Raw genomic sequence first — 136,099 nt, forward strand, 5'->3', positions numbered from 1 at the left:
TTTTGCTATTCCTTCCCAGTCCTGGGAGGTGTCTATTTTAGCATTTGGCGTGTGGCCTTGACTTCTCCCAGCGCGAGGGCGTCGATCACTACGACCGGCACCCGTGGGGTGTCTATAGGTGTCCAGGGTTTCCACCCACTGGCCACCGTTACCAGTCCCGTCCATTTTGCTATTCCTTCCCTAGTCCTTAGCATTTGGCGTGTGGCTACTTCTCCCGGTGTCCACCGGGGTGTTTCCCACCACCCACCTGGCCACCATTTCATTCAGTCCCCCTCCATTTTGCTATTCCTTCCTTCTCCCCTTTAGAGGGACGTTCACTTAGCATTTGGCGTGTGGCCACCATTTCAGTCCCGATCCATTCTCCCCCCGCCTTAGCATTTGGCGTGTGGCCTTGACTTCTCCCGCGATCACACTCGACCGGCACCCGTGGGGAGTGTCTATAGGTGTCCAGGGGTGTTTCCCACCCACCTGGCCACCATTATTCAGTCCCCTCCATTTTGCTATTCCTTCCCTATTCCTTAGCATTTGGCGTGGCCTTGCCTTCTCCCCGCGTGGGGGCTTCACTCCCGGCACCCGTGGGTGTCTAGGGGTGTTTCCCACCCACCTGGCCACCGTTATTCGTCCCGTCCATTATGCTATTCCTTCCCAGTCCTTGGCATTTGGCGTGTGGCCTTGACTTCTCCCCGCCGGGACACCCCTACGACCGGCACCCGTGTCTATAGGTGTCCAGGGGTGTTTCCCACCCACCTGGCCACCATTATTCAGTCCCGTCCATTTTGCTATTCCTTCCCATTCCTTAGCATTTGGCGTGTGGCCTTTCACTTCTCCCGCGAGGCACTTCTCCCACCCACGAGGGACGTCGATCACTTCGACCGGCACCCGTGGGAGTGTCTATAGGTGTCCAGGGGTGTTTCCCACCCACCTGGCCACCGTTATTCAGTCCCGTCCATTTTGCTATTCCTTCCCATTCCTTAGCATTTGGCGTGTGGCCTTGACTTCTCCCCCCGCGAGGGACGTCGATCACTACGACCGGCACCCGTGGGGAGTGTCTATAGGTGTCCAGGGTGTTTCCCACCCACCTGGCCACCATTATTCAGTCCCGTCCATTTTGCTATTCCTTCCCCATTCCTTAGCATTTGGCGTGTGGCCTTGACTTCTCTCCCGATCACTCACGACCGCCTGCGGTGTCCAGGGGTGTTTCCCACCCACCTGTCGTCCCGTCCATTTTGCTATTCCTTCCCTATTCGCATTTGGCGGCACCCCCCCGTGGGAGTGTCTATAGGTGTCCAGGGGTGTTTCCCACCCACCTGGCCACCGTTATTCAGTCCCCTCCATTTTGCTATTCCTTCCCCATTCCTTAGCATTTGGCGTGTGGCCTTCTACTTCTGTTTCCCACCCACCTGGCCACCATTATTCAGTCCCGTCCATTTTGCTATTCCTTCCCGCCCCAGCATTTGGCGTGTGGCGTCGATTTGGTGTGTGGCCTCACTACGACCGGCACCCAGTGGGAGTGTCTATAGGTGTCCAGGGTGTTTCCCACCCACCTGGCCCAGGGGTGTTATGCTATTCCTTCCCTATTCCCTTCCTATTCATTTGGCGTGTGGCCTTGACTTCTCCCCGCGAGGACGTCGATCACTCGACCGGCACCCGTCCATTTCCAGGGTGTTTCCCACCTGGCCACCATCCTTCCTTCCCATTCCTTAGCATTTGGCGTGTGGCCTTGACTTCTCCCGCGCGAGGGACGTCGATCACTACGACCGGCACCCCGTGGGGAGTGTCTATAGGTGTCCAGGGGTGTTTCCCACCCACCTGGCCACCATTATTCAGTCCCGTCCATTTTGCTATTCCTTCCTATTCCTTAGCATTTGGCGTGTGGCCTTCACTTCTCCCGAGCACCCGTGGGAGGCGTGTCCAGGGGTGTTGGGCCTTCCCAGTCCTTAGCATTTGGGCCTATAGGTGTCCAGGGGTGTTTCCCACCCACCTGGCCACTTATTCAGTCCCCCTCCATTTTGCTATTCCTTCCCCAGTCCTTAGCATTTGGCGTGTGGCCTTGACTTCTCCCCAGCGCGAGGACGTCGATCACTACGACCGGCACCCGTGGGAGTGTCTATAGGTGTCCAGGGGTGTTTCCCACCCACCTGGCCACCGTTATTCAGTCCCGTCCATTTTGCTATTCCTTCCCTATTCCTTAGCATTTGGCGTGTGGCCTTCACTTCTCCCCCGAGGGCACGTCGATCACTGCCACGACCGGCACCCGTGGGGAGTGTCTATAGGTGTCCAGGGGTGTTTCCCACCCACCTGGCCACCGTTATTCAGTCCCGCCCATTTTGCTATTCCTTCCCTAGTCCTTAGCATTTGGCGTGTGGCCTTCACTTCTCCCAGCGAGGGGACGTCGATCACTACGACCGGCACCCGTGGGGAGTCTATAGGTGTCCAGGGGTGTTTCCCACCCACCTGGCCACCGCTATTCAGTCCCGTCCATTTTGCTATTCCTTCCTATTCCTTAGCATTTGGCGTGTGGCCTTCACTTCTCCCCGCGAGGGACGTCGATCACTACGACCGGCACCCGTGGGAGTGTCTATAGGTGTCCAGGGGTATTTCCCACCCACCTGGCCACCATTATTCAGTCCCGTCCATTTTGCTATTCCTTCCCTATCCTTAGCATTTGGCGTGTGGCCTTGACTTCTCCCTTCACTTCTCCCCACCTGGCCACCTATTCAGTCCCCCTCCATTTTGCTATTCCTTCCCCATTCCTTAGCATTTGGCGTGTGGCCTTCAGGGACGTTGATCACCCTTCCATTTTGCTATTCCGGCACCCGTGGGGCACCCGTGTCTATAGGTGTCCAGGGGTGTTTCCCACCCACCTGGCCACCATTATTCAGTCCCGTCCATTTTGCTATTCCTTCCCCATTCCTTAGCATTTGGCGTGTGGCCTTGACTTCTCCCAGCGAGGGACGTCGATCACCGTCGACCGGCACCCCGTGGGAGTGTCTATAGGTGTCCAGGGGGTGTTTCCCACCCACCTGGCCACCGTTATTCAGTCCCCTCCATTTTGCTATTCCTTCCCTATTCCTTAGCATTTGGCGTGTGGCCTTCACTTCTCCCCTCGCGAGGGACGTCGATCACTACGACCTCGGCACCCGTGGGGAGTGTCTATAGGTGTCCAGGGGTGTTTCCCACCCACCTGGCCACCTGGCCACCATTATTCCTTCCCCAGTCCATTTCTCCCGCGAGGGACGTCGATCACTACGCTATTCCTTCTGGCCACCATTATTCAGTCCCTCTTAGCATTTGCATTTGGGTGTGGCCTTTCTCCCCTCGCGAGGGACGTCGATCACTACGACCAGCACCCGTGGGAGTGTCTATAGGTGTCCAGGGGTGCTTCCACCCACCTGGCCACCGTTATTCAGTCCCGTCCCATTATGCTATTCCTTCCCAGTCCTTAGCATTTGGCGTGTGGCCTTCGACTTCTCCCACGAGGGACGTCGACCACTACGACCGGCACCCCGTGGGAGTGTCTATAGGTGTCCAGGGGTGTTTCCCACCCACCTGGCCACCATTATTCAGTCCCGTCCATTTTGCTATTCCTTCCCTATTCCTTAGCATTTGGCGTGTGGCCTTGACTTCTCCCCGCGAGGGGACGTCGATCACTACGACCGGCACCCGTGGGGAGTGTCTATAGGTGTCCAGGGGGTGTTTCCCACCCACCTGGCCACCATTATTCAGTCCCGTCCATTTTGCTATTCCTTCCCCAGTCCTTAGCATTTGGCGTGTGGCCTTTCACTTCTCCCCCGGCACCCCGTGGGAGTGAGGGACGGCCACCGTCGATCACTTCGACCGGCACCTCCGTGGGGAGTGTCTATAGGTGTCCAGGGGTGTTTCCCACCCACCTGGCCACCGCTATTCAGTCCCTCCATTTTGCTATTCCTTCCCATTCCTTAGCATTTGGCGTGTGGCCTTCACTTCTCCCCGCGCGAGGGACGCCGATCACTACGACCGGCACCCGTGGGAGTGTCTATAGGTGTCCAGGGGTGTTTCCCACCCACCTGGCCACCGTATTCAGTCCCGTCCATTTTGCTATTCCTTCCCATTCCTTAGCATTTGGCGTGTGGCCTTCACTTCTCCCCGCGCGAGGGACGTCGATCACTACCCGACCCGTGCACCCAGGGGAGTGTTTCCTAGGTGTGTCAGGGGTTCCCACCCACCTGGGGTATTTCCCACCCACCTGGCCACCCATCTGGCCACCATATTCAGTCCCGTCCATTTTGCTATTCCTTCCCCATTCCTTAGCATTTGGCGTGTGGCCTTGACTTCTCCCAGCGCGAGGGACGCCGATCACTACGACCGGCACCCCGTGGGGAGTGTGTCTATAGGTGTCCAGGGGTGTTTCCCACCCACCTGGCCACCGTTATTCAGTCCCGTCCATTTTGCTATTCCTTCCCCATTCCTTAGCATTTGGCGTGTGGCCTTCACTTCTCCCGCGCGAGGGACGTCGATCACTACGACCGGCACCCGTGGGGAGTGTCTATAGGTGTCCAGGGGTGTTTCCACCCACCTGGCCACCGTTATTCAGTCCCGTCCATTTTGCTATTCCTTCCCTATTCCTTAGCATTTGGCGTGTGGCCTTCACTTCTCCCCGTCGATCACTGACCGGCACCCCGTGGGGAGTGTCTATAGGTGTCCAGGGGTTTCCCAGGGACGCCGATCACTGACCCACCTGGCCACCATTATTCAGTCCCGTCCATTTTGCTATTCCTTCCCCAGTCCTTAGCACCGTGTGGCCGGCACCCGTGGGGTGTCTATAGGTGTCCAAGGGGTATTTCCCACCCACCTGGCCACCATTATTCAGTCCCGTCCATTTTGCTATTCCTTCCCCAGTCCTTAGCATTTGGCGTGTGGCCTTCACTTCTCCCCGCGCGAGGGACGTCGATCACTACGACCGGCACCCCGTGGGGAGTGTCTATAGGTGTCCAGGGGGTGTTTCCCACCCACCTGGCCACCGTTATTCAGTCCCGTCCATTTTGCTATTCCTTCCCCATTCCTTAGCATTTGGCGTGGCCTGGCCTTCACTTCTCCTCCCCGATCACGCGAGGGACGTCGGGGTGTTTCCCACCCACCTGGCCACCATTACAGACCCGTCCATTTTGCACCTTCCCTATTCCTTAGCATTTGGCGTGTGTCTATAGGTGTCCAGGGGTATTTCCCACCCACCTGGCCACCATTATTCAGTCCCGTCCATTTTGCTATTCCTTCCCATTCCTTAGCATTTGGCGTGTGGCCTTCACTTCTCCCGTGCGAGGGACGCCGATCACTACGACCGGCACCCCGTGGGGGCCAGTGTCTATAGGTGTCCAGGGTATTTCCCACCCACCTGGCCACCGGCCACCATATTCAGTCCCGTCCATTTTGCTATTCCTTCCCTATTCCTTAGCATTTGGCGTGTGGCCTTCACTTCTCCCCGCGCGAGGGACGTCGATCACTACGACCGGCACCCCGTGGGGAGTGTCTATAGGTGTCCAGGGGGTGTTTCCCACCCACCTGGCCACCGTTATTCAGTCCCGTCCATTTTGCTATTCCTTCCCTATTCCTTAGCATTTGGCGTGTGGCCTTCACTTCTCCCCGCGCGAGGGACGTCGATCACTACGACCGGCACCCCGTGGGGAGTGTCTATAGGTGTCCAGGGGGTGTTTCCCACCCACCTGGCCACCGTTATTCAGTCCCGTCCATTTTGCTATTCCTTCCCTATTCCAGCATTTGGCGTGTGGCCTTCACCTTCCCCGAGGGACGTCGATCACTACGACCGGCACCCCGTGGCGAGCATGTTGGGTGTTTCCCACCCACCTGGCCACCATTATTCAGTCTTCTTTTGCTATTCCTTCCCCAGTCCTTAGATTTGGCGTGTCGTCCGATCGTCGATCACTACGACCGGCACCCGTGGGGAGTGTCTATAGGTGTCCAGGGGTGTTTCCCACCCACCTGGCCACCGCTATTCAGTCCCCTCCATTTTGCTATTCCTTCCCCATTCCTTAGCATTTGGCGTGTGGCCTTGACTTCTCCCCGCGCGAGGACGTCGATCACTACGACCGGCACCCGGGGAGTGTCTATAGGTGTCCAGGGGTGTTTCCCACCCACCTGGCCACCGTTATTCAGTCCCTATTTTGCTATTCCTTCCCATTCCTTAGCATTTGGCGTGTGGCCTTCACTTCTCCCCTATTCCTTAGCGCGCGGGACGATCACTACGACCGGCACCCCGTGGGAGTGTCTATAGGTGTCCAGGGGGTGTTTCCCACCCACCTGGCCACCGCTATTCAGTCCCCTCCATTTTTCCTTCCCCATTCCTTCCCCTTCATTCTCCCCGCGAGGGACGTAGCATTTGGCGTGGTGGGGGTGTTTCCCACCCACCTGGCCACCATTATTCTCCCGTCCATTTTGCTATTCCTTCCCCAGTCCTTAGCATTTGGCGTGTGGCCTTCAGGGACGTCGATCACTACGACCGGCACCCGTGGGGAGTGTCTATAGGTGTCCAGGGGTGTTTCCCACCCACCTGGCCACCGCTATTCAGTCCCCTCCATTTTGCTATTCCTTCCCCATTCCTTAGCATTTGGCGTGTGGCCTTGACTTCTCCCCGCGCGGGGACGTCGATCACTACGACCGGCACCCGTGGGGAGTGTCTATAGGTGTCCAGGGGTGGCCACCATTCAGTCCACCCACCTGGCCACCTCCCCGCTTCATTCGACCGTCCCCGTCCATTTTGCTATTCCTCCCCCTCCATTTTGCTATTCCTTCCCCATTCCTTAGCATTTGGCGTGTGGCCTTCACTTCTCCCCGCGCGAGGGACGTCGATCACTACGACCGGCACCCCGTGGGGAGTGTCTATAGGTGTCCAGGGGGTGTTTCCCACCCATCTGGCCACCGCTATTCGGTCCCCTCCATTTTGCTATTCCTTCCCCATTCCTTAGCATTTGGCGTGTGGCCTTGACTTCTCCCCGCGCGAGGGACGTCGATCACTACGACCGGCACCCGTGGGGAGTGTCTCAATAGGTGTCCAGGGGTGTTTCCCACCCATCTGGCCACCGCTATTCAGTCCCCTCCATTTTTTGGCGTGTTCCTTCCCTATTCCCACCGTTATTCAGTCCCCTCCATTTTGCTATTCCTTCCCCAGTCCTTAGCATTTGGCGCATTTGGCGTGTGGCCCAGGGGTATTTCCCACCCACCTGGCCACCGTTATTCAGTCCCGTCCATTTGCTATTCCTTCCCCAGGAGCATTTGGCGTGTGGCCTTCACTTCTCCCTGCGCGAGGGACGCCGATCACTACGACCGGCACCCCGTGGGGAGTGTCTATAGGTGTCCAGGGGTGTTTCCCACCATCTGGCCACCGCTATTCAGTCCCCTCCATTTTGCTATTCCTTCCCTATTCCTTAGCATTTGGCGTGTGGCCTTGACTTCTCCCCCCACGTGGGACGTCGATCACTACGACCGGCACCCAGTGGGAGTGTCTATAGGTGTCCAGGGGTGTTTCCCACCCATCTGGCCACCGCTATTCAGGTCCCCTCCATTTTGCTATTCCTTCCCCATTCCTTAGCATTTGGCGTGTGGCCTTCACTTCTCCCCGCGCGAGGGACGTCGATCACTACGACCGGCACCCAGTGGGGAGTGTCTATAGGTGTCCAGGGGGTGTTTCCCACCCATCTGGCCACCGCTATTCGGTCCCCTCCATTTTGCTATTCCTTCCCTATTCCTTAGCATTTGGCGTGTGGCCTTGACTTCTCCCCCCAGTCCTTAGCATTTTGAGGGACGTCGATCACTACGACCGGCACCCAGTGGGTCCAGTGTCTGGCCACCGTAGGTGTCCAGGGGTGTTTTCCCACCCATCTGGCCACCTGCTATTCGGTCCTCCATTTTGCTATTCCTTCCCTATTCCTTAGCATTTGGCGTGTGGCCTTGACTTCTCCCCGCGCGGCAGGGACGCGATCACTACGACTGGCACCCCGTGGGAGTGTCTATAGGTGTCCAGGGGTGTTTCCCACCCATCTGGCCACCGCTATTCGGTCCCCTCCATTTTGCTATTCCTTCCCTATTCCTTAGCATTTGGCGTGTGGCCTTGACTTCTCCCCGCGAGGGGACGTCGATCACTACGACCGGCACCCGTGGGGAGTGTCTATAGGTGTCCAGGGGTGTTTCCCACCCATCTGGCCACCGCTATTCAGTCCCCTCCATTTTGCTATTCCTTCCCATTCCTTAGCATTTGGCGTGTGGCCTTGACTTCTCCCCGCGAGGACGGGACGCACCCGTGGGAGTGTCTCACTACCCACCTGACCGCACCCCGTGGGGAGTCTATAGGTGTCCAGGGGCCTGTTTCCCACCCATCTGGCCACCGTGGGAGTGTCTATAGGTGTCCCCCTCCATTTTGCTATTCCTTCCCCATTCCTTAGCATTTGGCGTGTGGCCTTGACTTCTCCCCGCGACCGAGGGACGTCAATCACTACGACCGGCACCCCGGGAGTGGGGAGTGTCTATAGGTGTCCAGGGGTGTTCCCACCCATCTGGCCACCGCTATTCAGTCCCCTCCATTTTGCTATTCCTTCCCTATTCCTTAGCATTTGGCGTGTGGCCTTGACTTCTCCCCCGCGAGGGACGTCGATCACTACGACCGGCACCCGTGGGAGTGTCTATAGGTGTCCAGGGGTGTTTCCCACCCATCTGGCCACCGCTATTCGGTCCCCTCCATTTTGCTATTCCTTCCCCATTCCTTTTGGCGTGTGGCCTTGACTTCTCCCGCCGAGGGACGTCGATCACTACTCACCCGTGGGAGTGTCTTCCCACCCATCTGGCCACCGCTATTCAGTCCTCCATTTTGCTATTCCTTCCCATTCCTTAGCATTTGGCGTGTGGCCTTGACTTCTCCCCGCGAGGGACGTCGATCACTACGACCGGCACCCGTGGGAGTGTCTATAGGTGTCCAGGGGTGTTTCCACCCATCTGGCCACCGCTATTCAGTCCCCCTCCATTTTGCTATTCCTTCCCTATTCCTTAGCATTTGGCGTGTGGCGTTCTCCCAGCGAGGGACGCCGATCACTACTTGACTTCTCCCCCACGGCCACCGACGTCCCAAAATTGCTATTCCATTCCTTAGCACCGGCACCACTGGGGGAGTGTCTACGTACCCGTGGTTGTCTATAGGTGTCCAGGGGTGTTTCCCACCCACCTGGCCACCGTTATTCAGTCCCGTCCATTTTGCTATTCCTTCCCCATTCCTTAGCATTTGGCGTGTGGCCTTGACTTCTCCCCCGCATCACTAGTCCCAATATATGGAGGTATAGGACAAAACTGCCCAGTGAAAAAATATATGTCCAGGGTATTTCCACCCATGGCCACCGAATTTGCCCCCCTCCATTTTGCTATTCCTTCCCTATTCCTTAAATTTGGCGTGTGCCTTCACTTCTCCCAGCGGGCGTGAGGGACAGGATATTTAGTAAAAGCACCCAGTGAGCCAAAAACATCCAGGGGTGTTTCCCACCCATCTGGCCACCGTCTTCTGTCCCCGTCCATTTTAATATTCCTTCCCTATTCCTTAGCATTTGGAGTGTGGCCTTCACTTCTCCCAGCGCATCATAACAGAGTCACAGCAGGGGTGTTTCCCTACCTGGCTCACTCCATTTTGATGAGAAGTGTTTCCATAAGGCACGTCTATTTTTTTTCCCCTCTGTCATTTTGATCCTTCCTTTTCCTTGCATTTGGCTTTCTTTTCCCAAAATTCATCATGGCACCCGTGGGAGAGGTGTCCAAAGATTTCCCACCCATCTGGCCACATCTCTTTTCCCCTCCATTTTGCTATTCAAGATTCCTTAGATTTTGGCGTGTGGCCTTGACTTCTCCCGATAATATTAGTGGAATCAGTGACCGGCACCCGTGGGAGTGTCTATTGTCCAGGGAGTTTTCGGCCATCTGGCCACCAGGCTTCAGTCCTCCATTTTGCTATTCCTTCCCTATTCCTTAGCATTTGGCGTGTGGCCTTGACTTCTCCCAAAGACTCGACGTCGATCACACACTCTGGCACCCGTGGGAGTGTCTATAGGTGTCCAGGGTGTTTCACCCATCTGGCCACCAAGCTATTCAGTCCCCTCCATTTTGCTATTCCTTCCTATTCCTAATTTGGCGTGTGGCCTTGACTTTGCTGGAAAGCGAAGGAAGTAGCGAACTAATAGCTGAAGATATTGATGAGGGAAGATAATGAACTGGCCACCGTTCTCCATTTTGCTAGTCCTTCCCCAAAAGATTTGGCGTGTGGCCTTGACTTCTCCCCGCGCGAGGGACGCGATCAGAGATTTGTACCCGTAAAAGATTGCCTGGGTGTTTCACCATGTACAAAAATTATATTTGGCGTGTGCAATATGAAAACGATGGTTTTGAAACAACAATTAAAATAAAACCTTTACTATTCCTTCCCCAGTTCCTTTGCATTTGGCAGTGAGTTCTCCCCGCCAAGCTTGGCAGCTATGACACCCCACCAAGCTATTCAAGTCCTCCATTTTGCTATTCCTTCCCTATTCCTTAGAATAATACCCTGCAGCAGGAAAAGGGCAGGGGGGACCAGGAGCCTAAAGAAGCAAGATTTTTAGCAAATGGATCTTCATTTATGATTAAATTATGATAAATAACATAATTTTTTTTGGTTTATTAATACCAAAAATGATTATAACATTCACAATTGTCATGATTTATTAACATTGTCTTTGTAGAAATACAAAGAAAAACTTTGAACCCAACTTTTGATGTTCGATCCCCTCCATTTTGCTATTCCTTCCTCAAAACTATACTTTTTGACCTTCAAAATCTATCTCCTCCTCAGTTTTAAAGCTGTAGCATTGAAATTTGGTACATAGCTTCATTCCTTAGCATTTGGAGGGAGACGTTCTAGAACAATAAAATGAAGCCCTTTAAAATTTTTTATCATAATTTTTTTATGTGATTGCATGATTTTTCGAGTTTTTTTACCCCAAACTAAAAATTCATATCTAGCAAAAAAATTACTTTTATAAAAAAACTCTTCATTTTATTGGAGGTCTACATCAGGTTATATATGGAAGTAATCTCAGGTCTTAATATTAAGTATCCAGGGAGGAGATAGATTTTGAAAAATGGTTATTTTCGGGATAAATTGTGCTGGCGTCACAAAACCAAAGGTCAGAGGCAAAAATCATATGCGGTTTGGAGATGTCCTAAGCCCCCTATTAAGTGGTATGAATGTTAAAGTCCTGCCCTTAAAAAACGGTACTAGCCGGCCGACCCCCTTAACACCCATCTGGCCACCGCTATTCGGTCCCCTCCATTTTGCTATTCCTTCCCTATATCTTAGCATTTGGCGTGTGGCCTTGACATCTCCCCACGCGAGGGACGTCGATCACTACGACCGGCACCCCGTGGGGAGTGTCTATAGGTGTCCAGGGGGTGTTTCCCACCCATCTGGCCACCGCTATTTGGTCCCCTCCATTTTGCTATTCCTTTCCTATTCCTTAGCATTTGGCGTGTGGCCTTGACTTCTCCCCGCGCGAGGGACGTCGATCACTACAACCGGCACCCCGTGGGGAGTGTCTATAGGTGTCCAGGGGGTGTTTCCCACCCATTTGGCCACCGCCATTCGGTCCCCTCCATTTTGCTATTCCTTCCCTATTCCTCAGCATTTGGCCACCGCTGTTTTGCCCTTCCCTATTCTTAGACTTCTCCCGAGGACGCCAATCACTACTGATGCGAGGGCGCCCAAGGGCGTCGATCCTCAACCGGCACCCGTGGGGAGTGTCTATAAGAGTGTCGTTGATCACTCGACCGGCACCCCGTGGGGAGTGTCTATAGGTGTCCAGGGGGTGTTTCCCACCCATCTGGCCACCGCTATTCGGTCCCCTCCATTTTGCTATTCCTTCCCTATTCCTTAGCATTTGGCGTGTGGCCTTGACTTCTCCCCGCGAGGGACGTCGATCACTACGACCGGCACCCGTGGGGAGTGTCTATAGGTGTCCAGGGGTGTTTCCCACCCATCTGGCCACCGCTATTCGGTCCTCCATTTTGCTATTCCTTCCCTATTCCTTAGCATTTGGCGTGTGGCCTTGACTTCTCCCCGCGGGGACGTCGATCACTACGACCGGCACCCCATGGGGAGTGTCTATAGGTGTCCAGGGGGTGTTTCCCACCCATCTGGCCACCGCTATTCGGTCCCCTCCATTTTGCTATTCCTTCCCTATTCCTTAGCATTTGGCGTGTGGCCTTGACTTCTCCCCGCGCGAGGGACGTCGATCACTACGACCGGCACCCCGTGGGGAGTGTCTATAGGTGTCCAGGGGGTGTTTCCCACCCATCTGGCCACCGCTATTCGGTCCCCTCCATTTTGCTATTCCTTCCCTATTCCTTAGCATTTGGCGTGTGGCCTTGACTTCTCCCCGCGCGAGGGACGTCAATCACTACGACCGGCAACCCGTGGGGAGTGTCTATAGGTGTCCAGGGGGTGTTTCCCACCCATCTGGCCACCGCTATTTGGTCCCCTCCATTTTGCTATTCCTTCCCTATTCCTTAGCATTTGGCGTGTGGCCTTGACTTCTCCCCGCGCGAGGGACGTCGATCACTACGACTGGCACCCTGTGGGGAGTGTCTATAGGTGTCCAGGGGGTATTTCCCACCCATCTGGCCACCGCTATTCGGTTCCCTCCATTTTGCTATTCCTTCCCCATTCCTTAGCATTTGGAGTGTGGCCTTGACTTCTCCCCACGCGAGGGATGTCAATCACTACTACCGGCACCCCGTGGGGAGTGTCTATAGGTGTCCAGGGGGTGTTTCCCACCCATCTGGCCACCGCTATTCGGTTCCTTCCATTTTGCTATTCCTTCCCTATTCCTTAGCATTTGGCGTGTGGCCTTGACTTCTCCCCGCGCGAGGGACGTCGATCACTACGACTGGCACCCCGTGGGGAGTGTCTATAGGTGTCCAGGGGGTATTTCCCACCCATCTGGCCACCGCTATTCGGTTCCTTCCATTTTGCTATTCCTTCCCTATTCCTTAGCATTTGGCGTGTGGCCTTGACTTCTCCCCGCGCGAGGGACGTCAATCACAACTACCGGCACCCCGTGGGGAGTGTCTATAGGTGTCCAGGGGGTGTTTCCCACCCATCTGGCCACCGCTATTCGGTCCCCTCCATTTTGCTATTCCTTCCCTATTCCTTAGCATTTGGCGTGTGGCCTTGACTTCTCCCCGCGCGAGGGACGTCAATCACTACGACCGGCACCCAGTGGGGAGTTTCTATAGGTGTCCAGGGGGTGTTTCCCACCCATCTGGCCACCGCTATTCGGTCCCCTCCATTTTGCTATTCCTTCCCTATCCCTTAGCATTTGGCGTGTGGCCTTGACTTCTCCCGGCGCCAGGGTTGGCCCGGCACCCAGTGGGAGTGTCTATAGGTGACCAGGGGTGTTTCCCACCCATCTGGCCACCGCTATTCGGTCCCCTCCATTTTGCTATTCCTTCCTATTCCTTAGCATTTGGCGTGTGGCCTTGACTTCTCCCCGCGCGAGGGACGTCGATCACTATGACCGGCACCCCGTGGGGAGTGTCTATAGGTGTCCAGGGGGTGTTTCTCACCCATCTGGCCACCGCTATTCGATCCCCTCCATTTTGCTATTCCTTCCCTATTCCTTAGCATTTGGCGTGTGGCCTTGACTTCTCCCCGTGTGAGGGACGTCGATCACTACGACTGGCACCCCGTGGGGAGTTTCTATAGGTGTCCAGGGGGTGTTTCCCACCCATCTGGCCACCGCTATTCGGTCCCCTCCATTTTGCTATTCCTTCCCTATTCCTTAGCATTTGGCGTGTGGCCTTGACTTCTCCCCGCGCGAGGGACGTCGATCACTACGACCGGCACCCCGTGGGGAGTTTCTATAGGTGTCCAGGGGGTGTTTCCCACCCATCTGGCCACCGCTATTCGGTCCCCTCCATTTTGCTATTCCCAGGCTAGTCTGTCATTCCATAAATTTAAATTTTAGGCAGTTTCTCGAGGCCTCTGATACTGTGTCTTCCTCATCTCTCCCCGCACAGGTTGTCGAAGTGGCAGTTGTCGCAGAAACAACAGGCACCGATGCTGAAAGTCGTTCTCCACCCACGAACCACCTAGTCACCAGTGATGAGCACTGTACGATCGAGCAACAGCCATTAAGAAGATCACAACTGTTGGCCCACAGATACGGGGAAACAGCCATTACGTAACTGCCAAGTCTACACTGAAAGAGAGTTCGATGTTTTCCTGGATCGACTATCACCAAAATTCTTTTCAACGTGTCTTTTTAAGAAAAACTAGAGTCTTGATTCAGTTGGCTGAAGAGGACCGTTGCGCAAATGGTCGAAAGCTCCCTCGTTTTTATCCCCTTTTTTGTATATTTTTGTATCTTAAAATATACAATTTATCAATTATATTGTTGTGGCTTTTTTACTCAAGAACAGTATTACTGAGTCAGTACATTAATAATAGAATAAACATTCCTTAGAGGGGAACCAGTATTAGGTAACACAAACTAGAGTCAGTAAACCAGAAGCATAGTTACTATAATGTTAACAGGACCTTATCACATTAAACAATTCAGTTACTTAACATAACTTTTAAACACTTGATATATTGAACAGCTATTACAGGGACCTCAAAACAAAGAAAAAATGATGTCAAATCATAATAATATAATAATAATAATAATAATAAGAGGCAATCATGAAAAACTGTTTACAGCTACAAAATAGTGTCAAAAATATTACACATGGACACAACAGGACCATGTACTATAATAAACATAATCAAAACAACAAAGTTAACAACAATCAAAATGCCACGAAAACACAATCATAATCCTCCCGAGTATAGCAAACGTTAACGGATAAATAACTGAAAAAACACCTGGAACAAAAACCTTAGGTTCGAAAACCACTTGCAACAAGTAGTGTGGGACACTCCAGGCACTTGGGAAAACATGACACACATCAGACATACAAATGAGATCACCTCCTGTAAATATGCACACAGCCAGAGCTACACATGCCACTGCAGACAAAACTGCAACACAGCCGAAACTGCCAACCAGCAGCCGTGATTCTCTCAAAGCAGCCGAAGCTGCTTCCCCAGACGAAGCTGGCACTGCTGAACCTCATGCTCGTACTCCACCTTGCAGGTCCTGAGTCCCAAAGCACATTGCCGTTATGGACTCTTAAATCTGGTGCAAAGGTCCCCCATGTTGCCTAATAATGGTCAGGTCTCCATACCTTTACTGACTGAAATAGTCAGACACAGGCCATCAGATGTCACCTCACCTGCACAATTTGAACTAGGAGACAGGTGAAACAACCCTTACTAGGAAACAACCATTCCGATCATCCCAGCAAAGAAAACAAGTAAACGAGGTGGTAAAATTCCTTACACACTCAGGAACCTACTGGTACTGGGTTCTGCTTCCCTCTTCTCTAGAGGAGAAGTGGATGCCACAGTGGACAAGCAGAAGATTGGAAGTAAGGATCTGCTTGTTTACAAGGCAATGGCCAAGAGCGTGACACTGCAGGTCAGGCTGGTTCTTCCTCTTTGGGCCCTAGGAAGTCCCAGGCTTCCAAGCCCCCCACTCCTAAGAACACCCAGTCTTATTCTGTCCCTGCTAAGAAGGGTGCGCAGCAGTGCTCCGTTCAGCTCCCTGCCTTGCTTGGGAAAGGGGCCAAGGGTAAGGAGGAGGAAGGATGCTAGGAGCATCATTCCTCCCCACCTGCTGCCATTGATGGGGTGAGTATCTGTTGAGCTGCTGGGCAACATGGCAGTGATACGGAGAGGAAACCTTCAAGTTCACGTCACCTTTCACCAACATTCCGGTCCGCTTCCAGACATACGTTTCCAGCTTGCCAACAAACCTCGCCCTATGGGAAGAGGTGAAGGCGATACTGAAGAAGACACTGTAGAAGTGGTGACAGACCGAGACAGGTCACGGATCTTTCTCCCTTGAGCCGATTCGTTCACCCGACTCGGTTCAAGATGGAAATGGTATGTTTGGTACTCGGTGCCATCAGGGAGTCCGATTTCATGCTTTTGGGGCACTTAAGGATGCGCATTTTCGAATACCCATCCACCAGTCCTCTCTCAAGTACCTCCAATTAACCATCAGGTCAGTGTCAAGAAGTCTGATCTCACACCCAAGCAGATGGCACAGTATCTGGGCATGCTGATAGATTTGGCAGCAGCTAGAGCCTCCCCCTTAGACCAGGGGCTCTCAGTCTCTCTAAGCTGATGAGCACCCACCTGTTTTCTGGATAACTGTGAGAGCACCACAGTAATTTGATAGTTTGGTAATTAAGAAGTAGTCCAATTAGTAAGTGAAAGACTTTGTCTTTGTTTATCTAAAGGTAACAAAAATTTCAAATTACTTGCATTGAAGATTCAAAAATGAATTTTCACTCCTTGGATGTTTATTCAAGGTTAATGACATTCAACATAACTTACATAGCTATTATAGTACTTTAGCGGCACACAGTGATTCGCAGATAATATGTTTACCTCTTAAGTCAGATTATATTGGTATCTAAAAATGTAACTAAATGAGATTTATTGTTCAATAACAAACTAAAACATATGTTTGCATATAATCAATTATATTCCTCATTGCGTTAATCATTTTGTGATATACGTGGAAAACTACAAAGAAAAAAAAGAGAACAAATAAAATTCATAGGAAGTATTATTTCCTGAATACTAATGCACAAGCTAATCATTTCAAATCTTGGACATTAGAAAATTAAAAAAAAAAAAACAAGTCTACCTCTCCGCTTGTTTGTAGGTTCAGTTAGAACCCTGATGAACCCTGATGCTGAACTGCTTTGGTTAGCTTTTCTATATTTGCCTCATTAGTGTTTGCCAAAGCAATTTGCAAGTAGTGTTATATATGTAAAATGAAAAAGGCAGAAGGGTATTTTAAATCAGCAGTTAGGCCTACGCAGAGTTAGTGCTTGTTAGTACAATTTTACCAACTTCGAAAGAGCACTGCCAGACCATCAGAGAGCACAGAGGTGCTCGCGAGCACCAGGTTGGGAACCCCTGCCTTAGACTCATGTATCAGCAAGTTCAGAGAGGCGATGGGGTTATTCCTGCCTAGACAGGAACAACCAGCTCGGCAGTGACGAGTCATTCTTGGTCACCAGTCGTACTTGGAGAAGTTGGTCCCTCATGGACAGCTTCACCTTCATTCCCTTCAATGGAGAATGAAGGGGTTTTGGTCTCCAACAAGAGACCCAGTTCTTCCCGACCCCTCTCTCAGAGGAAGTAAGGAAGGACTAAGCCTGGTGGCTAGATGACAGGACGCACACCAGGAAGAGTTGCTGGTTTTAGGTGTGGAACTGGAATGACACACACTTCCACATCAATATTCTGAAACTCAAGGTGGCATTTTAGCCATACAAGACTTCCAGGATCGAGTGATGGGCCACACCATGGTGTTGATGAACGACAATATCATGTTAGTGGCATATGTCAACGAGTGGGGGGAACTGGTTCCCTTTCAGCTCCACATGTTGGCAGTGCAAGTGCACAAGTGGGCAGAGGCACTCAGCAGAGTTGTCTGCCAGGTACATTCTGGGGAACCGGAACACAGTGGCAGACAAGTTCTGTCACTCCACCCAGACATTGTGGAAAGATTATCCAATCTTTGGGACCTACCAATGATAGGTCTCTTTGCAACCCGGCACAACAGAAGCTGCCAGTGTTCTGTTCTGTCATTTCAGAATATGCCTCCCAACACCCATGGGACAATCTTGAGGCGTACGTCTTTCCTCTGTTTTGTTTGATTCGTCAGGTCATGATCACCCCGAATCTCAGAATGACCCTGGTGGCTTCCAAGTTGCCACATGCCAAGTGGTATCCAGACCAATAGCTCAACTTTCTGAAGTACTGACAGAGATTTCTCCTTGGCACAACCTGCTATGCCTGCTGCACGTAGGAAGGTATCACCAGGCTGTGGAAGGTCTGTCACACCACGCCTGGAGACTATCCAGCATCTCTTGCGACCGAGAGTTTTTTCTTGCCATACAGCAACAGAGATATTTGGATACCTTTGTATCCTCTGCAGCTGGGTACCCCAGGGAAATGGACTGTCTCCTGTGGTTGGTTTTGTTGACAGGGTTTCTCCCCTGTAGGAGCTACTCGTCAGCAGGTAACGGACTTTCTCGCTTGACATCGGCAAAGAGAGTCGGCGAGCTGCATGACCTTCCCTTTGATACTAGCACTCTAGGGGATGGAGATCTGTTCTGCTCAAGTTTGTCCTGGAACTTGCAGCAAAGACTGAGAAGCCATCAGTCTCTAACACCAGCTTTGAGTCCCCTTCGATTCCCTCCCTAAAGAACTTTGTTAGTATTGATCGGGACAAGATGCTACTGTGTCCAGTTAGAGTGCTGTTGTACTATCTTACGAGGACTCGAAATCTCAGGCCTGAGTGTCGAGGATTCTTCATCAGTGCTGGCTCGACCAAGAAGAAGTGTTCAAGAACCATTTCTTTCTGGCTTTGTGAGACAGTCAAGTGAGCGTACTCTTCGTCTGACGAGTTAAAGTAGATGTGAGGACATCCCAAGCAAGACCTCATGAGGTTAGGGACATTGGACCTTCCCAAGCACTCCGGAAGAACCTGTCGAGGTATTAAGGTCGAGAATGTGGTCTTGACAGTCCACATTCACAAGTCATTGGACACATTTTCCTTGGGTCCTGTGGTGGCTGCTCATCAAGTGTAACTCACCCAGCTCCCTAAGAAGAACAGGTAACATATCATCTAAGGTGTATGGTAGTGAAGAGAGAATGTGAGTGTGTGACTGGCCTCCTCCCTTTTTCTCTTTTGCCTTTTTTTTTCTAGTAGAAGAGAGGCAGATGGCAAACTGTCACATGCTGTACTGGCATGTCATGCAAGTGAGCCTACATAACTGAGTTCTCTGTCCATAATGTAGAGTAGATTATTGGATGCAAGTCCTCCCCTTCTCTCTAGCAAGGGGAGAGAGGGTCTGACAATAAAACAAACCTGTTGGTTGTTTTAGCCTTTTATTGTCTCCAACACTTTTTGAAATAATGACACAAACTCATAAGTTCAAAAGGACCCAGAAGTCTGGCAGTTGAACATTCCATATGTTCAACAGATCAGAGGCACGGGCGCTTCGAGACCAGGAAGAGAGGCCCAGATGAGCAGAACTACCAGTCGGCTCAGAGATTTATCCACCCAGAATCCACCCACCAAAGGTAAGTCTCTTATGTAAAGATAGAAGGTTTGTATTTCTTCAGGAACAAACTACACATTTTCAAAGTAATTTACATTTTTCCTAACATACAAACCTGACGGTCTTTCCACAGCCACCCCATTCTGATGTCTGGGCCGAAAGGCAAAGTGGAGTGTGGACCAACAAGTGGGCGGGGCTTCCACCCCTACCGTCGGTAGTTAACTATCTTGTTTGAAAGTTTGCAAGCTAAATCCTATGCAAAGATCTTCAGGTTTTTATGTTAGGAAAAATACAAATTAAAGTAAAAATTTGTAGTTTTGAGAAGATTTTTACTGCATTTTTGTTATATACATCATATTGCCAATGTAATACAGGATATTTTGTACTGAAGAAAAAAGATCAGATATTGAAAATATTTAACAATAAATTACTCTAATGTAAAATATGACAATTTGCATTAATGGCTGATTATTGTTAATTTAGAAATAATTTGTGATGCTAAGTGTAGTTGGTCTTATGAAATATTTTGGTTTTTAACTGATATAATTGAGTTTGATGTCTGCGCCAGTTTGAGTCCCTCGATTTGGGACCACCTTGACATGGTGAGGGGTTCTTGAACCCCAGAAATCTGTTCCCAGGTTTGAGTCCAAGAGTCCCATATACCATTATATATTTATTTGAATCAATTTTTGCTCAGAATCAGTCCCCAGATTTTTTGGGCTTCTCTGACCTCCAGTAGTTAGTTCAGAGACTACAAGCCAGACTACTTTCCCAGAATTCCTCTCATCCCTGTCTTCTTCTGCCATGTACCTGTGATCTCGACAGATAATGCCCCATGCACCCTTTCCACCAGTTCATCCCTGATGGTCACTTGACAACCATATGAACCACAGCGTGCCACCTTAAAACAGCAGAGCACTACAGCATCTTTTCCTCCAAAAAGGCTCCAGCTCCATCCTCTTCTGACCACCTCAAAATGTCCTCTAGCACTCACCCTGCCCTTATGTCAACCTCTTTGGTCCCCAGAAGAGGGACAAGTAGTCATTATCCCTCCAGCCACTCCTTGTGGGAACAACATACTCCACTTTCAGAAGTGCTTGCAGAGACAGGTGGGCATGGTCAAATTCCTTGCAAGACGCGATTGCTCATGTCTTGTTATGGTGGACACTGAAGCTCAGGCTCGAGCAATGTCCAACCTCAAAGATTTGCAAGGTAATGCCTTCCCTACCACTCCACATCCTCACCTTAACAGTTGTACTAGAACAGTGGTGATACCTTCAAAGCAGTGCCCCATTGACAGTGTCAGCTGGAGTGACTGCTCAACACACCTTAAAGAACTTCTAAATGACCGCCATGAAGTTCTAAATGTTACAGTAAACCCCCCGGATTCGCGGTCTCATGATTCGTGGACTCACGTATTCACGGATTTCTCTTTGGAACATATCTACCCATTATTTGCAGAAAATTCTCCCATTCGCGATATTTTTCACTGAGAAATATTCACTAAATACTGTATTTTCATCTCATTTTCATGACTAAATGCACTGTTTGTGATAAAACTATTAAAATACTCGGGTAATGCTCGAGTTACGATAATTCACCTTACGATAATTCGATTTTGCAATTGGGTAAGCAATTAATACCGATACCACAATATTATTTGTAAAATATTTTTAAATTTCAGGCGGGCGCAGGCAGCAGCATAATCAGGCAGTGAGAGAGACCAAATTACAATAGACAACTTTTCCTCCATCTCTTTACCCCATCTTCTAGTTAAAAAAGTAAAAGAGAATGATAAAAGTATTGTTAGTAACGTTATACTCTTGCGTAAATGTGTACATCCATAAACAACTGACCAAGAAACTGTTTTGCTTATAACCGAATCAGATAACAACATCGTACGGTAATAAACAATTACCGTACGTTGTGGCACAAATGACGTTAAGTAGAATAGGACTGATATGTTTTTACATTATACCCTTTATTCGGTATGGATAAAAGATCGGCAAGGAAATATACTGCTAAATTTAAGCTGCAAGTTGTACCTGAAGCTGAGAAAACAATGTTCAAGCTGCTAATGACTATACTGTAAATTATCATGCATCAGCAATATGGATGAAACTCGATCATAATTAAAATGGGAGAGAAAGTATTTTAATCAAAACTACTGGGCATGAAAGAACACATTACTGTTATTTTTAAGCCGATAAACGATAAATACATAAAGCTTGTATTGTGATGAAATCAAGTGAAAATAGCGAGCAAAATCTTGAATTTTTTTTCACACAAAACAAACGCCGCCAAACGGCCATCGTCATCTAAAACAATAGATAAATTAATTTCACAACAAGACGTCTTTTAGCTATATTTCGACTTAAAAACACTTTGTATAACAAAAACTAACCTTGTCCCATATAAATAAAGTATCTAGAGATACATTTACTCTAACTAGAAGCAAAAGAAGCGCTCTGAACTACATTAAACATGGCGAAATAAACACCACGTAAACATTTCCAAACCAAAATACTGATTGCTATGATCGCAATTTATAATACAAAAGCAATATAAGAATATATACAATATTATTGGATAAAGTGAATTAAGGCACAACATTTTAAAAGATCCAAGGAAAAGATGCATATTAGTTATGTTGACATTTGTATAATACGATATGTGAATATAGAGTAGACTATTATGCAGGCTACACTACCGTATATGTATACAATATACCATAGAGTAGGCTAAGCCAATTCTTGTTTGTTATTGAATTTCTCTTTGTATTGAATTATCATAAGTCACTTTGCATTAACCTCCAGAATTAGCTGATATTAATAATTACTATACTCTACTGTGTATGTAAAGAGTATATTTTATATTGCAGGCTAGGCTACCATATATGTATACAGTACATGGCACCGAATACCCTACTAGTGTAGGCTAGGCTATGTTTGAGATACGTTTTGTTATTTTTTACTTTTTTCCAACAAACGATGGTTTTTTTTAACCTAACCCCACCGTAAGTAGGATAATACCTGTATAAGCATTTTTAGTTTGTTTTGTGTGTGTTTGAGCTATCAAAATAGGCTGATGTAAGTGTTTTTAGAAGGGTTCTAAGTATTCACTGGATTTAGCTATTTGCGGGGGGGCGGGTGTGTGGTATGCATCTCCTGCGCGTACGGGGGTTTACTGTACATGTTACACTCTTGGGGACAAGAGTAACAAGAAACATCTGAAAAACATTGCAAAAATCACGTCCTAAGGGCAAGACCTCCCACTAGACTTATACATCGGAGGTCAACATTATAAGGTGCAAAAACATATCCCTCCCCCCATGTCAATGTCAAAAGTGCTGGCACTTCGGCCATCCAGCCAAATTTTGTAGGTCACAAGTGCGCTGCCCTGTGTGCAGCTTGACAGACCATGATTGAGCCAATTGCCACTCACGAGAGCCCATTTGCGCTAATTGTGCTGGCAAGCATAACGTTTTTTACTGCGGTTGCCCGGTCTACAAATTTGAATTGGAAGCGGTGGCCCTTTGCTTCAAGCATGGGCTGACCCTGAAGAAGCTAGGCAGGAAGCTCAACCCCTTGGCTTCACCACCGATACCCTGGCCCAGATCGTGACAACAGCAAAACAAACAAACAAAACCAATGCCAATATCATGTCACAACCAACCCCTCCCCCCATCTCCTATGCCCTATTTTCCCAATCCACCACCACCTCTAATACTGCCTTACCATCATCCCTTTCCTTGCCTAAACTGCTGCATTCCTCTAAAGTACTATCATCCACCACCTCATCCCCTCCTCTTATCTCGTGTATCTCTATCAAACCCTCTTGAGGTATTAAACCTAGAAACGCCTACTTCTGCATCCCCACTTTCCCGTCCCTCACTCCCAAAGTTTCCTCCTCTTAGCACAACCCCCACACGAAGAAAACGCCAATTTGGAACAGCTCCAAAGACCAATAACAAACTCTCCCCTTCTAAGTTTTCCCAGTCACCACCTGTGTGTCCTCCACCCAAGAAAACTTACGGCCAAGTTCCCTCCGGAAGCCATGAAGGACATTGAGGATCACATAAACCAGTTTTCTGTCATGATCCCAAACCGAATCTCATCACCCAACTCCTCCCCCACAAAATACGCTACTGCCCATCGTATCACTGCTGAGGTTCATAACCCTCCTACTATCCTTCATCCCACTCCCCTGCCAACCTCTAGAGTCTATAGAATCTCAAACCGCCTCACCTTCCCCCCAACCTACCTCCTCGCCTGTCCAACTCTCACTCAGACCTCTGAACAGGGGAAAAATATCCTTGACCTTGCCTTACCACCAGGTTATACCCACGAGTCTCTCTTTTCTGATCCCTCCTTACTTTTAGACTTGCCTTCTACAGACAACTTACCCATTATCCCAGACACTTACCCAACCCTACTTCATTCTGAAGACAGCCCATCTCTGTCTAACAACTCTATCTCAACGATACTGCTATAATTTCACACCGTATACCTCACTCCTTTTAATATCCGTACTCCAGTGGAATATTCGAGGTTTCTGATCTCACAGATCTCCTCTCGCAATATGAACCCAAAGCAGTATGCCTTCAGGAAACTTTTCTTACCCAACCACCGAAACCTATTCCCAATCACCATTTCCACTTTTCTCCTCACTCCATTTCTGCCTCTTCTATTCTAACTCATCACAAAATACCATGCTTGCCTGTAAACTTTACAACAATCTTTCCTTGTACTATTCCATGAGTTTTCTTACAGTGCTGGATAACCATAGTATCAGTCTACCTCTCTCCCTCCTACCCTATTGACTTCACTGTCTCCCAAGACCTCCTTTCCCAATTACCAACCCCTTTACTTGTGATAGGTGACTTTAACTGCCGACATGCATTATGGGGTGACTCGGTTACTAACTCCTGGGGACACGCCTCGAGTGTTTTTATTAGATAATAACCTTTCTATTTTAAACTCAGAATAACCGTCACACTTTGATGCAAAAACATGCCTTTTCTTGTCTAGATCAAGCACTATGCTCTCCTGCGATCCAACTAGACTTTCATTGGCCAGTATTAGACCACTTCATAACTAGTGATCATTTCCCTACCCTTCTTTCACCTACTTCTTATGTTCCAACTCCTAATCCACCGTGCTGGCGCATCAATACAGCTAATTGGTGCTTTTTTTTCTACACTCAAATATGTCTATACCTCCATCATCCTTTTCATCAACCCTCAACATGCTTATGTACTTCACCATCACTATTCTAAGTGCTGCTTTCCAAGGACCACCAGACCCTTCACATCAAAATGTATACCCTGGTGGAACAAAGACTGCACCAGGGCTTTGCGCATAAAATGTGCTGCTTGGTGCAGCTTTAAACGAAAAAGAAACTCTCACAGACACCTTATTGCCTTTATAATTTTCAAAAAAGCCACAGGTTCTTTGAAATGCACCATACATGCTTCAAGAATTGCAAGTTGGAGGGGTTGTGACTCCTCATTAGCTTCCTCCTCCCCTATTTCAGCTGGCTGGAGACATATACACAAAATATCAGGAAAATAAAAACCCACCTCATAAAACCCAGTACTAAACATAAATAATTATCTTATTGCTGACACAACAGAAATAGACAATACACTAGGCCAATATTTTAGCTGCATTAGTACAGGAGAATATCTCCCCTCCCAATTGACAAACATAAAGCTTAAAACAGAAAAAACCCAGTCAACTTTACATTATCCTCTACAGAATAATATGATGTTCCTTTTTCCATAACAGAACTTTTCTCAGCACTCAAATCTTGCCAGAACAAATGAGAAGGACCTGATGGTATCCACAATCAAATGCTTCGACCTCTTTTGGCAAGTTCCATAACCTTTCTCCCATCATTATTGAATAGAATAAGGACAAAGGCAAATTTCCCTGGAAGTGGCTTGAATCCCTCATCCTCCCTTTCCTAAAAGCAAATAAATCAGGAAATGTACCTCAAGATTACCGACCAATTTCCCTAACCAGAAAGAATTATAAGTTTCCGCCTCATGTGGCATTTAGAGTCAAAACAACTTCTTGCTTCATCCCAGTTTGGCTACAGACAAGGCAGGAGTACAACTAACCCTCTTGCACACATGGAATCTTACATCCATACAGCCTTTGCATCTAAACAATCAGTCCTCATGGTTTTCTTTGACTTAGAAAAAACATATGATACCACCTGTAAAAACACCATATCTTACATCAACTACTACTTCTTGATATGAAAGGTAATATGGGTGTTTTATATAACTAACTTACCAAGTAATTACATAGCTATTGGTTCTGTAACCTACTGCAGCTTAAAAATTCAAAATTCGCTTGGCGGCGCTACTATTGTTAGTGTGTAGGTGACAAGGTCCCGCCCACAATCCAGGACTCAAGGAAACAACTCAGCAGAGAGCTCAATTCATTTTCTGCCGGCTTCCGGTCAACATCGGAAGTTTTACATGGCTGCTTCTTTGCTTTTTGGCTAGTTATTTGCCCAAATTTGATGAGGTATTCAGGATTTGTTGCTTTGTGACTTGCTATCATTGATGAATTGTTGTTTCGGGTTAACTTTAGGAATTACTTTAGTTAATGATGTCAGATTCCAGTTCATCCAGTGTTTGCTTCTGTTCTGAGGGTTGTAGAACTAGGCTAAGTAAGCTTTCATACGATTCTCATACAAAATGCACTAAATGTAGGGGGCAAGAATGTAGTAAGGATAATACGCATAGAATGTCAGGATTGGGAGGATAAGAAATGGAAAACCTTGAAATCTCATCTAGAGAAATTAGAAAGAAATAGGAAGAGGAGAGCGGCCATTAGGGCTGAGAATAGGGCCAATGCAGATTCCATTCCTTTGGATAATGTAGGGGATGATAGAATTACCACTCCTCCAATTCCTTCTTCTTCTCCTATCTTAAGTCCTCCTACTTTACCATCTACTCCTGTTCCAGGTTCCCATGATTCCGCTCTTAGTGCCATTGCCAGCCTCGAATCAAGGTTGGATCAGAAGTTCAGTGTAATATCTAATACAATTATGGAAATGGGATCAGATATTAGATCTCTAATGGAGAAAAATGTGAGTATTGACAGTGCAGTGAGAATTGAGAGGGCTGTGAATGTTGGGGAGGTGGCTGTCAGTCTGACCAGTGCTCCTAGACGAAGGTCACTGTCCCGCTCCCCTGCACCAGGGAGAAGACATACCAGAGGTCCAAGAGAGGCTGGTGGGGTTTGCCCACGGGCAGTTACCCCCTCTGTCGAGCCTGTCATTCGCTCCCAGGCTTCAACTAAACGTCATTGGAAAGGCTTTCCAGTGCATCAACTTCTTCAGATTCGGAAACTTCCAGTCCGCGCAAGAAGCTCCCATACCGCTACTCTGTTTCTGTGTGCCTGCTCAAGAGACATGCGGATCTTGGTGACACCTTTCCCCTGGCTGTCAAGAGGTACAGGGAGGCTGGCCGACAACCTTCCTGCAGCTTTCAAGTCCATTCTGATTCTCCTGCTCATCGTCTTCATTCATTGAGAGACAGTCCTGAATGCTATAAGTGTTCTAAGCACCCGACTTTTTCCCAGTGCCTGACTTCTTCTAAGCGCCCAACGCCCACTGACTCACGCCAGACTTCCGCTGATGAGCGCCCGGCGCCCGCTGTCTCGTGCTAGACTTCCACTCTCGAGTACCCAGCACCAACTCCTGAACCTCCGACGCCAACAGCCGAACTCCCAGCTTCTGCTTCTGGAACCCATGCACCTTCCTCTGTTAATCTGTCTTCCTCATCGGTTCAGGAAGATTCTTTAGCCCCACTCAAGCGTCAATTGACCGAGCGTATGGGTTTTTTGAAGAAATCCTCTTCTGCTCCAGAGTCCAAGGATAAATCCTCGTCTCCTACCTCTTCAGATGAGGAAGAGGTTGTTCAGGATACAGTTCCCTCATCTTCTTACTTGTCTCTTCTGCGTTTCCTCCTGGATAGTTTTCTTGATTTCTTCGTGCCTGCTTCGCCTACTTCTCCAGCTTCTACCTTCCTCATGAAAAAGCATTTGTCAGAAGGTACCAGGTTACCCAAGCTAGTTCTTTCCTCTTCCTCGAAGAAGGCTCTCAAAGAAGTTCATGTCTGGCTGGCCGCTAAGAGAGAACAGGGCAAAGCGACATTCGCTTTTCCGCCCAGCAAATTGTTAAAGATTAGGTACTCTTACTGTGCCACCGGGGAAGCTCCTTCCTTGGGAGTTTCTGCCTCCTCCCAAGGGAACTCCTCTGGTCTGGTGGATTTGACTCCTAGAACGGCCTTTTCTATGGCCAAGATAATGTTTTCCTCAGCTGAGCTGGATCACCTTATCAAGAATATTTTTAAGGTGTTTGAGATATTTAGTATCCTCGATTGGGCCATTGGGGCGCTAGCAAGGAAGATTGAAGACTGTCCTGATCTAGCTGAAGACTTTGCCTCCGATTGGCTGGGAGTTCTTTCGTGCTCAGACAGGGCAATTAGAGATGGCTCTTTAAAACTCGCCTCCCTCTTTTCTATGGACGTCCTTAAAAAGAGGGAGCTCTGGTGTTCTTTCACCTCAAAAGGAGTCTCGCCGACACAGAAGTCAGCTCTACTCTTCGCTCCTTTAGATAGGTCTTACCTCTTTCCTCAAGTCACGGTGAAGGAGATTCTTTCAGACTTGCAGAGTAAGTCTACCAGTGACTTGTTGGCACAGTCCACTCGACGTCTGAGGGACCCTGTGCCTTCCACATCAAGATCTTTCTTCCCTCTACAATCTCAGCCCTTTTGTGGAGGGAAGGCTAAAACCCAACCTCGACCTAGATCAAACTTGCGACCTCCTACGAAGTCCATTAAGAGGTCTTCCTTCAAGTCCAACCCCAAGAAGTGAGAAGTTAGTCCTCCACGCCCAAGTAGGAGCCAGACTTCTACTTTATTGGAAGGAATGGGAGTGCAGAGGAGCAGATCCTTGGGTGATCAAGGTTCTCAAGGAGGGCTACTCCATTCCTTTCGTGAAGAATCCTCCTTTAGTTACATCTCCAATCACCTTGACAGCGTATTCAAAAGGTTCCACAAAGTTTTTTACCCTCTCTCAAGAACTCGAATCCCTTCTTTTCAAAGGAGCAGTGGAAAAAGTGCTAGATCCCCACTCAGAAGGTTTTTACAATTGCCTTTTCGTGGTTCCGAAAGCCTTGGGGGCCTGGAGGCCCGTTCTGGATGTCAGCCTCTTGAATGCGTACTGAAGACGAAGTTTCATATGGAGACCGTTCGCTCACTCATGTCCTCGGTACAACAGGGGGACTGGATGGTCACCCTGGATATGTAGGATGCGTATTTTCACGCATCCCTGTCCATCCAGACTCGTGGAAATTTCTACACTTTGTTTTTCAGGACAGAATACTATAGTTCCGGGCCCTATGCTTCGGTTTATCGACGGCCCCTCAAGTTTTCACACGAATACTTGCTCCTCTAAGGAATTGGCTTCACCTTCTGGGAATCAACATCAACTTATATCTAGATGATTGGCTTCTCCACTCGTTGGAGGAAGAAAAGTGTGCGGAGGACTTGAGAAGAACTCTTCCCCTGACACAGGAGTTAGGCATTCTCATCAACAAAAAGAAATTCCTGCTGACACTGACTCAGGAGATTCCCTATTTAGAGATGATACTGAACTCTTGGACTTTTTGGGCTTTTCTTTGGGCCAAAAGAGACAAAAACTGCCTTCAGACTGTCAGTCAGTTCCTTGCTCTTCCTTCCTGCTCGGCAGTGCAGTGGATTAATCTTCTGGGGACCCTCGCTTCAGTAGAGCAGTTTGTGAAGTTAGGCAGACTGCACATGAGATCCCTTCAGTTTTTCCCCAAAGCGAACTGGTGCAGAAAGACATAACCAGACTCTTTCATCTTCCCGATTACGTTGTAAATCAAAGAGGATCTCCAGTGGTGGTCGTGTGGAGAAAGACTTCAGGAAGGGAAATCTCTTCTCCCAGTGTGCCCAGATCTTCAATTTTACTCAGATACCTCCAACCTAGGCTGGGGCACTCTTCTGGGCTGCCAGGAAGTTTCCGGATGGCGAGGGATCTTCTGTGGGCTGAGAAGAACCAAGTTACTCTTGTCACCCGGTTCATTTAAAGGAGAATGAACGTGATTGTGGACGAGTTAAGCCGCCTCAAACAGGTCCTTCCAGCCAAATGGACCTTAGATCCATTAGTCAGTGACAACCTGTAGAAACTATGGGACAAGCCCACAGTGGATCTTTTCACAATGTCGAGAAACCGCCGTCTTCCACTCTTTTGCCCTCCGGTCCCAGATCCTCAAGCATGGAGCACGGACGCTGTGCTTTTGGACTGGACAGGCTTAGATGTGTACACCTTCCCTCCCTTCGGAATGATCAGGGAAGTAATCAACAAGCTGTCGACGCATCAGAACACCTCCATGACCCTAGTAGCTCCATTTCGGCCGAACAAGGAATGGTTTCCAGACTTGATTTGACTGCTGGTAGATTACCCAAGACTCCCTCCACAAAAACGGTCTCTGCTCAGACAACCCTACTTTCTCAGATTCCACCAAGGGTTGTCCGCTCTGGCCCTGAGAGGCTTCAGACTGTCAAGCGAGGCGCCTCGTCAGAGCAAAAGGTGTTTCGAGACAGGCTGCAGAAGCAATTGCGAGATGCAGACGAGCTTCTTCTACAAAGCTCTCCCAGTTAAAATGGGCAGTCTTCAGAAGGTGGTGCAGCCGCTATAACGTCTCTTCTTCTGAGACATCTATAAGTCAAATAGCCGACTTTTTGATATTCTTAAAGTCCGTCAGGAAGCTATCGACCTCTACCATCAAAGGGTATAGGCTGATGCTCAGCTCAGTCTTTAAGCACAGAGGAATGGACCTGTCTTCTAATCAAGATATCAACGACTTGATCAAATCCTTCCATACGTCCAAGAAAGAAAGTTCCTCCAACATATCTTGGAACTTATACGTTGTACTGAAATGGCTTTCAGGTCCTAAGTTCAAACCTCTCTGTTCTGTTCCCTCAGGAATCTGACGAAAAAGGCTCTCTTTTTAGTGGCTCTTGCTACTGCCAGACGTATTAGCGAGTTACAGGCAATAGACAAGAGAATAGGCTTTGCACAAGAGGACGCAGTCTGCTCTCTTTCTCTGGGTTTCCTCGCAAAGAACGAGGATCCTTCTAAACCCTGGCGTAGATCCTTCGTCATCAAGAACCTTATGGATATCTTAGGACCCGAGGAAGAAGAAAGACTCCTCTGTCCGGTGAGGTGTCTCAGGTACTACCTTCATAGGATGGAAAAGATTATAGGACCTTCGAGCAACCTCTGGTGCTCTGTAAGAAACCCAGTTCGCCTGCTCTCCAAAAATACCATGTCCTTTTTTCTGAGAGAGTTAATATTAGAAGCCCACTCTCATATCCAGGGAGAAGCCTTTCCATTACTTAAGGTTAAGGCTCACAAAATTAGGGCAGTCGCAACTTCCCTCGCTTTTAGACATAACTTCTCTTTCTACAATCTTACAGTAGTCGTTCTGGAGATGCAAGTCCATATTTGCCTCACACTACCTCGAGGACATAGAGACAGTGTTTGAAAATTGTAACACTTTAGGACCTTTATCCATGGCTGGCATGGTGCTGGGGGAGGATGCATAGGGAAACTCTCTGTTCCTTTGCTATCCACTCGTCTTGACTTATGGTTTTGAGTCAATGGGAAGCCTTGGGGTACACTGTTCCTGGAGTACCCACCAGTTTCATTTTTTATTTGTAATGGTTGGGTTATAGTTTTAATTCTGTGGGGTAGGTGATAGTGTTATTTTGCATTCTGGTCTTCGCCCAGGCAAGGGCATCTTTTAAGACCTTGTCAGCATACGGTGTACCTCCTCCGCTGCAAAGTTCCCACTTATGTAGGGGTGACCCTTGGCAACACTACCACGCACTACAAGTTGAGAGAAGTGCCGACCAGAGGCAGTACCTACCTGCAGCAGCTCTGTTGAGAGAGCTGCTGCAGGTAGGTAAGGAAACAAAAAACATTTATTCATTGTTAGCAACCTTTCTATTTTAAATTCATTACTTACTTAATGCTTTGGAGTAGAATATGTCCATGCTCTTTCCCACCTTCTAACAGTGTGGAATCAGCTATGTAATTACTTGGTAAGTTGCTTATATAAAAATGAAATTTTTATGATAAAATAAAGTTGTATATATACTTACCAAGTAATTACATGTTCAGAGCCCGCCCTCCTCCCCTTGCATGGACATTAGAGCATCAAACGAATTGAGCTCTTTGCTGAGTTGTTTTCTTGAGTCCCGGATAGTGGGCAGTACCTTGTCACCTACACACTAACGATAGTAGCGCCGTCACGTGAACTTTGAATTTTTAAGCTGCCGTAGGTTAGGGAACCAATAGCTATGTAATTACTTGGTAAGTATATATAAAACTTTATTTTATCATAAAAATGTAATTTTCCTTCTAATCGCTCCTTAACAACCGAACCTTCCATGTACACACAAACCCCTCCATTTCTTTACCCTTCATTCAATATGAAGGAATTCCCTAAGGCAGTGTTCTTAGCACTACCTGGTTTCTCATAGCAATCAGTGGTATTATAGCATCCATACTAGCGGGAGTTAGATCCTCCCGTTATGTCGATGAGTCTTGCAATTTATGCTGCCAGTTCCTCAATCCCTAAGCTCCACTCAGTTATACAGTCTGCCGTTTTAGCTGCCTCTTCATGGGCTACTAGACCTGGATTTCTCTTTTCCACTAATAAAATATTTTCCATTCTTTTCTCGCTCTCAAATGGTATCCATCACCACTTTTGCTCTATAGTTCGCCCATACAGTACTTTACTAGTGGTAAATTCTGTATTGCATTACACTCCCTGAACACCTGAATTCGCCCTTAGTCCCACTAGCCCAAACAACTCTCAATTACCAGTCCCTTTATTGGGAATTTTAACAGCCAGCGTTACCAACACTGCAGGCAAAATCTTGTCACTTGAGCTGCCATAACAAACGGTTGGCAATGCTGACACAGGTGTGCGCCGACACTCCCACTTTCGTCAATTGCTTTTTGGTTCGCGCTGCTGGAAGGTTGTTTCCTTCTGCAGTGCAAGGTTTTAATCCTATTGCCTGACTTCTCTTTGTATTTTGGACTTCTGGTGAAGACCTGGATTGTATTTACCAGTTTTTCTCCTGGATTTTCTGGATATCTTCGATGTGGAACGTCTTTTGGAATTGGACTCGCTGGTTCCCGGTCTTGATTGGTCATCATGGACTCTTACACCTTTTACTACTGCGCCTTTGGCTTCGACGTCGACCTCGACTGCCCCTATGACTGTGGATGCTGGAGCTCATTGCTTCTTCTTCCTGCCAGAGACGGATGAGTACCTTGAGACATGATAGACATTCTGTCAGGTATGTAGGAAGGTTAAGTGTGATGTGCAGACTCATTGTGATGAATGTTCCGATTGGAAGGCACAAGAGATGGAGGATTACATTCGTCATCGCAAGTCTTTGGCTAGTAAAGGTGGCAGATGTCGGTCAGATTCTCGTTGCCTCAAGTGTCTCAGGCTTCTGCTACAAATCAGTTGATGGATTAAGCGAGTTCAGAGGTAGTCAAACAGATAGAGGATAGGCCTGTAAGTAGTATGGAAAATTTAATGGCTAGTCTTCAGTCTAATCCTTCTTCCTTTTCAGCTCCCCTGCCTGTTCCAGAACCAGCCCTAACGGGTGCTGAGGGTAATGGCAGAACCACAAGCCTCCGAGTGGGTAGGGTCTGCCGGCCCCATCGGCGCAGAGCAGGCAGTGAAGGATTCCGCCCCCCCAACCCTCTTGGAGTATTGATAAATTTAATGTTGATAATGTTAGTCAGGATCAAGATCTACAGTAGTTGTGATAAAGGAGGATAGGTCCGGATTAGGTAATGAGGAGAAGGTATTAAGGGTGCAGAGCCGTTCTCTTGGACGGGTTGCGGTTTCGGGTTTGAGTGGTTTTTGTGCTCTGGCGAGGGTTTCGCCTTCATTGCTTCTTTTTGGTCTGGCTCAGTCTCAAGTCAATGTTTCAGTTCCGGTGGTGCAGAATCCTTCTGCCCTAGCTCCTAACTCACTTCCAACTGTTTCTGAATCTTCTACTATAGTTTCCCCCTTCTCTGTGTTTTCTACTCCCCCATCTAGTAAGGCGGATTCTGATGTGTCCTTTCGGCTTCTAAAAGTAGTTTGCGGGACCTGCAGTTGGATGTGGCAGAATATAAGGCGGATTTGCTGGGTCTTTCGACGGGTACAAACCTATGGTGAGAGGTTATTTTTTGAATGGTTTCTCTAACATTAGAGAGTATGTGACAGTAGTGTCCAGAATTCATGTCGGATATGTTTCGGGATTATCGAGGGAGGGTGGATTTGGTGTACCTTCTGTCCTTTTGTTCTAAGTTTTCTTCTGGGTAATCTGTCGCTTCATCTCCTGCTCCCACATTCTCTGTTGCTCCTTTTTCAGTCTCCTCTTTGGTCTCTTCTTCTTCTGCTCCAGTCTTTCCTGTGGCTTCCACATCTTCTCTTTTCCTTCCTTCTTCAACTTTGGCTTTCCTCCTCTCCGGTAACTCTTTTTATGCGTTTGCTATTCCTCTGCCTCCTGCCTTTTCTTCCTCAGTACAGTCTTCTCCAGTAGGAGGAGCTTCCTGACAGGTGAAAATGCAGTTTCGGCAGAATTTGGCCTCAGGCGTTTCAAGTTCCATCCCTTCAGGTATTTGCAACCCCTTACTTCCACTTAAGTGGCTGTTCCGGAAGTATCAGGTATTTCACAGGGTTTGCCTATCACTTCCAGTCCGGGTTTGCACTCCGCAGCTTTGGGCAGGACTTGTGCTACCTTCTTCGAGCGGTCCACGGCTTTCATCGCCTGCATTTTCCGCGGCGGTAACTCCTAGGGTAGCTTTCTACCTCTTTCATTCTCCCTCTTCCTTCTTCATCTTTTTCCATCCCTCCGCAAACAGTTTTGTTTGCGCATCCTCCCCCAGGGTTTAGCAATGTGGGTTTGGCTACTCTCACTTGTCTTCCCCTTGGTAATGATAGGGAATTGGCTCTGGGTTTTTTTCGGTTCAGCCCTCTCTTTTTCCTGGTGCGTTCAACTATGCGGATTCAGCTCTGGGTTCCCGATTAGGTGTGGGTGTTCAGCAATCTGGTTAGGGTGGTCCGCTTGCAGACTCTTCATAGTTGTCCAGGCTTCATTCAGTTCCTCCTCCTTCGTTGTTCTTAGACCGTTTGGACATTGTGGAACAGGATTCTTATCTGGAGGTGCAGGAGATTCTGGCAGACTTAGAATGTCCTCTTGCCAGCAGTAACGATTACGGACCCATGCTTGAGTATGTTACTTCTTCGTACCCTCAAGCAAGAGCTCTGGACCTCCTGATTTCGTCAATTCAGTCTTTTTTTTTTTTAAGACTTTTTATGCCACTAAGCCAGCTCCTGCCTCTTTTTCGTGTTGGCTGGTTTGGTTCAATCGGGTTAGACAGGCTGTGGAGGAGGCGAACAGTCATTTAGCATCATTAGTGGCCTCTAATAGGCAGGACTCTTCTCTTCTCTCTCTGCGTAAGACGATTTATGAAGTTCGAGGTAACCCTTCGGCAGGTGTCAGGTTGCCATTCAACGAATCGGTTGAGGCAATCCTATCAAAATCTCCGGCGTCGTCTCGGCTCGTAGGGACTTCTCTTAGGGAAGCAGGTGTTTGGTGGATGTGTTGTGCAATCAGACTGAGGCTCTTGCGCACTCTCTCTGGATGCTGTCAGGTTTACTGTAAGGGGGGGTTCTAAAGGATGACGGCTATGTCCCTTTGGATCCATGGTTGTTGGCAGCCTAATAAATTTATCTCAAGGAGTCTGGCTCACCAGGCAAATGCTTTGGCTTCGTCTACGACGTTTGGAGCAGAAAAGTCGAAATTTCTATCTTGGTCATCTTCCCCATCAGTATCCGGACGCTCATAAGAGGGATTGCTTAGAACACCATTAGCCTTAGCTAATTCTTGTTCAAGGATGATGACGTGGCCAGTTTGACAAACATGGTTTCTTCTAACTCATGTCCCAGGTGTCGGCAATTATGCATCGTTGAGGATACAGTGTGTTGAGGTATCTAGACGATTGTTTGATCCCGGCCTCCTCTCTAGAGCTAGTAAGAGTGAGGGAATTCTATGGAATTCTTAGCATATTCTGATAAGAGGATTCTCTCTTCCTCTGAGGGTTTTCACAACCCTAGAGAGAGTCCAATCGGTCCTTCAACAGATAGAAGGGTTCCCGTCTAGCAGGGAACGGCCAGTACCAGCTCGGAGAAGCCTCTTAGGGAGAGTGTCTCTCTCTCTCCCTCTCTCTCTCTTTTAATTCCAGGGTCTTGTGTCCGGATGTGCTCTCTCTTCAGGTATGTCTCAGGAATCGCTGGGACTTCCACAGCAAGAACGCAGTTATAGTCGGGAGCGATTCTTGCCTGTTGGACCGTTCATGGTAGTCAGAAGTGCATCTGACAGGGGAAAGGTCTATCGACTCCCTTCTTCCTGGTGTTCATCTGTACACAGATGCCTCAGATCAAGGTTGGGAAACAACCTTGGAGGAATCCAGGCCTCAGAAACGAGAGTATTCAATAAATCTTCGGGAAAATCAATGCTGTAAAGGAAGCCCTCAGTTGTTCGCAGTCTTAGTGTGCAACAGAGTAGTTGCTATGTTTAGCGACAGCGTAATTGCTGTGTCGTATCTGGAGAACTCGGAGGGGGAACAGGGTCAACAGAACTCAATACTATAGCACATAGTCCTGACAGGGTGTGAAGAACGAAAAGTGTCTCTTCTTCCCCAATTTATATCGGGAGTCTCAAAGTATGGGCAGATTCACTAAGTCGCTCCCGTTCAGGTATTGGGGGTGGGGGGGGAGTGGACTTTGACTCTGGAAGTAAAATGTCAGGTTTTCCAGAAGTGGCCAGCGACTGTCGACTTATTTGCAACATGATTAAACCATCGTCTTCCGGATTATTTCTCTCTAATGGTGTCCCCATGTCGATAGTCACCATGGTGACTTTACAAGTTGGAATCACATGCAAGTGTATGCCTGTCCTCCATCCGGTCTCATTAATCAGGTAATAGGGAAATTGTGGGAGAGTGTCAAGACGACCTTGACTCTAATAGCTCCCTGCTTGCCATAGCACGCTTGGTTTCTGGAACTCCTAGAGCTCCCTACGGAAGTTCCGATGTCCCTACCAATGCGAAACTTCTTCTCAGACAACCGCATTCTTACTATTATTATCCAAACCCTCGCGTGCTGGACCTAGTTGCAGGGCAACTGTAGAGAGAGCCGCTAAATGGTCCGGACTCCCTAAAGCTGTGTCTAAATAGTTTTCTTTTAGATTGAGTAAGTCAACCTGTAAGCCTTACCAAGTTCAGCTAGAAATGGTATAGAAGTTAGTGCCGTAAGGAAGGTCATTCTATCTCTAGATCATCCATAGCCAAAGAGCAGATTTCTTTTATTCCTCCAGAAAGTCAAGAGTCTTTCGTATTCAGCTATTGCTGACTACCGCTCAACGAATAGCGGTATATTTAGTTTCCACATTCCTGAAATTTCAAGTAGTAAGATAATCTATGATTAAGTTCTTTTAAGATTGAACGCCCTGTTTTGCCGACTTCGTGGGACTTATTGGAAGTATTTCAATATTTATCTTGCTTTCCCCTGCCTTTGAACCTATTGAAGCTATAACGTTAAGACACTAAGAAGTTGCCTTTTCTTACAGCTTTAGCTTCAGCTAAAGGGTTGGGCGAGCTTCGGGCAGTTTCTAGGTTGGATTCCTATGCGAGAATGATACATATTTGTCTGTCTTCTGGAATTTGTGGCGAAGACAGAGTCGGAGGTTAAAACTCTGCCTCATTCTTTTAAAGTTCTTTATCTGCAAGTGTTCATTACTGGTGATCCAGCGGAGATATCTTTATGTCCGGTGCGAGCATTAACGTCTCTTTATCAAAGGTTGCGAACCTCCTTCCGCTTCCGCACACACTTGTCTCTCTGCGAATCCTTCCCCTCTGCTGTCAGAGGATGTGATTAGTTACTTTCGGAGGGACGAGAATTCCCAGGCTTCTCAGGGTGGTTGTTTGTCGTCTTCAGCTCGGTATTTTCCCGACCGCACAGTATTCAGAGTATGTCTAATTATCTTCCTTTCCCAGGAATTATTTACTGCTGTCTATTCTGGAAGCAGCTGCTTGGAAGTCCGTCTCAGTGTTTACTAATTTTACTTAGAGATGTTCAATTCGCCTCACAGCTTTTAGCGGCGAAGTCTATTATGTAGGGTGCGTTCATTTAGCTGAGATGGTATTAATGCGGAGGTTCAGAGGGCTATTCTCTTAGTCCACATGTAGCGGCAAAGTCTATTATCTAGGGTGCGTTCATTTAGCTGAGGTGGTATTAGCTTAGTGCGGAGGTTCGGAGGGTTATTCTCTTAGTCCACGTTAGTGGCGAAGTCTATTATCTAGGGGCGTTTGTTTAGCTGATGCGGTATTTGCTTAGTGAGGAGATTCTTAGGTTAACCAGGTAGAGGAATTCCTTTTAGGCTTTAGAATTCTTAGGCAACAGTGATAATATAATCACATGAACTTAGGTTTAGTACATTTTAAGTATCTTAGTCTTTGATAGTTTCCCTACGAGAGTCCAAGGGGGCACTCTAGTAGGTTAGGCTATTTCGTCAACACTGAGATAATTCTTCGCTTGTCGATTGTCGGACCTTATCCGGAGGATCAGCGGCTTGGCACATTACTTTATTTCCCTCCATACATGAGAGGCTATGAATAGCCACATGGGAGGTCACCGTACTCCTCCATACACGAGAGGTTCTGAAGAACCACATGGGAGGTCGATGGACCGAGAGAGTATGGACTTGATGTCTCATCACCAAAAGCAACGATTGATAAGGTGAGTGTTTAGCTAGATAGGTATCCTAGCCAAGAGTACTGACCTGACTGTCGATCAAAGTACTCTCCAACATGTCTCTTCACTGAAACCATTGATTGATATGGTGAGTGTTTGGCTAAATGGATATATTATGCAGAGCAGATTGGTGAGCTACCATCTCTGCTTGTTGTCAAAGGGGCGTGCAATAGAATTGATCCCTCCTCCTCTAAATGTTGTTAATCGGGCTAATTCAGGTGTTCAGGGAGTGTATTGCAATATGAAGTTTTCATAATAAAACTGATATTGTAATACTTACCTGAACACCTGAATGATTCCCACCCTCCTTTCCCCACATCAGTTTTGACCTTGAATAAAACAATTGACGAAAATGGGCCGTGTCGGCGCACACCTGTGTCAGCGTTGCCAACCGTTTGTTATGGTAGCTCAAGTGACAAAATTTTACCTGCTGCGTTGGTAACGCTGGCTGTTAAAATTCCCACTATAGTGGGATGGGTAATTGAGAGTTGTTTGGGCTAGTGGGATTAAGGGCTAATTCAGATGTTCAGGTAAGTATTACAATACTGTATTAGTTTTATGAAAACTTCATTCTTCATCAAATATAACCTATCAATCACTAACTTTGATCATACTTTATCTATAAATAGCATAACATAGCACCATATGGTCTGCATGACCTAGTGCTTGATTGATATTAATTCAATTCTATCCCATGTTCTCAAAAGGCACATGAAAACTCATACTGGGTGTCCAAGTAACCTTTTCATTAGAACCACCTCAAAATGCATATGCAGTTCGTATAAGCAGAAGGCCATTCTTCTGTAATAGGTATATAATACCCCCAACTCATGAAGGAAAGATGCTGTTCATTTGATTGTCAAAATTAGAGTAAGTCAGGAATTCACCTGCTCTGTCAGGTACCTCCCCGGCAAGAAAAATCCTGTGGCAGACGCCCTCTCCAGAGTCGAGATGAATGTGGTGCAGCTCGGGGTAAACTACAAAGACCTCGCCAGGGAACAGGTCGCGGACCCAGAAACCCCAGCCTACCGCACCGCCGTCACGTCCCTTAAGTGGAGGGACGTGCCCCTCACCCCTGAGGGCCCAAGTCTCCTCTGCGACATCAGTACTGGCCAGCCCCGCCCCTTGGTTCCAGCCTCCCACCGCCGCCAGGTATTCGACATCATTCACGGCCTCTCACATCCCTCTGGCAGGACAACGGCCAAGCTGCTGTCAAAGAAGTTCATCTGGCACGGAGTGCAGAAAGATGCCAAGTCCTGGGCGAAACAGTGCCTGCAGTGCCAAACCAGCAAGGTGGGACGTCACACACAGTCCTGGGTAGGCGAGTTCCCGCAGCCAGAGCGGCGCTTCGGTCACATCCACATCGACGTCGTTGGGCCCCTTCCCCCATCAGGCGGGTCCAGATATCTCCTGACGGTGGTAGATCGCTTAACGCGGTGGCCTGAAGCCACACCGATGCAAGAAGCCACCGCCAGCGCTTGTGCCGAGGCCCTGCTTTCCAGCTGGGTCAGCCTCTTCGGCATCCCGGACCACATCACAACCGACAGGGGCCCCGCCTTCCTGTCGGAGTTATGGTCCACCCTGGCTCGGCTGCTGGGAACAACGCATCACACCACCACGGCTTACAACCCGGCGGCCAATGGCCTGGTCGAGGGGTTTCACAGGTCCCTGAAGGCGTCTCTCATGGCCCACTGCACCGCCGAGGATTGGAAATATCAGCTGCCGTGGGTCCTCCTCGGTTTGAGAACTGCTCCCAGGGCTGACGGCACCCCGTCCACAGTTGAGAAAACCTATGGCGAGTCCCTCGTGGTCCCGGGCGAACTTGTGACAGAAGATCGCCACAACCTGTCAGTGCAGAGGCTCTGCGATGTGGTCGGCAAGTTCGCCCCCTGCAAGTGTACATACACCGACAGGTCGGCCACTTTCACACCGCCGGGGCTGGCATCCACCACTCACGTCTTCGTCATGGATGACGCCGTCCGCCCGCCACTGACCAGGCCCTACAGGGGCCCCTTCTGTGTGCTGGAGCGGAACAACAAGGCATTCCTGCTTGCACTTCCTGGGAGGAACGATTGGGTTTCGATAGATCGGGTAAAGCCCGCCCTCCTGGAGGAAGATGCAGATGTCACCGCAGTGCACCCCCTGACTAGCCACCCTTCGTTGCAACCGGGCCCCCGCAAGCAGCGGGCGCGTGGCCGCCCCAGAAAAAGGCTGCCCTCACCCGCAGTCAGGTAGCCTCACGCACAGGGTGCTCCCCCATTGCTCTCCCGCAGCCGTGGCACCCTCCAGCGCCCCAGCAGATACGCAGACTGATCAGACGTGTCCCACGTCTTGGGGGTAGTATTTGTAAAGCCACCTACAGAGCCGTCAGCGGAGTCTCCATCGAACGTGTCATTCGCTAAGTCTCCGCTGAGCAAGTTTTCTATGGTGGCGTCCCATTTTCTTCGCCTATACAATTAGTCACGCCTAACGTGCCAGGTCACGCGATTTCAGTCATTTAAACTATGTATGTATTTTGTTCACCTGTTGTCAATTGTGTATCTTGTATTTCTTCGTTTGCAGGCATCAAGATTATATCCATATTGGAATTCCGTCTGTTTTTATATTGTAAATTGTACTTGCTTGCTGTAAATTATTGTTAATTATTATCGACCTCAGGTCACACACAATCTCATTGTCTTTCGCAGCACGGCGCCAGTCTGCCACTATATAAACTGCCTGGATCTCGAATAAAGCAGCAGTTCTCTTTTACCTGCTCGTTTTTTTTGCACCTCTTACACCAATAGCTATATTATCCAATGGAATGCCAATGGTTTGCAGACCAGATTACAGAAGTACAATGCTTGCTAAAAGAACATGAACCAATGGTATTGTGTTGACAACATGTCAACAAAACTGTCAACAATAGGTGAAGGAGATTTAGGGACAGCCGTGTACTGTCTGTACACAACAAAGCAGTTCATGACAAAGTAGTAGGCTACCTGTGAACTTTACTGACCTGCAAATATCGAGTATTAGAATCCAAATGAAAAATTATAATTATGTCATTTGTAGTTTATATAACCAACCTAATAAAAATTATGACAATGATAAACCAAATAAAGACACCTTTTGTCTCTCCATCCACTTGTACTGCATAACATTTCATCGTCAGTCGTGAGCGTGTGCAATAGTTGTGCACTGTGTAACAGAAGCTATTTGATGTGCTCTACTCTGCCCTGACACTGGAAAAATGACCATGGTGCTCAGGCCTAATGAAATTACCTGTAGCATCCACATCCAGATCGTAGGGATCAACATGTGATGGATGGAACAGCTAGAAATGTTCATTGTCTCATCAAAACCTGCTGATTGGGATAAGCCTTCTTTCATCACTTTTGCTTCCTTGCCCGTGGTTATCATTGTGTTCAAGAGGTGTTCTTTCTATTCATTGCATGCATCGCTTAATAATTACAGAAACATCTTTGTAGAGTCGGTTTTCTGTGATGAACCGCCCGTTTTCTATGATAACGCTCCTACAAGATTGGGTCAAGTGAAATTAGCCATATTTTTCCTGTGTAAATATGTATCTACTGTATTACTAATTCATTTGAATCTGTTTTCTTTGCACACGTGTTAGAATGTTGTTATGTCAACTCTTGTTAACTTCCCTTTTATGTTACTTGTATTTTTCCATTATAATTAATACCAAGAGTAATTGACCTCGGGTCACCTGAATTCCATTGTATTCCTCTGTGTGACGTCCGCACGCTGCTTTATAAGCGGCCTGCGTTCTGAATAAACTAGCAGTACTCATTCTCCTGCTCATTATTTTGCACCTCTTATAGTGGTGACCCCCGGAGTGGTTCCCGAAGCCATTAGCGGATTCATACAGCGACCTAGTCTGGGCTCCATGAACTACCCCACGCCCCTAACAGCCTAAATACGGCGCTTTAACAAAGCGTTTGGGCGTGCTGACTCTCGTTGGCAGATCACCAGCGTCATTAGCAGACCCATACGGTGTCCTCTCCCAAGTGCGTATTGACGTGAGTAACCCACTCCAAGTAAGAGGGCAATAGTGAGTATGGACGCGGACATTCCCTCCCACATACAGTTAACTGCGACCTCCGCGGACTCAGATATCTCCCTCACGCACAACCCGCCTGCGCCCTCCCCTGCGCCAAGGCTCACGCTCTCCTTCACGCCGCTACCCGCTCCCCGCGCGCTGCCCTTTCCGACAGAACAGACTAAGTCCGCCCTCGCCATAAAGCTGCCACCCTTCACGCACAGCAACCCATCATCATGGCTCTACAGGGTCGATCAACGCCCTCCCAGAGGAGGTCTACAGGAAGCTCGTCCCGTGGGTGTCTGCCGCATGCCCCGTCACCTACCAGCATCTGAAAACCTCTCTCGTCGAGGCCTGTTCCCTGCCCGCGCCCTTGACCTCGTCAACAACCCTTGGCATGACCAGAACCTCCTGGAAACTTGGGGCGTGATCCAGGACCTCCTCACCCTTCCTGAGACAGACAGCAGCAGCAGGCAGTCGGAGATTAGCCTGTCAAGGGAGATCTTCCTCCGTCAGTTCCTCCCGGAGGTCCGAACCCAGATCCTTGAGCCTTACACAATGCCGCTTGAGGACCTGATCAGGACGGCGCAGTGGTTGACGGACTCCACAAGGGCAGCGAATCGGGCATCCACGCCCGCACACCCCATCAGCTCCCTCCAGCTGGAGGATAATGCGGAGAAGGAGATATGCGCCGTCACCAGGAGGCAGCCAGCATACCACCACAAGAAACATCCACCGCGGACTTGCTACTACCACCAGCAGTATGGCAAGGACACCCCGGAACTGCCAACCCCCCTGCTCTTTCGCCCATCCAAAAAACAGGGGAGGCGGCAGCCAACAGAACAGGCCGCCATGGCAGCAGAGGAACCCAGGAGTCCAAAACCATTAGGCTTCTACATCCGCGACACCATCTCCGGCAGGATGATGTTGGTTGACACTGGGGCTGTTTGGTCAGTGTTCCCGCCATCCAGAGAGGACCGCAAATGCCCACCGGACCCGGCTGCCTTCCTGACGGCCGCCAACGGGTCCCCCATCCTCTCCTACGGCACCAGACTCCTGTCGATCTCCATCCTCGGCCAGAGGTACACGTGGAACTTCGTTGTCGCGGACGTGAGGACCCCACTCCTGGGCGCGGATTTCCTTGCCCACTTTGGGCTGGCAGTCGACGTCGGTCGCAAGCGTCTATTGGACACCGACTCCTGCCAGTCCCTCTCCCTGGCAACAGGCCCCAGTGCACCCACCATCTGCTCTGTCGCCCCACACCAGTATGCCCAGCTGCTGAAGGAGTTCCCCAACGTTTTCAAGCCCGAACTGCGCCAGGTACCCGGGGCCCCGGCAAAGCATGGCATCTACCAACACATTAAGACGAAGGGCCCTCCAACGCACACAAAGTTCCGAAGACTTGCCCCTTGGCGCCTTCAGGAGGCCAAGGATGCTTTTGCCGAAATGGAGTGAATAGGCATATGCAGGAAGGCCTCCAGCCCATGGGCCTCTCCCCTCCACATGGTGCAGAAACCGGATGGCTCCTGGAGACCCTGTGGCGACTACAGGCGGCTCAACCTTGCAACTAAACCGGATCACTACCCCCTACCAAACATGCAAGATCTCACGGCCTCCTTTCACGGGGCCAAGATGTTCTCTAAACTAGACCTTTTAAAATCCTACTTCCAGGTACCAGTTGCTCCAGAGGACATCCCCAAAACTGCCATCATCACGCCCTTCGGGTCCTACGTGTTCGCCTTCTCCATCTTCAGCCTGAGGAACACGGGGGCAACTTTCCAGAGGCTAATGGACAGCATCCTGGGGGACCTTAACTTCTGCGTCTGTTACGTAGACAATATTCTAATTTTTTCCAGATCCCCAAAGAGCACCTGCGGCACATCCGAAAGGTCCTGCAGTGCCTGCAAGAGAATGGCCTCGTCGTCAGGTTCGATAAATGCATCTTCGGCGTCGAAAAAGCTGACTTCCTGGGCCACGAGATATCCCTGGAGGGCATCCGTCCACTCACATCAAAGGTCGCAGCCGTCACCAGGTTCCCCACCCGTACCTCCATCAAGGCCGTACAGGAATTCCTCGGGATGGTCAACTACTACAGAAGGTTCATCCCTGGGGTCACACACACCATGGCCCCCGACGGAGATCCTGAAGGGCCACCCGAAGTCCTTAGTTTGGGGACCTGACCAGCAGCAGGCCTTCTCCCTGACGAAGGCCGCCGTCACGCCGAGGCAACTGCCTTGGCCCACCAGGACCCCAACGACTCCCTTCAGCTGATGATGGATGCCAGCAACGTCGCCTGTGGGGCCGTCCTGGAGCAGATCATCGCCGGAGCCCCACAGCCCATCACCTTCTTCAGCAAAAAGTTCAGCCCCGCAGAGTCCCGCTACAGCACCTTCGACAGGGAACTCTGCGCAGTGTATCGGGCGGTACATCACTTCAAGTTCCTCCTGGATGGTACGCCCTTCACAATCGGGACAGACCACCAGCTGCTGGTCCACGCCTTGACAAAGCAGGGGGATGCATGGTCTTCCAGGCAGCAGCGGCATCTCGCGGCCATCGCGGGGTTCACCTGCACAATCAAGTACCTCCCCGGCAGGAAGAACCCTGTAGCAGACGCCCTCTCTAGGATCGAGCTCAACGTGGTGCAACTTGGGATCAACTACAAGGACCTCGCCCGGGAGCAGACCATCGACCCAGAGACTCCAGCCTACTGCACCGCCATAACGTCCCTCAAGTGGAAGGACGTGCCCCTTACCCCCTGGGGGCCAACACTGCTGTGTGACGTTAGCACCGGCCAACCTCGCCCTCTGGTACCCGCCTCCTGCCGTCGTCTAGTGTTCGATGTCATCCATGGGCTGTCCCATCCCTCCGGCAGGACGACGGCCAAGCTGCTGGCAGAGAAGTTCGTCTGGCACGGTATGCAGAAGGATGCGACGGCCTGGGCGAGAAAGTGCATCCGGTGCCAGACCAGCAAGATAGGGCGTCACACCAAGACAGGGATAGGCGAGTTTCCCCAGCCGGGGAGGTGGTTTGGACACATCCACGTAGACGTTGTAGGCCCCCTTCCCCCATCAGGCGGGGCCAGATACCTCCCCGCTATGCAGGTTTTCTGTGGTAAACCGCCCTATTTCTACGATAACGCTCCTACGAGATTGGGTCAAGCGAAATTAGCCATATTTTCCTGTGTAAATATGTATCTATTACTAATTCATTTGAATCTGTTTTCTTTGCACATGTTAACAAGTCAATTCTTGTTAACTTACCTTTTATGTTACTTGTATTTTTCCATTATAATTAATACTGAGAGTAATTGACCTCGGGTCACCTGAATCCTATTGTATTCCTCTGTGTGATGTCCGCACGCTGCTTTATAAGCGGCCTGCGTTCTGAATAAACTAGCAGTACTCGTTTTCCTCCTCATTATTTTGCACCTCTTATATCTTTTGCGTGCCTTCGTTCTGTGCCCTCACATTTCACTCGACTTTTCTTTCGATAATGAAGGTCTTGCCGCAAGAAAGATGAAATCATTCTTTATTCGTATTTATATCATATAATTTCAGCAACCTGGGGTCTCTCTCTCTCTCAGACATCATTTAACTTGAGCCATAGTCCTCTTTCCTAACCCACACCAAAGCCGTGATTTCCTGACTCCAGATTTCTTCTTCTTCTTCTTCTCCTTCTTGATGGAGGAAGACAGCACATCTCAGTGGCATCACAAGGCAAGGCCAATTCCATCTTCCCAAGTCAACGATATCTCTAGACTCTTGGGTGGCTCAGAAAAGAATATGTCAACACCATTCGCATGCAAGATTTTGATCCTGACTTCAGCTGGACACAATAATGATCACTGCACTTGTCTTTAATGTATGTAACCAGGAATGAAATGACTTATAATTGAGTTTTAATAGGAATGAATTTACTGAAGTATTATAGTAAAGGTCACCTTGTGCTTGTGATACAGTCGTATCAGAAGACGAAGTTGAAGCCAGCTGAGCATTTGGAACCGGAGGAGTCAGTGTAATGAAGGCAGGAGATATTAGACCGATGCCTCAATACACAAAATGGAATAGCTCTTTTTATTTTCCAAATCAAAGTGTCCAGGCACGAGGTTTTACATATTACCCTGCTGGACTTCAAACACTGAGGTTTAATGGAGGGTTTATCTCCTTAAGATGCCGGTTTATATTGAAATGAATAACGACAGCAGGTGAGTCAGGCTGTTTTGAGAGAGACTAAGAAGAAGGAGAAGAAGACCTAGACCTATGTTATAGTGAGCAGGACAGACCTTTTAACAAGTTGACTGATTGATTGGCTGACCGATTGGTTTACCACATGGCTAATACAGGCTGTATACAAACTAGAATGGGGAAAATTTTTTTAATCATTTACTTGTATATATTGGTAGTGTAGTGGCTGGTTTATGCTAGCTCCCAAAGTGACTTTCATAAGGGAGTAGCACTGACGTAGAGAGAGAGAGAGAGAGAGAGAGAGAAGAGAGAGAGAGAGAGAGAGAGAGAGAGAGAGAGGATTTGTGAACTGGGCCTCAACGGTTTTTATTAGCAGTTTTGCCTTATTTTGTTCTTCATTTTCAATGAACTGTATATACAGAACTTGAATAAATGCTTTTTGCCAAAGAACTTCATTGAATGAGCACATCAAATCTATCAATCAATTCAGGGGGAAATTCCAATGCTGACATCATGACCTTTCGAGTTTCCTCCTCCTCCTCCCCCTCCCCCTCCGCGTCCCGGCCATCTCGAAGTATTTGTTCAAATGTTGCTGTAATTCACCAGACGTCGATGGTATTGCGACAATAACTAATACACATTATCAATCTATATAGATAATATTCATCAAAAAGAAAGTAAAATATCGCGTCAATCCATAGGGAATCAAGCGGCAGTTAATGTTCCGTATAAACGGGTTTTCGTCTGGTAATGATGTGAGAAATGTGCATTGTGTCTGTAGCTCCTGTTTCCGACACCTTCCCCCTGGGTGGACACCCCCAGTGGCAGAATAAACTTCTTTCCCTTTCTGTTATTCATTCATGAATTATTCATTATTCTCTTTACATACTCATTCAAATAGAAGTATAATAACAGCAATTTCAGGGTGGACACTGAACAGTGATGAGCACATAGGTCTAGGTTTGGCAGCTCTCCTGGGTGCCCCTAGTTGGGTATTGCTTACAGTATGCCTTGTGGGTAAGAATTTGGTTGATAGTAAAACATTAACCCATCAGTGTGACCAAGTACTGAAGGGCAGTGGATGTCACGGAGGAATTTTCCCCCCCAAAGACATTAGGATACACTAATAATACTACTACTACACATATGCACTGTTGTCAGTCGTCTTGCCTGGAGACAGGGGTTGGAGAATGGTACTGTGTCATTCATAGTTGACAGGGTGGGTGTGAAGACTACTGACGTTTACCTTGCATTTAAAATGTGGTCCTAAGGACCTTACCGTTACAGAGTTCATGGACATCCAGTATGAACTGGTTTATTAGGGTTAGGATTACTACCAACTATAAGTGAGAGGAGGGATATAAAAAGAGGACTGACGTTTGAGGGCGGCTCAGTTTCTCCCTAACCTCTGAAGGCGACACAATGGACTCGTGCTTTCAAGAATTGGATTACAGTGCTTGTGGAAGTGATATTAGTTCTCTGGATGTGACTGCATTAGAAAACATTATAAGTGACATAGATTCTACTGCTGAGGCTGATAGGCTCTTAGCACACCAAAAGAAGGAACGATAAAAGAAGAATTTATTCGCTTAATAAAAGAAAATGGGAGAAATTACACCCAGCCAGTACTTCCTCCAAGAGAGGGCTATTGGGACCAGAACACCCAACCCATCCACGACGACCATCCCCTGCACTGCGACCCACTCAACAAGATCTACTGGTACTTTACATCGCACCGAGAGGCAAGTTCGGTTAGGGTGATAGGTTAAACACCAAATTCAGACTTAGGGTTAGGGTGATAAGTTAAACACCAAATTAAAACTTGAGGTTAGGGTGAGTTCACCACCGCCACCTCTTCTAGTTCGGTTACTAACCAGCCACCCAACCCTTTCAGGAGCTCATGGCAAGTGCTGAGTCTGGAGATGGGTTGGAAGATACCCGAATGCAGAGTAATAACAGTGTACGGTCAACAATTCAAAGTTCCTCTGCCATTTCAACAAGAGTTCCAGCAGCTAAAAAGAGATTATTCCTACTGGCACCGGGTGCACCATGACCCAAAACAACCAGACTTCATGGTGAATCAAGCAGCGAGAGTGAGCAGGACATTACAAACACGGATAGATCTGATGTCACAGAAAGTATACAGGACCCTAACACCAATTCCTCAACCACCAAAGTCAATACCTCTGGACCCAACTCACCCAGAAGAACCTCCAGTGAAAAAAGACAAGACACAAACACACGTAGTTCACCAACCTCCTCCACCACTGGGTGGCACAGGTCACCAGCCCCATCACCCCCGAATCCAGTATCAACAGCTCCAGCTCTTCAGACAGCTCAACCGATGAGCATGACCAAGACGATGCAAAAGAAAAAGAAGGCAGAAATGACAACTGCAATAGAAAATGGAAAACAGATGAAGGGGAGGAGGTATCAGATTGCAATGACTGGAACCCCAGACTTTGTTGAACTCCAGAAACTGGACACACTCTTCGTATGGTTCACAATAGAAGGAATCCCAGAACCACTAAAGAGAATAGGCCCGAGCATATCAACATACACAAAGATCATGGGAAACAAAATAAGGCTAACAGTGGAGATGATCACCATATCGAGCCACCAAATAAGAAGCAGCATCTTGGATCTGATATATGAGTACCTGATGGACACAGACGCAAAAATAGAACAAATAAACAAGTACATTCCAGACCAAGATCTATGGACAACGTATCAACCAGACGCCTCGACACACTCAAGGATCTTTTTGGACAGGATTCTGATGGGGAGGATTCAGGAAGCGAATCAGTGGGATCAAGGAAGGTGGATAGAAATAGAGCTAGGCGAACTGTCAGTAGAACATCTCGTAGAGGGGGATCTAGGGGAAGACTTTCAGAGGAAGCTGGCCGCCAAGCAACCCAAGAGCAAGCCCCCTCGAGTAGGATGCCTTGACGAGGTGAGGGGCTAAGGGACCCTGGCCTTTGGGCCCGGGTCCTGACGAATCATCCTACGTAGTTTTTGGTTTAAATGGCATGGACATTTCCACATTCGCAAAATTTTACTGCTTAGGTGAGTCTGAGAAGGGATCGTTTTTTGGAAGGGGTTTGCATTCGAAGCTAATTGTGGGAGTTATGGTGATTGAGTCGCCACCTGAGATAGTTTTGACCTAAGAGATGGTGATGAGATTTTTCCCATTGCTATCTTGAGGGCGGAACCATCTCCAGGGATCAGCCCATTGGAATCCAGGGGGTGCTGGTTTTTGGAGGTGGGACTCCTGGCTTTTGTCCGGAAGCTCACCAGTAAGGTTGGAGTGGGGAGTCAGTCCCCATTAGTGGGGGCAGAACTCCCAGCAGGCGGATTGGCTTATACTTGGGCCACTGCAAGTGTACTGGTGCTATCCTGAAAGGGTAGGGCATGGGGTGGACTGTTGGGAGTCAACTCTCACTTGTGCCATTGGTGGAGAATGCGAATACCTGACTGATCCAGTTTTGGGTGGGTGGATGAACCAGTTTGTGTGTGGTGGTCTGATGTGTGCATGTTTGGCATTTTGGGGTCTCTTCGTGGACTTTGGGAGTATGTTGGGGTGGGGGAGCTGGACAGTAGAGCTTCCCAGTTTGCCCTTTTTGATATGCTGTCGGGGTCGGGGTCTTGGGTGTCGGGTGTGCTGTTTTTGGACTTTTGCATGTGGAGTGGTTTAAATTTATGGATTTGCCTATTAGTTCTCCCTTCCCTGGATCCGACGACTTAACGACACTGGCAACGACTTCTGGCATGAGCATGGATATGAGCTTGGCTGTTGGACAGAACCAAACACTGAGACACCAGGGTGTTAGTAAATCTGGTGGATTTGATTCAAATAATAGGGTCATTTATTGCACTAATGTAGGCTTGTCATTAGATTATGAATGTTTATACAGTGTAGTAAAACAATTTGGCAAAGTGGAAAGAATTAAATTAATTCTAGAAAAAGATAAGCAGTCATTTTCTGCTTTTGTTAAATTTTCCTCTCCCTTGGAAGCTAGTGAGGCACAACAAAGACTCCATGGTCACATTCTAAATAACTTGGTTCTCAGCACAAAAATGTTTTCAGTGAAAAACTTAAATGATGAGCCATTTGATTTTATTCGTAAGACTGAAGAACATGGACCAGCCCCATGTACCAGAGCTCTTCCTCCCCCTTTATGGCATGTTGCTATCTACAAGGAGGGAGGGAAAATTTAATAAAAGCCGCTGAATGCATTGAGAGCAAGGTTGGTTCCATTCCCATTGGAAATTTAAAACGATATGGAAAGAACCTTCTGATAAAAGCTGGTAATGAGACTCAAGCAGTTCTGCTATCTAACTTTAAACCTCCTGAAAGTGGAAATACTGAATGCATTTCATCTCACAGATTCTTCAACACACTGAAAGGGGTAGTTTACTCAAAAGACTTGCATGTTTTTAAAGAGGAGGAGATTCTCCATTGATGTCCTCCTTGTGTATCTCATGTAAAAAAACTGGGTGGGGATGCAGCTATCCTTTTAACCTTCTCCTCCAATTACCTACCAGATACCATCATTGTTGGCCATGAGAGGATGCAGCTTAAAAAATATAAAAGAAATCCTACACAGTGTCGCAAATGCTTTGAATATGGCCACATTCAAAACTTTTGCGATAACAATAAAAGATGTCCTGTGTGCTCTGCAGAGCACGATAATTTTGATGATTGCAAAGCAGCCCAATACTGTAAGGGTGATCACACTCCAAATTCTAGGGCTTGTCCCAGATATAAATTTGAACAAGAAGTGTTGGCAGTGGCTGATAATGAACATAGCATTAGTGAAGCAAAGCGCATGGTAATGGGGGCAAACAAAAGTGCCAACTCTACGTATGCTTCTGTAATAAAACTTATGAAAACTTCCAGCAATGTAAGGCCACCAATAACCGCATCTGATATTAGATATCACAGACCTGCTATATCTCGAACTATAAATAATAATGATAATCTCCAAACTGGTCAGAAACTTTCGTCGGCAAGTGCTTTGAAGTCCAATACCAAAAAATTGTACTTCCAAAAGCACAGAAAATTTATCTTCCAAAAGTCGATATAAATGCCACTTCTATGACAGCTGCCGATGCATCTCCAAAAATGAGGGTGTCAAAATCAACTAATAATTCAGGAAGATGTTCTGAAAATACTTCAAACAAAAATAAGCTAAAGGAACAATCCCAGTTCAGAGCCATCAATCTTCACAGCCACAAACAAAAATAATAATAAAGCTACAATTGCAACTACCAAGAAGTGCACATGAAATACTTCCCCAAATAATGGTAACTTTATAATAAAAACTTCAAATGGGTTCAGTGTTTTGGAAGAGATCTCTCCTCCTAGAAAGGTGGTTCCAAAAGTAGATTCAGAACAAAAACATCTGAGTTCAATTCAGTCTTGCCGCCCTAAGACAAATAGGATTAGTGGTGCACAGAATCACAGTAGTAATTCTGAACATCAGGTTCATAATAAAAAATATGAAGATCAACCAAAGACCCTGAACTCCAATTCAGATGAAAAGGGATTTAGAAAACAATCTCTTATGAAAGAGAATTTCCCACTTCACCCTAGGAACAGTACTTCCCCTCCAAGGAGTGGGAGGTAGCACATTTTACCACCTTAGCATTCATGCTCGATATCCTTCAGTGGAACTGCAAAGGTCTCAGAGCCCGTACAGAAGACCTTAAAGTTTTAATGTATGAATTCAATCCAGGTATTATATGCCCACAGGAAACAATGTTAGGCAACTCTTCTTATAATCCTGGACTAAATTATTCAATATTTAAATCATATCCCCCAACTGGTGATCGTGCCCATGGAGGTGCTGCAATTATTATTAATAAATCTCTACAGCACTCCACAATACAATTAAATACAACTCTACAAGCTGTCGCTATTTCAGTCATTTTGGAAAAAGAGGATAACAATCTGCTCCTTATACCTTCCACCAGACCTTGCTTTTAACATTGGAGATATTCAGTCGTTAATTGATCAACTTCCAGCTCCTTTACTTCTCCTAGGTGATTTTAATGCCCACAACCCCCTTTGGGAAGTCGGTTTTTAGTTAGCAAAGGGAAATTAATCGAAGACCTTATTGACAGGAATGATGTTACCCTATATAATAATGGGTCAATGACTTTCCACAACATTCACGTTAATCATTTCTCTGCACTGGACCTTAGTATTTCTTCAACTAGTATCCACCTTGATTTTAATTGGTCTGTTAATGAAGATTTAAATGGAAGTGATCACTACCCGATCCATTAGAAATGTGCTCTGAATGCTCCATCTGAAGTTTTACCCAAGTGGAAGGTAGAAGATGCAGACTGGGAAAAATTCAGTAAGGGTGTCAATCTAGATAGGGATTTTGAGTCCTTTCATTCTCATCTAGATGCCTATGATTACTTTATTGAATCTACTTTTGAAGAGTGCTGAAGGCTCGATTCCAAAAACAAAAGGTAAACCTCTTAGACCTGCAGTTCCCTGGTGGAATAAGACATGTGGTATTCTTGAGAAAAGTGACTAGGAAGTGCTACAGACATTACAAAACTAGAGGTATAAGAAAGCCAAAAGAGAATGTTGGCTTTACTATATTAATGGAATAAACTCCAAGACCCCACTAAAAGTGGTGTGGTGCAAAATAAGGAAACTGAGTGGAAAATTTGTTGTGTCACCATTACCCTCATTAAAAATAAATGACACTCTAATCACAGAGCCCACTGAAGTTGCCAATGAGCTAGGAAAACACTTTTCTAAAGTTTCCAGCCCTAACAATTATTCTCCAGAATTTCAAAGAATTAGGAATTCTGAAATGTGCCTGAAGTTTGATTCGGGAAAATCTGAACCATACAACTACAAATTTTCCCTAAGAGAACTTCGTGAGGCACTCTCCTCAAGTGAATCCACAGCTCCAGGTGAGGATACAATCATATATGAAATGCTGAAACACCTCCCAGATGATGCCAAAAAATATTTACTAAAGATTATAAACAAAATAAGGGAAACTGGAATTTTACCCAGGGACTGGAAAATATCCATAATTGTTCCTATTAAAAAGCCTAATAAAGATGCTTCCCAAACCACCAGCTATAGACCAATAGCTCTTACCAGCTGTGTATGTAAGCTGATGGAGAAAATTATAAATACTAGACTAGTTTGGCACCTGGAAACCAAAGGATTACTATCGCCATTTCAATTTGGTTTCAGAAAAAACTGCTCTACCCTTGATCCCCTGCTGAGGCTGACCAACCAAATCCAGCAAGGATTCGCCAAACAGTGTCAGACCATTGGCATATTTTTTTACTTAAAGAAAGCATATGACACTGCCTGGAGAATTGGCATCATGAAACAATTGCACAAGATGGGCATGTGTGGAAGAATGATCAAGTTTATATATTCCTTTTTAACAGACAGACTTTTTAAGGTAAGAGTGGGAAGCTCCCTCTCCCAACCTTTTATGCAGGAGGAAGGAGTTCCCCAAGGAAGCATTTTAAGTGTAACACTTTTCAGTGGCAATAAATAGTGTGGTTAAAAAAATCTCACCCTGTTAAATGCTCGCTTTTTGTCGATGACCTTGCAATATACTGCACAGGATATGATTCATTGTATGTATGTAAACATTTGCAAAGGTCTATTAATGCTATTACTAAGTGGGCTGATGAGAATGGTTTCAAATTCTCCTCTTCCAAAACAGTTGCAGTAAGATTCACCAGGTGCCGTCGTGTGGAAGAGGTTCCCACACTTAGTTTAAAAGGGTCCATCCTTCCTTACAAAAGTGAAGTTAAATTTCTGGGGACGACTATTGACCATAAATTAACATGGGCTAGCCACATGAATGCCCTAAAGTTTAATGTTAAACAATCTATGAATATTTTAAAGGTTGTTTCTGGATTTAGGTGGGGGGCTGATAAGAAATCCCTTCTGAGGCTATATGACTGTGTCGATCTAAGCTAGACTATGGCTGTCAAATTTATTCCTCAGCCTGTAAAACCAAGCTAAAGGAACTGGATGTTGTACACCACATGGGGTTGAGAATATGCTCAGGGGCTTTTAGAACTTCGCCTGTTGAAAGCATATATGTTGACACAGATCATTTTCCCCTTGATCTAAGAAGGCAAGAGCTAGGGTTGCGATACATGACTACAATGAAAAGTGCTCCTAAAAATCCCCCCTTTGAAGCACTAAAGGAAACAGACTCTCGAAGTTTTTCTGGTACAAGAGCTTCTAAACCATTCCAAATTTGACTGAATGAGGATATTAGGAATAATCATCTTAAATCCCAGAAAGTCCTGGAAGTAGAATATCCTGTAAATCCTCCATGGCTTATTCCAGAAGCATCAGTATGTAAGAAACTGTTTAACAAAAAGGACTGCACTGTAGAAGAGATTAGGGGAAAATTCTTAGAGCACGATGCTACCCATACTAATTTTACAAAATTCTATACAGATGGATCAAAGTCAGATAGTGGTGTTGGTTGCGCTGTTATCCTAGGTGATACAGCGTACACAGCTAAATTACCTGACTCTGCATCAGTATTTACTGCCGAATTAACAGCCGTAGTCTCTGCCCTAGATTTAGCTTTTCAAAGACTCTAATTTTGTCATATACTCAGACTCTAGAAGCACCTTAGAAGCTATTAAAAAAATTTATTACTGTAGCTTTCATCCATTAATTCAAAAAGCTCAGGAGTGGCTTTTTCATATATATTGTCAACGTAAATCAGTCTCTTTCTGTTGGGTCCTTTCTCACGTGGGGATTCGCGGAATCGAGATGGCAGACAGGGAAGCGAAAGCTGCTAGTGTTTCATCAGAAACCTCTTTCAGAAAAGTGCCTCATACAGACCTAGAAGGTCCCATTAGATCTTATGTTTTAAGTAAATGGCAAGAAAGGTGGACTTCTCTTCTTGCCAATAATAAGAAATATAGAAATATTAGGGATAATATACTGCTGTAGTCTTCGTCATTCCAGCTTGACAGACGAACAGAGGTTATTTTAACCAGATTAAGGATTGGGCACACTCGTCTAACCCATCAGTTTATTTTAGAAGGAAGCAGCCCTCCAGAGTGTGCTTACTGTGACGAGACACTAACAGTGGAGCACATTCTGGTGGTCTGCCCCAGATATTTTAACCAAAGAGAAAGACATCTCCAGGGTAAATCCCTCTCTAATATTTTGGGAGATGAAGCAGACATTTCTGCTATCATCTCTTTTTTTAAAGTGTGTTAAAATTTTTAACAATATTTAATTTATTTCTTAATATATTTATTACATCACATAGAATTTTAATGACATTAAATTTTTTACTATGTATATGTCACATGATTCATTAAACTTCATACCCTTATTTATTGGTCACATCACATAATTTTATTTATTAATCATTTCCTTCATGAATTCATAACCTAATCATAATTTATTCTCTCTTCATTATGGCGCTGAATGGCCTTCTTGGCCCCAGTGCCTGGGCTTTTGCCCTAAATATTATACATCCATCCAGGAGCAAGCAGGAACAAGCACTTCAAAGGAAACAAGAAGTGATGATGAATACGAATCGACAATCGAAGGAGATCTCCGAACCTTCATCATCCACGGCCCTATCCACATCGGCAACAAACGCAAGAGATTCCCCGACTTCATCTACACAGTCCATGGGGCAGGAGGACCAACAGAACATAGGCACATCATCTACAACTCAAGCAACGCACACTCCAGCAGGAGAAGGAATGTCATCCTGGAGTACTTTGGAGCCATTGCTAAACAATCTTTCGAAGTGTCATTTTATAGGGCTTTTGGACCCAGGCACAAGGGTCCCCTCACGCCGGTTCTGTTTCATTTGGGCTGAATTGAAGTGGTTTTCTCCTTAAGGCTTCTCTTTGCTGCACACGTTTGAGAGCCTTGCTCCCTGCATGGAATCCAATTTCTGGTGGCAGTAAGATCCAGAAAGGATTCCAGATCAGGTTAGAATGTTTTGGGTTTCGTGCAAGAAACCTTTAGCTCGACTGGCTGAGCAGATCTTGTCTAGCTGCACTAACACCATCCTCTTCTTAATGTGGGGATCAGCTGACTTTAACAGCAGGTAAGATTCACTCCAAATTATATAAATTGTCATAAATTTATTATTTGGATACTTGCTTACTGTTAAAGTAGACCCCACCCAGCATCCCCACAACTTAGTGGGCTGTCAAGGAGAATTCTGACAAGAGCTAAAACATTCAAAACACACCTGGTGGAAAACAGGTTTACCAGGTAGTCATCTGGGCAGCCATTCGATCTTATGTTTGAATGCTGAATTGCCTATTGGCAATGGAGATATAAGCTAACTCTAACAGTAGGTAAGTATCTAAATTGATAAATTTTATTATGAAAATTTATATATATATATATATATATATATATATATATATATATATATATATATATATATATATATATATATATATTTTTGTCTTTCAGATTTACACAAACTATGAAACTCCAAAGTAATGATCTTTGTAAAGTGAAGCCTGGAATGCATGTTGACAATTGGACATCCTGACAGTGTGGTAGGTATTTTGTTGATTTTCTGGTTCTACAAGGGGTAAAGATGGTGATGGAGGATTTTAGGTATTGATATGCAAGGATTTGTCTGAGAATTGAAAGTTACACAGGAGTTTCTCAGCGCTGATGACCCACATGGACATGGTATTTTTTAATTTCCTGTTGTGACAGTAGCAAGAAGGTTTAGGTGTGTTTTAGAGTTGAGATGTTTTACATAATTTGTCAACTTTTATTATAATTTTCCTTATGGCGTGCGACATTTTATGTGGCTTCTGTACAGCCCCAGCTGCTGAGCCTTCTGTCTATTGCTTTTCATGTAGCCATTATCTGTGGGTCCTTTCTGCAATTTTTAATCTTTCCAGTATCCTGTGCCGTGCACTTTTCTCCTTGAATTCTCGCTTAGTCCAGACTTTCATTTATGACTTTTATCCATGATTACCAGAGCCTACTTGCTGGTCCTTGAGCTGATGTGTTTATGTATATTTCTGACTAACTCCTCTTAAGCTCTTGTCCAAATCATCAAGGCCTTTGAGATCACACACAAACTGTTTCCCACCTACTGGGCAGAATGTATTTCCATCACATTCTGGACATTATACTCTCATGCCCTTGCCTTCTATCTGTTGTCACACCTTTTCGAAGTGGCCATTGTTTTCTTTGATAGCACCATTCCCTAGTGCTGAGAATAGTAGTAGTACAGGCTTCATGCAGCAATTGTGGCCGATACATTTCCCTCTTCATATAGCTTCACAGTCAGTGTTTCTTCAAGAATGATTTCACGTATGTTTGACATTCAAAACATGCATGTGGTGTTTTTGTAGAATCAAACTACCCTAGAATTTCCGAAGGCGTTTATACACTATTCAATGTTAGCATGAAAAATAGGATAGTAGTAAAACTGTTTAAAGTAAAGAACAAATGCTTTATAATTATAACATTGAACACAATTAAAAACAAGTGTTAAATAAATTAATAGAAGCAAAACATTGTGGTTAAGTACTGTATACCTTTAGGAAGAAAGCTCCAATGTATGACTGAACGACCATGATAATAGCACCAACACTGACAGCTGATGTTTGATGATCATTGTAAGGCAACAAATTAGTCATCTGGGATGAATACTGTACCAGCTCTGAATAAACCACAGATATATACTCTGTTAAAGAAGCAAAGCAGCTGGAAAGAACAGTGGACTTAGTACCAATGATCAAGCTATTGCAGAGTGGATGGTGTGACTGCAATTGCTGGTTGTCTTAATAGCTTAACCTTTCTTGGTATAATGATTTAGGTATCAAATAATATATGTGTAGTCCTGGGTTGGTGCATTACAAATTTGGTTGGGTGACATTATGCAGTTATTGCAAAAATACTGAGTAAATACCTTTAAGTTGACTTTGTCAAGACTTCTGTATTTGTCAGCTGCACTGTGTATTTTTGGCTATACAGCCGTTTTAGATATGATATATTTTTAAATAAATCTCTTAATTTGAATGTGAAGTACAGGTTAGTATAGGTTAGGAACTAAGTGGAATAGTGGGTTGCCATAAGATATCTAGAAAAGAACATATTCAAGTGCAGGCTGTAGTTTAGGGTCTTTATTACTAAGCAAACTATAGTTAACATAAAGCCAGCCCCCAAAACATCAACAGTATAGAAAGTAGTTGTAAGCAGGAAATTCTAGATATCAGTAACCAAGACAACAACTAAAATTGTTAATTGAATGAAATATTAAAAAGTATTTCTGCCACCCTTAAGCCAGGTTATTTTATCAACAGACAGGAAAGCCCTGGTTCAGAGTCTGAGGCTTTCAAGATACTGTATGGGCTTTGGGGTCAACCTATGGCTGGAATATAACCCTTGTACACAGTAGGCATTACTTAAGATTCTTTGAAGCGTCCTTTTAGCCCCTAGCTGCAACCCCTTTCTTTCCTTTTACTGTACTTCCGTTCGTTTCTCTCCCTTCCATCTTACTTTCAACCCTCTCCTAACAATTGTTTTATAGTGTTACTGCGAGGTTTTCCTTCTGTGACACCATTCACCTTTTTTACTCTGTATCCCTTTCTGCACTGCATGACTTCATAGGCCCCAGGTCTTGGCCTTTGGCTTAAATTTAACAGCAGGATTATCCAACACACACACACACACACAGGATACACTGATCACACAAATGATAAAATGTTTGCAGCAACACCAGGAGCTTTGCCATTTCACATTTTCTCAGGCGCCTCTCCTAGCTCTCTTATTGATAGGTCAGGTTCTGTGCTGGCTTTGGTATGGAAATCAAAAGTCATTTCTTCATTCAGATCACCACTGGGTATATATAACAGTCTCAAAATAATTTTTCCAACCTAATTCTACTTTCCTTGTATTTGCCAACAGTTTTCTGTTCTTTGGGTGTTTTATTTGATTAAGTAGGGGGGTGGGTTCCTTTTCTGTAGTTATTGACAGTTTTGTATATAAGTTTTCTGGTTCCTGTCTGATCATTTTCCCAATTCTTTCCAATTTTTATCAAACTCTGTATTTTTGTAATTGCCTTCACCCTCTCCACCTCTCTGCTAGCCTCCTTGTAGCTATAATGGTCCTCAGTCCTAGTATTCATCCATTTTATAAACAGTTTAAATTTTTCTTGCCACACATTTCCTTCAGCTCTGGTGACCACCAAGGGATATATTTTCTATTGTGACTTCTTACAGTTTTTGTCTGAACTACACTCAAAGCAACGGCTGTAATTCCTGTTTTAAAACCATTCCACTTATCGTTTGAGTTATTCCGTTTATGCTGCTGTTGTCTTTTCTCTCAGATTTCATTCTTGTAGCTCTCTTGATAGGCTAACCTTGATTGAATGTAAAATTTAGGCCAAAGGCCAAGCACTGGGACCAATGAGGTCATTCAGAGCAGAAACGGAAATTTACAGTAAAAGGTTTGAAAGGTGTAATAGGAGAAAAACCTCGTAGTTGCACTATGTATCAATTGTTAGGAGAGGGTGGAAAGTAAGATGGAAGAAAGCGAATATGAAATGAGGTACAGTAAAAGGAACAAAAGAGGTTGCAGCTAGGGGCCAAAGGGACGCTGCAAAGAACCTTAAGTAATGCCTACAGTGCCCAGCACGAGGTGCACTGAAGTCACTACTCCCCTATGGGGTGTATAATCTGGATGATTCAGGTTTTCTTGGATAAATCTTTCCCTCGGCTGAGCTTTGGTGAATTTAGTTTTATGTATTTTTAGTTTTACTAGGCATAATCAACACTCTGAGCTGAGTGATACAGATGGGACACTTAACATCTCGAAAAGGTTCTTGTTATTACTGAGAGCTAAGTCAGTCGTGGACATTTCAGTGTAAGCCCTCAATATAGAATTTCATCTATACTGTACCATGTCCACTTTTTACTTCCCTGGTGTTTGTAAAATGAATTCATTATCACCATCTGGTTCTGAGGCAAAAACTTCAATCATCTCCTTCCTCTATTTCTTTCCACAATACTGAAACCCCCTCGTATGTTTTCTATGCTAGTTCTATCTTGTCCCACATGCCCATTTAGGTCTCCTATATTGATGATGTTTTCAGCATAAGGTACAAATTCTTTTAACTTCTTGTAGAACTTATAAAATTCTTCTTTTTCTACCTGTGACGTCCCTGTTGTTGTGCACACACTTGCATAAAACTTACTTCTCGTCTGCCTATCCTCAAAGAAAATCTAGTAATTCGGTCACTTTTGTGGTTGAGATGTCAGATCCATGTTGCTAGTTCTTAGCCTACAATAACACCAACTCCATGTCATGCTTGATACCTCCTCGATACAATAATTGATGATTGTCGTGCAGCAATTTGTACCCTCTCCTGATGAGCGGGTTTCACATCACCCAAGGATATCGATATTTCTTTCCTGCATCATCATCAATATTTCTTCCTCCTTTCCTCTGAGGGTTTGAAGACTGATTGTCCCTATTCTTATATTCTTTTTCCTTGACCTTGTCCTTTTCCATTCTGAGCCTGGATGCGCCGAGCATCCGTTGCCAAAAAGTCTGTCCTGAGGCAGTTCAAAAGTGCGTTTCTTGAGCAATTAACCAGAAGCTCTCTGGCTTGCTAGGCCTGTCGAGAGCTTTCGGGACTGCTAATTTGTACCACACAAAACACTATAGTTCCCCTCCGGATACAGAGGTCCCACCATTACCTCAGAGCATTTCTTGGGTAGGGTTCAGCCACTGCACTCTCTTCAAGGTTGCACAACCCTTGTCCTTACTGTAAATGTATGTTGGTCTTCAGACCGCAGTAAGATTTTTTCCAAGTGTAGAAATAGTGAAATCTTTTCATCAGTTAACAGAACAATTGAATAGTTTAGAGTTTACTATAAGAGGCTTTTTTCACACACACGCACACACAGACTTTTTTCAAAGAAAATTCTAGAAATGGAGAAATCTATTCATCCATAAACAGAACAGTCTGGAGTTTTGTGTGTGCGTGTGTGTGAGAGAGACAGAGAGTAGAATATTTCAGTCCTGCTTTAACTGTCATTCTTAGTAAAATGAACAAAGACAGCTGTCTGAAGAAAAAAAAATATCTATACAGCAAAGCACTATCACAGTTGACTTGGTAATTTTGTCCTTTCAACACTTTTGAGGTGGTTTTCAAAATGCTGTACTTGTTTGAGGGGAACCTTTGTAATTTAAACTAACAGGTAAACTGCTTTGTTTGTCTTGTTGGCTGTTTGGGAGCCAGCAAAGATTCTGGTTTATATTGGTTTACATGCCCTGTACTTGTTTCCTAGCCTGCCTGAACTGGTTTACTGGCCATGAGGCCAAGAGGTTTCTTTAAAGGCCAGTTAGTGTGAGCCTGAGGAGAACAGATGGAGTTGGAAAGGCCTGAGAGAACCAATGACAAACCCTGTGTATGGACCACATGGGTGGTGGTGTGTGTAGTAGCAGGTGGCAAGGTAGGAAAGTAGAATTTGGGGTCAGAAGCTGTGCTGCAGTTGCAGAGCAATCAGTAACCAAAACAGAAGTTCACAATTAGAGGAGACTTGAAGTAGTTAAAGATAAAGACTTTAATGCTACATGTGATGGACAATATTGGACAGTGGAATGGAAATGGAAGTCTAGTCCACAAGTTCTCACTAATGAAGTAGATTGCTGTGAGAAAGGGTTTGCAGGGTAACAAGAAGCAAGGTTTTGAAAAATAAGTTGAGCAGTCGGTCAGAGAAGGTATTTTAGTACCTTGGAAAGATGTGAAACGGGTATTATACCCTTGCTGGCTGTTGAACAGCCTATTAAGAATAAACTGAGACCTGTATTGGATTTTAGAGAGCTGAATGCTCATGTGAGTTGTCAATCAGGGCATGAAATAACTGGTGTTTGTGATGAAACCCTTCGAGAATGGAGGCAAACAGAGGCTGGAACCATTGTTGATCTAAAATCTGCTTGTTTATAAATTAGAATAGCAGAAGAACTTTGAGAGTAGTAGTTTGTGAATTATAAACATATTGTCTGACAACACTAGGTTTTGGATTGAATTCAGCACCGAGAATAATGGCAAAAATTTTGAAAATTGTTTTAGGAAAGTTCAAACGTATCTTTGACGGAACTAAGTTGTACATTTGATGATATATTCTACTCAGTGAGAGCAAAGTAACCTCGGGTGAACTTTAAATGCATTTTAAACGACTATGGGTTAGTTAGCAAAGTTCCAGAGCCCTTAGGTGGTGGTGCTGTTTTGGGATTGAAATTGAAGAAGAATGAGCAGTGAGAATTGTTATTTTTTGGAGGTAATAAACTCCCAATTCTGGAAGACTTAAATCTATCTTAGTCAAAGGGAATTATTTTCAGTGCATATGGAAAGCTGGTGGGCCACTACCCAGTAGCTGGTTGGTTGCAGGTGGCACGTAGCTACTTTAAGAGGATAGCGGAAGGGTTAGGATGGGAGGACTTTGTTGGTGCCGAGGCAGTTGATATGTTGAGGGTGAGACGGGATGATCCTGTTAAGGGGAAGTGGTATGTTCCTTGGGTTGTCAAGGGGAGAGCTTGGTGTGATGCTAGCATTATTGCATAAGTTGCTTTGGAGATTGGTGGAAATATAGTGGAAGATGTGGTATGGATGAGGAAACAGACTTCAGTTATATTAATGTAGCAGAATTAGAGGCTGCCCTAAAAGGAGTAAATATGGCAATAAGGTGGGGGCTGTCTGAAATTGACATAATTACAAATTCAGCAACAGTGGGCAACTGGATAAGTAAGGTTCTCAATGAAGAAAAAAAAAAAGTACAGACTAAATGTGATGCTGAGGTGTTAGTGAAGAGACGTTTGGACACTTTAAAAAGCCTCATTGTGGAATTTAATTTGAATGTTTCAGTCAAGTTGGTTTCTACAGCTAAAAACAAAGCAGATGTTCTTACAAGAGTTCACAAAGAATGGTTGGCTAATGCTATGGATGATTTTGAAGAAAATTTTGAGATAGGTGCTGCAGCAGATTTTGATTTGAGGACATTGCATGACATGCACCACATGGGAGTTGATCACACGTTGTTTTTGGCAAGGTAAGTCTCTCCTAAAGTAACTAGAGCTGCAGTGAGAAAGATTGTGTATTCAAAAGCGAGAAGTGTCAATCTATTGGCCCTGCATTCATGAAAGTGGAAAGCTTGATGTTCCCGGTTTGGGGAAGGTTGGCAATTGATGTTACCCATTATCATCAAATTCCGTTTTGTTCATGAGACTTACCTGTCAGATATATATATAGCTGTATTTCTCGAATCCGACAGAATTTCAAAACCCGGCACACGCAGTGTGGCCAGGTGGTTAGTACTCATTCCCGCCGCTGGGAGGCAGGAATTGGGAACCATTCCCATTTTCTATTCAGATTTTTCTGTCGCCGGTACTATCAACATCTGTTTTCAGTACCTCCGTCTCTGGATTTCGTTAACTCATTGTTTCCACTTAAGTATTCTCTTTGACTTAATATAGAATTAATAACAATAGGTACAAAACCATAGAATGTTATTATAATAGAAAGTTTAATATGGATGAGTTAGAATTTTGTTGAACAGCAATAAATCTGCCCCTGAGGTGACAGTATTTGTTTTGAAATGATCTGCCACTTAGCACCTTTGGCAAAGGCATACTTATTAGAAGTTTTATAACCACTTATGGCTTCGAAATTTATTTCCTAATAGATAGGCGTAAAGCTATAGTATTCCTATCCCCAAACCAGGAAAAGATCCCAGTAATGTAAACAATTACAGACCAATTTCTTTAACTAGTTGTCTATGCAAATTACTAGAAAAAATGGTAAATGCTCGACTAACATGGCACATTCGAGAAAACAAAATTTTGACTCCCACACAATTTGGATCACAATGTAACAGATCAACACTGGATTCTCTATCTAACTTAGAAGATCACATACGAAGAGGATTTGAACGAAAACAAATTACTATAGCAGTGTTTTTGACACTGAAAATATGATACTACATGGAGGTATGCAATATTAAAAGCGTTACATGAAAATAACATCCGTGGACATTTTACCTATGTTTATCCAAAACTTCTTGACAAATCACGGGTTTTCAGGTGAGAATTGATGATGTTCTGTCTAGAACATTTCCTCTTAATGGTGTTCCACAGGAAAGCGTCCTTAGTGGCATGCTGTTTACTTTAGCAATCAATGATATCAGTAATAATCTACCTATTAGTATTAAAAGTAGCTTATATAGATGATTTTGCCATATATTTATTCAGCATCTCGAATAAAACATGCAGAGTTGAATGATTAATAAAAGCATAATAAAAATAGATGAATGGAGGAAGCACATCTGTAGGCTTTAAATTTTCCATAGAAAACCCAAGCAATCATGTTTATAAAAATAAAAAAGTGGAAAAAGGAGAAGAAATAGACTTGAAAATCAGAAACCATAGTATACCAATTGGCCAAACAGCAAAATTTTTAGGATTAGTATTTGATACTCATATGAACTGGAAAGCCCATAACATACATGAAATCAAAATGTAAAAGAGCATTAAACCTAATTAAAAAAAAAATATCAAACACTACTTGGGGAGCTGATAGACATGCCCTTACTGTACTGTATAAAGCAACAGTGCTGTCTATCTTTGATTATGGAAGCAAAATATATGTATGCGCTCAACATCAGCCGCAACGCTGAAAACAGTAGACCCAGTTCATAATGAGGCCTTAGAATTATGTTCAGGAGCTTTTCGATCATCACCAACATCTGTCTTTACAAGTTGAATGTGTTGAACTACCTCTGTCTCTCCATAGGAAGCAAAAGTAACAATGAAGAGTGCTCACGAATTCAGACAAATGATTCTCAACTAAAAAATTATTTTGGATTAAAGAGATGTGTTTATAAACAATCATCCACCTTCTTTCCCAATTAGAGCTACAAGATTGTTTAGTCGCTAAATATACATATACAATTACCTGTAATAATAAAATCGCCTCCTCCTTGGACAATGAATAAAATGAGAATTTGTACACACTTGAAATGTTATCAAAATCGTTCATATACTCCAGAATACCATAGACAACATGCATGAGCATATTATCTGAAAGATCCACATTACGCAATATACACTGACGGATCTAAGTCACAATGCAGGTGGATGTCTTGTGGTATCCCAAAACAAAAGCAATCAGTTCTCTCTCCCCAGACAAAGCTTCTGTATTTTAGCTGAGTTATGTGCAATAGTATCAGCCATAAAATAATAAAGAGAAGTCTCATATAATAATTTTGTAATTTATAGCGACTCCAGGAGTGCTATAGAAGCTATTCAAAGCTATAATCCCCAAAAATAATGTGTACAACATATAAAGTTCTCACTCCATAGAATTGTATGTGGGGAAAAATATTGAAATATGTTGGATCCTGCCCATGTAGGGATTAAGGGAAATGAAAAGAGGCTGATAAAGCAGCTAAAGCGGTCCACATGACAAGAACAAATGTAGACATCCCTATCAGTGACTATACAAAATATATAAAGCAGTCATTGTAAAATGGCAAAATATATGGAGCAGAAGAACCTGAAAATAATAAATTAAAACAGATAAAATCGGTGTTGGAAAATGGGATTCATCATATCAGAGAGAAAAGACAAGCACAAGTAATTCTGACACGTCTTCGAATAGGCCATACTCGATTGACACATGGACATAATAGACAGTCCATGGCCCTCTTCCCAAATGCCCAGATTGCAATGTGCTGATAACAGTTAAGCATATACTGTGTGAATGTCACAATATAACCTGCAGCGATTATCAAATTTTGAAATAGACCGATAGAAGAAATTTTGTCAGAATCTTCAACGTTCTCAATAGCACCCATTTTAATGTTTATGAGAAGCTGTAAATTAATTGGAAAAATATAAGAAAAAATCAGAATAATAGATTTAAAACAAGTAAATTTTGTAGATTTTTTCATTTATTTTGAATTACATATACCTTTTTAGTGAGTAGCCGTATGGAAGCATGAGTTTAAATGTATTTATTGTATGAGTGTGTTCAGTATGAAAGCGTATACCTTTTACAGCTTTTAATTTAATTTTCATTCATCATCATTGACAAGTGACTTATTAGGTCCCAGTGCTAGGCTTCTAGCCTAGACTTGTCATTCCATCCTAATCCTTCGGGCCAGCCCTATGAGAGCTGATGGTCAGCTCAGTGGTCTGGTTAAACTATTTTAATAATAATAATAATATGATATTGGTATTATTTGATACTTGAGTTTATGATTATTATTGACTATATTTATGCGCTATTGATTTGTGGAATATTGTATATGATGTTACTATAGTTAGTTTGGTTATACTGTGGATTGTCCGATATTATTATTTATATGCTGTCTGTATTGCTTATTGTTTGATGTAGCTTAAATGATGTTCTCTTTTATATGATGTTTGTTACTTTTTGCTGTGATGGTAATGTTTATTTAAATAAAGTAACTGTATTTTTTTGATTGACTCGTGGATTATGTATGATGTTTGATATGATTCATTTAATCACTTTTGACCAAACTTGACTCATTTAAATATATGTACATTTCTTAATGTTAATAAGCTGATTTTATGAAGATTTATTTCGCTGGTGGTGTTGTTCCCTTTGCCCGTGGTCGTCTTGGCTTCTGCCAGTCTTGATCCACTTCTCTGTAATTGATGATGGAACCTGATGAGCCCAGGTTTGGTTCAAGTACAAGAATATGAAAATAGTGAAAATAGTACAAAATAAAACGATAAGCAAACAAATAAATAGATAAAATTAAATAAATATAAAATAATAAACAAATAAAAAATAAATAAAAATAAATAAATAATAAATAAATAAAAAAATAAATAAATAAAAATAAATAAATAAATAAAAGCAAATAAATAAAGAAATAAATAAATAAAAATAAAAATAAATAAAAGCAAATAAATAAATAAATGAATAAATAAAAATAAATAAATAAAAAATAATAAATAAAAATAAATATATAAATTAAAAAATAAATAAATAAATAAAAATAAATAAATAAAAATAAATAAATAAACGAAAGTCAGAAAATATTAAAATAGGAAAAATATAAACAGATGGAAAAAATTGAATCAAAATAAATTAAAATAAAGTCTATGAAACAAATGAAAATAAACAGAAATATCTAACAATAAAACAAAATAAAAAACTAAAGAAATAAAAATAAAAAGAATAAAAATAAGAAGACAATAAAAATATAGTTAAAGATGAAAATAAACAAATCTAAATGAATATAAAATAAATAAATAAAAATAAATATTATTAAATATATTTACAAATGAATAAAAAAATAAACTAATAAAATTATAAAATTAATTAAAAACGAGACCATTAAAGGCCCATGAAGAATAAACCAGTAGTCCAAGTAATTCGTGTACTAGTACTACAACGGCCACAACATAAACAGGAGCAACCGAGCTCCAATCAATGAAGGTGGTAGCACCACCTGCTGAGAGTCCCAGGTGAGTTAACAGGACCAAGCAGAACAACGACTTACAAAGTCAAATGCTCCGGTCAAGAATCTCGTAGAATTCAAGGGCTACTGTAAGGCTCTTTGGGTGTGAGAAGCACTGTAAGAGAGCCTAGTAAACAATAGATATATCAACCCAAATCTTGAAAAAGATCCCCCTTTCTAAACAAAGACCGTCAATTGTCAAGAGTTGCGTAGACCAAACAAAAGAGGGGGTTCCAGTAAAGGCTGCTAATACCTCTGCCGTATAAAAAATACCAGGAAGAGTTACTCGGATTCGCAAGAGAGCATAACAGTCTGGTGAAAAGAGCTGTGAAGGTTAAACTACAGGCTTGATAAAGCAGGACCAGAGGAGGAGGAGATCATAGGTTATTTAGTATAATTCAACTTGATATATGGAATGATTTAATATATGCAGGAACATTATATGTAAAAGGGTACCTTTCAAATGTTCCATTAGACCCAACACTGAAACTGTTTGAGTGAAAGCAAACCAAGACACGGATGTACAGACAAAGCGACCTTGACAGACACAGACATAAAAACTAGACTCAACCTTCGTCGGTAGCATGGGACTAAGTTAACCCTACAAGATGTTTTAGTCACTGGACAGGTCCCCCAGGGAAACGATCTTACATCCCAAAATTCAGTCAATCACAAACTGATATAAAAGCTGTGAACTAATAATTCATTCCTGCAAAGTGCATGATGGAGAATCTCCATGCAATGTCGATAGACGCCCAACATAAATACATGACGATCAAACAGCAGGAATGACCAAGCACTGAAAATGGTCACAAAACTGAAAAACTTATCAAAAAATTGTTCCCACAACGTGATATTTGCATAGGGCTGTTGGCAGTTTCACGCTAATCAGTAACAGGACAAGTTATTCTGATGTACACAAATCTTCACTTTATTACACGATCTGTACATAACGCCTCGCCAACATGCCACTGATCTTCTAAGCTGAGAGAGGGCTGAAGTCTTTCCCAGGATTAGGTGCAGATATCCCAAATCTCTCCTCAACTGGGCGTGGCCTCTGTACGAACCATAACCGGAAGTTGTGGAATGGAGGTGCCGTATCTTGCAGATCAGGGTAAAATAAGAAGGGGAGACCCAGAGCACAATTGTCGTCAATACTGTATTATGATGACTGTTCCAACTGTCCAAGTAGAAGGCTCTAGAGGACCAATGAGAAATCTCACACTGAGGTTATGACTAAAGTTTGTGAACCATCTATAAGGTTTTGAGTCGTTACTGGAAAAACAGACAACATGAAAGTTGCAGCAGGCCTTAGAGACTGGTATGAGAGGCAACGGCTCAACAATGCAACTGGGTTCATGAAAAAGGGCAAGGAAAACTCGAGAAGTAGTTATGTTAAAACGTGACCAAGAATACCTTTGAAATATACTTAAGTTAAGTATATCTTAGTTTAACCAGACCACTGAGCTGATTAACAGCTCTCCTAGGGCTGGCCAGGGATAGATTTATTTTTAACATGGCTAGAACCAATTGGTTACTAACGGGACCTACAACTTATTGTGGAATCGAACCACATTATAGCGAGAGAAATGAATTTCTATCGCCAGAAACAAACTCCTCTTGTTCTTCACTGGCCGGTCGGAGATTCGAACTCGCGACCAACAGAGTGGTAGGCGAGAACGGAACCCGCTGAAATATACTTAAACTTTAGCAAATCCTCACCTCTCTCGATAGAATGAGTGGCATTAGCAAATTGAATCTCTGGACGCTGTTCATACATCGGGATTTGAAATATACTTAAACTTTAGCAAATCCCGATGTATGAACGGCGTCAGCATTCAGACATAATACTCATTATCGAAGGTGAAGGTAATAGACAGCAGGAAAAAGTTGACATACCTGACTGAAGAGAAGGCGGGGTGGCCGGCTGAGCGTGGTAAGCAGGATTGTAACGTGTCTGCACTATAGCCCTACATGACCAAGCGTCAGTGAGAGCTTGTGCAACAGACCTCAGCAGTCTAGGGTGAGAGAAAGGCTTGAGACCCGTAGAAATTTATGAGAAACCAGATCACCAAGACCTAATACTGAAATTGGTTAACGTCTAGATGTCGTTTACAAGAAATCTACGACAAAACAATTTAAGATTCTTGAAACTTCCTTTCTGCCAGCATCAAATCAGTAGCCAAGAATCAGCAGCCAATGCTCAGGTTTGGCGACCACAATGAATGGAGATAATAAGGAATACACTCCCAAGGAAATGAGCGCTCAGAAACATACAACAATGTTTAGAGGTCTGTTGTGAGAGGCAACAGATATGACAATGCAGTAAGAGAAGCCACAACGGTGAGAGAGAGAGAGAGAGAGAGAGAGAGAGAGAGAGAGAGAGAGAGAGAGAGAGACTGATAAATGGACAATAAAGTATCGTCCCATGCTGTGGACTCACTACCAATATGATGCTCACTTCAACCAATTAGCAACAGAGAGAGAGAGAGAGAGATGCATTCATAAACATGTTCTACATCAAAATCCAGCAATCACAACATCCAAATTGAAAGGGAGAAACTAACACTGTCTGACAACAATTTTGTAAAAAGCCGAAGGTAAATGCAGAAATCTCCGTATTAGATATTACAAGGATTAAAAAAACATTGTTTTCTTCAGTAGGGAACCCCCCAGTGGACGAGCACTCAGATGTCCTTGACAAGACAAGGAACCCAAGAAAGCAAATGGGCTGAAAGGAACCACGTTGAGCCCTAAAATAGGACTGCTTCTCGACAATTACTTCATAGAATATAAGGATTCCTGCTCATACAATCTTAAATGCCTGTACTAATTAACCTTCAGCCGGATGAACACCACCAGATATGAGCCCAAATTGAGCAGAGAAATGCTGTCTGAAAGAGGGTACTTATGGAGTATTGGAAACGAGTGCAGCTATGCAGATTTAAAAACACCATCGATTCTTCTTGCTGACTGACCAGAATTGCTCAAGACGTCGACCAAGACCTTCTCTGAGCCAATCAGAGACCTCCTCCTCCCCACCCCCTCCTCTTCCACCACTAAGCCAAGCCAAGAAACCTCATCACTATCTATCTTTCTCTCATAGGCTGAAGCTCGAGCTCTGGCCAACGGACGGAAAGGCTGAGAGCGATTTCCCATTGGCTGGTGGGAGTGGACCCCATTCCAAATGATTTCTTACCTCAAATGATCGTTTCATCACCTTCAGTATCAACTGCATATTCCATAAACAGACAAACACAGAGTGGGATACCTAAAAATGAATTAATAAACAGATTGATATGTAAATAAAGTAATAATTTGAAAGTCCTTCACAAGGTAGGCCTAAAACACTGGAGGTGAAACAGCCTAGAACTCGACTATGCCTTGGATGCGGTGGCAGTCGTACGAATAACCCCACCTCTTCGATCTGGGACCAGCCAATTCAATTATTTTTCGGGGGGAAGGGGAGAGAAAAATAATTTCATTTCATGGACGATTAGTTTTACTGTGAAGTCGAGGACTGGCCTGAATCTCTCTGTGGCACGGTTGGATTTAGACAGAAACGGCCTTTTGCCAGCACGGCCATTGCAGAGTGGCAGTGTGCAGGGGTGGGAAGGAAGGCAACAGCTGCTAATATGACCGTCAAACTCAGGATGAGTCTGCTACCCTCAACTCCTCGCTAAAAGAAAATGATTTGCGTTTTATTGTGTGCACATTCTGGCTGATAAACTGATTTACATCCTGTCATTTACACGAAATCTGAGCGGATCTGGTGGGGATCCTGAGAGCAGTGGCTAAGGCGCAATCATGAGCAGGTGCGCAAATCTACAATCTATAGTATTGAACGTTTAGTTACCACACCCCACTATGAGTTTTTAGTAAGTTTTGTCAGGTATCAGTGTGCTGTACATATTGTAACAAATGTTAAATCAATATGTTTCCTCAGCAATGGCAGTTCAGAGGCTTGTTTAAACTATGCATCTACTATTTCTTTGTTAAATTATGCCATAGTTGTTGTTATGAGTTGAGAAGTTCAGAAATTTTTTATAAGTATCAAGTGTCAATCAAAATAGTGAACCTGTAAAGTGCTTATTCCATTCTCACAAACTACAATCTTAGTGTCTAGTGCAGCTAGTGAGAGACTAGTGTCAGTGGGTGGGGTGTGTTGCAGGTGCACTCTAGGCTAGGCTGTTTATGTCCTGGGTGTGCATGTGTCAGCTCTGACTCAGCGCAAACTGCCTTGGCCGTGTCCAGCTCCCCTCCTCCTGTGAGGAGAAATGAAGATCCACACTGATATCCAGTGAATGTCAGCCACTTCCCAAAACCAAGCTTTCAACAAATGAAAAACCTCAGTGGAATAACAATTGCTTATATTACCTGAGAGCCCATGGAAATAGGTTGCATTTGAAGCGTTTCTGGAAATCTTCAGTTTTGTCCTCATCGACACTTTCTGGTCATCATGTAACACCAGGTAGAGACACCCCTCTCTTTCTTATGCATTACTACGTTATTGTCCCTACTTAAATATATATATATATATATATATATATATATATATATATATATATATATATAACATATATATATATATATATATCTAGACAATGGACGAATTGCAGGCATCCATGTTTCGTGGCGTATGCCAAAAAGTCATTCGATTGCTGTAATCTGCTCATGTTAGATGACTGCAGTGTGATACAGCACAACCATATGAACTCATATCACATCATGCTTTCAGTGACCATGTGAGATAAGAATCTCGCCATCAGAGTCTCGCCTCTCTCGTGGACACAGCAGATCGAAAGAAAGGGCCTCCTCGAAGGCTGAAAGTGGGTTATCGGAGTTGAGGACGGTGGCTGCTGGAGAAGACGCTCAATAGACGCTGCAAGAATGATCGACGAGTGTGGTAGTGACAACAAGCCAAATACAGCGGTGTATCTCGGAGAGAGAGAGAGAGAGAGAGAGAGAGAGAGAGAGAGAGAGAAGTGTCACTGCAATTCTGCTGTCACGATAGATACCTACTATTTTATTCGATCAAAGTCTAAAGCTTATGTAGTGTGAGACAGTCAGACAATCAGTAAATAAAGCTATGAAATAAAAAAAAAAAAAAGAAAAATTCTAAGGCACTAGGAGAGAGAGAGAGAGTTAGAGAGAGAGAGAAGCTAACTTGTATTACTACTGTTATTACTATTTACAAAAATAGAATTTCAGTCTTCGTAATACTTCCTTCCTTTCTTTCTTTGCCTTGCTCTCCAGAGCTGACCTCCAAAGTTGTCTTTCCCTTCCGTGCAGAAAGAAACTAATCAAATAATTTTGAGGTAAAACTGTATTATCAGACAATTAATACCTCTCTTGCCTGAATAATAAAGTTGCAGCTACACAATCCATCATCGTTCTGAAACGTGTTTCATTCAAGTTTCAAAATTTCAAAATTCAAGAGGTGGAAAAACTCTCACGGCTTTTCCACTTCTAGAGCAGGAGCCCAGAGTGTTTATTCCGAGTTTTGAACACAAAAGGTTTGACCCCCTAGATAAGTAGTGCCTACGCCCAACATCTCAAAAATGTATTGCTGCCGGATCAGAACTCTGGCTTTTGCATCAAAAATGAACCCTAAAAACTGAAAAAAATTTTTTTGTCAGAGTGAAAAACATATGCTTGAAACTTTTCCTAAACCTTCCTTGGAGTCCCCTGAACACAGAATGAGCAATGCCAGCAATGTCAAGGCTGGCTTTCTGTCCTCAGCAGCTTCCAAAGGAGTTCAAATTCTCGTTATTCGAGTAGGAACATATGCCTAAAACTTCACAAAAACCACCCTTAGGACCCCTGAACTCAGAACGACCATTGCCCATGCATTTCTTTGTGACAGAGCACCACCAATAGTTCTTGAGTTCTTAAATATGAAGCTTAACGTCAACTGGGAAATAATTCATTTAAAATCCTTTTTAGATTGGGTAGGAAGGAGTGTCATAAGTGAATGGAAAACTTATGTAATAATATGTTTATCTTTATGGCAAATGTTTTCTTATAGAGAAAACTGTTTCCTTTGAAAAAGATGCCAATCGGATGTAAAGTGTTATGGCCCCGTGGAGGAGAGTGGACAGAATTCAGTTTAAAATGATAAAAGCACAGACTGCAAAAAATTCTGTCGAGACCAGTGAGTTTTCTTGCAGAAACACGCAGTGAACTCTATTGTCATCACGGATGACGATGGTGTCTAAAAAGGATAACTGATTTATTATTTTCTAATTCATAAGTAAATTTAATGTTATTACGTAGTGAATTAGCATGCACTGTTAAAACTGGTCTCGGTGGTGACAATTTCTGAAAGGACAAAAGTAATTACAAAAAACTACGGGAAAGGCCCATTAGCTGATGTCATAAAAAGTTTGTTCCAAATAAAAACTATATACTAAAGAATTCGGTTCAATAAAGAAAGTGTCAACAGTTGGCCCATCCCTACCGTGCATGTACGGATTAATCAAAACTCATAAAGAGATTTTCCTATTCGTATTATCAGTTCAACCGGTTTTCTTAGTTATAAACTCTAAATACCCGATTAAATTACTGCCACCTATTCTGAATTTTCTTCAGTTACATTTTAAAGCTCTGTTGATATCTGTGATAGACTTTCCCATATTGAATTATCCAGTACTGACAGATTAACCAGTTTTGGTGTGACATCTCTATTTACTAAAGTTCCTATTGATGACTTACTTCAATATTTATCACAACATTTGGACTTGTATAATCTTGAACTACCTTCCAATGTTATTAATTTGATATCCCTTTGTATAAAAAATTGTAAATTCACTTTCAGTGGTACTTTTTATGAACAAATATTTGGTATGGTTATGGGGAGCCCTCTTTCGCCACTTTTGTCTAATATTTACAAGAGTTTTGGGTTGGATATGTGAGCGATGTTTTAGTATTGTAAAAGAAAATGTAAATATTCCTGATTTGTTGCAAACAATTAATGATCTTGCACCATCCATAAAATTAAAAATAGAATATGAAGAAAACAATTGCATACCATTTCTGGATGTCTTACTTATTAGAAATAACACCAGGTTTTGTTTTAAAGTATATAGGAAACCCACGAATAATTTGTCATATATTCATTTTTACTCTAACTATGCTAAACAAATTAAGGTGTCAACATTTTTTCCAATTATGTATCTTAGAGCTCTTAAATTTGTAGTCTTGAATTTTGGAAAAGTTTAAAATTATTGATAAAATACGAGATTCATTATATTTACCCTCAATTTTTTACTTTGTAAAAAAGACAAAAAAAAACAAAAAGACAGAAATACAATCCAACCAGTGTTAACAAAGAACTTAAGAATATCCTCTGTTTCCCCATTTCATCCTCATTTCGTTCCTGCAGTGCCTATTTTAAAGACTATTGATAATAACTTCGTATTCATCCCAAATATAATATTTTGAAATAAACTAATTAAGAATAACCATACAATTCAAAACAATATTGTATACAGTATTCCCTGCAAAGAATGTAATAAGATTTATATTGGTCAAACATCAAAAGGACTAAAAAGTGAAGCTCCCACCAATAGTATGCCATTTCCAAGAGGATTATCAGATAATGGCATTGTGGATCCCATAGGCTTAAGACCAGGCCACGCCACATTGAACTGGGATAAGTCTTCGATAGTCTACAAGGTCAACGACCATCTGGAAAAGAAATCTGCTAGAGACTGTGTTTATTGACTACTTCTGGGAATGGTAATCTCCACCTGGATTGTTCCTTGATCCTTTGTCCCTGTCTTTTTGTTTAAAGAACATGCTGCCCAGATTAACAAACTGTAACCCTACTTATGACATATAAATCTCTGTCAGCTTCTTTTTGTATTCAGTGTGAACTTGAAAATGTAAAATAAACTACGAAAGTACTTGTTCTGAGTCCCAGTTTCACTCACCTTCCAGAAGTGGATTTAGATACATATATATACATATATATGTGTGTGTGTATGTACAGTGCATGTACATAATATGTACATGCACTGTACATACACACAACAAACATCATACATACATACATACATATATACATACATATTATGTATGTATATATGTATTTATGTATGATGTTCGTTGTGATTTGATCATGTGCAGAACTTCGTTATCAGTCGGGCTGTGAGCAGAAGTAGAGAGACTGAACAAGGAGGGCAGTGCACAGGTGTGAAGCAAAATCCTCGACACATGTTGTCTGGAAAATTCTATCATTAATATGAAGTGGAGTAACTATTGGGCGCGTTCGTTGTTTTGTTCTAGAGATCGTATGTTTTTTTATTTTTGTTTCTTAGTGAGTGACCTCGGCGCTACAGCTTGTGCTCTTGAGCGTTCATGAATCATGGTTCTTAGCCACGTAAAGCAAATCTATTTCGACAGCCCTCTCTAGGAGAGCTGTTAATCCAGCTGATGGTCTGGTTAAACTAAAACATGCCAACTTTTTCTCTTCTGTGAAAATGATCGAGATCAGGGACTGTTTGTCGTCGCTGTTGTGCTTCCTGAAGCGACACTGTTCCTCAGTCTCCAGAACAGAGCAGCCATTTTGGAGTGTCTACAAATGATTCCCCATGTTAATCACTATTCTGACCCCGTTGGGGGATACTGCCGTCAGTGCACCTATGTGGTGCACTGCAGGCATTACTTAAGGTTCTTTGTAGTGTCCCTTTGGCTATCACCATAAGCCCTTTCGTTCCTTTATGTACCTCCGTTCATATTCTCTTCTACCTTCCTTTCCACCCTCTCATAACAATTGATTGATAGTGCTCTCTCTCTCTCTCTCTCTCTCTCTCTCTCTCTCTCTCTCTCTCTCTCTCTCTCTCTCTCTCTCTCTCTCTGATTATGATTGAGCGGTTATTTATTCTGTTTATATCGTAGTGTAATTTCGAAGTCATCAATTGTCCGCGTCATCATCTTACCTTTTGTCCATAATTGTTACCTCGTTTTTGCTGTCTTCAAATAATCGATATTTTGGGCAGCAGTTTGGAGTTTATTTGAGGCTAGGAAGCTAGAAAAGTCTCCTGGGGCCTTCCTCCCTCAACATGGATCATATCAAAATCACTTGACTTGGAAGTTATTCCAAAGTCCAAGTGAAGGAAATCGATTACAGGCAGAATGGAATGAGCATAAATGGAATGGAATGGAATGGAACATAAAATTTAGGCCAGATCCAATCGCTGGGACTTATGAGGTCATTCAGCATTGAAAGGGAATTGAGAGTCAAAAGGTTTGAAAGGCGTAACAGGAGGAAAACCTCTCATTTGCACCGTGAAAAAATAACTATGAGAGGGTGGAAAGTAAGTTGGAAGAAAGGTAATATGAACGGAGGTACAGTAAAAGGAATGAAAGGGGTCGCAGGTAGGGGCCGAAGGGGAAGCTACAATGGCGCTTGGATAATGCCCACAGTGACACCGCGTGAGGTGCACTGTCGGCACTACCCCCTACGGGGACCCAGCCAACAATAAATAAATATTTGTATTCCTTTCCTCTCAATTTATGCGGATAAGATGATGTTTACAAAGAATGCAAAGTGAATGAAGCATTTTCAGTCGGTGTTGTTTACAGTCGCTTCGAGAGAAACTGCCCACGTCCATTCTGAGGCTCCTTCCTTCCTTCCTTCCTTCCTTCCTTCCTTCCTTCCTTCCTCGTGCCCCAAATAATTCTCTCTCTCTCTCTCTCTCTCTCTCTCTCTCTCTCTCTCTCTCTCTCTCTCTCTCTCTCTCTCTCTCTCTCTCTCTCTCACTCTGCCTCATGTCAATCACTCCGTCGGGAATTCCCATAGAAGCAACTTTGCAGTTATAGATTGCCGCTCAAGATTCCGACCACAGGCGATGAATAACTTTGCTTGCTCGGAATGTGTACATTGCCGCTTTCCTTCAGCCTTCTTGTTCAATCTCTCTCTCTCTCTCTCTCTCTCTCTCTCTCTCTCTCTCTCTCTCTCTCTCTCTCTCTCTCTCTCTCTCTCTCTCTCTCTCTCTCTCTCTTTCTCAGGAACATGAGTTTTTACTTACATGCAGAAAAATTTTAGGTGGGTGTTCATATGCATGTACAGTAGAGCAGGGCAGTTACTCAACTCAGAGAGAATTCATCAGGAAAATCCTTTGCTGAATTTTCCCACTTTCATGATATGCCATTTTTAATTAGAATTCTTTCGAGAGTATATCAGATCGCAGAAGCCTTCTGGGAATTAATAGGCAATGTGTATATATTATATATATATATATATATATATATATATATATATATATATATATATATATATATATATATATATATATATATTATATATATATATATATGCATGTTGGCCATATATCGGGAGAGTGAAAAAAATCACGAGTGCTATATTGAAAAGCTACTGCTTGCAATTTTGTTATACGGTTCCTCTGAACGATTCGTAAGAATGAAATTGGAATAGATTTCTTCACAATTCACGGGTTTATGTACAGATCAGAGGCAATTGAGATGAAGGCTTCAGAATTTATGAATATTCCGCTTAGGTTGACAGGTATGTTTTCACAAAAAAAAAAAAAAAATATGAGCTTTCGGCGAATTATGATTCGTTCATTCTCCAATGATTGTCTATTTCTAAAGTGGACAAAAGGAGCCGTTCAGTGGGCTTTCAGTCTTCTTTGAACAAAATAAATATCTGATAATAAGATCTTTCTAGTTTTCATAATGGCATTTTTATTTTCTAACCTTGGGCGAACTATGATGATAAGAGAAGTGAAATACTTTCACATTTATATTATTCTGAAGAACGTTGGGCTTGTGGAACGCTGTAGGTAGCAGCGCTGTGTAAATCGTTCCTCACCAGCCCAAGTTTTGGCATCTACAAATATGAATCACATATTGTAAGGAAATAATTTTAAATGTTGCCTTTAGGATATGGTGCATTGCACACGTTGTTCAAGCTCCCACATGGAACACACTCGGTCAAATGTCATTCTGAGCAATTATTGAGTCAGATATTATATATATATATATATATATATATATATATATATATATATATATATATATATATTATGTATACATATGTATATGTGAGTGTATATATGTATATATTCATTTATATATACGTATTTATATATGTGCGTGAGAGAGAGAGAGAGAGAGAGAGAGAGAGAGAGAGAGAGAGAGAGAGAGAGAGAATGTGTGTGTGTGTGTGTGTGTACTTCCTAACATCACCCCTCGAGTAGGACGCCTTGACGAGGTGAGGGGCTAAGGGACCCTGGCCTTTGGGCCCGGGTCCTGACGAATCATCCTACATAGTTTTTGGTTTAAATGGCGTGGACATTTCCACATTCGCAAAATTTTACTGCTTAGGTGAGTCTGAGAAGGGATCGTTTTTTGGAAGGGGTTAGCATTGAAGCTAATTGTGGGAGTTATTGGTGGTTGAGTCGCCACCGAGATAGTTTGGACCTAAGAGAGATGGTGATGGGATTTTTCCCACTGCTATCTTGAGGGCGGAACCATCTCTGGGGATCAGCCCATCAGAATCCAGGGGGGGCTGGTTTTTGGAGGTGGGACTCCTGGCTTTTGTCCGGAAGCCCACCAGTACGGTTGGAGTGAGGAGTCAGTCCTCATTAGTGGGGGCAGAACTCCCAGCAGGCTGATTGGCTTATACCTGGGCCACTGCAAGCGTACTGGTGCTATCCTGAAAGGGTAGGGTATGGGGTGGACTGTTGGGAGTCAACTCACTTGTGCCATTGGTGGAAATGCGAATACCTGACTGATCTACGATACTTTCTTGATGTGACCAAGCAGTTTTGGGTGGTGGATGAACCAGTTTGTGTGTGGTGGTCTGATGTGTGCATGCTTAGCATCTTGGAGTCTCTTTGTGGGGCTTTGGGGTGTGTTGGGGTGGGGAAGCTGAGCAGTGGAGCTGCCCAGTTTGTGCTTTTTGATATGCTGTCGGGGTCTGTGCGGGGGCTCTTGGGTGTCGGGTGTGCACTTTTGGACCTTTGCATGGACTGGTTTTAAACTTATGGATTTGGTTTTTAGTTCTCCCTCCCCTGGATCCGATGACTTGGCCTACAGCAACGACTTCTGGCATGAACATGGATGCAGGCTTGGCTGTTGGACAGAGACAAACACTGGGAACACCAGGGTGTTAATAAATCTGGTGGATTTGATTCAAATAATAGAGGTCCTTTATTGCACTAATGTAAACTTATCATTAGATTACGAATGTTTATACAGTGTAGTGAGCAATTCGGCAAAGTGGAAAGAAATTAAATTAATTCTAGAAAAGGCCAGCCCAGTCATTTTATTTGCTTTTATCAAATTTCCTCTCCCTTGGAAGCTAGTGAGGCACAACAAAGACTCCATGGCCACATTCTGAATGACTCAGTTGTCAGCACGAAAGTGTTTTCAGTGAAAAACTTGAATGATGAGCCATTTGACATTCCAAGGCTGAGAGCATGGACCAGTCCATGTGCAGAGCTCTTCCACCCCCTTTATGGCATGTTGCTATCTACAAGGAGGAGGGAAAAATTTGATAAAGCTGCTGACTACGATGAGAACAGGTTGGTTCCATTCCCGGTGGAAATTTGAAACGTTATGGAAAGAATCTTCTAATGGCGCTGGAAGTAGGACTCAAGCAGTTCTGTTAGTAACTTTAAACCTCCTGAAAGTGGAAATATTGAATCCTATTTCATCTCACAGATTCTTTATACACTGAAAGGAGTAGTTCCTCAAAAGATCTGCATGTTTTTTAAAGAGGGAGGAGATTCTCCATTGATGCCTCCATGTATCTCATGTAAAAAAAAACTGGGTGGTGATGCAGCTATCCTTTTAACCTTCTCCTCCAATTACCTGCCTGATACCATCATTTATTTGGCCATGAGGATGCAGGTTAAAATATAAAAAAGTCTAGACAGTGTCGCAAATGCTTTGAATATGGCCACATTCAAAATATTGCGATAACAATAAAAGATGTCCTGTGTGCTCTGCAGAGCACGATAATTTTGATGATTGCAAAGCAGCCCGATGCTGTTTTCTTTGCAAGGGTGATCACACCTTTAGGGCTTGTCCCAGATATAAATTTGAACAAGAAGTGTTGGCAGTGGCAGATAATGAACATATTAGCATTAGTGAAGCAGCGCATGGTAATGGGGCAAACAAAAGTGCCAACACTACGTATGCTTCTGTAATAAAACTTGTAAACTTCCAACAATGTAAGGCCACCAATAACTGTGTCTGATGGAAGATATCACAAACCATAGTATTTCTTTCGAACCATAAAATAATAATGAAAATCTCCAAACTGGTGAGAAACTTTCGTTGTAAGTGCTTTGAAGTCAATAGCAAAATTGTACTTCCAAAAGCACAAAATTTATCTTCCACCACATCCACAGCTGTCGATTCATCTCCAAAAGTAAAGAGATTGCAAAATCGGCCAATAATTCAGGAAAAATATTCTGAAAATACTTCAAACCAAAATAAGCTAAAGGAACAATCCCAATTAGATAGAGCTAGTTCAGAACCATCAATCGCCACTAGCCACAAACAAAAATAATAATAAAACTACAGTTGCAACTACCAGAAACTGCACAAGAAATAGTTCCCCAAATAATGATAATTTTATAATAAAAGAAAACTCAAATGGGTTCAGTGTTTTGAGACATCTCTCCTCCTAGAGAATTGGTTCCAAAAGTAGTTTCAGAACAAAAACATCTGAGTTCAATTCAGTCTTGCCGCCCTGAACAAATAAGTTAGTGGTGCACAGAACCACAGCAATAATTCACAGACATCAGGTTCATAATAAAAAATATGAAGATCAACCAAAGACCCTGAACACAGTTTTCAGATGAAAGGGGATTATGAAAACAATCTCTTATAAAGGAGAATTTCCCACTCACACCCTAGGAACAGTACTTCCCTCCAAGGGTGGGGAAGTAGCACATTACAGCATTGTTCTTGCTCGATATTCTTCAGTGGAACTGTAAAGGTCTCAAGCCCGTACAGAAGACCTTAAAGTTTTAATGCATGAATTTAATCGAGGATTATATGCCTACAGGAAACAATGTTAGGCAACTCTGTTTTATAATCCTGGACTAAATTGTGTCAATATTTAAATCATATCCCCAATTGGTGATCATTGCCCATGGAGGTGCTGCAATTATTATTAATAAATCTCTACAGCACTCACAATGCAATTAAATACAACACTACAAGCTATGCAAGCTATTTTAGTCATTTTGGAAAGAGGATAACAATCTGCTCCTTATACCTTCCACCAGACCTTGATTTTAACATTGGAGATATTCAGTCGTTAATTGACCAACTTCCAGCTCCTTTACTTCTGCTAGGTGATTTTGAAAATGCCCACAACCCCCTTTGGGAAGTCGGTTTTAATTATTAAAGGGAAATTAATCGAAGACCTTATTGACAGGAATGATGTTACCCTGTATAATAATGGGTCAATGACTTTCCACAACATTCCGATAATCATTTCTCTGCACTGGACCTTAGTATTTCTTCAACTAGTATCACCTTGATTTTAATTGGTCTGTTAATGAAGATTTAAATGGAAGTAGTCACTACCCGATCCATTGAAATATATAGATGCTCCATCTGAAGTTTTACCTAAGTGGAAGGTAGAGGGCGCCAGACTGAGATAAATTTAGTAAGGTGTCAATCTAGATAGGAGTTTAGGTCTTTCATTTCTCATCCTAGATGCCTATGATTACTTTATTGAATCTACTTTGAAAGAGTGCTGAAAGCTCGATTCAAAAACAAAAAGGCAAACCTCGTAGACCTGCAGTTCCTGAGTGGAGATAAGACATGTGGTATTCTGAGAAGAGTGACTGGGAAGTAACACAGACGTTACAAAACTAGTGGCTCCCTCAGTCACAAATTAATCTACAAGATGTGCTTTAGTAAGCAGCGGCGCTTTTATAAGAAAGCCAGAAGAGAATGTTAGCTTTACTATATTAATGGAATAAACTCCAAGACCCACTAAGAGTGGTGTGAAAAACAAATAAGGAAACTAGTGGAAAATTTGTAGCGTCACCATTGCCTCATTAAAAATAAATGATACTATAATCACAGAGCCCACTGAAGTTGCCAATGAGCTAGGAAAACACTTTCTAAGTTTCAGCCCTAACAATTATTCTCAGAATTTCAAAAGAATTAGGAATTCTGAAATGTGTCTGAAGTTTGATTCGGAAAATCTGAACCATCTATTACAAATTTTCCTAAAGAGAACTTCGTGAGCGCTCTCCTCAGAGTGAATCCTGGCTCAGGTGAGGATACAATCATATATGAAATGCTGAAACACCTCCAGATGATGCCAAAAATATTTACTGAATTATAAACAAAATATAGGAAACTGGAATTTTGCAAGGACTGGAAAATATCCGCAGTTGTCCTGTTAAAGCCTAATAAAGATGCTTCCCAAGCCACCAGCTATAGACCAATAGCTCTTACCAGCTGTATGTAGCTGATGGAAAATGATAAATGAGCTGGTTTGTACCTGGAGACCAAAGGATTACTATCGCCATTTCAATTTGGTTTCAGAAAAACCGCTCCACCCTTGATCCCTTGCTGAGGCTGACCAACCAAATCAGCAAAGGATTCGCCAAAAGTGTCAGACCATTGGCATATTTTTGACTTGGAAAGCATATGACACTACCTGGAGGGTGGCATCATGAGCAATTGCACAAGATGGGCATATGTGGAAGAATGGTCAGGTTTATATATTCTTTTATCAGACAGACTTTTTAAGGTAGGTAAAACTCCTTGTAACCTTTTATGCAGGAGAGGAGTTCCCCAAGGAAGCATTTTAAGTGTAACACTTTTTCAGTGGCAATAAATAGTGTGATGAAAAATCTCGCCTGTTCGTCTCGCTTTTGTGATGACCTTGCAATATACTGCACAGGATATGATTCCTTGTCTGTATGTAAACATTTGCAAAGGAGTCTATTAATGCTATTACTAAGTGGGCTGATGAGAATGGTTTCAAATTCTCCTCTTCAAAACAGTTGCAGTAAGATTCACCAGGTGCAGCGTGTGGAAGGGGTTCCCACCGCACTTAGTTTAAAGAGGTCCATCCTTCCTTACGAGAGTGAAGTTAAATTCTGAGATGACTATTGACCATAAATTAACATGAGGCTATCACATAAATGCCCTAAGTTTAATGTTAAACAATCTATGAATATTTTAAAGGTTGTTTGTGGATTTAGTTGGAGGCTGATAAAATCCCTTCTGAGAATATGACTCTCTGTGTCGATCTAAGCTAGACTATGGCTGTCAGATTTATTCCTCAGCCTGTACAACCAAGCTAAAAGAACTGGATGTTGTACACAACATGGGGTTGAGAATATGCTCAGGGGCTTTTAGAACTTCGCCTGTTGAAAGCATTTGTGTCGACACAGATCATTTACCCCTTGATCTAAGAAGGCAAGAGCTAGGGTTGCGATACATGGCTAGAATGAAAAGTGCTCCCAAAAATCCCTCCTTTCAAGCACTAAAGGAAACAGACTCTCGAAGTTTTTCTGGTACAAGAGCTTCTAAACCATTCCAAATTCGACTGAATGAGCCCCTCGAAGTAGGTTCCTTCACGTGGTGAGGGGGTAAGGGGCCCTGGCTTTTCTTCTTCGTTCATACGAAGAATAAGAGCCCGGGCCCTGACGGATCACCTACAAACCTTCGATTTAAATGGGCGTGGATATTTTCACTTTGATACAAATTTCTTGGACCTGGTAAATAGGAAAGGTATCATAGCTGGGATTGGGTTTACCATCCCGAAGCTAAATAGTGAGAACCCAGTGGCAGGACCATCAACTGCCCGATGTTTCGGACACGAGTTTTCAGGCGGAACTGTTCTCTGAGGACTGGACCACGGATTCCAGGGGGTCTAGTTCACGGGAATAGGACTCTGAAGCATTCTGTCGGTTGCCCATAATGTGATTAAGGTGGGGATGATTGTATTCTGTGTGCACTCTCAGTCCTATCAAGCGGGTTAACACACTTGAGCCACTCTAATCATGTTGTGCCATCCTTTGGGGTGGAGTAGGATGTGACATTTGGGAGTCGTCTCACTTGTGCCATTAGTGGAGGAATGAACTCCATGAAGGCTGATGATATCTTTAGGTTTTCAGGTTTATTTATTTATTTTTTTCTGTTTACTTGTCTTAATACAAAGTTGTGTTAACGATTTAAGTACCCTGGACCCTTTGATGGTAGCGATTCGGCACAGTTAACGACTGCAGGAACCTCCTCTGACCTCTCTGGAAAAATCAGAAAAAATACGAACGTAATTACATGAGCCCTATGCTCCAGAAAACAAGCCAAAAAAGCCAAGTATCTTGACCCAACATTGACCCTTCGACTCCTCTTTGGGATGGAAGTTAGTCCAAAATTCTTTATTAAGCGGAGAAAAAAATGTCACACCATTGAAATTAGAAAACTTCTTATTGAATGAGCATTTCAACTACTGAAATGTCATTCAGACAAGTAAAAGACAGATGGTTTGATAGGAAAACCACTACAAGAAATCAATGGAAAATTGTAAATATAAAAAATATTGATAATGTTAAAAATTACATATTAAAAAACATGACAATTTGAACAGTGTCAGGAGTACCATTGTACTTCCTGATAATGATGAACCGATAGAAAAGAATATATTGCTAGATTCCCTTAAAAAGGTACAACAATATTCAAGACTACGAAATTTGCTTATAGCTAGTAGACGGAGTAATGAAAAAATATAAGAATAGCAGATAAATTTGAAGGCCATGAATTACCCTTAAAAATAAAAATCTTAGGCCAAGCAGAGACTGAGACCGTATGTCCCTAAATACTACAGTGCGAAACTGTGGTATGTGGACATACAAGAAAAAACCAACCATAATACATCTGTATGCGCATACTGTGGATCTGACAAACATACCCACAGTGGAGGTGTGGTGAACCAAAATGCGTGAACTGTGGACAAAATCACCATGCAAGATCTAAGGAATGTATATTATATATACAATACTGAATTAGAAATTACTTCAGAAGGAGACAGGAATGCCTATAAAAGAGGCCAAATTAAATTAAAGGTTAGAGGAATGCATGATCCTGCTAAGAAACGAACTTTTCCTGCAGCAATAGATCAAACAAAAGAAACAAAAGTGAAATAAATAAGAATAGCAAAAAACTGGTAGATCGGTCTCAAGAAAAATAACCACTTTGCAGAAGAAACCAATATAGCAAAGGATCAAGAAATGTATACAAATCTTTGCTCAAATTCATTCAAAGATTTTAAGAAATAGAATCACTAGAAGACAATACAAGCACCATAGAAATATTAGATAGTTCTGATGAATTAGAAACTAAAGAAAAAAGAGACCTTTAGAACTCCACCCAAGACCAACAAAACCAACTATTATTAGAGATACATCCCATTAAAATAAGGCGGGGAGACCCCAGAAGAACATAAACCAAATAATAAGAAAATGCCTTTGTCTCCTAAAGTAATAATAAAACCAATAGAAACAGATACCCAGAACATCAAAGAAATAGTAGAGAGGAACAAACTATTGACAAAAATGATTATGTGATGGGAGAAAGTGCCCCATCACAACAATAGGTACAGCAAGAGTAAATGAAAAAACGACACACAAACACATAATGGATGTAATGAATGCTTCATTGAACGCTGTGCAACAAAGAAAATGAAAGCATAACAAAGACGGATTTAACAAACACTATACGAATTTATAAGTTACAGAAATAAAGCTACTAGTTTGGACACTGCAAAGGGCTGTATGTGCATTGGACACATAATGTCTTATAAAGAAAAACAAATAAATATTGTAAATAGGATTTTAGAAAAAATGCAGATTGATGATCACAAAGAAAATAACACTTGAACACACTAACGTTATACTTTCAGCCAATTATATTATACAATGGAACGTAAATGGTCACACAGACCAGATTACATTTGGGAGAAATACAACGATTACTAAGGAATATGAGCCAATGATAATATGTTTACAACATGTCAACAAAACAATACCAACAATAGGTAAATATACCTTGAGTATCTACATCTAGAGAAGAAGAAGGAATTTGGTACTGCCACATATGTACATAACAAAGTATGTTGCTGACATGTGCCTGCAAGTACCACTGACTTGCAAGTATCAAGTATTAAAATACCGAATAAAAATGATATTTACATAATTTATAACTTATATATCCAACTAATACAAAAGTTAGATATTGAGTAAACTTAAAGATTTACTTAACAATACCAAGGAACCTACATTAATGGTAAGGTGATTTTAACGCCCTAACCCAATATGGGACTGTCATTGTACAAACTCAAATAGAATAGGTAGTAAAATAGAAGAGTTCAAAGTTCCTAACAACATGTGCTGTATAAATGATGACGAAATTAGCACATATTTTTCAAAACATGGAACATTTTCCTCAGTAGACTTAACATAGTTGACAGGGTGGATTGGAATACAGTTGATGGCGCACACCAGTGATCATTTCCCAATATTAATTTCCTTGCAAATAATCCTGGAAAACATGTCCCTGCTATAACATCTATAAAGCAGATTGGGAGCGATATGAAATGCACACTAGAAATATCCCACAGTTTGAATATTTAAAAGATCATAATGAAACTAATAGAATTTCTTGTTGATTTATTAAAAATGCTACTGATAAGCAATACCAAGAAGTCAAAACCGATCCAACAAAACACAAAGTTCCTGGTGGTCTGATGAGTTAACAGAATTAATAAATATGAAACACTCAATAGGAGACGATTAGATAATTTGAATAGAGAGTTCAATAAAATGAATAAAACATTACCGATATTAGAAGAACTTTACAAAAAATGACTAACATTATTACTAGAAATTAATACATTAAAACCTGTATACAACAAATTATCTGCAAAAAATTTAAAAAGAAGTAATTCAAGGAAGAATCATTTCATGGAGAAATACGTATCAGATCTCTAATAATACTACCATACAAAAAATATGGGAAAAATTCAGGAAAATAAATGGTACCCATGTCAAACCACCTAGACATGCCATATTAAAAGATGGGAAAAGAACACTTGATCCAAAAGAAATAAGTAATATAATGGGAGAAAATTTAGCAAATGTAAGTAGTGATAGAATTTAGATGAACACTTCCGCACAAAAAAATAAGGCAGAATTAATAACCAATAAATTTTTTGAAACAATTGACGATATATATTATAATAGAAAATTTAGTATGTCAGAGATGGAATAATACTCTCTCAATTAACAATAAATCTGCTCCTGGAGGTGACAATATTTGTTTGAGATGATCTGCCACTTAGCACCTTTTGGCAAGTCATACTTATTAGAAGTTTTATAATCATTTTATGGCTTCAGAATTTATTTCAGATGATTAGCGTAAAGCTATAATAATTCCAATCCCCAAACCTGGAAAGGATCCCAGCAATGTAAATAATTACAGACCAATTTCTTTAACAAGCTGCTTATGCAAATTGTTAGAGAAAATGGTAAATGCTCGACTAACATGGCACATTCGAGAAAATAAATTTAACTTTCCCACTCAGTTTGGGTCTCAGTGTAAACAGATCCACATTGGATTCTCTCTGTAACTTAGAAGACCATATACGTAGAGGTTTTCGAACGAAAACAAATTACTATAGCTGTCTTTTTGACATTGAAAAACGCCACGATACCACGCTGGAGTATGCTATATTAAAAACTTTACAAAACAACAACATCCGTGGACATTTACTAGGTTTATACAGTTTTTGACAAACCGCAATTTTCAGGTGAGAATTGATGATGATCTGTCTAGAGAACATTTCCATGAACGGTGTTCCTCAGGAAGCGTCATGATGGAACACTGTTTACTTTAACAATTAATGATATCCAGTAAATCTACCTATTGGCATTAAAGTAACCTATACGCGGATGATTTTTGCCATATATTTATTCAGCATCCCGAATAAAACATGCGAACGAATCATTAACCCTGGACAGGTAGCCTTGTGCCATTTGAACTGCATGGGTTGCGCAAAACCCATTTTTGGTTGTGCGCAGCGTCCTTCAAAAGTGGGTGGACTCATTTTTTCTGGAATGAAAGCTAGTCTTTGTCGAGCTGACATGGAGAGTGAACGTGCCGCACTTGAAGTCCGCCAGGGCTACCAGTATTTTTCGGCGCCGAAGTTTCTTTTGTGTATATTTCAGCACTACCTTACCTTGTACGGCAGTAAAAGTGATTTTCAATACTTTTTGTAAAATTTATTGCACCATCATTGTTATTTGGACTATAAGTGATAATTTTCGGTGGAAATCTTAGCAGGATGGTTGCTCTACATAGACCAACTGCCATTTTTGGAGATTGCTCCATGGCCAAGATAGTTTTTTGGTACTTTTTCTAATTTCCATTTTTCATGTTTGCAGGTTTCGCCATGTCGAAGAAATTTCGTGAAGGAGGAGGACTACAATAAGCTGCTTTCTGAGGATGACACACCAGTGATGTGGAGGACCCTCTGGTGTTATCGAAGCAGACAGGGTGTTTGACGACCTGCACGATGCTCTCACATGGGAGGACGAGGAGGTAGACAAAGTCACACAGGAAGGCGTGGAGGCTGAGTTGGAAGGTGTCGCACCCCAGAAGGACAGGCCTTCTACGTTGAGTGCTGCGACAGCTTCTCCCCTTTCCCTTAGCCCCTCTGAGTTACAAAGCAGGAAGAGGGGGAGGGGGCCACTACATCCTGCAGCTGGTGATGCCCTCAAGAAGTTGCCAGAGGACATCTACAGAGGAAAGGACAAAACAGTGTGGCACTCAGAGCAAAACCCTGCCATGCCATCTATTTCAGGTATGGCATTGAGAGGGTGCTCCTGCTAAACACACTAACTGCTAAGACACCCTTGGAGGTGTTTTCGTTGTTCATGAACGACCCCTTGCTGGCAGGGTATTGTATGTATACAGGTGACAAAATCCGTCCTTGCGTGATAAATTGAAGCGCAACCAAAACAACCCCACCTTCAAAAGACCTCCAACTCCTTGGAACTGAAGGCACTACTTGGTGTGCTTATCATGGCAGGGCACAGGACAACACCTCACTACAGAGAGATGTTTCTCCCCAGCATTAGGATGCCCCTTCTACAGGAGTGCCATGAATGTGGCGCTTTGCATTCCTCATGGTCCCTTACGGTTTGATAATGCTGGCACAAGGACAGACCGTCTGAAGGCGGACAAGTTCCTTATATCAGGAAGTTTGGAATACTGTCATCCGGCACTGCATAGGCAACTACTCTCCAGGGCCTCATCTTACCGTGGATGAGCAACTGCTAGCCTTCAAGGGACGTTGCAGCTTTCACATGTTTATTCCAAACAAACCAGCGAAGTAAGTAAATGTTTTATTCTGTGAATATTTGTAAATATTTTGTATCATTAATTATCATTATCAGTAATACTTTTTTGTTTTACAATTTTCAACATTCTGTTATTTCATTATAACAAATCTTTCAAGTTTTGATTTATAATAATGTTAGTTTTCTTCTTTCCTCTTTAGGTATGGTATCAAATTGGTCATGGCTTGCGATGCAGAAACACATTATATGTGCAATTCAATCCCCTACTGTGGCAAGACCACTGGTGCTGACAGGGTCATATCGCTGGGGGAGTTTTTTACTACAGAGTTGGTCAAGCCCTTCAGGACGTCGGGGCGTGTTGTTACCACCGACAACTGGTTTACATCCCTGCCCTTAGCAAAGAGCCTGCAGAAATATGGGATGCACTTGGTAGGCACTATTCGTCCTAAACCCTACATGCCTCTGGGTGCTAACATTTCCAATGGGTTAGGACAGTCAGTTTACCTCTGCAACTATGAAGTCAACAACCTGATGTGCCAACGTGTAGAGTCAACCAGAGGATGCAGATTTTATCCAGTCTACATCAACCCACACACTTGTGGAACGTCAGAAGACGCACATCCACATGTACTATAATGCAGCTAAGGAGGGTCGACACTTTCGACCAGCTGTGTGCTACCACCCAGGCCACCAAAGCAGGAAGACCCGTAAATTGGCCCTTGTGTGTCTTCTTTGGCCTACTCCAACATCATTAGTCAATAACTCCTTCATAATTTATCAGCACCGACCAGAAAATGCCAAAGTTTCCCGAAGAAAATTTGCAATGGATTTGGCACTTGAACTTTGTCGTCCCTGGGCATTCCACCGCCTGCAGCAGAAGAGGTGCCTCCCAAGGGATGTCTCATCCCTTATTTGTTCTGTGTTTGAGGTGTAAGACATCACAGTTGCCACAGATGAAGCCCAGGGACGCTCTGAAAAGCGGCAGAGATGCCATCTTTGCCCTTCCTCCTCTAATGCGAGATCAAAAATTTTGTGTAGCAACTGCAGGAAGACAACCTGTGCCCACCACCTGACGTACACCTGTGAAAAAGTGCTCCAATTCACAGTAAGTGTTTAAATTATTATTAATGTATCTATTGTTTATTTTTTATTATATATTACATTTAAAAAACATTTAACATAAAAGCCAAAACCTTTTAAGCCATGTCATACTAATTTTACATGAAAAATATTTTGGCACTGGATGGCAGTGTGTGCCATCCAAATGTACCTGTTTGACCCATTTATAGCTTTCCAAATTATTTTATTTTATTTTTTCCCATGATTTTTAGATGCTTGCAGAATACTTATAAAAATTTCATCCAAATCCATAAGATTTAGTGGTAGAAAAAAATATTTTTATGCAAGTTTTCTCTTGATTAAAAAAAAAAATGTACATATATTTCTCCTCTTTTTCCAGATTTTGCAGTTTTGAGCTATCACAGCCTAGTCTCAAAATGGTGCTCAACCAGCCTAATGTTCAAGCCTGCCTCATGTTTCATCAAGAATTCTGAACCTCAGGTTACTCTTTTTGTAGTATAAATGTATGTAATTTAATTTTGATGTGTCAGATTTTGAATAAATAGGGTGTTTTTATTACTAGGTTTTTTCGTCTACACAGTAGAAAAGAAAGAATGCCTGCATAAGTAGTTAAAAAAAAAAAAAAAAAAAAATTGGTCCCATACGACCCGAGTAGTCGACGGCCAAAGTTCGTGTGTCTAAAAGTACACTACCCTACCTGTCGTGTGACAGGTTTCCGAGGCTACCTGTCCAGGGTTAATAAGAGCATAGTAAAAATAGATGAATGGGCCTCATCTGTAGGCTTTAAATTTTCCATAGATAAAACTCAAGCAATCATGTTTTATAAAAACAAAAAGTGGAAAAAAGGTGAAGAAATAGATTTAAAATCAAAACCATAGTATACCAATTGGCCAAACAGCAAAATTTTTAGGATTAAGTGTTTGATACCCACTTGAACTGGAGAGCCCACATTACATATGTAAAATCTAAAGTAAAAGAGCATTAAATCCTAATTAGAAAACTACTCCCGAACACTACTTGGGGGCCGATAGACATACCCTTACTGTGCTGTATAAGGCAACTTGGTTCTGTCCATCATTGATTATGGAAGTGAAGTATGGCTCGACATCTGACGCAGTTCTGAAAATGTTAGACCCTGTTCACAATAGAAGGCCTTAGAGTGTGCTCTGGGCCTTTAGATCATCTCCAAAATCATCGCTACAAGTGGAATGTGGTGAACTGCCTTTGTCTCTCCATAGAGCTAGTAACAATGAAAAGTGCTTTAAATTCAAACTAGTGATTCTCAGCAAAAATTTGAATTAAGGATGTATTTATAAACAACCATCCACCACCTTTCCCAATTAGAGCTAAGATTGTTTGAGTCGCTGAATATAAATATAAGTGCCTGTAATGATAAAATCTACCTCCTCCCTGGACAATGAATAAAACGAGAATTTGCACACACCTCAGTATTTATCAAAAAGTAACTCATATACAACAGAACACCATAGACAGCATACGATGGGTATAAACCGAAAAGGTCCACATTATGCAATATATACAGATGGATCTAAATCAGAACCACGGAGTAGGATATACTGCAGTGTCCAAGACAAAATTATCAGTTCTCCCAATAATGCTTCTGTATTTACAGCAGAATTGTGTGGAATTACCATCAGCTATAAAAATAATTAAGGAGAATCATCATTCAATAATTTTGTAATTTTCCAGTATTCAGAAGCGCATAGAAGCTATTCAAAGTTACAAATCTAATAATAATATAGTACCTTAAATGCATTATATCTCCATAAATTATATATGTGGAAAAATGTAGAAATATGTTGGATCCTGCGTAGCAGGGATCAAGGAAATGAAGAAGCAGACAAAGCAGCTAAAGCAGCAACTCACATGACAAGATCAAATGTGAATATCCCTGTTACAGATTATGTAACTCATAAAATAGGTATCATAAATAAATAGCAACATATATGGGATGAAGAACCTGAAAGTAATAAACTAGAAAAATTAAACCTAATGTTAAAAAATGGAGGTTCATCATATCAGAGAGACGCACAAGTAATTTTAACACGCCTCAGAATGAGGCCATGCTCGTCTGACACATGGGCACTTAATGAGCAGCCCATGGCCCCCGGCTCCACGAGTGCTCAGAATGCAGAGTATTAATAACGGTCAGACATGTGTTACGTGAATGTCCAAAGTATGACCGACAACTAATGTCTACTTTTGGAAATAGGACAGTGAAAAATTTTGTCAGAATCTTTCACATTTTCAATCATTCAATTTTGTGATTTCTTGAAAAACTGTAATTTAATTAACAAAATATAAAAATAAGTAAATAATAAAAATATGAAAATCCTTTTAACATTTGAATTTTACAAAAAGAATTTTTGGAAATTTTGTTTAATTTATATTCTGAATTTTAATATACCGTTTTGGTATGTATGTAAGGAAGTCTGAGTAAATGTATTTATTGTATGAGAGCATGTGCCTATGTGCAGTTTTAATTTTCATTTAATTCATTCATCTTAGTATTGGATGAATGAATTAAAATACTACCTCTGCTCTCATGTCATCTGTTACTCAACTCATATACTAAGCAATGATATATAACAAAATTCTACTTTAATAAATCAAATGTTAAAAAATTTTTCATATTTATTACACTGTTGATGCTCAATCAAATTGAATGATGAATGAATTCAAGCCCCAAAAGTAGGCTTATTAGTGTCAGTCTTTGGTTGCATGGCTCTGACATTATTAATACTCTGCATTCTAACGGAGCCATGTAACCTGTGCAGGCGTCCACTCTCGATATGACCAGTTAGTTTAATTCTTCAGTTACTAGTCATCACCATTGTACTGTTTGAGTTATAATGTAACAGCACAATCTTGTGTATTACTGCTGTCTATCTTCGTCATATTTTTCATTATTACTAATTTATGGTCTCTGTTGTACTATATTAATTTGTAACTACATTTTCTATAACACTGTGAATGATATAAGTCCACACAGTCTGCATCGCTAAACCTGGGTATCTGCTCAAACAATGTTTATAACAATTGTTCTTATATATTTATAAATGAGGTGTCGTTTTTATTGTTGAATTTTATTACCTTCGACCTGGTGAGAGTGATGGCATCTCTTAATTCCCCCAGTGTAAAGCACTAACTGCTCTGTGAGCAAAATTCACCCATTCAACGGGCAATTTTGGAGATGATCTAAAACCGAGCACACTCTGGGCGCTCATTGAGCTCTGCTGTTGCGTCGAATGCCGGCCACTTACTCTTTCGCTTCCATAATCAATGATGAACGAACTGTTATATACTATTTTTTGGTAGTATGTCTTATCGGTGATGATTTTTCTAGTCAGATTTATTAACTTTTGCACGAATTTTACATATGTAATATTGATCCGTTCGAATTAATTATCCGTAATCTAAAATTTTGCTGTTTAACAGTAATACTATGGTTTTTGACTTTTAAATGTTTCTTCACCTTTCCACTTTTTGTTTTATAAAACATGATTGCTGATTTTTATCTATGGAAAATTACCCAAAGCCGAGATGAAGGCCATTCTTAACAACTGATAACACTCAGAAACTGATGCTGCAGCAAATGGTGCTTTTGAACACACGAACGACCGTCGATACTAGAATAAACATGAGTTCAATTTTTTTTTTTTTGGCACTGGTAAGTATGCTCTGCAGTGTGGGAGAAAAGGCTCTGGTAATAAATGCCTATTTGTGAAATCTGACAATAATGAAGAATGAGTACGCCGATATACTACAAGAGTGACCTGAGTTCAGGTGCGAGAAATACGAGACTTTAATACGAAGGGTTGTACCAGACTGTCGGCTGTGATAACTCCAAAAGCTCAAAAATCTGAAGGAAGAATATATGTGCATTTTTGTCGAAAAAACTGCATAAAACTATTTTCTACCTGGATGACACATGAAGTATTCTGCAAGCATCTAAAAATGAAAAATAAAACAAAATAATTTGAAAACTATAAATGGTCCAGCTAGTACATTTGAATATTTCCACAAATCAGTGTAAATATTTTCATGTAAATTAGTATGTTGTAATAAGACACATTTTATGTTAAATGTTTTTAAATATAATATATAATGAAATAGGCAATGAACAATAATAATGACTTAATTTGAGAACACTACAGAGCTGAGCAGCTTCACAGGTAACTACAGAGTGACGACACAATTATCTTCCTGCGATTGCTACACCGTGCGACAGAAGGAGGAAGACAGATAACCAAATACGACTTGTGCGTTTACAACGGCGATAAACACAATCGGACCAGACAATCCTTGTCTTCTGCTGCGAGCGTTGTGCCGGGATGAGTTCAATTAGCAAATCATAGCAAATTTTCTTCGGCGGCTGGCATTACTACTGATCGTGTATTATGAAGGCGTTGATGATGGGCGACACCTGGGCCTGCGGAGTATATTCTGCTGCAGATCGTGGCCCAACGCACCGAAGTGTCGACCCATAGTGCAGTATAATACGTGTGCGTCTTCTGACGTTCCACAATTGTGGTTGATGGTGGACTGTGGATAAATATAACAGTTGACTTTCACGACCCGGCATCGGTGCTTATCTTGTAGTTGTAGACATATGGCTGTCAGAAGCGTCTTGAGTTAGGCGGTGCCCCACCAATTCCGTCCCATATTCTCGAAGGCTCTTTGTAAGGGCAAGGATGCTAAACCAGTTGTCGATAACTGTACGCCCCATTTATCACATTTGACCAACTCTGTAGTAAACTCCCCGGCGATATGTTGTCAGCTGTCTTTACGTGAAGTTGATGCATATATGTGTTTCTGCATGTAACTATGTTTCAGTGATACCATACTAAAGAGGAAGAGAGAAAACTATAAATCAAACTTGAATTTGTTATAATGAAAATAACTAGTATTGAAAAATTGTGATAATGATAATTAATGCAAAATGTTAAATATTAGAAAAACATTTACTTACTTTGCTATTTGTTTGGAGACAAACGTGCGGAAGCAACGTCCTGAAACTAACACGGTTGTTCATCTGTAGATGAGCCCACGGAGGCGCAGTTGCTATGCAGATGACAATATTCAAACTTCCCTGATATGAAACATCGTCTTTCGAAAACGATACTGTCGTACTCAAACCGCCAAAATTTCATGAAAATGCTGCCGCTCTCATGGCATCTGAAGAACATCTAATAACGAGAGAAATCTCTTCTGTAATGGTGGTCTGCGTGCCTGATAAGCACCAATGGTGCCTTCGGTTCCATGGTGGAAGATGGCGTTTCGTCGCACGGGCGTTTTGTCGCTATACATACACTTCTGCCGGCGAAGATCGTTCGCCAACGGCAACACCTCGGGAAATGTCTTGCACGAACCAGTGTGGGTGGGCTTTCTCCAATGACGGCTCGCTCGCTAATGGCGAGGTTTGGCTCTGAAGTGCCGCGATCGTTCTCTATTGCTGTGGCCAACTTCTTGAGGAGCTTCACCGGCACGAGATGCGTGGTCCTCTCACCTCTTCTGCTCGTAACTCAGAAGAGAGGAAGGGCAAGCTGTTGGCTGCTGACGTGAAACAGTGCGAAAACATTCCAGTGACTTCTTCTAACCTCATCCTCACGTCAATGAGCGTCGTCGAGTCATCCAGGCACCAAATACTAACGATAACTGTCGAAAACTGACAATCGCGGCTTGTCACTAAATTTCTTTGTAACTAACTTTATGAAAAATGTAGAAAGTACCAAAACTTCATGCGGCTCCAAAATGACAGTTGACTCTATGTGAAACAACCGTCGTCAGATTTCACCGAAAATATGCTATGATCCCAAATAACGTGATGCAGCAACCAAATTTTACAAAGTATTAATCACTTTTACTACGTACAGGTAGTATGCTGAAACTATACACAAAAGAGCACTCGGCACCATCACTGTGTTCTTAACCGGACTTCCAGTGCGACCTCACCCTACTCAAAATCAAGCTCGACAGCAACTATTCAGAAAAATGATCCGCCTACTGAGGACGCTGCAACGAAATAGTTTTGCTGACCATGTCTAAATGTGCAGAATTACGTCCGGAGACCAATATTCTGCGCTGTTTTTATTCGGGATAGCAATAATGGCAAATCCTTCCTGTACTCAGGTACTGTGCCAACAAGTAGATTGCTATTATCATTAATTGCTAGTAACAGTGTTCCGCTAGAACATTTTGCTTTTCTGTACCATTTTCAATGAATGTTCTGAACAGATCATCGTCAGTCTCACTGTGCGGTTTTTGTCAAAAAGATCTGTATAAACACAGGTAAATAATCACGAATGTTATTGACACGTAAAAGTTTTAATGGCATAACTGCCTCATAATGATAATCGTATCACCTTTTCAATGTCCCGAAAGCTATATGGCGTTTTCGTTCAAGCTCTAAATATGTCTTCTGAGGCAGAAAATCCAATGGATATCTGACCACACTGAAGACCCAAGCAGTGGAGACCAAAATACCTTTTCTCGAATATGCCATATTGGTGAAGCATTACCGACACTGCTCTAACAATTGCATAAACGCTTTGTTAAGAAATTGATGCTAGTATTTACATTGCTGAGATCCCTTTCAGGCTGAAGATAGTATTACAGCTTTACATAATCATCTGAAATAGGCTTCGAAGCCATAAACTGATATAAAGCTCTAATAAGTATGACTTTTGCCAAAATTAACTGAAATGTTTGTCGTGAAACAAATGTTGTCACCTCCAGGAAACAATTATTGCTGTTCGAAGACCATCTCTGACGCTACTAAATTTTCTGTTATATGTCAAATTGTTCAAATTTGTTGTTATTAATTCCTGTTATTTTTTTGTGAAATTCATCTGATTCTTGTCGCTACTTGCATTTGTAAATTTTCTTCTGATATATTACTTGTTCTTTAGTCAATGTTCTTTCCCATCTTTAATGAAGCATGTGCAGAATGGTTGTTTTGTGAGCCATTTATTTTCTGAATTTCCCATATTTGTATGGCTGTGAGATCTGACTACGTATTTCTCCGTGAAATGATTCTTTCATGGAAGGCCGCTTCTTTTAAATTTTGCGAACAATTTGTTGTATGCGAACTTTTATTGTATTAATTTCTGGTAATAATACAGTCTTTAGCAAGGATTCTTTCTGATATCGTGATGTTTTATTCATTTTATTGAGCTTTCTATTCAAATTATCCTAATCTCCCATTAGTGTTTCTGTTATTAATTCTGTTAACTAAATCAGTTGCAAAAAGAAACTTTTTGTGTTTGACACTTTGGCTATTAACATCACTTTGGCATTTAATAAAATCATTATGACCAGTTTATGATCTTTTAATATTCTAATGAGGATATTTCTAGTGTACTGCTCATCTACTTTTATAAATGACATAATTAGTTATATTTCAGGATTATTTAATAAAAGTGAGGAAAATGATCGCTGTGTGCAAGGCATCAGCATATTTGTGTCAATCGTCGGCTTATGTTAAATTACTGAAAATGTTCCTGTGTTTGAAAAATATAATATTTAATTTCTCGTTATACAGCACATGTTAAATCATGAAGAATAATGATGTTGATTTATGCAATGATGAGCGTTAAATACTTACTGTTAATGTGGGTTCCTTATTATTAGTTGAGTAGTCTTTTCAAGTTTGTCAATAATAAATGTTTTATTGGAGTTGGACATATAGTAAATTATGTGATTATCTTTTGACTAAGTATTTTAATACTTATTTTTTGAACAAGAATTACAGGTACTATGTCATGGCATGCACATTATAACATATATAACGATACCTACTTCGCTATTCTTCTCTAGATAATAGATACTTTAGGTATATTTACCTATTTGTTGGTGACCCATTTTGATTAATATTATAAACTTATATTATCGACCAATATAATCACCATATCATGCATATTTCTTTAAATATCTAGTCTGTGCATTCCGTGTATATGGTATTGAAAGTACTGGCTTTGTTAATTGTGTTCGAAGATGTTTTCTTTTTGTGAATCATCAATCTGCACTAAAATCTATTTCTTTCTTTATAAGACATTATGGCAATACATAACGTGTGTCCAAACTAACAGTTTCTTTATTTCTGTAACTATGAAATTTCGTAGTATTTAGTATGCTTCATTTTGTTACAGTTCAATGAAAGCATTCATTACATCACATGTGTCATTATGCTGCTATTTATTATTGACGATGATGTCTCTATCATCATAATCGTATCAGATTTGTTCTACTATTCTTTGATATTCTGGTATATTTCTATTAATTTTATTATGCACTTTGGAAGACAAAGCTATTTATATTATTTGGTTTATGCTTTGTGGTCTTCCCGTCTTTGTACAATGAATGTATCTCTAATAATAGTTGGTTTTTATTAGTGAAGTTGCAAGGCTCTTTCTTTAGTTCTAATTCATCAGAACTATCTTTATGTTTCTATGAGGTAACTTGTGGCTGCTCTTCTGAAATGATTCTATTTCTCTTAAAATGTCAGTAGTGGTAAAATTTGTATACATTTATTCTTCTTTACGAAAGTGAACATTGAGTCTATGAGATTTTATTCTACTTTCTTCTTTGTTTGATCTTATTGCTGAAAATAACAGATCATACATTCTAACACAATTCTAATTTGGCGCCTGCTACTGAAGCATTTCTGTTTTCTGAGTATTTTCAATTCTTATATATAATATATACATTCTCTTGCATGTGTTGTCACGATTCACATTTGTTCACCTCACTGTGTGTTTGTGTTCAGTGATCAGTGTGCGCATGCAATGTAATATAACAGTATTTTGTAATCGCCCATGCAGCACTGTGTAATTTAAGTATACGATCTCGAGTTCTCTGCTTTGACTTAGATTTTATTTTAAGTATTATGTGCTAAGTTTATCTTTGCTGTCTTAGTATATTTTCATTACCTTTAACATTATAATTTTATGGTCTTAGTGTTATTGTACCTTTTAAGAGAATCTAACAATATATTCTTTTCTATCTGGTTCATCATTATCAGAAACAATGGTGCCCTGAACACTATTCAAGTGTCATGTTTTTAATATGCATTAATAATGTTTTATATTTAAGTAATTTTCCGATTATTCTTGTAGTGATTTCTATCAACACTGTCTGAACTGACATTTCAACTGGGCAATGTTAACAAATTTAATTCAATATTGATATTTTTATAAAACTCTATCATTAAAATAAACCCTTCCACTCCCAAAGAAGAGTCGAGTGAGTATGTTAGTCAGATACTTGTTTTGAAAGCATTTTCGACGGAGCATGAGGCTCCAGTGTATTACGTTAAACATTTTTCTTGTTTTTCGAAGAAATTTCCTGCGGTGGGTGCTGTGCCGAATATGCAAAAGTACTAAATCGTTAACACAACATTAGGCTAGTAAACGAAAAAAATAAATAAATAAACACGAAAACCTTAAAGATATCATCGGCACCTCATGATTAATTTCTCACTGAAACCGACTCCAAATGTCACGTCTACCCTACCCAAGGAATGTTTGCTGACCAAATGACTTTCGAAAGTGTAAGCCAACCCTTTTGAAGCGACCTTTTGCATTGATAAATACGCAGCAATAAATTGTAACAAGCCGGACGAAATACGAGATCTTTGTCAATGATCAGTGGGAACAGTTCACCTGGCTCCGGAGTCGATGCTCGGCAGTTGATGAGCTCTGCCGCGATTCCATATTTGGCGGATATAAACTATGTTCTGCCTCTTGCAGGTCCCGAAAATTTATGCGAGAAAATATCCACGCCATTTTGAAATCGAAGCGGAAATGATCGTCGAGGCCAGGCTCTTGTTCTTCGTATGAACGAGAAAAAGCAGACCCCCTCGCACGTGAAGTCGAACTAGACAGTTTAAACTTTCTTGTACCGAAAAACTCGGTCTGAGCTGCAGATAGCGAAGAGGATTTTGAGACGCTCATTCTAACCGTATCACGGCCATGTGCCTTTGCTATGATGCTGTGTCGACATGAAATGCTCGGCGAATAAGCACAGAACTCAACTTATGTTGTGTGCAACATCAGTTGCGCTTGATTTATACGAGCTGAGCATCAAATCTGACGGCATGAATACCAGCTTTAGATGTCGACGCAATCATGCTGGCTTCGGAAGACATCGGCCCCCAATATCACAAGCAACAAATATTGAATTGTTTAACATTAAACTTAAGGCGGCTGTGTGGCGCTTATGTTGGTCGGCCAATTATCTGAAAATTAACTTCACTCACTGGGCAAGAAGAATGGACCTTTAAGCAAGTGTGAATCTTTCACGCGCCCGTCACCTGGTAGTCTTGCTGCAACTGTTTGGAAGGAGAATTTGAGCCGTGCTCATCGGCTTGCTGTAATAACGTGTAGACGCTGCAGATGTTTACATACAATTGAGAATGTTATCTGTGCGGCTATATTAGATGTCATTTGCTGACATTCTTTGAGGCAGACACACAAATCACACTGACCATTGCTGCTGAAAAGTGTTGCTAAACTCATGAGGAACTCCTTTCTCCTGCATAAGGTGGGAGAAAGATTTCCCACTCTTGCACCTTAAAGAAATCTGTCTGACAAAGGAATATATTGACCATTCTCCCGCATATGCCCATCTTGTACGGTATTTCATGATATGATATCTTTCTCCAGAATCAAAAAATATGCCAATGATCTGACGCTTTTAACAGTCTGCTGATTTGACTGTCGGCGAAGTCGAAAGTGAGCGGTTTTTCGAACTTAAATTGAAATGGCGATATCCTTTGTCCAGTGCAAACCGTCTGTGTTTATCATTTTCACTCCATCCTTCCCCATCGCAGCTGGTGACAGGTATCTTTGTCCAGGCTTTGTAGGATGAAATCCTTCCAGTCATGGTAAGAGTCAGTTTCCCATATTTTATTTATAATCTTCGATAATATTTTTGGCATCATCTGAGAGAAGATTTCGGCATTTCGCCTGTAGTGTATCCTCACCTGAGCTGTAAATTCACTGAGTACTCTACGAGATTCTCTTGGGGAAAATTGGCCCAGTTGTATGATTTCGAACTTTTCCGAATCAACTCAATTTGACTAATTCCCTAATTCTTGAAATTCTGGAAATGTGGTAGAGGCTGAAATTTAGAAAGTGTTTTTCACAACAAACCAACGGCTTCGGTAGCTCTGTGATTATAGTATCATTTATTTTAATGAGAACGTAGTGGCAGCTACAAACCTCACTCTATTTATTTGCGCCGCACCACTCTTGAGTGTGAAATTTATTCCGTATAGTAAAGCCAGCATTCTCTTCTGGCTTTTCTTAAAACATAGCTGTGGCTAGCATTTATGGGTGAATTTGGGCGAACCGCTAATTTGTCTGCTCGGAGTACATATCTTATTGCGCCGAGCTGTTTTGAGGATCGAGCTTTCGGCGCTCTTTGAAAGTAGATTTAATAAGTAATCTGGAAGATGTGAAAATGAAGGTTTCCTGTGCTAGGTGACGCCTCGAACAGATCTCTGCCTTCCGCGGGTAAGACAGCATTCAGGCGTATTTCAAATGGATCGGTGATGATCACTTTCATTAAATCTTCGTGGCACGAACCAATTAAAAATCTCAGGTGAATACTAGTTGGCAGGTCAGTGCGAAGAAAACTGTTATGCGGTGAGAATGTGTGAGAGAATATTGACCCGACCATTGCTACGAAGTATCGATATTAATAAGGTCTTCGGTAATTTCCTTTATATCACAAAAACCGACCGGTTGATGAGCGTAAAAATCGCCTAACTGAAACAAAGGAGTGGAAGTTGATCGGTGCTACGACTGAATATGTCAATGTTAAAATCAGGTCACAGTGGAGAAGGCTGAAACGGGTGATATCACTATTTCCAAAATGACTGAGTAGCGACAGCTATGTGTTGTATTTAGTGTGACATTGAGTGTATGGTATTAATAATAATTGCAGCACCTCATGAGCACGATGAGTTATATTTAAAGTATTGGTAATTTAGTCGAGTTATAAACGAAGTTGCTAACATTACCACCAACGACATACAATCACAGTTAAATTCAATGCGGTAAGCTTTTTAAGATCTTGCTATTACGACTCGCGTTTTACAGTTCGCTTGAAGAGTATCGACAAAATGCTGAGTGATAAATATCGCTGCTTCCAGCGTTGGAAGTACAGTGAAGGTCTCCTTTATAAGTTTGTTTTCATAATCCTTTTCTGTCTGAATGTGTTCAGGGTCTTTGAGACGATCTTCATATTTGATGTTCAGGTATTAGCATGATTCTGTGCACCACTAAATATTTGTCTTGGGAGCAACAGGAGAAACTAATTGGCTTTCAGGTATTTTGTTCTGAAACTACTGGAACCACCTTTTCTAGGAAGATATAACCTCCAAACTACTGAACCCTTGAATTTTTATGCCTAAAATTATCATTAACTGAGAACTAGCTATTGTACTTGCATTCTTTAATGATTAACTAACAATTTTATTATTATTTTTGTTTGTGGCTTTATTGGCTGACAGTAGTATACATTCCTTTGGCATTTTGTTTGTGTTACTAAAGTATATTTTTAATTTTAACACCCATACACAAATCGACAACTAATGAACCAGTGGAAGATAAATTTTCTGTTGCTTTTTGGAAGACGCAATTTTTGCTATTGAACTCAAAGCGCTTGCCAGTTTCTCACCGATTTGGAAGATTTTCGTGGTATTTATGGTTCGAAAATCTGAGTTTGTGATATCAACATCGAACACAGTTATTGATGGCCTTACATTTGTTGGAAGTTTTCATAAGTTTTATTGCAGAAAGCGTCTTTTTTGTTTTGCTGACCACCATGGCGACTGCTTCGCTATGTAATATGTTCATTACAGAACGCAAGCTGGTGTGTGTTGCCTTACAAAAAACTGCTGTCATGGAAGTATCGTGCTCTGCGAAACTGGGAACATCTTTATTGATCGCAAGAAGTTTTGAAAATGACCATATTCTGTTGGAACTTTCTTTACTATTTTCTAAATCTCATGGCCAACAATGATGGTATCAAATAAATCAGAAGATTAAGACCTCACTTTGATTACGAACACATGGTATCAATCGTCACTCTCTGTATGCGAATCTTTGTAAACTACTCCTTTCGGTATGGTAAGAATCTGTGGTGAAAATAGTTAATCTTTCCACTTTCAAGCCAGCTAACAGAAACAGCGATCATTTCAACTTTTATTAATTTCTTTCCCATAACGTTCCATTCCAATGAAGATGGAAGCAACACTACTCAATGCGATCGGCAGCTTTTATCAGAATTTTCCACTCATAAACTGTAGACAACAACATGTAAAGGGTAAGGCAGCTTTCTGTTTATGAGATTTGATCATGTTCTTCGCTTTGCTTTATCAAATAGCTCGCTAAAATTAAATTTTCATTTTTCGTGCGACAACTGATCATTACATGACCGTAGTCGTGCCTCACCCGGAGAAGGCCGATAAGCGCAGTGACGCTGCTTATGCTGCGGTGTTATTCTTTCCGCTGCCGGTGCTCGCGCTGGCGTTAAATCTGTGATGGTTTGCATTGGTGCAGCAAGAACCCTGACCCAGTCCGTCCGCCGGACTGACAACGCAGCAAGCCCATCCGCCAATTTGTAATGCCGTTAAATCATCGATCCGAGGAGGAAGGAGCGCAAAACCAAATCCGCAAGTTTCAAACCGATCCTCTGGAATCCAAAGAGATCTGCACCGACGGAAACTTGGCACCGTTACGACTGGCTATATCAGGACAGAGCTGAGCAGCTCGCTTCTTCCCAAGCCCGGAGCTGAAACGAAAACATCGGTCACCACTGCAGCTTGTACCCAACTAACTGATGCTCGAGAAGTGTCAAACGGAGTCGTCAGGTGTGCGACACAAAATGAGTTGACCCAGCAGTCACCCGCTGCCTACCCTTTCGAGACAGCACCAGTGCGCTGGCCAATCATAGCAGCTACTTGCTAACTGAGACTGACTCACTCAACCTTCTGACGAACTGGATTAAGCTTCAAAATCCTCCCAGCGATGAGCTGATCCCCCAGAGATGATTTCCGCCCTGGTGGGAAAAATCCCCATCCTCTCTCAGGTCCAAACTAAAGGTGACGACTCCTGATGCCGATGCGAGCTTACTGTTCCTTCTCGGGCTCACTAGCTGACAAAATTTGCGGTAATGTCCCACTGCTAAACTCAAAAAAGCAACAACAGAATGTTCGTCGAGACGGCGAAACCAGGGTCACCAGCCTCACCTCATTCAGGGGTGATCAGGAGAAATCACACACACACACACACGTCTCTCTCCTGCTCTTCTTCTCTTCTATATATATATATATACTCTCTCTCTCTCTCTCTCTACTCACTACCTATATATAAACACGTATATATAACTATAATATATATATATAAATATAACATATATATATATATATATATATATATATATATATATATATATATATATATGTATATATATATATATATATATATATAATATCATGACTCACACTATCAAGAAGTATATTATTCATTTCCAGTGTGTTCAATATGAAACACTGAAGCACAACGTGTAATACTGAGCAACATTTAAGTATTTCATACAATATGTGACCCCATATTTAGATGTAAGGCTGGTGAAGCGCATTTACAACTGCTACCCACAACGTTCCTGGCAACGATTCTTTCGAAATAATAACAAATGAAGTATTTCACTCTTGTCATCATGGTTAAGCTTAATTTATAAAATGCCATTATGAAAAAACTGGAAGATGTATTATCGGGTATTTATTTTGTTCAGATTTATTACTGAGCTGGCTTTCGCTGTCCACTTTCGTAGATGTCATTGGAGAGCGGGCGCGAACAATTCGCCGGCTCGCTATTTTTTTGTGAAAACATACCTGTCGGCCTAGCGAAGATGTTACGTAGAATACTGAGCACTATCTTCATCTTTCGGTACCTCTGGATCTGTACATAAAACCCGTGGTGTGAAGAAATTCATTCCAGTGTACGAATCGTTCGGAAGAACACGTATGGCTACAAAATTGCGAAGCATTCTTTCAATATGGCACTCGTGATTTTTCTTTCTCCAAATATAAACTAACATATAACTATATATATATATATGTATATATATATATATATATATATATATATATATATATATGTATATATATATATATATATATATAATGTACGTACTTGCATTGCTGAAGCTCATGACTGATATACTACTCAGCATTCTGGTAAATAATAACGAGAGTGAGAAAATTCGGTAAAGCTTTACGATAATTCTGCTACTATATACAGGTTGATAACTGCCTACTCTATATCTCCTGTTACACTAAGCCTACTGCATGTGCTAATGAAACTCATGTTCCTAGAAAAGAGAGAGAGAGAGAGAGAGAGTTAGAGAGAGAGAGAGAGATTAGACAAGAAGGCTGAAGGAAGCGGCAATGTGCACATTCCGAGCAAGCAAAGTTATTCATCGCCTGTGGTCGGAATCTTGAGCGGCAATCTATAACTGCAAAGTTGCTTCATACTGATTCCCGACGGGTGATTGGCATGAGGCAGAGTGGAGAGAGAGAGGAGAGAGAGAGGAGAGGAGAGAGAGAGAGAGAGAGAGAGAGAGGAGAGAGGTTGGGCACGAGGAGAGGAAGGAAGGAAGGAAGGAAGGAAGGAAAGACCTCCAGAATGGACGTGGGCAGTTTCTCTCAGAGAAGCGACTGTAAACAACACCATTAAGAAAATGCTTCATTCACTTTGCATTCTTTGTAAACATCATCTTATCCGCATAAATTGAGAGAAAGAGATACAAATATTTATTTATTGTTGGCTGGGTCCCCGTAAATGAGTGCCGTCAGTGCACCTCATGCGGTGCACTGTAGGCATTATTTAAGGTTCTTTGCAGCGTCCCTTCGGCCCCTAGCTGCAACCCCTTTCATTTCCTTTACTGTACCTCCGTTCATGTGCCTCTTTCAACTTACTTTCCACCTCTCATAGTTATTTTCACCCGGTGCAAATGCGAGGTTTTCCTCCTGTTACGCCTTTCAAACCTTTTTACTCTCAATTCCCTTTCAGCGCTGAATGACCTCATAAGTCCCAGCGATTGGCCTTTGGCCTAAATTTTATGTTCATTCCCGTTTCCATTCCATTTGTACTCATTCCATTCTGCTCAAGAAACAGCCTTCACTTGACTTTGGAATAACTTCCAAGTCAAGTGATTTTGATATGATCCATGTTGAGGGAGGAAGGCCCCAGGAGACTTTTCTAGCTTCCTAGCCTCAAATAAACCTAAACTGCTGCTCCAAAATATCGATTATTTGAAGACAGCAAAACGAGGTAACAATTATGGACAAAGTAAGATGATGACGCTGGTGGTGACTGAGTTACATACGATATAAACAGAATAAATAACCATCACCAATCATAATCCAATTTTAGAGAGAGAGAGAGAGAGAGAGAGAGAGAGAGAGAGAGGCACTATGAATCAATTGTTATGAGGGTGGAAAGGAAGGTAGAAGAATATGAACAGAGTACATAAAGGAACAGGGCTTGCAGATAGGGAGCAAAGGGACACTGCAAGGAACCTCAAGTAATGCCTGCAGTGCACCACATAAGGTGCACTGACGGCACTAACCCCCAACGGGGTCAAAATAGTGATCAACATGGGGAATCATTTGTAGACACTCCAAAATTGCTGCTCTGTTCTGGAGACTGAGGAACAGTGTCCTTCAGGAAGCACAAACAGCGACACGACAGTCCCTGATCTCGATCATTTTCACGGAAGTGAGAAAAAAGTTAAGTATGCCTTAGTTTAACCAGACCACTGGGCTGATTAACAGCTCTCCTAGAGAGGAGCTGGCCTGGAAGGAGAATAGATTTAGCTTCCGTGGCTAGAACCATGATTCATGAACGCTCAAGAGCACAAGCTGTAGCGTCGAGGTCACTCACTAAGAAATAAAAAATAAAAAAACATCGCATCCTAGAACAAAACGAGCAGCGTAATAGTTAATTCACTTCATATTAATGATAGAATTTTCCAGACAACAGCTGTGTGAGTTTTATCACACCTGTGCACTGCCCTCCTTGTTCAGTCTCTACTTGCTCACAGCCCATTTGGATAACTGAGTTTAATACATGATCTGAAATCACAACGAACATCATACATAAATACATATATACATACATAATATGTATGTACCTTAATAATAATAACTCTAATATGATGTTCGTTATTATTGATATATGCTCTAGTCACATGTACATAATATGTATACACTGTACATATTTACCATTTATATATATGTATATATGTATCTAAATCCACTTCGGAAGGTGGTGAAAACTGGGACTCCAGAATAAGTACTTTCGTAGTTTATTTGCATTTCAAGTTCACACCAGCGAAATACAAAAGCTGACAGAGATTATATACAAAAACGAAGGGGGCAGGGTTACAGTTTTGTTAATCTGGGCGGCATGTTCTTTAAACAAAAAAGACGAGACAAAGGATCAAGGAACAATCCAGGGTGGAGATTACCATTTCCCGGTGGAAGTAGCTTCAATAAACACAGTCTCTAGCAGATTTGCCGATGGTCGTTGACCTTAGACCTATCGAAGACTGTCCAGTTCATTGTATGGCCTGTCTTAAGCCTATAGTCCCACAATGCCATTATCTGATAATCCTCTTGATAGCATACTATTGGTGGGAGCTTCTTACTTTTAGTCCTTTTGATGTTTGACCAATAAATCTTATTACATTCTTTGCAGGGAATACGCTAATATTGTTTGAGATTGAATTGGGCGTATTCTTAATTGGTTTATTTCTCAAAATGTTATTATATTTAAATATTTGCCACGAAGTTAATATCAATAGTCTTTAAAATAGGCACCACGGAACAGAAATGAGGATGAAATACGAAACAGAGAGGATATTCTTAAGTTCTTTGTTAACAATGTTTTACAAAGTTGTAAAAAATTGGAGAACAACATAATGAATCTCGTATTTTATCAATAATTTTAAACTTCTCTTCCAAAAATTCAAGACCACAAGTCAAAACTCCTAAGATACATACTGAAAATGTTGACACATAATTTGTTTAGCATAGTTGAAGTAAATGATATATGACAAATTATTCGTGGGTTTCCTATATACTTTAAACAAAACCTGGTGTTATTTCTAATAAGTGAACATCCAGTGGTATACAATTGTTTCAACTATATTCTATTTTTAATTTTATGGATGGTGCAAGATCATTAATTGTTGCAACAAATCAGAATATTTACATTTTCTTTTACAATACTAAAACATCGTCTACATATCAACCCAAACTCTTGTCAATATTAGACAAAAAGTGGCGAAAGAGGGCTCCCCCATAACCATACCAAATATTTGTTCATAAAAGTACCACTAGTGAATTTACAATTTTATACAAAGGGATATCAAATTAATAACAGTACAGGAAAGTAGTTCAAAGATTATACTGAAGTCCAAATGTTGTGATAAATATTGAAGTAAGTCATCAATAGGAACTAGTAAATAGAGATGTCACAAAACTGGTTAATCTGTCAGTACTGGATAATTCAATATAGGAAGAGTCTATCACAGATATCAACAGAGTTTGTAAATGGAGTGGAATAGTACCCAGAATAGGTGGCAAGTAATTTAATCAATTATTTAGAAAGTTTACCTAACTAAGAGAACCGGTTGAACAGTAATGGGCCGAATGGAAAATCTCTTATGAGTTTTGATTAATCCGTACATGCACGGCGGGATGGGCCCGACCGTTGTACTTTCTCTTTTAATGAACCGAATTCTTTAGTATAGTTTTCATTTTTGAACTAACTTTTATGACATCAGCCAATGGGTGCTTTCGTAGTTTTGTAATTACTTTTGTGCTTTCAGAAACCGTCACCACCGAGACCAGTTTTAACAGTACATGCGAATTCACTGCAGCGTAATAACATTAAATTTACTTATGAATTAGAAAATAATAAGCAATTATCGTACGAACACCATCGTCATCCCGTGATGACAATAGAGTTCATACTGGTGTGTTTCGTAAAGCCTTTACTGGTCTCGGACAAAAATTTTTGCCAGTTCGTGCTTTTATCATTTTTAAGCTGAATTCCTGTCCACTCTCACTCACGAGGCCATAACACTTACATCTGATTGGCATCTTTTCACAAACAGTTTTCTCTATAAGAAAACATTTGCCATAAAAGATCAACATATTATTATAAGTTTCCATTCATATGACACCTCTTTCCTACCCAATCTAAAAAGGATTTTAACGAATTATTTCCCTGCAGTTGACGTTAAGCTCATATTTAAGAACTCAAGAACTATTGGTGGCAAGTTTCGTCACAAAGAAATTTGCTGGCAATGGTCGTTCTGAGTTCAGGGGGTCCCCAAGGGTGGATTTTTATGGAAGTTTTAGGCATATGTTCATACTCTGGAATAAACAGGTTTAGACCCCCTTTGGAAGCTGCTGGACAGAAAGCCAGCCTTGACATTGCTGGCATTGCTCATTCTGTGTTCAGGGGACTCAGAAGGTTTAGGAAAGTTTCAAGCATATGTTTTTCTACTCTGACAAAAAATTTTTTCAGTTTTTGGGTTCATTTTTTGATGCAAAGCCCATGATCCGGCAGCAATACATTTTTGAGATGTTGGGGGTAGGCACTACTTATCTAGGGGTCAAACCTTTTGTGTTCAAAACTCGGAATAAACACTCTGGGCTCCTGCTCTAGAAGTGGAAAAATGACAGGATTTTTTCCACCTCTTGGAATTTGAAATTTTGAAACTTGAATGGAACGTTTCAGAACGATGATGGATGTAGAAGGTAACCTATTATTCAGGCAAGAGGTATTAATTGTCTGATAATACAGTTTTACCTCAAAATTATTTGATTAGTTCTTTCTGCACGGAAGGGAAAGACAACTTTGGAGGTCAGCTCGGAGAGCAAGGCAAAGAAGAAAGAAAGGAAGGAAGTATTACGAAGACTGAAATTCTATTTTTGTAAATAGTAATAACAGTAGTAATACACAAGTTAGCCTCTCTCTCTCTCTCTCTCTCTCTCTCTCTCTCTCTCTCTCTCTCTCTCTCTCTCTCTCTCTCTCTCTCCTCTAGTGCCTTAGAATTTTCTTATTTTAAGCTTTATCACTGAGTTGTCTGACTGTCTCTGACTTTACTACATAAGCTTTAGACTTTTTGATCCGAATAAAATAGTGATTATCTATCGTGACAGCAGAATTGCAGTGACACCTCTCTCTCCTCTCTCTCTCTCTCTCTCTCTCTCTCTCTCTCTCTCTCTCTCTCTCTCTCTCAGAGAGTCACTGCTGTATTTGGCTTGTTGTCATCACCCCACACCTCGTCGACTTCTATTCTTGCAGCGTCTATTGGGCGTCACTTCCCAGCAGCCACCCAAAAAGGGGCTATTAAAGTCATCCTCGTTCCTTCCGACGCTGAGAACTTCCTGATTACCTCTCCCAGAATCTTGAAGGGAGGAAAGGCGTAGAGATCTAAACCTTTCCAGTCCCAGAGGAGGGCATCTACTGCTACTGCTCCTGGATCTAGAACAGGAGAGCAGTATAGAGGGAGCCTCTTTGTTCTGGACGTCGCAAAGAGGTCCACTAAGGGACGTCCCCATAACCTCCACAGCTCCTGACACACCTCCTCGTGAAGGGTCCACTCGGTCGGTAGAAGTTGACGCTGCCGACTGAGAAGGTCCGCGCGGATATTCTCCACGCCTGCAACGAACCTCGTAAGGATCGTGATCCCCCGTGCATGGGTCCAAAGCGGGATTTCCTTCGCCAGGGTGAACAGGGAACGGGAGCGAGTTCCTCCCTGTTTCTTGAGGTAAGCCAGGGCTGTGGTGTTGTCGGAATTTACTTGAACCACTCGGCCTGACACTCGGCTCTCGAAGAATTGAAGGGCCAGCAGGATCGCCCCTAATTCCTTGAGATTGATGTGCCAGGACACCTGTTCCCCTCTCCAGGTGCCTGACACTTCTTCCCCTCCTAGTGCTGCTCCCCATCCCTCCCTGGACGCGTCGGAAAACAACACTAGGTCGGGGCTCTGAAGGCGTAGAGAAACCCCTTCTGCCAACCTCGAGGGGTCGAGCCACCACCTCAGGTGATTCTTGACAATGGGAGAGATCTTCAAGGTCTCCTCCAGATCCTCCTTGTCCATCCAGTTTTCCGCCAGGAAAAACTGGAGCGGCCTGAGATGAAGTCTTCCCAGGGAAACAAACTTCTCCAGCGAGGAAATGGTCCCCAGCAAACTCATCCATTCCCTCACCAAGCATGTTTCCTTCCCTAGAAAGGACGAGACTTTTTCTAAGCAATGCTGCTGACGTTCCTGGGATGGAAAAGCTTGAAAAGCCACTGAATCCATCTGAATCCCCAGATAGATGATGGACTGCGTCGGGATCAGATGGGACTTTTCTTCGTTCACTAGAAGTCCCAGGGACTTCGTCAATTCCAAAGTCGAATTCAGGTCCTCCAGACACTTTGACTGAGAAGAGGCTCGGATGAGCCAATCGTCCAGGTAAAGCGATACACGAATACCCGCCAAGTGAAGCCATCTCGCCACATTTCTCATGATAACCGTGAAGATCATGGGAGCTGTGCTTAGTCCGAAGCAAAGAGCTCTGAATTGAAAGACTCGTCCCCCCAGTACAAACCTCAGGTACTTCCTTGACTGTGGATGTATGGGAACGTGAAAGTAAGCGTCCTGTAAGTCCAGAGAGACCATCCAATCTCCTGGTCTTAACGCTCCGAGAACAGACTGGGACGTTTCCATCTTGAACTTTTCCTTCACTATGAAGCGGTTCAGTCTGCTTACGTCTAGGACTGGTCTCCATCCTCCCGACTGTTTCGGAACTAAGAACAGTCGGTTGTAGAATCCCGGGGAGTCCAGCTCCAGGACTTGCTCCACGGCTCTTTTTTCGAGCATTTGCTCCAAAAGGTCGAACAGGATCTGTTGCTTCTCTTGATGGTAGGAGGGCGACAGATCCCTGGGCGACGTGCACAGGGGTGGCGAGTCGAGAAAGGGGATCTTGTATCCTTTCTCGAGAACTTCTAGGGACCAGGTGTCCACCCCCTTCGCTCTCCAGGCTCCCGCAAATGAAAGAAGCCTGGCTCCCACAGGTGTCTGGAGGCTCTGAAAGTCACTTTTTGCCCCTAGGTTTTGATGGGGCTGCGCCTCTGGAAAAACCTCTTCCTCGTGGAGACGATCTCGAGGAAGAAGCTCCTCCACGAAAGGGCTTCTTCTTCTTGGAGGTCGGACCCGACGACGACGTAGAAGGGACTGCTGGGCGTCTAGACGAGTGGGCCAAGAGGTCTTGCGTGGCCTTCTCCTTTAGACTAGCGGCGAGGTCCTTGATTAAAGACTGGGGGAAGAGATGGCTCGACAAAGGGGCGAACAATAATTCTGCCCTCTGCGACAGAGAAACTGACTTAGACGTAAAATTACAGTACAAGGCCCTCTTCTTCAAGAGGCCCGTACAAAAGTGGGAAGCCAGTTCCTCTGAGCCATCCCTGACGGCCTTGTCCATGCAGTTCAAAACGCTGGACAGCTCCCCCAGGCTGATCGAGTCGGGGCTTCTAAGCTTGAGGTCCAAAGCTCCCAAACACCAGTCCAAGAAATTAAAAACCTCCATGGTGCGGAAGAGTCCCTTCAGATGATGGTCTGTCTCCGACATCATCCAAGACACCTTAGCTGCAGACAGGAGGGACCTTCTGGGAGCGTCGACTAGGCTGGCGAAATCTCCCTGAGACGAAGAAGGAACTCTTGAGCCGACGTCCTCTCCTGTCTCGTACCACATACCTGCCTTGCCGCTAAGCTTAGACGGAGGCAGGGCAAAAGAAGTCTTGCCTTGGGTCTTCCTTTCCTCCATCCAGGTGTTAACCTTCTTGAAGGCCTTCTTCGTAGCCAGAGATGAAGTCATTTTAACAAACCCCGGCGCTCTCCTCGTTTTGGACGAAGCTAACTGCGAAGGAGGAGAGAGAGGAGCCGAGGGTTTGAACTTATCACCGAACAAGTCCTTAAGAAGACCAGTCAACACCTGGTAGTCGGAAGACGAGGAAGCAGAAGGTTGCTCAATGTCCGCAGGCTCCGACTCGCCAGAGACTTCTCCCTCATCAATGGGAGAAACCAGAGAGTCACCCAAAACCTTAGGAGAACGAAGGCCTTGAGGTCCAATACGGAGGAGGGATCTTCTCTTCCCTGCAGGCTCTGATTGCTCTGGAGCGTCCCGACGAGCGACTAAAGAGGCATCCTGGCGAGCGTCCTGATCCATCCGGCGTCCAGCCTGGTGTCCAGCCGATTAACAGTCCTGCCTGACGGCGTCCTAGCGAGAGCGAGGGAGCGTCCTGACGAGCAGCTACCGAGGCGTCCTGGATAGCTGCTTGCGGGAATCGCCCATCGTTGTTGACGAACGTTACGATGGGGAACCAGCGAGCCGTGAGGACGACAGGGCGATGAAGCAGGTGACGGAGACGAAGAAAAAGGAACAGGAGAGGGGGACTTCCTGGACTTCTTGATAGGCAGCTTCAAGTCCTTGCGACGACGACGCGGTTCTGCTTCCCTCTCTGCAAGAAGAGAAGCCAACTGACGCTGCATATCCAGCAATATTCTCTTGGAGGGAGAGGTCTCCTTTTCGGGGGGAGAGCTGATCCTGTGAGAAGACGAGGGGCGAGGGGACGCCTTCTTCCTCCTCACGGGAGCTAAAACAGCTCTCTCCTTGGAGCGACTGGGGCGCTCACAAACGTCCTCTTCTGACGACGTCCTGGTCCTCTTCTGTGGCGGGAAAGCGTCAAAATACTCCGAAGACGGTGAAACAAAGCCTTGCAAAAGCTGACGTGAAGCGTCCTCTTCTCTGAAGCTCCTCTTCAGCGGGCGAGAGTCCTTCCGAGAGTTCCACCCCTTACGAGGGGAGGACGCCTCGGAGGACGAGAAGCAGTCCTTAAGGATACGTGCCGGAGCACGATCCTTGGCAGCCTGGGAAGCGACAACAGGACCTGCCGAAGGGACGCCAGATCGGTGGGAAGCCCCCGTAACCCTCTTACGGCTTTCGACATGCCTTCTCCCTGAGTCCTGGGAGTCTGACAGAGGTCCAGGCCTAGAAGCATTATGGGGCCGATCTGACGCCCCCTCCACAACACTAGGGGGAACACTACACTTCACTGCACTTTGAAGCGACGTCACTTTAGATTCCAGAGCACGGATGGTGTTCATAATCTCCGTCATGGCCAAACCTTCCGCAGACACAACCTCAGGGCCCGAAGGCAAAACCACAGGGATAGGTGAAACTATGTCTACATTAGGGTTATCAGGAGAGGAATTAGTACCCTGACTCTTACAAACACTCCTGGAGGAAGACCTCCTGATCCTGTCACGCTCCAACTTACGAACATAGGAATCATACATTTTCCAGCTCGCATCAGACAAAGGCTCACACTCTTTGCAGCGATCAATCATACATTTTCCAGCTCGCATCAGACAAAGGCTCACACTCCTTGCAGCGATCATTGATCAAGCATACATGCCCCCTACACCTCATGCAAACTGAGTGAGGGTCTACTGAAGCTTTCGGTAGCCTCACCTTACACTCACTCACATAACATACTCAAAAGCTAGCAGAACTAGTTCCAGACATATTCAAAGAGCAATCAAAAGCAAAATCAAAAACAGTCCACAAAAAAAGCGTATGCCAATCCACAATCCAAAGTCCAAAAACCAAAAGTCAAAGAGAATACTTAAGTGGAAACAATGAGTTAACGAAATCCAGAGACGGAGGTACTGAAAACAGATGTTGACAGTACCGGCGACAGAGAAAATCTGAATAGAAAATGGGAATGGTTCCCGATTCCTGCCTCCCAGCGGCGGGAATGAGTACTAACCACCTGGCCACACTGCGTGTGCCGCGAGTTTTTGAAATTCTGTCGGATTCGGAGAAATACAGCTATATATATATCTGACAGGTAAGTCTCATGAACAAAACGGAATTTGATGATAATGGGTAACATCAATTGCCAACCTTCCCCAAACTTCGGGAACATCAAGCTTTCCACTTTCATGAATGCAGGGCCAATAGATTGACACTTCTCGCACGAATACACAATCTTTCTCACTGCAGCTCTAGTTACTTTAGGAGAGACTTACCTTGCCAAAAACAACGTGTGATCGACTCCCATGTGGTGCATGTCATGCAATGTCCTCAAATCAAAATCTGCTGCAGCACCTATCTCAAAATTTTCTTCAAAATCATCCATAGCATTAGCCAACCATTCTTTGTGAACTCTTGTAAGAACATCTGCTTTGTTTTTAGCTGTAGAAACCAACTTGACTGAAACATTCAAATTAAATTCCACAATGAGGCTTTTTAAAGTGTCCAAACGTCTCTTCACTAACACCTCAGCATCACATTTAGTCTGTACTTTTTTTTTTTCTTCATTGAGAACCTTGCTTATCCAGTTGCCCACTGTTGCTGAATTTGTAATTATGTCAATTTCAGACAGCCCCCACCTTATTGCCATATTTACTCCTTTTAGGGCAGCCTCTAATTCTGCTACATTAATATAACTGAAGTCTGTTTCCTCATCCATACCACATCTTCCACTTTATTTCCACCAATCTCCAAAGCAACTAATGCAATAATGCTAGCATCACACCAAGCTCTCCCCTTGACAACCCAAGGAACATACCACTTGCCCTTAACAGGATCATCCCGTCTCACCTCAACATATCAACTGCCTCAGCACCAACAAAGTCCTCCCATCCTAACCCTTCCGCTGTCCTCTTAAAGTACCTACGTTACCTGCAACTTACTGGGTAGTGGCCCACCAGCTTTTTTAAAAATAATTCCTTTGACTAAGATAGAAGAATTGGGAGTTTATTACCCACTGCTCACCACTTAACCATCTTAAGCATCATCTCCGTCCAACTTATCCTCAAACTTTAGCTCATCTCCAGCAACTTATACCCAGCCCAACTCATCACCGGTCCAACTCCTTCCTACTTTTGTAAACAAAAATACCGAACTATGAAATCAAAGTTTGTCAACAAAAACGTTAGTAATTTTAACCTTTCCCATCCAATTACTTAATTACCAATTACAAACAAAAGTACCTAAGTAAAATCAGATGTTTGTCAACAAAAACGTTAGTAATTATTAACCTTTCGCACTAGTTTTACATTCTTTCATAAACCCATTACAATGGAGGAGACAATTTTAAGTCCAAATGGCTATTTGTTCATTTTCGACAAATTCAGCAAAACGGACAGCAATTTGATGTTCTAAATGTGATCAGCTGCGAGAATAACAAAGATTTGGAAACGTAGTCTCACACCCATGACTCTTCACCATAAAAGTAGAAGTAGAAAGGACAACAAAAATTAAAACCAGAGCTGACCAAAAAGTGTAGTGATTAATGATCCATAATTCCCAAGGATTTCCACTGGCTCAAAGAAAACTATTCCTTAAATCCAGTTGACCTAAATCATTTAGCAATAAATATTCCCATGGTCCCAGTGAAGATAGAATTTGCTTTTAAGTTGGTTGCAAAATTTGGCATCAGCAGAAGTTAAAACGTTTAAGATTGCAGAACTATTTTCTTGGGAGGCTTTATTTTATGCTCCCTAACAAAACAACAAGGCTATAAAAGAATGTCAACCAACAATCACAAATGATTTTGAAATTCCAGCAATTTGGCAATCAAGGAAAATTTTCACAAGTCTCTAAAGGGCTCTGCAAAAACATTCCAACAAAGTTTTCTTTTTACAAGTAAAGATCATACTGGCGCTTCCTAAAAATCAATTGATCCCAAAATGTGCCAATTTGGCACAATTATTACCTACTTTGCTGTGGAATTTGTATTTTCAACTTTGAATCATGAAGATAAAACAAACAACCATGCAGAAGGAGCAAAGATTACAAATGGAATAATGGAACATCCTACACTCTGAAATTCAAAATGCACAAAAGGTAGAGATTTTTATTTGGAATCACTTATAGCAGGCAGTTCACCACCCGCCAAATTAAAAAGTACAGGGATACAATTCCAAAATTTTAAAAAAGGACTCCCATTGAATATTTAAGACTAAGGATTTTTGTCTTTAATTATATGGTGTTAATTTATTTTTAAGTCAAAAGAGTCTTTATTCTGAATAAAGGTGTTTTAAAATTTACTGAATTTCATTAATCATTGGGAAATGAATTGGGCCAGGGATATTACCTCAAAAAAAGTAACAATTCTCACTGCTATTCTTCTTCAATTTCAATCCCAAAACAGCACCACCACCTAAGGGCTCTGGAACTTTGGTAACTAACCCATAGTCGTTTAAAATGCATTTAAAGTTCACCCGAGGTTACTTTGCTCTCACTGAGTAGAATATATCATCAAATGTACAACTTAGTTCCGTCAAAGATACGTTTGAACTTTCCTAAAACAATTTTCAAAATTTTTGCCATTATTCTCGGTGCTGAATTCAATCCAAAACCTAGTGTTGTCAGACAATATGTTTATAATTCACAAACTACTACTCTCAAAGCTCTTCTGCTATTCTAATTTATAAACAAGCAGATTTTAGATCAACAATGGTTCCAGCCTCTGTTTGCCTCCATTCTCGAAGGGTTTCATCACAAACACCAGTTATTTCATGCCCTGATTGACAACTCACATGAGCATTCAGCTCTCTAAAATCCAATACAGGTCTCAGTTTATTCTTAATAGGCTGTTCAACAGCCAGCAAGGGTATAATACCCGTTTTCACATCTTTCCAAGGTACTAAAATACCTTCTCTGACCAACTGCTCAACCTATTTTTCAAAACCTTGCTTCTTGTTACCCTGCAAACCCTTCTCACAGCAATCTACTTCATTAGTGAGAACTTGTGGACTAGACTTCCATTTCCATTCCACTGTCCAATATTGTCCATCACATGTAGCATTAAAGTCTTTATCTTTAACTACTTCAAGTCTCCTCTAATTGTGAACTTCTGTTTTGGTTACTGATTGCTCTGCAACTGCAGCACAGCTTCTGACCCCAAATTCTACTTTCCTACCTTGCCACCTGCTACTACACACACCACCACCCATGTGGTCCATACACAGGGTTTGTCATTGGTTCTCTCAGGCCTTTCCAACTCCATCTGTTCTCCTCAGGCTCACACTAACTGGCCTTTAAAGAAACCTCTTGGCCTCATGGCCAGTAAACCAGTTCAGGCAGGCTAAGAAACAAGTACAGGACATGTAAACCAATATAAACCAGAATCTTTGCTGGCTCCCAAACAGCCAACAAGACAAACAAAGCAGTTTACCTGTTAGTTTAAATTACAAAGGTTCCCCTCAAACAAGTACAGCATTTTGAAAACCACCTCAAAAGTGTTGAAAGGACAAAAATTACCAAGTCAACTGTGATAGTGCTTTGCTGTATAGATATTTTCTTTCTTCAGACAGCTGTCTTTGTTCATTTTACTAAGAATGACAGTTAAAGCAGGACTGAAATATTCTACTCTCTGTCTCTCTCACACACACACGCACACACAAAACTCCAGACTGTTCTGTTTATGGATGAATAGATTTCTCCATTTCTAGAATTTTCTTTGAAAAAAGTGTGTGTGTGTGTGTGTGTGTGTGTGTGTGTGTGTGTGTAAAAAGCCTCTTATAGTAAACTCTAAACTATTCAATTGTTCTGTTAACTGATGAAAAGATTTCACTATTTCTACACTTGGAAAAATCTTACTGCGGTCTGAAGACCAACATACATTTACAGTAAGGACAAGGGGTTGTGTAACCTTGAAGAGGTGCAGTGGCTGAACCCTACCCAAGAAATGCTCTGAGGTAATGGTGGGACCTCTGTATCCGGAGGGGAACTATAGTGTTTTGTGTGGTACAAATTAGCAGTCCCGAAAGCTCTCGACAGGCCTAGCAAGCCAGAGAGCTTCTGGTTAATTGCTCAAGAAAAGCACGAACTGCCTCAGGACAGACTTTTGGCACAACGGATGCTCGGGCGCATCCAGGCTCAGAATGGAAAAGGACAAGGTCAAGGAAAAAAGAATATAAGAATAGGGACAATCAGTCTTCAAACCCTCAGAGGAAAGGAGGAAGAAATATTGATGATGATGCAGGAAAGAAATATCGATATCCTTGGGTGATGTGAAACCTGCTCATCAGGAGAGGGTACAAATTGCTGCACGACAATCATCAATTATTGTATCGAGGAGGTATCGAAGCATGACATGGAGTTGCTGTTATTGTAGGCTAAGAACTAGCAACATGGATCTGACATCTCAACCACAAAAGTGACCGAATTACTAGATTTTCTTTGAGGATAGGCAGACGCAGAAGTAAGTTTTATGCAAGTGTGTGCACCACAACAGGGACGTCACAGGTAGAAAAAGAAGAATTTTATAGGATTCTACAAGAAGTTAAAGAATTTGTACCTTATGGCTGAAAACATCATCAATATAGGAGACCTAAATGGGCATGTGGGACAAGATAGAACTAGCATAGAAAACATACGAGGGGGTTTCAGTATTGTGGAAAGAAATAGAGGAAGGGAGATGATTGAAGTTTTTGCCTCCAGAACCAGATGGTGATAATGAATTCATTTTACAAACACCAGGGAAGTAAAAAGTGGACATGGTACAGTATAGATGAAATTCTATATTGAGGGCTTACACTGAAATGTCCACGACTGACTTAGCTCTCAGTAATAACAAGAACCTTTTTCGAGATGTTAAGTGTCCCATCTGTATCACTCAACTCAGAGTGTTGATTATGCCTAGTAAAACTAAAAATACATAAAACTAAATTCACCAAAGCTCAGCCGAGGGAAAGATTTATCCAAGAAAACCTGAATCATCCAGATTATACACCCCGTAGGGGAGTAGTGACTTCAGTGCACCTCGTGCTGGGCACTGTAGGCATTACTTAAGGTTCTTTGCAGCGTCCCTTTGGCCCCTAGCTGCAACCCCTTTTGTTCCTTTTACTGTACCTCATTTCATATTCGCTTTCTTCCATCTTACTTTCCACCCTCTCCTAACAATTGATACATAGTGCAACTACGAGGTTTTTCTCCTGTTACACCTTTCAAACCTTTTACTGTAAATTTCCGTTTCTGCTCTGAATGACCTTATTGGTCCCAGTGCTTGGCCTTTGGCCTAAATTTTACATTCAATCAAGGTTAGCCTATAAAGAGAGCTACAAGAATGAAATCTGAGAGAAAAGACAACAGCAGCATAAACGGAATAACTCAAATGATAAGTGGAATGGTTTTAAAACAGGAATTACAGCCGTTGCTTTGAGTGTAGTTCAGACAAAAACTGTAAGAAGTCATAATAGAAAATAAATCCCTTGGTGGTCACCAGAGCTGAAGGAAATGTGTGGCAAGAAAAATTTAAACTGTTTAGAAAATGGATGAAAACTAGGACTGAGGACCATTATAGCTACAAGGAGGCTAGCAGAGAGGTGGAGAGGGTGAAGGCAATTACAAAAATACAGAGTTTGATAAAAATTGGAAAGAATTGGGAAAATGATCAGACAGGAACCAGAAAACTTATATACAAAACTGTCAATAACTACAGAAAAGGAACCCACCCCCCTACTTAATCAAATAAAACACCCAAAGAACGGAAAACTGTTGGCAAAAACAAGGAAAGCAGAATTAGGTTGGAAAAATTATTTTGAGACTTTGTTAAATATACCCAGTGGTGATCTGAATGAAGAAATTACTTTTGATTTCCATACCAAAGCCAGCACAGAACCTGACCTATCAATAAGAGAGCTAGGAGAGGCGCCTGAGAAAATGTGAAATGGCAAAGCTCCTGGTGTTGCTGCAAACATTTTATCATTTGTGTGATCGGTGTATTCTGTGTGTGTTGGATAATCCTGCTGTTAAATTTAAGCCAAAGGCCAAGACCTGGGGCCTATGAAGTCATGCAGTGCAGAAAGGGATACAGAGTAAAAAAGGTGAATGGTGTCACAGAAGGAAAACCTCTTAGTAACACTGTAAAACAATTGTTAGGAGAGGGTTGAAAGTAAGATGGAAGGAAGAGAAACTGAACGGAAGTACAGTAAAAGGAAAGAAAGGGGTTGCAGCTAGGGGCCAAAAGGACGCTTCAAGGAATCTTAAGTAATGCCTACTGTGTACGAGGGTTATATTCCAGCCACTAGGTTGACCCCAAAGGCCTTATCTTGAAAGCCTCAGACTCTGAACCAGGGCTTTCCCGTCTGTTGATAAAATAACCTGGCTTAAGGGTGGCAGGAATACTTTTTAATATTTCATTCAATTAACAATTTTAGATAACAATTTTAGTCCACTCCAGATGGAGTCGTATGGAAAAGGGTGAACTACAAAACACGTTGTCTTGGTTACTGATATCTAGAATTTCCTGCTTACAACTACTTTCTATACTGTTGGTGTTTTGGGGGCTGGCTTTATGTTAACTATAGTTTGCTGAGTAATAAAGACCCTAAACTACAGCCTGCACTTGATTATGTTCTTTTCTAGATATCTTATGGCAACCCACTATTCCACTTAGTTCCTAACCTGTACTTCACATTCAAATTAAGAGATTTATTTAAAAATATATCATATCTAAAACAGCTGTATAGCAAAAAATACACAATGCAGCTGACAAATACAGAAGTCTTGACAAAGTCAACTTACAGGTATTTACTCAGTATTTTTGCAATAACTGCATAATGTCACCCAACCAAATTTGTAATGCACCAACCCAGGACTACACATATATTATTTGATACCTAAATCATTATACCAAGAAAGGTTAAGCTATTAAGACAACCAGCAATTGCAGTCACACCATCCACTCTGCAATAGCTTGATCATTGGTATTTAGTTCACTGTTCTTTCCAGCTGCTTTGCTTCTTTAACAGAGTATATATCTGTGGTTTATTCAGAGCTGGTACAGTATTCATCCCAGATGACTAATTTGTTGCCTTACAATGATCATCAAACATCAGCTGTCAGTGTTGGTGCTATTATCATGGTCTTTCAGTCATACATTGGAGCTTTCTTCCTAAAGGTATACAGTACTTAACCACAATGTTTGCTTCTATTAATTTATTTAACACTTGTTTTTAATTGTGTTCAATGTTATAATTATAAAGCATTTGTTCTTTACTTTAAACAGTTTTACTACTATCCTATTTTTCATGCTAACATTGAATAGTGTATAAACGCCTTCGGAAATTCTAGGGTAGTTTGATTCTACAAAAACACCACATGCATGTTTTGAATGTCAAACATACGTGAAATCATTCTTGAAGAAACACTGACTGTGAAGCTATATGAAGAGGGAAATGTATCGGCCACAATTGCTGCATGAAGCCTGTACTACTACTATTCTCAGCACTAGGGAATGGTGCTATCAAAGAAAACAATGACCACTTCGAAAAGGTGTGACAACAGATAGAAGGCAAGGGCATGAGAGTATAATGTCCAGAATGTGATGGAAATACATTCTGCCCAGTAGGTGGGAAACAGTTTGTGTGTGATCTTGTGGCCTTGAATTTGGACAAACCTTAAGAGGAGTTAGTCAAAATATACATAAACACATCACCTCAAGGACCAGCAAGTTGCTGGAGAATCATGGATAAAGTTATAAATGAAAGTCTGGAATCACAGCACATTCAAGGAGAAACCACAAAACAAAGATTAAAAATTGCAAAAAGGACCCACCAGATAATGGCTAACAAAAAAAGAATAGACAGATGGCCATCAGCTGGGGCTGTACAGAAAACAAAAATGTCCAGACAAACTCCCCGTTGACACTTTCAAAAACATCTGGACCTCAAAACTGCCCAAACCTCCCTTGCTACTGTCAAAACAGGAAATTAAAAAAATACCATGTCCATGTGACCATCAGACAGAGAGAACTTTCAATTCTCCGTAAAACCAACCTCCATCACCATCACCCCTTTGTAGAACCAGAAAATCAACAAAATACACTCAGGATGTCCAATTGTCAATTTCCTCTCTTCTCTCTCTCTCTCTCTCTTTCATCTCTCACAAAACGTTGGGAAATGCTAAATAAAAACAAATTTCTGATCCCTCTATATTTCTCCCCCTTTAGCATTTCCCAACCAACACCTTTAGATACACACCTCTTTCAAATCGCCAATTCAGCATTGAAACACCCACGGATGCTCCCTAGAGGTCTATCTGGTAAATCGTTTTCCACCAGGTGTGTTTTGCAATCATTCTCTCAGACTCGCCCTCTCTTCCAGCAACATTCAGATTTACATTTTCTCCTCCATTCTCTCTCAGATTCACGCTATCTTCTTCACTATTACCACTCTCAATTTCATCCACAATCTCATCTATACCCTCTAACTCGTTCCCAAATACCTCCCCAATTCTTCAACTAACCCATCCCATTCTAACTCATTGACCTTTCCAATTCTTGCAACGATTCATTCATGCTTTCAATCACTCGTCTATCACTGCTACGCTCTCTTACTCTTACACTTTCGCTCACCTCCAACCGTTCACTAACCCAAATGACAACAGTTCAGTCAACTCAGTTATATCAAACCCGCATATGCTATATTGTTCTATCCATACCATCCCATTCATCCTGCTGGAGTGTGCGTTGCGCTTTATCACTCATTTCCACTTTGGCACTCACACCCTATCACACAACTTACATGACCATTCAGTTTAATCTTTGCGTTTGTTCCCTTTCTTACGTTTTTTGACCATACTCTATCAAAACAAATTGCTGATCCTCCATACACAAGCTCTCATGCATACTTGGTTCACCCACATTCGATTTCAACCATTTATACACCCCATTCTCTCTCACATATTTCGCCATCCTTCCATCTAAGCAATTAAATTGTGATTAGCGTTATGAATTTCTCTCACACTACCATCTAAATACATACTTCCCCTACAACATAAATAAGCCCACTGGGACCAACTTCCAACACCTCATACATAGACCCTCAAATTTTTAAAATTCTTTATTTACATTCAACCGCCTATTAAGAAATTCTTTAAACACTTTCTTAAAAACCTTGTAACTTTCAAACCTTTCATGCAGAAATTCTTCCATACCTCCCTATCATTATCAGATAGACCCAATCTCGGTCTCACTATCTTTTCAAAATTTAACACATATTTACACGGAGACATACCAATACCCTTATGCACGGTGGCGTTGTATACCCATGGGTTAACGCTCGCCCAACGCTTAATCTGGTTACATCCCAATCATTATCACATTCACTCATCATATATAATATCTCTGTCAACGTTTTCACCGCCTTTCTTGCCATTTAAAAACATTCGATCACTGGGCATATACGGTCTGTAGAGGCAGTACACATGTTCTATGCCCCAATCACGCAACATTTGCTCAAACTCCCATCCAACAAATTCAGGCCCATTGTCACTCAACATTCGAAAGAGACTGATTTGCACACACACATTGGCAACATCACTTGACCCACCATTCTGGCTGACAGTCTCACTAATAAATTTTCCGAATCGCTACCGTCTGAGTATATGCAAACTTACTCAAATGATCTACCATTACAACCATTCCCACATGTCCTCTAGCAGTCACAGGCAACGACACACAATCAATCACAACCATCTCAAATAACTCTTTCATCTGCAATCGAATTTTGTAAAATTAGGTGGGTAGCATCATGCTCACACTTTGAATACTCTTCCTTCTGACAGTCCTTTTTGTTAAACAGTTTCTACATCCTGGCTGGACTAATCCAGGCAGGATTTACAATCTCTACTCTCATACATTCCCATAATTTATTTTTCCCCAGATGCCCAAACCTATTATGCACCAATAAACACATACCCAGTGCAGCTTTTTAGGAGCACTCCATTGTACTGGCACATACACTTCCCCATCCCATATCCCTTCCTGATGCAAAAATAAACTATCCCTTTACATACAACAAATCTCTTAGCACTTCGCTTATACACTTCTAACTCAGACAGCCAACTTCCTACTTTACACCCCTAACACACACTCTCTTAACATATTTATTTTCATGCACTGATTTTGCATCTGCTTAATTTCCTCTTCACTCAACAAATCATTTTCACTTCATTGCAATATCTACCATACCTACAAAACTAGTTTTAGACACATCCCCTCCTTTAACCTTTCCACACGTTATTTCCTGCCGCCCTTTCCTAAAAATTCCCCTCTCACATCCACACTTATATCATGCATTCTCATAAAATCAATTCCTAATAAAAACATGTTGGCATATCATTCTCATCCATGACTACAAAATTATGTATTATTTCAAATCCCCTAACTGAATTTTTAATTGTACCCTCCTCCCATACTAACACATTCCTTGTCCCAAACCATGTATCCTTACACTCGTTGATTTTCTTTTATATCCCAATCGCACCTTTCCAATTCACTAACTACTGTACTACTCACTAACGACACTTGTGCTCCCGTGTCTACCAAACTACAATATTTATTCTGATCCACCACTACATTCGTTACTAATTTACCTAATTCGCTTCATGCATACAAATATCTCACGGCTACATTCACCTGCTTAGCTTCCTCACAACCATCTCAAAGGCCTTGATGATTTGGACAAGAGCTTAAGAGGAGTTAGTCAGAAATATACATAAACACATCAGCTCAAGGACCAGCAAGTAGGCTCTGGTAATCATGGATAAAAGTCATAAATGAAAGTCTGGACTAAGCGAGAATTCAAGGAGAAAAGTGCACGGCACAGGATACTGGAAAGATTAAAAATTGCAGAAAGGACCCACAGATAATGGCTACATGAAAAGCAATAGACAGAAGGCTCAGCAGCTGGGGCTGTACAGAAGCCACATGAAATGTCGCACAGTATAAGAAAATTATAATAAAAGTTGACAAATTATAAAAAACATCTCAACTCTAAAAAGACACCTAAACCTTCTTGCTACTGCCACAACAGGAAATTAAAAAATACCATGTCCATGTGGGTCATCAGCGCTGAGAAACTCCTGTGTAACTTTCAATTCTCAGACAAATCCTTGCATATCAATACCTAAAATCCTCCGTCACCATCTTTACCCCTTGTAGAACCAGAAAATCAACAAAATACCTACCACACTGTCAGGATGTCCAATTGTCAACATGCATTCCAGGCTTCACTTTACGAAGATCCTTACTTTGGAGTTTCATAGTTTGTGTAAATCTGAAAGACAAAAAAAAAAAAAAAATTTATATATAAATTTTCATAATACAATTTATTAATTTAGATACTTACCTACTGTTAAAGTTAGCTTATATCTCCGTGCCAATAGGCAATTCAGCATTGAAACATAAGATCGAATGGCTGCCCAGATGACTATCTGGTAAACCTGTTTTCCACCAGGTGTGTTTTGAATGTTTTAGCTCTTGTCAGAATTCTTTTTCTGTGACAGCCCACTAAGTTGTGGGGATGCTGGGTGGGGTTATTTAATTTAACAGTAACTTAGTATCCAAATAATAAATTTATGACAATTTATATAATTTGGAGTGAATCTTACCTGCTGTTAAAGTCAGCTGATCCCCACATTAAGAAGAGGATGGTGTTAGTGCAGCTAGACAAGATCTGCTCAGCCAGTCGAGCTAAAGGTTTCTTGCATGAAACCCAAAACATTCTAACCTGATCTGGAATCTGCTTCTGGATCTTACTACCACCAGAAATTGGATTCCATGCAGGAGCAAGGCTCTCAAATGTGTTGGCAGCAAAGAGCAGCCTGAATATTCTAAAGAAGAAAACCAATTCAATTCAGCCCGAATGAAACAGAACCGGCGTGAGGGGACCCTTGTGCCTGGGTCCAAAAGCCCTATAAAATGACACTTCGAAAGATTGTTCAGCAATGGCTCCAAAGTACTCCAGGATGACATTCCTTCTCCTGCTGGAGTGTGCGTTGCTTGAGTTGTAGATGATGTGCCTATGTTCTGTTGGTCCTCCTGCCCCATGGACTGTGTAGATGAAGTTGACTGGAATCTCTTGCATTTGTTGCCGATGTGGATAGGGTCGTGGATGATGAAGGTTCGGAAATGTTCGATTGTCGATTCTCACTTCTTGTTTCCTTTGAAACGCTTGTTCCTGCTTGCTCTGGATGGATGTAACTATTTAGGCAAAAATGAAAATAGGCACTGGGGCCAAGAAGAATGAGATTCAGCACCATAATGAAGAGAGAATAAATTATGATTAGATTATGAATTCATGAAGGAAATGATTAATAAATAAAATGATGTGATGTGACCAATAAATAAGGGTATGAAGTTTAATGAATGATGTGACATATACATAATAAAAAATTTAATGTCATTAAAATTCTATGTGATGTAATAAATATATTAAGAAATAAATTAAATATTGTTAAAAATTTTAACACACTTTAAAAAAAGAGTTGATAGCAGAAATATCTGCTTCATCTCCCAAAATATCAGACAGGGATTTACCCTGGAGATATCTTTCTCTCTGGTTAAAACATCTGGGGCAGACCACCAGAATGTGCTCCACTGTTAGTGTCTGATCACAGAAAATGCACACTCTGGAGGGCTGCTTCCTCTAAAACAAACTGATGGGTTAGACTTCAAGTGTGCCCAATCCTTAATCTGGTTAAAATAATCTCTGTTTTGAAGTCTGTCAAGCTGGAATGACGAAAGACTACGGCAGTATATTATCCCTAATATTTCTATATTTCTTATTATTGGCAAGAAAAGAAGTCCACCTTTCTTGCCATTTACTTAAAACATAAGATCTAATGGGACCTTCTAGGTCTGTATGAGCACTTTTCTGAAAGAGGTTTCTGATAAAACACTAGCAGCTTTAGTTAATGTCTGCCATCTCGATTCCAATGAATCCCCACTCTGAGAAAATGGACCCAACAGAAAGAGACTGATTTACGCAAACAATATATATATGAAAAAAAGCCACTCCTGAGCTTTTTGAATTAATGGATGAAAGCTACAGTAATAAATTTTTTAATAGCTTCTAAGGTGCTTCTTAGAGTCTGAGTATATGACAAAATTAGAGTCTTTGAAAAGCTAAATCTGGGGCAGAGACTACGGCTGTTAATTCGGCAGTAAATACTGATGCAGTCAGGTAATTTAGCTGTGTGAAGCTGTATCACCAAGGATAACAGTGCAACCAACACCACTATCTGACTTTGATCCATCTGTATAGAATTTTGTAAAATTAGTATGGGTAGCATCGTGCTCTAAGAATTTTCCCCTAATCTCTTCTTCAGTGCAGTCCTTTTTGTTAAACAGTTTCTTACATACTGATGCTTCTGGAATAAGCCATGGAGGATTTACAGGATATTCTACTTCCAGGACTTTCTGGGATTTAAGATGATTATTCCTAATATCCTCATTCAGTTGAGTTTGGAATGGTTTAGAAGCTCTTGTACCAGAAAAACTTCAAGAGTCTGTTTCCTTTAGTGCTTCAAAGGGGGGATTTTTAGGAGCACTTTTCATTCTAGTCATGTATCGCAACCCTAGCTCTTGCCTTCTTAGATCAAGGGGAAAATGATCTGTGTCAACATATATGCTTTCAACAGGCGAAGTTCTAAAAGCCCCTGAGCATATTCTCAACCCCATGTTGTGTACAACATCCAGTTCCTTTAGCTTGGTTTTACAGGCTGAGGAATAAATTTGACAGCCATAGTCTAGCTTTTGATCGACACAGAGAGTCATATAGCCTCAGAATGGATTTCTTATCAGCCCCACCTAAATCCAGAAACCTTTAAAATATTCATTATTGTTTAACATTAAACTTTAAAAATGGGCATTTATGTGGCTAGCCCATGTTAATTTATGGTCAATAGTCGTCCCCAGAAATTTAACTTCACTTTTGTTAAGGAATGGATGGACCCTTTTAAACTAAGTGTGGGAACCTCTTCCCGGACACGACAAACACCTATTAAATCTTACTGCAACTGTTTTGGAAGAGGAGAATTTGAAACCATTCTCATCAGCCCACTTAGTAATAGCATTAATAGACTTTTGCAAATGTTTACATACAGACAAGGAATCATATTCTGTATTCAGTATATTGCAAGGTCATCGACAAAAAAGCGAGCATTTAACAGGTTGAGATTTTTTTGCAACCACACTATTTATTGCCACTGAAAAGTGTTACACTTAAAATGCTTGATTGGGAACTCCTTCCTCCTGCATAAAAGGTTGGGAGAGGTGCTTCCCACTCTTACCTTAAAAGTCTGTCTGTTAAAAGGAATATATAAACCTGATCATTCTTCCACATATGCCCATCTTGTGCAATTGTTTCATGATGCCAGTTCTCCAGGCAGTGTCATATGCTTTCTCCAAGTCAAAAAATATGCCAATGGTCTGACACTGTTTGGCGAATCCTTGCTGGATTTGGTTGGTCAGCCTCAGCAGGGGATCAAGGGTAGAGCAGTTTTTTCTGAAACCAAATTGAAATGGCGATAGTAATCCTTTGGTTTCCAGGTGCCAAACTAGTCTAGTATTTATCATTTTCTCCATCAGCTTACATACACAGCTGGTAAGAGCTATTGGTCTATAGCTGGTGGCTTGGGAAGCATCTTTATTAGGCTTTTTAATAGGGACAATTATGGATATTTTCCAGTCCCTGGGTAAAATTCCAGTTTCCCTTATTTTGTTTATAATCTTTAGTAAATATTTTTGGCATCATCTGGGAGGTGTTTCAGCATTTCATATATGATTGTATCCTCACCTGGAGCTGTGGATTCACTTGAGGAGAGCGCCTCACGAAGTTCTCTTAGGAAAATTTGTAGTTGTATGGTTCAGATTTTCCCGAATCAAACTTCAGAGCACATTTCAGAATTCCTAATTCTTTGAAATTCTGGAGAATAATTATTAGGGCTGGAAACTTTAGAAAAGTGTTTTCCTAGCTCATTGGCAACTTCAGTGGGCTCTGTGATTAGTGTCATTTATTTTTAATGAGGGTAATGGTGACGCAACAAATTTTCCACTCAGTTTCCTTATTTTGCACCACACCACTTTTAGTGGGGTCTTGGAGTTTATTCCATTAATATAGTAAAGCCAACATTCTCTTTTGGCTTTCTTATAAAAGCGCCGCTGCTTGGCTAAAGAACGTTTGTAGATTAATTTTGACTGAGGGGAGCCACTAGTTTTGTAACGTCTGTAGCACTTCCTAGTCACTTTTCTCAAGAATACCACATGTCTTATTCCACCAGGGAACTGCAGGTCTAAGAGGTTTGCCTTTTGTTTTTGGAATCGAGCCTTCAGCACTCTTCAAAAGTAGATTCAATAAAGTAATCATAGGCATCCAGATGAGAATGAAAGGACTCAAAATCCCTATCTAGATTGACACCCTTACTGAATTTATCCCAGTCTGCGTCTTCTACCTTCCACTTAGGTAAAACTTCAGATGGAGCATTCAGAGCACATTTCTAATGGATCGGGTAGTGATCACTTCCATTTAAATCAAGGTGGATACTAGTTGAAGAAATACTACGGTCCAGTGCAGAGAAATGATTACCGTGAATGTTGTGGAAAGTCATTGACCCATTACTATACAGGGTAACATCATTCCTGTCAATAAGGACTTTGATTAATTTCCCTTTACTATCTAAAAACCGACTTCCCCAAAGGGGACTGTGGGCATTAAAATCACCTAGGAGAAGTAAAGGAGCTGGAAGTTGATCAATCAACGACTGAATATCTCCAATGTTAAAAGCAAGGTCTGGTGGAAGGTATAAGGAGCAGATTGTTATCCTCTTTTTCCAAAATGACTGAAATAGCGACAGCTTGTAGAGTTGTATTTAATTGTATTGTGGACTGCTGTAGAGATTTATTAATAATAATTGCAGCACCTCCATGGGCACGATCACCAGTTGGGGGATATGATTTAAATATTGAATAATTTAGTCCAGGATTATAAGCAGAGTTGCCTAACATTGTTTCCTGTGGGCATATAATCCCTGGATTGAATTCATACATTAAAACTTTAAGGTCTTCTGTACGGGCTCTGAGACCTTTGCAGTTCCACTGAAGGATATCGAGCATGAATGCTAAGGTGGTAAAATGTGCTACCTCCCACTCCTTGGAGGGGAAGTACTGTTCCTAGGGTGAAGTGGGAAATTCTCTTTCATAAGAGATTGTTTTCTTAATCCCTTTTCATCTGAATTGGAGTTCAGGGTCTTTGGTTGATCTTCATATTTTTTATTATGAACCTGATGTTCAGAATTACTACTGTGATTCTGTGCACCACTAATCCTATTTGTCTTAGGGCGGCAAGACTGAACTTGAACTCAGATGTTTTTGTTCTGAAACTACTTTTGGAACCACCTTTCTAGGAGGAGAGATCTCTTCCAAAACACTGAACCCATTTGAAGTTTTTATTATAAAGTTATCATTATTTGGGGAAGTATTTCTTGTGCACTTCTTGGTAGTTGCAACTGTAGTTTTATTATCATTTTTGTTTGTGGCTGTGAAGATTGATGGCTCTGAACTGGGATTGTTCCTTTAGCTTATTTTTGTTTGAAGTATTTTCAGAACATCTTCCTGAATTATTAGTTGATTTTGGCACCCTCATTTTTGGAGATGCATCAGCAGCTGTTGTAGAAGTGGCATTTATATCGACTTTGGAAGATGAATTTTCTGTGCTTTTGGAAGTACAATTTTTGGTATTGGACTTCAAAGCACTTGCCGACGAAAGTTTCTGACCAGTTTGGAGATTATCATTATTATTTATAGTTCGAAATATAGCAGGTTTGTGATATCTAATATCAGACGCAGTTATTGGTGGCCTTACATTGCTGGAAGTTTTCATAAGTTTTATTACAGAAGCATACGTAGAGTTGGCACTTTTGTTTGCCCCCATTACCTTGCGCTTTGCTTCACTAATGCTGATATGTTCGTTATCAGCCACTGCCAACACTTCTTGTTCAAATTTATATCTGGGACAAGCCCTAGAATTTGGAGTGTGATCACCCTTACAAAGAAAACAGTATCGGGCTGCTTTGCAATCATCAAAATTATCGTGCTCTGCAGAGCACACAGGACATCTTTTATTGTTATCGCAAGAGTTTTGAATGTGGCCATATTCAAAGCATTTGTGACACTGTGTAGGATTTCTTTTATATTTTTTAAGCTGCATCCTCTCATGGCCAACAATGATGGTATCTGGTAGGTAATTGGAGGAGAAGGTTAAAAGGATAGCTGCATCACCACCCAGTTTTTTTACATGAGATACACAAGGAGGACATCAATGGAGAATCTCCTCCTCTTTAAAAACATGCAAATCTTTTGAGTAAACTACTCCTTTCAGTGTGTTAAAGAACCTGTGAGATGAAATAGATTCAATATTTCCACTTTCAGGAGGTTTAAAGTTAGATAGCAGAACTGCTTGAGTCTCATTTCCAGCTTTTATTAGAAGGTTCTTTCCATACCATTTTAAATTTCCAATGGAAATGGAACCAACCTTGCTCTCAATGCAGTCAGCAGCTTTTATCAAATTTTTCCCTCCCTCCTTGTAGATAGCAACATGCCATAAAGGGGGAGGAAGAGCTCTGGTACATGGGACTGGTCCATGTTCTTCAGCCTTTGGAACAAAATCAAATGGCTCATCATTCAAGTTTTTCACTGAAAACACTTTCGTGCTGAGAACTGAGTCATTTAGAATGTGGCCATGGAGTCTTTGTTGTGCCTCACTAGCTTCCAAGGGAGAGGAAAATTTGACAAAAGCACAAAATGACTGCTTATCTTTTCCTAGAATTAATTTAATTCTTTCCACTTTGCCGAATTGTTTCACTACACTGTATAAACATTCGTAATCTAATGACAAGCTTACATTAGTGCAATAAAGGACCCTATTATTTGAATCAAATCCACCAGATTTATTAACACCCTGGTGTCTCAGTGTTTGGTTCTGTCCAACAGCCAAGCCCATATCCATGTTCATGCCAGAAGTTGTTGCCAGTGCCAGTTAAGTCGTCGGATCCAGGAGGGAGAACTAAAAGGCCAAATCCATAAAAGTTTAAACCAGTCCACATGCAAAGGTCCAAAAAGTGCACACCCGACACCCAAGAGCCCCCACAGACCCGACAGCATATCAAAAGGGCAAACTGGGCAGCTCTACTGCCCAGCTTCCCCACCCCAACACACTCCCAAAGCCCACGAAGAGACCCCAAGATATCCAAGCATGCACACATCAGACCACCACACACAAACTGGTTCATCCACCCACCCAAAACTGCTTGGTCATATCAAGAAAGTATCGTAGATCAGTCAGGTATTCGCATTCTCCACCAATGGCACAAGTGAGAGTTGACTCCCAACAGTCCACCCCATACCCTACCCTTTCAGGATAGCACCAGTACGCTTGCAGTGGCCCAGGTATAAGCCAATCCAATAAAAATGCTGGGAGTTCTGCCCCACTAATGGGACTGACTCCCACTCCAACCGTACTGGTGGGCTTCCAGACAAAAGCCAGGAGTCCCACCTCCAAAACCAGCCCCTGGATTCCAATGGGCTGATCCCCAGAGATGGTTCCGCCCTCAAGATAGCAATGGGAAAAAATCCCATCACCATCTCTTAGGTCCAAACTATCTCAGGTGGCGACTCAACCACCACAACTCCCACAATTAGCTTCAATGCAAACCCCTTCCAAAAAATGATCCCTTCTCAGACTCACCTAAGCAGTAAAATTTTGCGAATGTGGAAATGTCCATGCCATTTAAACCAAAAACTAAGTAGGATGATTTGTCAGGACCATCCAAAGGCCAGGGTCCCTTAGCCCCTCACCTCGTCAAGGCGTCCTACTCGAGGGGATTGTGGTTGTATTGGGTCCCCTGAACTGAGGGGCTGATAGAAGTCTAAGCACCTTGGGGCTGATAGAAGTCTAAGCACCTTGTCCAGGGACCAAGAAATTGGAAGCCTTCTGGGAGTGGGCCTTTGTAGAGCAAAAGACTGCAGAAGGGAAGTGACAACTTCTATACTGGAGTCAATCCCGAATCCCTAAAGCAAGGGTCCCATTAATGCAGCCTTTTATGTCATGACTGTTGTAACCACAAAGCATTGGTCTTTAAAAGGGTATATAAGAAAATATAGTTTCTATACAGAAAGTCTCAACTGGGCTCTCAGTATGGATATACAGTAATCTAACCATATCTTCCATAGATCCTGGACTGGTAATGCTGGCTAGAAGTCCGGGCAAGAGGCTTTGCACTAGGTATGGCCTAGCAATGTTGGAGTGAGTAATTATTACTGAACAGGAGATATTTTTAAAAAATTGCAGTGAAAGTCTCGGCTTTAGAAAGAAGAGACTTGTACCCTAATCTGGGATAGAACAGCGGATCCCTTTAATTGATCTTTTGTCCGTTGTACACTGGTAATAGAGAACCAATGCCTGTTTGTCCAATTTGGGGCTGTTACCAGTTCAGAATTCCTATGAAGGTTAGACTTAAAAAAAAACCTTTGTGCTATGGTGTTTGCTCAAAACCTTTGAAATCTGGGACAATGGAGAAAAAAGAGACCTCCTTGTCCTGCCCTTGTTCCAGTCTTAAGGAAGAAGCATCTCTTGCTGTTGCTTGACTGTCCAGGTTTGGAGACTGTACATCAGGAGTTCCCAATGTGATTCTAGTATGGGAGAGCGAAGGAAGAGGTCCACTTCCATCTTGTGGAAGCATGTTGGCTATTATT

At 42.5% G+C, this 136,099-nt stretch overlaps 1 long non-coding RNA gene across 1 annotated transcript; it reads left to right on the plus strand.

Annotated features, from left to right (window-relative positions):
• Positions 1 to 12,124: 12,124 nt before the first annotated feature.
• On the plus strand, positions 12,125 to 63,519 carry LOC136856542 (uncharacterized). Its single transcript, XR_010858388.1, has 3 exons — positions 12,125 to 19,267; positions 56,891 to 56,979; positions 63,318 to 63,519. It is a non-coding gene; the product is annotated as an uncharacterized lncRNA (long non-coding RNA).
• The last annotated feature ends 72,580 nt before the right edge of the window (positions 63,520 to 136,099 follow it).

The sequence above is a fragment of the Macrobrachium rosenbergii genome, chromosome 36 (genome assembly GCF_040412425.1).
Source record: "Macrobrachium rosenbergii isolate ZJJX-2024 chromosome 36, ASM4041242v1, whole genome shotgun sequence".
NCBI classification, from domain to species: Eukaryota; Metazoa; Arthropoda; class Malacostraca; order Decapoda; family Palaemonidae; genus Macrobrachium; species Macrobrachium rosenbergii.